Source organism: Bufo bufo, chromosome 5 (assembly GCF_905171765.1).
Source record: "Bufo bufo chromosome 5, aBufBuf1.1, whole genome shotgun sequence".
In the NCBI taxonomy this organism is placed as follows: Eukaryota; Metazoa; Chordata; class Amphibia; order Anura; family Bufonidae; genus Bufo; species Bufo bufo.
Genome location: NC_053393.1, coordinates 144,547,258 through 144,669,153, shown reverse-complemented (window position 1 = coordinate 144,669,153; position 121,896 = coordinate 144,547,258). Strand labels below are relative to the sequence as shown.

Below are 121,896 nucleotides of genomic sequence, written 5' to 3'. Positions count from 1 at the left end.
ATGCTGATAGACTCATACCCAAAAAGACTGAGTGCTGTAATAAAATCAAAAGGTGCTTCAACAGAGTATTAGTTTAAGGTTGTGCACACTTATGCAACTTTATTATTTCTATTTTTATATTTTTTTTCTTCCCTCCACCTAAAAGATTTCAGTTTGTTTTTCAATTGAGTGGTACAGTTTATAGGTCACATTAAAGGTGGAAAAAGTTCTGAAATGATTTATCTTTGTCTCATTTTTTTTTACATCACAGAAACCTGACATTTTAACAGGGGTGTGTAGACTTTTTATAGTGCGTGTGTGTGTGTATATATATATATATATATATATAAATATATATATATATATATATATATATATATATATATATATATATATAATATAATATAATATAATATAATATAAGAAACCACTGGCAGCACCACCCTGAGAAGTATGGAAAAATAGACGGGTGCAATGTCCAAGTACGGTAAAAAGGTGCTTACCCACTTATAGAAGACAAAAATCGGACTGCACTCCAAGCGTATCTTCAAAAAATGTGTTTTATTCACCCATTAGGTGGCAAAAGAGACATTTCGGCTCAAGCATGAGCCTTTCTCAAGTTTGAGAAAGGCTCATGCTTGAGCCGAAACGTCGCTTTTGCCACCTAATGGGTGAATAAAACACATTTTTTGAAGATACGCTTGGAGTGCAGTCCGATTTTTGTCTTCTATATATATATATATATATATATATATATATATATATATATGTGTGTATTTATTTATAGGCCTAATTCTCTTGATTCATCCCGCTTATTTGAATTTAAAGGGGTCCACCAGAAATGATTTAAAATGGCCACCAGCAATCTGTCCTAGAATGTGAGCAGGACTAACCGCCTCCACTTGCAGAGCAACCTAGGGGGCTGAGGGAACAGAGCCTCACTACTAACTACACTGCTCTACAACATATGGTATTTATGTGATCCTGCCTATCCTGCCATAGTGACTGGGCAGCCTGACCGGAACACTCACCAATATGTAGCACATGCAAGTGCAAGAGTGTAGTGAAGTGAGGCCCTTCCTTCTCACCCCCCCCTAGACATCTCTGCAAGTGGAGGAAACAAGTCTTGCTCACATTCCCAGAAAACTTCCTTAGGGTTTATGCACACGATCTTATGTATTTTGCAGTCCGCAAAACACAGATCCGCAAAAAAAAAATATATAAATGGATGACATCCGTGTGACGTCCGTGTTACATCTGTATTTTTTGCGGATCCATTGTAACAATGCCTGTCCTGTGCAAAACGGACAACAATAGGACATGTTCTGTTTTTTTGCAGAACGAACTTGCGGAATACAAAATGCACACTGATTAATTTCAGGTTTTTTTTTGTGGCCCCATTGAAATGAATAGTTCCGCATACAGGCCGCAAAAAAACAGAACGGACATAGACAACAAATACGTTCGTGTGCATGAGCCCTAAAGCAAAGGAAGTTTTGACCAGGGCTTATGTGGTGTCTAGCATCGAGGACACCACATATACTATTAAGGACCACTTCATATTGGGGGCTGTGTATGTCCTACTGTAGGCAGGTGTTATACCAGCAAATGTGAAAATTACAGCTAAGGTAGAGGTTCACTTTAACACAGCATTATAATAGTGTACACACAAACACAAATATATCATATATATAAAATATAGTACATCTACACACAAGCAATTGTCAGTGCAGCGGTTAGTTTGTAACTGTGTACATACTACACTGGATATATACAGTACATCTGACATCTGTTCCAGTGTTTAGCCACAAAATACTGCATGATGTTGTAGATCGGGATCTTTCTTGAAGTGCATTCACACCGTTTTTTGACTCTCGATCACCTGCAACTCATACAGGATGAAGGTTTCCTCGGTTTTTTCAAGTGCACCACATTTTGAGTGACTAATACGGACGACCTCTGAAAAAGAAACATTTTAAGCTGAAAGTTCAGACCAAAACTGAAAACTCAGATACAGTACATACGGAGGCACAGTCTCAGACAGCTACAGGTGGAATAATAGGGCTCCATACAACGTAGAGCTTGGCCAGAGCGGAGTTTTAAAGGAGCTGTCCAAAAAACAGAGGAAAAGCAAATGCTCTATTGCAAGTGGATTCGTGGCACTTCAGCTTGTAAAGAAACACCAGAGGTGGACCACAGACCATCTGCATTGAATCAGTGGGGAACTGAAGAGGTCAATACTGCTTTTTTGTTATTTTACAACATTTGATCATCTTTTATTTTACAAGGGATTGGAGAACCAGTTTAAATATGCATAGATGTTCTATATAAGAAGGGCTTCCTTATGCTTCCGCGTCCATGCAGCCTCGCCACAAGAGATAGAACATGTCCAATACTTAGCGGCAACATGTGGAGTAAGGACGCATTGAAGTCAAAAGGTCCACACCATGATGCCGCATGCACCCGTCTGATAACCGTGTTTTGCGCAAACCACTTACGGATGTGTGAATGCAGCACTAGAAAAGTAATATACCGCATTGTGTGCACAGCATGTAATCTAACATACCGGTATATTGCATGCACCACTTGTTAGAAAACCACTTCAGACAGGTGTATGCAGGTGGCATGACAAGTCTCAGGCTCTTGGGCATTGAAACTTCGAGGGGCGGAGATCCAAAAAGATTTTTATTAAACAGAAGGATATTGATGTTAGACATATCATTCACATGATTGATTTAATTCTAAATTACTGGCTTATAGTAATTATTGCTTTTAACTCTCTATGTGGTGATTTAAGGGTGCATCCTACTGCGCAGCTTAAATCCCCTTACACTTCAGGGTTCACGTTGTCTATGATTAACCACCTCAGCCCCTATAGCTTAAACACCCTTAATGACCAGGCCACTTTTTACACTTCTGACCTACACTACTTTCACCGTTTATTGCTCGGTCATGCAACTTACCACCCAAATGAATTTTACCTCCTTTTCTTCTCACTAATAGAGCTTTCATTTGGTGGTATTTCATTGCTGCTGACATTTTTACTTTTTTTTGTTATTAATCGAAATTTTACGATTTTTTTGCAAAAAAAATGAAATTTTTCACTTTCAGTTGTAAAATTTTGCAAAAAACACGACATCCATATATAAATGTTTCTCTAAATTTATTGTTCTACATATCTTTGATTAAAAAAAAATGTTTGGGTAAAAAAAAAATGGTTTGGGTAAAAGTTATAGCGTTTACAAACTATGGTACAAAAATGTGAATTTCCGCTTTTTGAAGCAGCTCTGACTTTGAGCACCTGTCATGTTTCCTGAGGTTCTACAATGCCCAGACAGTACAAACACCCCACAAATGACCCCATTTCGGAAGGTAGACACCCTAAGGTATTCGCTGATGGGCATAGTGAGTTCATAGAACTTTTTATTTTTTGTCACAAGTTAGCGGAAAATGATGATTTTTTATTTATTTTTTTCTTACAAAGTCTCATTTTCCACTAAATTGTGACAAAAAATAAAAACTTCTATGAACTCACTATGCCCATCAGCGAATACCTTGGGGTGTCTTCTTTCCAAAATGGGGTCACTTGTGGGGTAGTTATACTGCCCTGGCATTTTAGGGGCCCAAATGCATGAGAAGTAGTTTGAAATCAAAATCTGTAAAAAATGGCCGGTGAAATCCGAAAGGTGCTCTTTGGAATGTGGCCCCCTTTGCCCACCTAGGCTGCAAAAAAGTGTCACTCATGTGGTATCTCCGTACTCAGGAGAAGTTGGGCAATGTGTTTTGGGTTGTCATTTTACATATACCCATGCTGGGTGAGAGAAATATCTTGGCAAAAGACAACTTTTCCCATTTTTTTATACAAAGTTGGCATTTGAAGACACCCCAAGGTATTCCGTGAGGGGCATGGCGAGTTCCTAGAATTTTTTTATTTTTTCTTACAAAGTCTCATATTCCACTAACTTGTGACAAAAAATAAAAAACTTCCATGAACTCACTATACCCATCAGCGAATACCTTGGGGTGTCTTCTTTCCAAAATGGGGTCACTTGTGGGGTAGTTATACTGCCCTGGGATTCTAGGGGCCCAAATGTGTGGTAAGTAGTTTGAAATCAAAATCTGTAAAAAATGGCCGGTGAAATCCGAAAGGTGCTCTTTGGAATGTGGGCCCCTTTGCCCACCTAGGCTGCAAAAAAGTGTCACACAACTGGTATCCCCGTACTCAGGAGAAGTTGGGCAATGTGTTTTGGGGTGTCATTTTACATATACCCATGCTGGGTGAGATAAATATCTCGGTCAAATGCCAACTTTGTATAAAAAAAAAAAAAGGGAAAAGTTGTCTTTTGCCAAGATATTTCTCTCACCCAGCATGGGTATATGTAAAAAGATACCCCAAAACACATTGCCCAACTTCTCCTGAGTACGGGGATACCAGATGTGTGACACTTTTTTGCAGCCTAGGTGGGCAAAGGGGCCCACATTCCAAAGAGCACCTTTCGGATTTCATCGGCCATTTTTTACAGATTTTGATTTCAAACCACTTCTCACGCATTCGGCCCCTAAAATGCCAGGGCAGTATAACTACCCCACAAGTGACCCCATTTTGGAAAGAAGACACCCCAAGGTATTTCGTGATGGGCATAGTGAGTTCATGGAAGTTTTTATTTTTTGTCACAAGTTAGTGGAATATGAGACTTTGTAAGAAAAAAAATAATAAAAAAATCATCATTTTCCGCTAACTTGTGACAAAAAATATAAAATTCTAGGTACTCGCCATGCCCCTCACGGAATACCTTGGGGTGTATTCTTTCCAAAATGGGGTCACTTGTGGGGTAGTTATACTGCCCTGGCATTCTAGGGGCCCTAATGTGTGGTAAGTAGGTAAATGACCTGTGAAATCCGAAAGGTGCTCTTTGGAATGTGGGCCCCTTTGCCCACCTAGGCTGCAAAAAAGTGTCACACATGTGGTATCGCCGTATTCAGGAGAAGTTGGGCAATGTGTTTTGGGGTGTCTTTTTACATATACTCATGCTGGGTGAGAGAAATATCTCGGCAAAAGACAACTTTTCCCATTTTTTATACAAAGTTGGCATTTGACCAAGATATTTATCTCACCCAGCATAGGTATATGTAAAATGACACCCCAAAACACATTGCCCAACTTCTCCTGAGTACGGCGATACCAGATGTGTGACACTTTTTTGCAGCCTAGATGCGCAAAGGGGCCCACATTCCTTTTATGAGGGCATTTTTAGACATTTGGATCCCAGACTTCTTCTCACGCTTTAGGGCCCCTAGAATGCCAGGGCAGTATAAATACCCCTCATGTGACCCCATTTTGGAAAGAAGACACCCCAAGGTATTCAATGAGGGGCATGGGGAGTTCATAGAAATTATTTTTTTTTGGCACAAGTTAGCGGAAATTGATATATATATTTTTTTTCTCACAAAGTCTCCCTTTCCGCTAACTTGGGACAAAAATTTCAATCTTTCATGGACTCAATATGCCCCTCACGGAATACCTTGGGGTGTCTTCTTTCCGAAATGGGGTCACATGTGGGGTATTTATACTGCCCTGGCATTCTAGGGGCCCTAAAGCGTGAAAAGAAGTCTGGAATATAAATGTCTAAAAATTTTTACGCATTTGGATTCCATGAGGGGTATGGTGAGTTCATGTGAGATTTTATTTTTTGACACAAGTTAGTGGAATATTAGACTTTGTAAGAAAAAAAATTATAATTTCCGCTAACTTGGGCCCAAAAAATGTCTGAATGGAGCCTGACAGGGGGGTGATCAATGACAGGGGGGGTGATCAGGGAGTCTATATGGGGTGATCACCCCCCTGTCATTGATCACCCCCCCTATAAGGCTCCATTCAGATGTCCGTATGTGTTTTGCGGATCCGATCCATGTATCCGTGGATCCGTAAAAAACATACGGACATCTGAATGCAGCCTTACAGGGGGGTGATCAATGACAGGGGGTGATCAGGGAGTCTATATGGGGTGATCACCCCCCTGTAAGGCTCCATTCAGACGCCTGTATGTGTTTTGCGGATCCGATCCATGCATCAGTGGATCCGTAAAAAACATACGGACATCTGAATGCAGCCTTACAGGGGGGTGATCAATGACAGGGGGGTGATCAGGGAGTCTATATGGGGTGATCACCTCCGTCATTGATCACTCCCCTGTAAGGCTCCATTCAGATGTCCGTACGTGTTTTGCGGATCCGATCCATGTATCAGTGGATCCGTAAAAATCATACGGACATCTGAATGCAGCCTGACAGGGGGGTGATCAGGGAGTCTATATGGGGTGATCAGGGGTGATCAAGGGTGAATAAGGGGTTAATAAGTGACAGGGGGGGGTGTAGTGTAGTGGTGCTTGGTGCAACATATTACTGAGCTACCTGTGTCCTCTGGTGGTCGATCCAAACAAAAGGGGACCACCAGAGGACCAGGTAGCAGGTATATTAGACGCTGTTATCAAAACAGCGTCTAATATACCTGTTAGGGGTTAAAAAAAAAATCACATCTCCAGCCTGCCAGCGAACGATCGCCGCTGGCAGGCTGGAGATCCACTCTCTTACCTTCCGTTCCTGTGTGCGCGCGTTCACAGGAAATCTCGGCTCACGCGAGATGACGCATATATGCGTCACTGAGCGCAGGGCTGCCACCTCCGGAACGCGAATCTGCGTTAGGCGGTCCGGAGGTTGTTAAGGTCCCGTATGGGTCAGAAACACATCTGAAAAAAGTTCATTTGAAGTTTCTGTATTTTGGACATTGCTGTTTCTTGCTTTTAAGTGGATGGTTAAAAGTCAAGTTTTATGTGATATGGAGTGCTGGATCACATTTTGTATTGTGAATCTCTGAAGTCCCCATAGTTGGCCCTGATCCTGAGCACCAACAGAAGGTGAGCTGATCAGACTTTACCTTTTTACGTATCTTAATAACCGCCATTTCCAATTAAATGAACCCCTTTAATTAAATCAGAAATTAATTCAGTTTTCAACATTTTTAGGATAAAACTCACCTTTGCATATATGGTCTCTAACAACATTTGGAAAGCCTTCTCAATATTGATATTTTCCTTAGCACTTGTCTCAAAAAACGGTATACCATATTCCCAAGCCAGCTAGAAAACAACAAAAACATGTTAGGAAACCAGGGTATATGCTCTGAAAATCTGAAGGTTTTTTTTATTTAAAGGGGTTGATCAGAAACCTAAGAAGTTCTTTGGTTGGTCTGCAAATATAAATTAATAAAAAATACTAATATACTTTAAACTATGAAATCTGCACCATTGTCCCAATTTCATTGCTGGTTCCGAGGTCTAGGAAATTCTAGTTCCACACTTGTTCCAACGCTGGCAGAGCAATTCATCTCCCTCTCTGTATATCCTGAAGGGCAATGTTTAGGTGTCGTGCTTGGAGGCGGCTGGCTGTCTGGCTCCTTAGCAAAGCAAGTCTCCTTCACCATTATGGCTGATGCAGAGAAGAGGACTGGCTTAGCTTATGAACTAAGCCAGACAGTCAGCCCCCTTCAAGCATGTCACCAACACAGAAGGAGGAAACTTGCTGCCTCCATCAGAACAAATGTGGAAGGAATTAGTAATTAAATGTATCCCCTTAAAGGGAACCTGTCACCTGGATTTAGTGTACAGTGCTGAGGACATGGGCTGCTAGATGGCCGCTAGCACATCCGCAATACCCAGTCCCCATAGCTCTGTGTGCTTTTATAGTGTAAAAAAAAACGATTTGATACATACAGTGGGGGAAATAATTATTTGACCCCTCACTGATTTTGTAAGTTTGTCCAATGACAAAGAAATGAAAAGTCTCAGAACAGTATCATTTCAATGGTAGGTTTATTGTAACAGTGGCAGATAGCACATCAAAAGGAAAATCGAAAAAATAACTTTAAATAAAAGATAGCAACTGATTTGCATTTCATTGAGTGAAATAAGTATTTGAACCCCTACCAACCATTAAGAGTTCTGGCTCCCACAGAGTGGTTAGACACTTCTACTCAATTAGTCACCCTCATTAAGGACACCTGTCTTAACTAGTCACCTGTATAAAAGACACCTGTCCACAGAATCAATCAATCAAGCAGACTCCAAACTCTCCAACATGGGAAAGACCAAAGAGCTGTCCAAGGATGTCAGAGACAAAATTGTAGACCTGCACAAGGCTGGAATGGGCTACAAAACCATTAGCAAGAAGCTGGGAGAGAAGGTGACAACTGTTGGTGCGATTGTTCGAAAATGGAAGGAGCACAAAATGACCATCAATCGACCTCGCTCTGGGGCTCCACGCAAGATCTCACCTCGTGGGGTGTCAATGGTTCTGAGAAAGGTGAAAAAGCATCCTAGAACTACACGGGAGGAGTTAGTTAATGACCTCAAATTAGCAGGGACCACAGTCACCAAGAAAACCATTGGAAACACATTACACCGCAATGGATTAAAATCCTGCAGGGCTCGCAAGGTCCCCCTGCTCAGGAAGGCACATGTGCAGGCCCGTCTGAAGTTTGCCAATGAACACCTGAATGATTCAGAGAGTGACTGGGAGAAGGTGCTGTGGTCTGATGAGACCAAAATAGAGCTCTTTGGCATTAACTCAACTCGCTGTGTTTGGAGGAAGAAAAATGCTGCCTATGACCCCCAAAACACCGTCCCCACCGTCAAGCATGGGGGTGGAAACATTTTGCTTTGGGGGTGTTTTTCTGCTAAGGGCACAGGACAACTTATTCGCATAAACGGGAAAATGGACGGAGCCATGTATCGTGAAATCCTGAGCGACAACCTCCTTCCCTCTGCCAGGAAACTGAAAATGGGTCGTGGATGGGTGTTCCAGCACGACAATGACCCAAAACATACAGCAAAGGCAACAAAGGAGTGGCTCAAGAAGAAGCACATTAAGGTCATGGAGTGGCCTAGTCAGTCTCCGGACCTTAATCCAATCGAAAACCTATGGAGGGAGCTCAAGCTCAGAGTTGCACAGAGACAGCCACGAAACCTTAGGGATTTAGAGATGATCTGCAAAGAGGAGTGGACCAACATTCCTCCTAAAATGTGCGCAAACTTGGTCATCAATTACAAGAAACGTTTGACCTCTGTGCTTGCAAACAAGGGTTTTTCCACCAAGTATTAAGTCTTTTTTTGTTAGAGGGTTCAAATACTTATTTCACTCAATGAAATGCAAATCAGTTGCTATCTTTTATTTAAAGTTATTTTTTCGATTTTCCTTTTGATGTGCTATCTGCCACTGTTACAATAAACCTACCATTGAAATGATACTGTTCTGAGACTTTTCATTTCTTTGTCATTGGACAAACTTACAAAATCAGTGAGGGGTCAAATAATTATTTCCCCCACTGTATGCAAATTAACCTGAGAGGAGTCAGAGCTTGAAAATATGAATCTTCTCTGTTCACACAAGTAAGATATGACTCATGTTAATCTGCATAAAAGGCGGGAAGTACAAAAATGCATAATACTTATTGAATTCGTCTGCAAATTAAATTAAAAGTGTAATTTAAATGTTTAGGGTAACACAATGAACATTTAGAAACGCTCAGTGAGGGTAGCATAGTAGAGGTGACAGGTTTCCTTTAAGGACACGGCCATATTTCACCTTAACCACCTCCCGACCGCCTAACGCACGGATGCGTCCGGAAGGTGGTTGATTCATTCCTCCTGGACGCATCCGTGTGTCATCTCGCGAGACGCGAGATTTCGGTCAGAGCCGGCCCGCGCATGCGCATCGCGGGCCGGCAAAAGTTAAAGTACAAGTTCGTCACCAGCCTGCCAGCAACGATCATTGGCTGGCAGGCTGGCGATTTTCAAAAAAACGAATCACAAGCCGTATAACAGATCATATTAGTAAATATGATCTGTTATATGGCTTGTCTGCTCCTCTGCTGGTCCTTTTCGTCGGTTGGATCCAGCAGAGGAGCAGACTGAACTGTGAGTAGCACCAACAGTACACTTTAGCCCCAGATCACTCCCCTGCACCCCAATTAACCCTTTGTCACTTTTTTTTCCACTGGTATTGACTGTTAGGTTTTAGGGATAGTTTAGGTCCCTTGGTTAGGTAGTTTAGGGATCAGTTAGCGCCCAGCCCACCGCAGTCACTTATTCGCTGTTTAGCGTATCGCTAATCAGCATTTGTACTTTTATAGTATCTGTAAGTGATCAAAACTGATCACGGTCAGATCTATAATTGTATTCGTGTCACCTTAGCTCACCCTCCACCCAAAACACAGTGTTTGCCCGATCAGGCCTGATCGGTCGCCCACACGTGCGTTCACCCACGCCCGCCCCGCCGCAGTGACAAAAAATATATATTTTTTGATCACTGCACATTCACTTTACACGCGCTGCGGCGATAAAAAAATCAGTTTTGATATTTTTTATCAACTGCAGCGGCCTCCGGTACTTCGCTAGCCTCCCCTTTGTAAGACAGGCTTGCTTTTTTTCTTGGGTAGTCTCAGGGAATACCCCTAAATTTAGTAGTCCAAATGTCAAACAGGGGGTATTCTTCTGAAGAGGCCTACAGGATTCTGACCCAGTCGGATGAGGAGTGGGAACCCTCATCTGACGAATCTAGCGGGTCAGAATATGAACCTGTAGAAAGCAGTGGCTCTCTGACCCAAAGTTCGGACGAGGAGGCTGAGGTCCCTGATAGCACCAGGCGTACCCGGCCCCGTGTCGCTAGACCACAGGTTGCGCAGGATCCGCTTCAAGAGAAGCAGAGTGGGGCTGTCGCTGCCGGATCACGTGGTGAGGCATACACCAGCAGCGCAGCCCTTCCTGGACCTAGTACCAGCACTGCCGTACAACATGGTGAAGTAGCGAGCACCAGAAGGGCAGTTGAAGCTGGTACGGTGGGCACGTGCAGTAGTTACCCCGTCGCAGCCACCGCACAGACAGGCCCGTAGAGCCCCTAGAATCCCTGAGGTGCTGGCAAACCCTGATTGGCAGTCACCAACTTCAGCCGCACCATTAGTTCCCCCTTTCACCGCCCAGTCTGGAGTTCGGGTTGAGACGGCTCAGATCGGTTCGGCCCTGGGATTTTTTGAGCTGTTCTTGACTGCGGAGCTCTTAGACTTAGTTGTGGCAGAAACAAAATCGGTATGCCACACAATTTATAACCGCCAACCCGGGAAGCTTTTATGCCCAGCCTTTCCGGTGGAAACCAGTCCAAGTTTCCGAAATTTAAATTTTTCTGGGCCTTCTCCTCAACATGGGTCTAACTAAAAAGCATGAATTGCGGTCATATTGGTCCACGAACCCAATTCATCACATGCCCATGTTCTCTGCTGCTATGTCCAGGACACGATTTGAGACCATCCTGCGTTTCCTGCATTTTAGCGACAACACCACCTCCCGTCCCAGAGGCCACCCAGCTTTTGACCGGCTCCACAAAATTCGGCCCCTCATAGACCATTTCAACCAGAAATTTGTAGATTTGTATACCCCAGAGCAAAACATCTGCATAGACGAGTCCCTAATACATTTTACCGGGCGCCTTGGCTTCAAACAATACATCCCAAGCAAGCGTGCCCGGTATGGGGTCAAATTGTATAAGCTCTGTGAAAGGGCCACAGGCTATACCCACAAATTTCGTGTCTATGAGGGAAAAGATCAGACCCTGGAGCCGGTCGGTTGCCCTGACTACCTGGGGAGCAGTGGGAAGACAGTCTGGGACTTGGTGTAACCCTTATTCGGCAAGGGGTACCATCTTTATGTGGACAATTTCTACACAAGTGTGGCCCTCTTTAGGCATTTGTTTCTAGAACGGATTTGCGCCTGTGGCACCGTGCGACCTAGTCGCCGGGGCTTCCCCCAACGGCTCGTTACCACCCGTCTTGCAAGGGGGGAGAGGGCTGCCTTGTGTAACTAAGAACTGCTCGCGGTGAAATGGAGAGACAAGCGTGACGTTTACATGCTCTCCTCCATTCACGCAGACACGACAATCCAAATTGAGCAAGCAACCCGTGTCATTGAAAAGCCCCTCTCAGTCCACGACTATAATTTGCTCATGGGAGGGGTGGACTTCAATGACCAGATGTTGTCTCCGTATTTAGTTTCCCGCAGAACCAGACGCTGGTATAAGAAGGTGTCTGTATATTTGATTCAATTGGCTCTGTATAATAGTTTTGTTCTCTACAGTAAGGATGGGAGAACACGATCCTTCCTCAAATTCCAGGAAGAGATCATCGAGAACCTCTTGTATCCAGAAGGTTCCGTGGCCCCATCCACCAGTGTAGTTAGCCGTCTACACGAGCGACATTTCCCCAATGTCGTTGCTGGTACCTCAACCCAACCGTCACCCCGAAAAAGATGTCGTGTCTGTAGCAGGAGTGGAATAAGGCGTGACACCCGCTATTTCTGTCCTGACCACCCTGCCCTATGCTTAGGAGAGTGTTTCCGGAAGTACCACACACAGGTACACCTAGCATAGGGATCACATCTCACCAGGACAGGCACACAGGGATATTAGGGCCCATTCACTCACAGCTGCTGCAAACGTCTCCTTTCACATGGGACAAAGTGCATAACGCACTTCGCCACATCTTTGGGCGATTTGCGCTTTGCACATTGACCCATGGGGAAGGAGAGGTTTGTTCTATAAAGGTAAAAAAAAAAAAAAAAAAACACCAGTAAGCAAAAAGGTTAATGTTCATATGTTTTCTTCCAAAGTTAATAAAATTATTGTGTTGCGGCCTGTTTTTTGCTTTTATTTTTACCTTCCAGGTGGACCAACCGATCGACTAGCTGCAGCACTGATGTGCATTCTGACAGAAGCATTGCGCTGCTGTCAGATTACACGCAAGTCGGTGTATGCGGCGCTGCAAGACGAGATTTCTCCTCTGCAGTAAAAGATACGTTTGCCGAGGCATATGAGCTGAGGCGGTGGCGGTGTTCCTATGCTTTGGCAAACACTTTGTATATAAAAAAATAAATAAAAAATCCCGGCAATGATTTATTCATCCACATCGATTGATGTGAATGGAGAAATCTGGTTTGCCAGGGCATACGAGCTAAGTGGGTATGGATGTTGGGCGGAGCTCCTATGTCCTGGCAGACGCCTTTCTCTTGGCAAAAGACAACTTTTCCCATTTTTTTTATACAAAGTTGTCTTTTGCCAAGATATTTCTCTCACCCAGCATGGGTATATGTAAAATGACACCCCAAAAACACATTCCCCAACTTCTCCTGAATACGGAGATACCACATGTGTGACACTTTTTTGCAGCCTAGGTGGGCAAAGGGGCCCACATTCCAAAGAGCACCTTTCGGATTTCACCGGCCATTTTTTACAGAATTTGATTTCAAACTACTTACCACACATTTGGGCCCCTAGAATGCCAGGGCAGTATAACTACCCCACAAATGACCCCATTTTGGAAAGAAGACACCCCAAGGTATTTGCTGATGGGCATAGTGAGTTCATGGAAGTTTTTATTTTTTTGTCACAAGTTAGTGGAATATGAGACTTTGTAAGAAAAAAAAAAAAAAAAAAGTCATCATATTCCGCTAACTTGTGACAAAAAATAAAAAGTTCTATGAACTCACTATGCCCATCAGCGAATACCTTAGGGTGTCTACTTTCCGAAATGGGGTCATTTGTGGGGTGTTTGTACTGTCTGGCCATTGTAGAACCTCAGGAAACATGACAGGTGCTCAGAAAGTCAGAGCTGCTTCAAAAAGCGGAAATTCACATTTTTGTACCATAGTTTGTAAACGCTATAACTTTTACCCAAACATTTTTTTTTATCAAAGACATGTAGAACAATAAATTTAGAGCAAAATTTATATATGGATGTCGTTTTTTTGCAAAATTTTACAACTGAAACTGAAAAATGTCATTTTTTTGCAAATAAAATCGTTAAATTTCGATTAATAACAAAAAAAGTAAAAATGTCAGCAGCAATGAAATACCACCAAATGAAAGCTCTATTAGTGAGAAGAAAAGGAGGTAAAATTCATTTGGGTGGTAAGTTGCATGACCGAGCAATAAACGGTGAAAGTAGTGTAGGTCAGAAGTGTAAAAAGTGGCCTGGTCTTTCAGGGTGTTTAAGCTATGGGGGCTGAGGTGGTTAAAGGGATTCTGTCATGAGATTTGAGGCCTATAACCTAAACATTTAGCCAGGTCCCTACTAATACCCTGAATCCGAAACTGACCTTATTAAATGTGCCTGTGGCTCTATTAGCATATAAAACAGGTTTTTATAACCTGTCACTCACGTACCAAATGTGTCCAAGGGGATGTCTCATCATGCAGGGTGCCCGGCTGCAGCTGCCTTCCGACTAGAAATCGCCGCCCTCCTTTTCAATAGAGCCGCCTACCTCACCTCAGCGCCGCCTCCGAAGTTGTCCGCTCTCCTCAGCCAGATCCCGCACGTGCGCACTAGGTATAACCTGATGGCGGCGCATGCGCACTTCGCTCAACGAAGCCGCTGCCAGGAGTCCGCGGCGCATCAGGCTGAACCTAGTTCGCAGGCGCCGGATCTAGCAGAGGGACGGGAGGATTGTGGAGGCGGGGCTGAGGTGAGGAAGGCGGCGCTGGGCACCAGACGGCGAGGGGTGCGGGCGGGCACCCTGGGTTAACGTAAAACCCCTTGGGCACCTTAGGTAGGTGAGTGACCGCTTATAAAAAACAGTTCTTTGGGCTAATAGAGCCACAAGCAGGTTTAATAAGGGCAGTTTAGGATTCATGTTATTAGTACGGACCTGGCCATATGTTTAGCTTATAGGGCTCAAATCTCATGACAGAATCCCTTTAACCCCTTAAGGACGCATGACGTACCGGTACGGCATGTTTCCCGAGTCCTTAAGGACCCATGACGTACCGGTACGTCATGTGTTGTTCCGATCACTGCCGTGCGGCTGGCAGTGATCGGAACCCGGTGCCTGCTCAAATCATTGAGCAGGCACCTCGGCTAAATGCGCGGGGGGGTCCCGTGACCCCCCCATGTCGGCGATCGCAACAAACCGCAGGTCAATTCAGACCTGCGGTTTGTTGCGCTTTCTGCAGTTTCTGATCGCTGCGGTCCCTGACCGCGGCGATCAGAAACTTTACTGTGGCAAAAATATATATTTATCACCCCCCCTGCACCTCTGAACGATTTTAGCCCGGTGGGAGGTGCAGGGGGGGGAGATGCGGGCGGTGGGGGCGGTGCGGGAGGCGGGCGGTGCGGCAGGCGGGATCGCGATCCCCCGCCCGCCTCCTATTGAATAATCGTTGGTGTAGAGTGGGTATACCAGGGTGCCAGCAAGTGCTGGCACCCTGGTATAAACGGCTGACATCGGTGATGCGATGTCAGCCGTTTAACCCTTTCCATACAGCGGTCCGTACGGACCGCTGTATGGAAAAGGTTAACAGCTCAGGGAGCTCCCTCCCTCTCCGATCGGGGGGCTGCTGTGCCTTTGCAGCCCCCCGATGGAGAGGGAGAGAGCCCCCAGACAGCCCCCCGACAGATCCCCTCCTCACCCTTCCCCGTCTGCGAAGTTCTGAGCAGACGGGGAAGGTTCCCATGGCAACAGGACGCCTCTCAGGCGTCCTGCTGTCCATGGTGCTGAACAGATCTATGCTGAAAGCATAGATCTGTTCAGTGTAAGTAAAATACAGTGCAGTACCCTATATAGAGTACAGTACTGTATTATACAGACATCAGACCCACTGGATCTTCAAGAACCAAGTGGGTCTGGGTCAAAAAAAAAGTAAAAAAAGTGAAAAAAAAGTAAAAATAAAAAAACACATTTATCACTGATTAAAAATGAAAAAAATTAAATTCCCTACACATGTTTGGTATCGCCGCGTCCGTAACGACCTGATCTATAAAACGGTCATGTTACTTTACCCGAACGGTGAACGCCATAAAAATAAAAAATAAAAAACTATGATGAAATTGAAATTTTGCCCACCTTACTTCCCAAAAAAGGTAATAAAAGTGATCAAAAAAGTCGCATGTACGCCAAAATTGTAACAATCAAATCGTCATCTCATCCCGCAAAAAATGAGACCCTACTTAAGATAATCGCCCAAAAACTGAAAAAATTATGGCTCTTAGACTATGGAAACACTAAAACATGATTTTTTTGGTTTCAAAAATGAAATCATTGTTTAGAACTTACATAAATTAAAAAAAAGTATACATATTAGGTATCGCCGCGTCCGTATCGACCGGCTCTATAAAAATATCACATGAACTAACCCCTCAGGTGACCACCGTAAAAAAATAAAAATAAAAACGGTGTAAAAAAAGCAATTTTTTGTCATCTTACGTCACAAAAAGTGTAATAGCAAGCGATCAAAAAGTCATATGCACCCCAAAATAGTGCCAATCAAACCATCATCTCATCCCGCAAAAAATGAGACCCTACTTAAGATAATCGCCCAAAAACTGAAAAAATTATGGCTCTTAGACTATGGAGACACAAAAACTTTTTTTTTGTTTTAAAAATGAAATCATTGGGTAAAACTTACATAAATTAAAAAAATTGTATACATATTAGGTATCGCCGCGTCCGTGACAACCTGCTCTATGAAATTACCACATGATCTAACCTGTCAGATGAATGTTGTAAATAACAAAAAAAAAAAACGGTGCCAAAAAAGCTAATTCTTGTTACCTTGCCGCACAAAAAGTGTAATATAGAGCGACCAAAAATCATATGTACCCTAAACTAGTACCAACAATACTGCCACCCTATCCCGTAGTTTCTAAAATGGGGTCACTTTTCTGGAGTTTCTACTCTAGGGGTGCATCAGGGGGGCTTCAAATGGGACAAAAACAGTCCAGCAAAACCTGCCTTCCAAAAACCGTATGGCATTCCTTTCCTTCTGCGCCCTGCCGTGTGCCCGTACAGCGGTTTACGACCACATATGGGGTGTTTCTGTAAACTACAGAATCAGGGCCATAAATAATGAGTTTGGCTGTTAACCCTTGCTTTGTAACTGGAAAAAAAATATTAAAATGGAAAATCTGCCAAAAAAGTGAAATTTTGAAATTGTATCTCTATTTTCCATTAAATCTTGTGCAACACCTAAAGGGTTAACAAAGTTTGTAAAATCAGTTTTGAATACCTTGAGGGGTGTAGTTTCTTAGATGGGGTCACTTTTATGGAGTTTCTACTCTAGGGGTGCATCAGGGGGGCTTCAAATGGGACATGGTGTCAAAAAACCAGTCCAGCAAAATCTGTCTTCCAAAAACCAAACGGCGCACCTTTCACTCTACGCCCCGCTGTGTGGCCGTACAGTAGTTTACGGCCACATATGGGGTGTTTCTGTAAACGGCAGAGTCAGGGCAATAAAGATACAGTCTTGTTTGGCTGTTAACCCTTGCTTTGTTAGTGGAAAAAATGGATTCAAATGGAAAATCTGCCAAAAAAGTGAAATTTTATCTCTATTTTCCATTAATTCTTGTGGAATACCTAAAGGGTTAACAAAGTTTGTAAAATCAGTTTTGAATACCTTGAGGGGTGTAGTTTGTAAAATGGGGTAATGTTTGGGTGGTTTCTATTATGTAAACCTCACAAAGTGACTTCAGACCTGAACTGGTCCTGAAAAAGTGGTTTTTAGAAATTCTGAAACCTTTCAAGATTTGCTTCTAAACTTCTAAACCTTGTAACGTCCCCAAAAGATAAAATGGCATTCACAAAATGATCCAAACATGAAGTAGACATATGGGGAATGTAAAATAATAACTATTTTTGGAGGTATTACTATTTATTATAAAAGTAGAGAAATTGAAATTTGGAAATTTTTCTAAATTTTGGGGAAATTTGGTATTTTTTTTATAAATAAAAATTATTATTTTTTACTCCATTTTACCAGTGTCATGAAGTACAATATGTGACGAAAAAACAATTTTTATTTATAAAAAAAATACCAAATTTCCCCAAAATTTAGAAAAATTTCCAAATTTCAATTTCTCTACTTTTATAATAAATAGTAATACCTCCAAAAATAGTTATTATTTTACATTCCCCATATGTCTACTTCATGTTTGGATCATTTTGTGAATGCCATTTTATCTTTTGGGGACGTTACAAGGTTTAGAAGTTTAGAAGCAAATCTTGAAAGGTTTCAGAATTTCTAAAAACCACTTTTTCAGGACCAGTTCAGGTCTGAAGTCACTTTGTGAGGTTTACATAATAGAAACCACCCAAACATTACCCCATTTTACAAACTACACCCCTCAAGGTATTCAAAACTGATTTTACAAACTTTGTTAACCCTTTAGGTATTCCACAAGAATTAATGGAAAATAGAGATAAAATTTCACTTTTTTGGCAGATTTTCCATTTGAATCCATTTTTTCCAGTTACAAAGCAAGGGTTAACAGCCAAACAAAACTCATTATGTATGGCCCTGATTCTGTAGTTTACATAAACACCCCATATGTGGTCGTAAACTGCTGTATGGGCACACGACAGGGCGCAGAAGGAAAGGAATGCCATACGGTTTTTGGAAGGCAGATTTTGCTGGACTGGTTTTTTGACACCCCCCTGATGCACCCCTAGAGTAGAAACTCCAAAAAAAATGACCCCATTTTGGAAACTACGGGATAGGGTTGCAGTTTTGTTGGTACTATTTTAGTGTACATATGATTTTTGGTTGCTCTATATTACACTTTTTGTGAGGCAAGGTAACAAGAAATAGCTCTTTTGGCACAGTTTTTATTTTTTTTATTTGCAACATTCATCTGACAGGTTAGATCATGTGGTATTTTTTATAGAGCAGGTTGTCACAGACGCGACAATGCCAAATATGACAACTTTTTTTGGTTATTTGTTTCAGTTTCACATAAAGTATTTAAAAAAAAAAAAAAAAAAGATTCTTCTAAAAGCCAAAGTTTAATTTATTTTTTGGGTGACTGTCTTGTGTAGGAGCTCATTTTTTTCGGGATGAGATCTTTATTTTTTTAAATCAAATCGTTTTTATTAAATCAATAAATGCAGGATTTTACAAAAACAATACATTGTCTTTTCTTGCTTTATCCACCATGTGGAATCAGTGTACAACAATATCTGTAAAAATATCAACATACAATTATATCATGAATCCAAACATAACAGGTACACTTGTAGAAACAAATATTGAGACAAGGAATTTGCATAAGACCTAACAATCTCAAATCCCCTCCCCCCCCCCCCTACCACCTCCCCACCCTGTAAACTAGTCTTGAATCCACCCGAGCCTATATAACCACATGAGTATGAGATAACCAATCACTCCACAATTTGTCAAACTTCTGAGGACACCCTCTCTTCACATACACCCCTTTTTCCAATATCAACATGTCATGCACCTTCCGTTCAAACTCACCCAGTATAGGCGGACTTCCCTGGATCCACCTCATAGCCACCAACTTCCTGGCCACATACAACAACCTCCCCACAGCCACTTTGACCGATTCAGTCCCTCCAATCTCAGATACATACCCCAATACACACACCTTGGGATCTTTTTGAATTTTCAATGTCATTTTGCTATTAATCATATTCCTTACATCCTCCCAATAATTACCAATTACTGGACAAGACCAAAGCATATGTAACAAATCCGCACCATCTTCCATACACTTTGGACACTTGTCATCAATTCTTACTCCAATCTTTTTTAGGAACACCGGTGTTTTGTACACTCTATGTATGATAAATAGTTGGGACAGTTTGCCCTGTTCACTCAAGGACACCTTGGGGACTCCTTCCAATATATCATCCCACTTATCCTTAGACATTTCCCCCAAGTCAGCCTCCCATTTCTTCATTCTTGAGAGCGGAAACCCCTCTAAGAGTTTATCAAGTAGAAGAGCGTACACCTGTGATATCAGCCCTCTTCCCCCCCCCAGTCGGGAGAACAAGCTTATGAACCACCTCCATTTGGGCTATCACACATCCTTTCCGCAGTGTGACCTCCAGGGCATGCCTTATTTGAAGATATTTATAGAACCATCCCCTAGGGATATTGAATTCCTGCTGCAGATTCTGAAATGACTTACATATCTTACCCTCCAATAATTGGCCAATTCTCGTCACTCCATAAGTTTCCCAGTTCCGAAGTCCTGGCATGGCGAGAAATTCAGGCAACAGGTGATTATCTCTAATAGGGGAAAGTTCACTGATTCCACCTACACCTCTCAACTGTTTCACCTTTGCCCAAACTTTTTTCATAAGTTCTATAAGAGGGAGTTTTTCCCTCCCAGCGTGAATACCTGACCCTTCCAAAATTCCCATGAGATCACGACTGCCCAACCAATGCTGCAATAACTGTCCAGTCATATCCGGCCCCTGGGAACCAATCCACCCCTTAAAATGCTGACATTGGGAAGCCCAAAAAATAAATCCATGCATTAGGAACAGCCAAGCCCCCTTCCGACTTAGGGTACTGCAATGTCTCCAGTTTAATCCTAGCCTGACCATATTTCCATATAAGATCCCTAAATATAGAGTGAATTTTCTTAAATCTATCAAGGGGGATCCATACGGGAGCATTGTTTGATACATAGAGCAACTGGGGCATCATAACCATTTTTAAGAGGTTCACTCTACCTACCACTGAGGGGAAGAGCCTACACCATGACCTCACCTTTAGCCTGAAAGTAGCCAGCAACGGGAACAAATTAAGGTCCTCAAATTCCGACAGTCTAGGTGTTATGTACAGTCCCAAGTATTTAAATTTATCCACCCAAGGAACCCGACTATCTACTTGTCTGCCTGACAGGGCCTGCCCATCAATTGGCATCAAAGAGGATTTTTGCCAATTTATCTGAAGCCCAGAGAATCCACCAAATCTGTCAATCAGTGCCATGGCTGCATCCAGGGACGCACCAGTATCGCCCATAAAAAGCAGAGTGTCATCAGCGTACATAGCCACTTTGTTGTGCAACCCTCCATATCTGAACCCCTCTATATTAGTTGATAAGCGGATATACGCCGCAAGCGGCTCTATTGCAAGGGCAAACAATAAGGGCGACAATGGGCATCCCTGTCTGGTGCCCCTGGCAAGGGCAAAACAATCTGACAACCCTCCATTAGCTCTAATTCTCGCCTTAGGACTAGAGTACAGGACCTTTACCCACTGAATGAACCGCGCTCCAAAACCCATGATTCTCAAGACCCCCCAGAAGTAACTCCACTCCACACTATCAAACGCCTTATCGGCGTCGAGAGTAAGCAAGGCCCTGTCTCCACAATTATCCGCCGGAATATTTAAACTAGCATATAGCCTACGGAGATTAATAGCCGTCGATTTCCCAGGCATAAAACCCGTCTGATCCGGGTGTACTATGGTCAGAATCACTTTGGACAGCCTGTTCGCCAACACCTTCGCCAGGAGCTTAACATCAGCCGTGAGAAGCGAAATTGGTCTGTAGGAATCCAGTATTTTAGGATCCTTTCCAGGTTTAGGTATAACCACAATTATAGCTTCCTGCATCGAATGCGGTAGCGAACCTGCCTCCAACGAGTGCTCCAGCAGCCTAAGTAACTCAGGAAGTAATATCCCCTGCAGCTTTTTGTACACCTCTACTGGGAGGCCATCAGCTCCAGGCGCCTTACCATTTGCCATATCCCCAAGCGCAGCTTCCAGTTCTTCAATCGAAATCGGCTCCTCCAGCCTTTCTCTATCCTCCTCTGACAACGCTGATAGCTGTGCCTCCCCTAGGAAATCATTCAGAGCCTCCTCAGAACTAGAGCCGGTTGAAGCATATAGAGATACATAAAAACTTTTTAGAATATCTAATATTCCTTTCGTGTCCCGAATACTATTCCCCATGTCATCTCTCAGTTCCTGAATACAAGAGGAGCCTCTCTGGGCCTGTGAGACCACAGAGAACAGATGACCCACCTTCTCGCCTTCTTCAAAGGATCTCTGACGATAAAAACTTCTTTCTTTCTGCGGCCTGCACTAAATGACACCTCAGCTGCTCCTGAGCTACCGCCAGTGCCTCACTATTCATCAGGGTGGGGAACCTACTAAACTCTCTCTCCGCCTCAGCCACTAGGACATGCGCCTTAACATCCGCCTCCCTAGACCTAGATTTGTGCTTGCTGATTTCTTTCATCAAGACTCCCCTCAGGAATGCTTTCATGGCGTCCCAGACACCCGGTATCGAAGCCGTCCCTGTATTTATAGCAAAGAATTCCTTAATCTCCAGAGAGATCCCAGACAGGTCACCTAACACATTCAGCCAATGTGAGTTACATTTCCACAGCCTAGGTCCCTGTCTGAGCACCCCCAGGCACAAGTCAATCTGCACCAGAGAGTGGTCAGACAACGACCGAGGATGATAGACAACATCCCTAACCAGTGGCAGCATTATATCATTTACAAGGGCCAAATCAATACGCGATAACGAGTGATGCGTGGCTGATCTGCACGAGTACTCACGCTTATCAGGGTTACGCAGTCTCCATACATCATATACACCGATTTCACACATAATATTCCTGAGAGCCGCACTCCCAGGTAGACCACCTGCTCCTTCCACCCGGCATCTATCTAGGGAGTCATTCAGCGTGCAATTGAAGTCTCCAACCAATAGCCAGGGCACTCTAGGGAAGTCCGCCACAAAGTCCATAATCTCTCTTATCAATGGGGAAGCAAACGGCGGAGGCACGTACACAGACACCAGCACCACCTGTATTCCATCCACCTTACACACACATATCTACCATCCGCGTCCACACATTCCTGCATATTTTAATACCTAATGCTACTATGCACAATCATACTTACACCTCTAGAGTGAGAGGAATGAGTTGAATGTAATGCATGGATCACCCAATTTTTACTCATCCAGTGTAAATTATCTCCAATCAGATGCGTTTCCTGAAGACAACATATAGCCGGCTGAAACCGCCCCAAGTATTGAAAAACACACTGTCTCTTCCGTGCATCTGCCATTCCTCTCACATTCCAGCTTAAAACTCTAATCACCTGTGACATGGTAAAACGTCAAACCATACTTGAAACTCACAACCCCCTCAGATTCCTTCTGCTCATAGTTCAAGACCTTATCCCATCCCCCCAACTTTCTCCCTACCCCCCCACCCCCCTCCCTCCCTCTCATAATCAGATTACTGTAACTTGGGATCACTGTCCCTTTGGTATCAACGTCACTCATTAAAACAGGGCAATCCGAGAGCACCTTGCCCCCCAACATACAACAATCATAACAGATTATATATAACACATTTCCTCAGGTAGAGAATCCTCCCCACATCTGAGAAATACATTTTACTCTCTCGACCACCTGGTCCCTCCTCAGGATCTACCATGTGGTAGCATTACATAGTACACTCCTTAACTGATGCAACATTTAAAGCAACCTTAGAGTGCAAATGCATATATAAAGTGAACATAAGAAACCATATCTTGTCTCCTTCAAGTGTCCAGGGCTCCACTTCTCAATTGTCGCTCGTGGACGTCCAGCCACTGCGCCGCCTCCTCCGGATCTTCAAAAAATCTGGTGGATCCCAATGCCACCACACGCAGTTTAGCAGGAAACAGCATAGCGTACTGGACTTGTAGACCTCTCAGCCTTTTCTTTATATCCATAAATCTACTTCTCCTCCGCTGCACTTCGTTGGAATAATCCGGAAATATGGACACTAACCCCATTCAGGACCATCTCTTCATTGTCCCTTGATTGCCGCAGGATAGTGTCCCGGTCTTTAAAATGCAGGATCTTCGCCAGTATAGGACGGGGAGGTCTGCCTGGCGGAAGCGGCCGCATGGGGACTCTGTGCGCCCGCTCCACCGCATATAGGGAGGATAGACCTTTCTCATGAAATAGCTAATGCAACCATTTTTCCACAAACTCTGTGGCATTATCCCCCTCCGTCTTTTCTGGCATACCCACAATCCGCAGGTTATTCCTTCTGGACCTGTTCTCCAGATCATCTGTTTTGGCATATAAAGCAGCTATGTCTTTAGCAGTTGTTTTTGCCGCCATTTGCAAAGGCTGAATATTGTCCTCTATGGTGGACACCCTCTTCTCCAATTCAGAGGTGCGTTCAGAAATTTTGTGTAGGTCATGCCTAATTATAGACACATCCGACCTCAGGCTGCCAACTTGCACTGTAAGCACCTTCAGTGTGCTGTTACAACTGGCCACAGCGGCCATGATATCTTTCAAACTAGGCTCTTCATTAGCCACAGCTTTAGGGCCTACCGCGTTTTTTGCCGGCCGTGCAGGGGTTAATGGCGGCCAGTTCACCGCATCCAGGGCCTCCCCATCGATGGATCCATCCTCCTGTTCAGAGGAAGTATGAACGTCCGTCTCCTTTCCCTCGGCCCAATCTCCCACATCGCTGTCTGTGCGAGCAAACTTGCTCAGCTTTGCGGCCGCACTCTGGCTCAGCTTTGGCTGTAAGGCCGGCCCCTCTTCTTCCTCGGCGCCAAGCCGGCTCACCTCTGACCTGTCGGATCGCGGCCCTTTACCGGACTTCCTCGGCATGTCGGAGCTCAGAAATTTACCACCGCACCCTCCGGTCACTTCTCAACCACCAGGTAAGGAAGGATCTGCGATTCAGGGGGTTGCTACCACTCAAAATTCAGGATATCGGCAGGAGCTATGTGCGGTGCGACCTACTCCATGCGCTCTCAGGCCACGCCCCCCGAGATCTTTATTTATGTAAGTTTTACACAATGATTTCATTTTTGAAACAAAAAAAAATCATGTTTTAGTGTCTCCATATTCTGAGCCATAGTTTTTAGTTTTTTTTTTTGGGCGATTAGCTTAGGTAGGGGCTCATTCTTTGCGGGATGAGGTGACGGTTAGATTGGTACTATTTTGGGGGGCATACGCCTTTTTGATCACTTGGTGCTGCACTTTTTGTGATGCAAGGTGAAAAAAAGGCATTTTTTTTCACACTTATTTTTTTTTTATCGTATTTATCGGACAGGGTGGATCATGTGATATATTTATAGAGCCGGTCATTACATACGCGGCGATACCTAATGTGTTTTTTTTCTGTTTTTTATTATAAAATAAGGGGAAAGGGGCGTTTCTTTTTCTTCTTTTACTTTATTAATTTTATTACTTCATAAATTTTATTAAACTTTTTTTTACTTTTTTTTCTTTACTTTACTTTTGGGGATCTGATCCCCTCTGCAATGCATTACAATACATTTGTATTGTAATGTATTGCCTGTTCGTGTACTACAGTGATTAGTACACAAACAGGTTGCCTAGGAGACCCAGCCTGAGGCTGGATCTCCACGGCTCCCATAGAAGGCAGTTCCCGATGCTGTGCAAGGCATTGGGCAGCCTCTGTACGGCATCGGACTGCCTTCTGAGACATAGATTACCCGCCACAGCAGTGCGGGGACTCGATGGATTGCTGATAGGGGGGGGGGGGGGGTGACAGGACCCCCCTCGGCATTGACCCAGAGTGCCTGCTGATTAATTATAGCAGGCACCCAGTTCGGAAATACATGTGCCCTTAAGTACCAGGAAATCAGGGCGTACCTGTACGCCCTGTGTCCGTAAGAGGTTAAAGTATATTAAGTAAGTTTTATTCATTTATATTTGTAAACCAATCAAAGAATATTTAAAGAGGTATTCTGGTTACTACTAGTTATCCTCTATCCACAGGGAAGGGGATAACTATTAGATCAATGGGAGTCCTACCTCTGGGACCCCCACAGATCACAACAGCATGGGCCCTGTAAAGCCAGCACCCGCAATATTAACTGCTGCCCGATCCTACTATACTAATGAATGCTTCCATGATATAATTCACATTATAAGACGCACTGCAATTTTCCCCACTTTTTTTGGGGGGGGGGGAAATGCATCTTATAGTGCAGGAAATGTGGTATACATACATTCTTTCAAATTACGACAACAGTTCCTTTTCCCAGTGGTGTGGCAACATGTACAGAATTTTTCCCTAACCTTTAGGTGATCCTTATACAACGAGAGCTCAACAGGGTTCAGATCTGGTGACTGTGGCTGCAAGTTTATCAAAGCCAGTGCTAGCTTCCTGTTACTTCACCAAATAAACCATCAGCACCAAATCAGTCCCACACCATTACATTTCATCTGCATGGCACTCCTCCCGCAACATATAGCTTTCTTTCTTTCACAAATTCTCCTGTTTGACAGAGGAGCGGCACTAAGATAAGAGCTGACGTAAGTAATAAGTAAGAAGTGTGTGTTAATTACCCATAAAGCTTATGATACAGAAGACTGACAGTAGCACTAAAATTTAGTTTATTATAAAAAAAATAATTACACCTCAAGCTTTCTTTCTTCAGGACTGCTAAACCCTTATGGAGAAAATGTCATACACCAGATTTCCTCCATTATAAGTTTATACTAAGGACCTGCAACTCTGCCCTCCACCTTGCCAAACAGACTTACAGTACTTCACCTCTCTCATCTCTTCACTATCTAATAATCCTAAAAATTATTTGACACCTTTCACTCCCTCCTCAGTTCTCAAGTGCAGGTGCCCATCACTGACCTTTGTGCTGGAAATCTGGCCACTGACTTCAAAAAGAAAATTAAAAACATTCAGCATGAAATTATCTCAGTCTCCAAGCATCATTGATCTCCTTCCCATACCTCCTCTGGTTCACTTTCTACATTTGACACAGTCAGAGAAGAAGTCTCCAGGTTCCAGTACTCTCTTCTTCTCAACCTACAGTACTACTGACCCTTTTCCTCACACCTCCTCCAGTCTCTCTCCCCGGCTGTCACTACCCACCTATTCAAAATTTTCAGCCTCTTTCTCTTCTGGTATCTCCCCCTTCTCTTCCAACATTACCCTGTTACTGAAAAATAAAATAAATAAAAATCTCCTGACCTGTCCTGCACAGTAACCACAGACTTGTCTATAATCCCCCCTTTATCTCTTAAGTTCTGCAATGTCTGGTCTACGCTCACCTTATTCGCTATCTCTCTGCTAACTCTCTCCCTGACTCCTTGGTTTGGTTTCCATACTCTACCAAAACTGCCCTTACCAAATTGACAAATTACCTCCAGACAACCAAATGCAATGGTGATTACTCTCTACTCATTCTCCTGGATCTCTTTGTAGCCTTTGATACTGTAAACCACCATCTCCTACTCAGTATGCTCCAATCTATTGTGCTCCAATCTATTGGCCTTAAGGGCACGGCTCTTTCCTGGTTCTCTTGTAATATCACTGGCTGCTCTTTCATTGTGTCATTTGCTAGCTCTACTTCACTCCTCTTCCTCTTGCTGTTGGGGTTCCTCAGGGTTCAGTCCTAGGTCTTCTCCTCTTTCTCTTCACAGCCTCGATCGGACAGACTATCAGCAGATATGTTTTTCAGTACCATCTCTATACGGACAACACCCAACTAGACACTTCAACCAGTGCCATCTCCCATAATGTACTACAGAACACCACTGACTGTCCACTGTCTCTAACATCATGGCCTCTATCTGAAAACTGAATCTTTCAAAAACTGAACTACTTATGTATTCTACATCTACTAACTTGTCTAAACCTGTTATTTCTTTCTGTCTGTGGTATAACACCGAGGGAGCATGTCTGCTGTCTCAGTGTCATGTTCGACATAGAGGTTTCTTTCACTCCCTATATTCAATCTCTCGCCCGCTCATGCTGCTTACACTTCAAAAACATGTGTAGAATTCACCCTTTTTTTAGCTCTGGAAACAAAACAAAAAATTTGATTGTTCCCCTGATGCATTCTCATCTTGATACTGTAACCCATTACTAATTTGTCTCCCCCTCACTAAACTCTCCCCTCTCCAATCCACCCTGAATGCAGAAACCAGGTTCATATCTGTCTAACTCAGGGATGGGCAAACTGCGGTTCTCCAGCTGTTGTAAAACTAGAAATCCCATCATGCCATGCTGTAGGCAGACTGGGAGTTGTAGTTTTACAACAGCTGCAGTTTGCCCATCCCTGGTCTAACTGCAACCCCAACGCCTCCACCCTGTGCCAATTCTGGCACTTCTTGTCCATACAGTATAGGATTCAATTTAAACTTCTCACTCTCACCCACAAAAAGTGTGGTACCACTTACATTTCCTCCCTCATCTCTGTCTACCATTGTAATCATGCTCTACACCAGGGATCAGCTACCTCCGGCACTCCAGCTGTTGTGAAACTACAATTCCCAGCATGCTCCATTCATTTCTATGAGAGTTCTGAGAAGAGCAGAGCAAGTATGCATGCTGGGAGTTGTAGTTTCACAACACCTGGAGTGCCGGAGGTTGCCTACCCCTGCTCTACACTCTGCACCATAATCCGAACATCTCACTCCCATCTCCAAGACTTCTCCCGAGTTGCACCAGTTCTCTGGAATGCATTATCCCAAGCAATTAGGTTAATTCTCAACATCTAGTTTTAGGTGCTCCTTAAAAATCTTTTTAGGGTGGCCCATCACATCCCCTAATCGAACTCTTCTTCATTCACCCCCCCCCCCCCCCCCCACACCCTTTCAACATCATTCTTCTGAACCTGATCCATCAAACACTATTCACCACACCTCATGCACTGAGAAACACTACAGATATAAAACTGCATGAGCCATTCACCAGCCGATATCTATTCCCCTACTTTGTTAAGATGGCTGGACCATTGTACAAAACAAGCACTTTTTACCTTTTGTGTCACCGCTATCCTCTAATAGATTGTAAGCTCTTACGAGGGCCTTCACTCCTCTTGTTTTAATTGTGGACTTGTTTGTTGCTGCGAATTTATGATTTTGTTTGTGCATGTACCCTCTAATTGTAAAGCTCTGCAGAATAGTTTGGCGCTATATAAATGAAGAGGTTGGATGAGTGGGTGGATAGATGTGTGAGTGGTTAAATCGATTCACTCAACAGTATTTGGCACATCACTTTGGAAATTTCCCCAATACTCTCCCAAAAGTAAAGCTCCAACATATACAACTGTAAACCACACAATGCATATCCATGGACTAGTAATTTGTGATCAGCTCCCAGTTGTAATATATGTTCAGCTCTCCTAACTGACCAGCTGAAACACATCTCATACCACACCTTGATGTTCCTCATTGCTATATCTAGGATGTGTTTTGATCTGATGTTTAGTCTTACTTTATGCTGATAATGAGCAGAGTCTACCCCAAGATGCCAAGTATTTCAGTGACAAGTTCACCCAGTCATACACCCCTGAGAAATAGAGGATTCATCTCCAGTAGTTCCTGCTGAGGAGGAGGCAAAAAAAAAAGGGGCAGCAAAAGGGCAGTATGCAGGAATAAGGTATTGTGTCAAGTATAAGGACAAGAGGGATGTCACTATATTGATAACAATACATGGCCATAGCATCAACCCCTATCCAAGTACAAGGTACCTGTACACAGAGCTCCAAACCAGACCACACTATAATAAGTACATGTGAGGGGTTGATTTGTCAGATCAAGTCCTCATGTCATCCCTGAACAAAAGTGAAAAACACACATTTGGCCTGGTCCTTAAGAGGTTAAACATTCTTCTTTCTGAGAGCAGGGCTTGATATGAGAGAGGGGTTTGGCGTAATTGCAGTCATACTTGCATCTCAAGCTTTTATTGCAGTAGTTTTACATTCTGTTCCTTGACAAGGGCACACGTACGCTTCAAAACATATATAGTGCATGAAGCTTTCATTTTATGAAAAGGTCCTCCATTTGTTGAAATTCCAACTTTACAGACCCTTGGCAAACGAGCTGTTAATGTAGCCATGTACAGGGCTCGGCTATTTCCAGCAATCCCATAGAGAAAGAATGGAGCAGCAGGACGAATGCTTCCCTCCAGCCTCCATCAGAACAGGAACATGGGACCTCAGCTCTCGGGATCAGTATTAGTCCCAATAGTCAATTAGTTATCCTCTATCCTGTGGATAGGGAATAACTTGAATACTTGGCACAACTTAGTGATGTTCCTCCCCAATCTCTAACTCTGTGAATGACTAAAATGTATTGCCTCCGATGAGGCTCATTCAAAATGGCGGCGGTTGATGCTAGACTTCAGTACTCTCCTGCATGCGACGTTACTGTAAGTAGCGGCGCATGCATTAATATATTACTTTATGAATCCGCACCTGTGTTCGTTAATAATCCACAAACCAGGGTTCAGATTCGTAATGCATTTGCCACTACTTACATTACTACGGCACATACATGGGACTACAGAAGTTTCGCATTAACCGTCACCATCTTAAAAGTGCCTCATCGGAGGCAAAGCATTTTTGGCATGTAAAAGAGATCTGGACGGAATATGAGTTTTGTAGATGAATGAACCAGGTTCATCCACAGCAGGACAAACCGGTTCGCTCATCACTAACACAGCCCCTTTAAATCCTGCTGCTGAGATTGCTCAATGACGACTATTGTATTTTCAACCTGGTTCCTGTGTTGGCTAAGTTACTCGGTGTATATTGTGAGTATTCTTGTGCTTTTTGATCCAGCTGGTCTACCTCACTTGTCTTTGCCTTCTCCTTGCTTCTACTGCGTTTGACCTCAGACTGTTTAGTTACCATTCTCCTGCCTTCTCTCTCGTTCTTAGTTCTGACTCGCCTTATTTCTGTTATTGCTATTGGATACTATTTTGGCTTTGACGTTTTGTCCCTCTGTTTTTTGACCCCGGCTAGTATGACTATTGGACCTGTCCACCCACCTGCCAGCAGTTACCAGGTGAATGCAAGGTAGGATTTCATTCCACCCACAGGGACCGCTCAGGGTTAACTAGTTAGGGACTTCCCTTACTGGGGTGGCTACTCCGCCGAAGGCAGGTCCCCTGTAGTTATGCGGTTGTTTGCCGGCTTATGCTGAATAGGGTAGCTAGCGCCAAGTCTATCAGTGGGTGCACAGTTTGCTGGGCAGGTTACCTGTATTCCGCCAAGTTCCGTCACAAGCTGACCCTTTACCTGAGGCTATACATATTTTTTTAAATGACAGACAAAATATCCAACTTTTTTTATGCTTTATTAGAGTGTCAATTTTCAAATTAAAAGAATAAAGAATTATAAATACACTTACCCCTAACAAAACTATAACAGGAACAAATATTTCTCCAAAAAAGGTATAAATAAAACAGTCCTATGTGTCAAGAATAAAGCAAAACCTATTTTAAAAGCTCAACAAATACAGTGGTCCCTCAAGTTACAATATTAATTGGTTCCAGAATGACCATTTTACGTTGAAACCATTGTAAGTTGAGTAATCGGTTCCAAAGCCCCAAAATGTCCTCAAAGATTACAGAAAATGAAGATTTAAGAAAAATAAGAAGATAACTTAGGCTAGTTTCACACTAGCGGCAGGGGACTCTGGCAGGCTGTTCAAGCGGGTGAACAGTCTGTCGGATCCGTCCTGCCGCTAGTTCACGTGTGATCCGTCCTGCCGCTCCATCCCCGTTGACTACAATGGGGGTGGAGTTCCGGCACGGCAGTGCACGGCGAGAGGCAGTCCTTTTAGTTAAAACAAGTCCTTACATATAACAGTCAGGAACAGCTGCTAACTAGCAACTAATACAGTTATTTTACTAGAGAAGTGGCCTTGATCGGTTGGATCTGCGTCTGAGGCATTGTGTGTCGAGTCCAGGTTACACTTACCATGGGTCAGAAAAGACCATTGTATGTCCAAAATATTGCATCTTGAGACAATTGTATCTTGAGTGATCACTGTATAATAATTAGGGATATTAAAATACATCTGCAAGATTGCTAAAAAGTATCGAGTGATTAAATAGGATACATCAAGACTTAGATAAGTCTTGATTAAAATAAACTGCACACTCCCTTTTACAAGGTTTAGCTTTCGACATTTTGGAGGAAGCCATATAGTGTCATATAGCAAAAAAATCCCAGAGTCTGCAATCTAGGGAGGCGCAATGGATTTCTGTATATTTATAACCCACACTATGAAAGTAACAAAGCTAAATGTGTAACAAATATGCTTCAAAAGTTTGAACCAATGGATAAAACTTTAATATGTGAATTAAAAGACATTTTTCAAACCTACAGCTTAAGAAAAAGGCGCAATCAATATTGCAGAATGAGAATTCCATTCTAAGCAACATTAGTTCCTAATGACGGAGCTGCATGGTCAGGCGCCTTACAGATGCAGTGTACCCGGCTAACTCAAATACTTTTCTATGCAGAGACAATCAATGCTTACCTTTTCCCCTCTTTCTTTCGAAACCTCGCGTTCGTCTTCCCTGTCACACTTATTTCCCAGGAGAACTACCTCCACGTCTTCACCAGCTTTCTGAATCACAAAAGCAAATTGCAAAGAGACAGTGACTTTCTAAATGGATAGCTTTCTGCAAAGTACAAAGCACCCGTCCATTGTACATGACAGTCTTACAATAAAACAACGCTCCCATATAAGGAGTCCGCAAGATGAAATCTCACACATTTCAGCTTTTTTCTTCAATTTTAAAGGGCTTTCTAGGGAGAAACTTATGTTAAAAAAAGAGACCAGACAATGTTAAAAATGACAAAGCAGATTACCCACCAGACGTAGATCTCCCGCTGGTCTGTACCCCGCTGCTCTCCATTCCCTGTCCTGACTCCACATGGCGGAAATGCCAAGCAAGGCCTGCTAAGCTGAGCAATGGCAGTGATTTGTCCCAGCCAGTAATTGGCATTCTAAGCATTTCCATGTGTCGCCACTATTGTCAGCTATTGGGTGCCACATTACAGGAATTTAAGCTAATAGGCTTTGAGCCAATAAAACCATACGGCACATCAATGCTCACCAGGTTTTCTTTCTAGGACTTTTAGTAGGGTTAACTCCATACAACTTGGACCAGCTGGACATCTGTAGTTCTATAGGGAAAGGGGTGCTAGCCATTATCTCAAGTCTCCCAAGCATAGGGCATGATATAGAGCACCACTAGAATGCAGCTCGGTATGTTACACATTATTGTATTGCTAGTAACAGGTCTCTTGATTTAACAAACTCTTCAAGCCATCACTCCTTATACAAAACAACAGATTAGTTGCGCATCTCGGGATTTTACAAGAATTTACTTTTATTTTTTTAAATATATTTTGAAATAATATAAAAGGACGCCATTATCAGCGGGGCTGGCCAACCATCCCAACCTAATGTGTATTGCTGTTCAGCAGACATTCATTCAGACTATGCTGAGAAAAAAGGATTGGGCATGTTTCATTTCAACATGCCTGATCCTTTATTCATATCTCCGGTAGTTCGTTCTGACAGAGGAACAGACTAGTTGAGTTACCGTACAGAACCTTTTCAAAAAATTTGCATATTGTGATAAAGTTCATTATTTTCTGTAATGTACTGATAAACATTAGACTTTCATATATTTTAGATTCATTACACACAACTGAAGTAGTTCAAGCCTTTTCTTGTTTTAATATTGATGATTTTGGCATACAGCTCATGAAAACCCCAAATTCCTATCTCAAAAAATTAGCATATTTCATCCGACCAATAAAAGAAAAGTGTTTTTAATACAAAAAAAGTCAACCTTCAAATAATTAAGTTCAGTTATGCACTCAATACTTGGTCGGGAATCCTTTTGCAGAAATGACTGCTTCAATGCGGCGTGGCATGGAGGCAATCAGCCTGTGGCACTGCTGAGGTGTTATGGAGGCCCAGGATGCTTCGATAGCGGCCTTAAGCTCATCCAGAGTGTTGGGTCTTGCATCTCAACTTTCTCTTCCCAATATCCCACAGAGTCTCTATGGGGTTCAGGTCAGGAGAGTTGGCAGGCCAATTGAGCACAGTAATACCATGGTCAGTAAACCATTTACCAGTGGTTTTGGCACTGTGAGCAGGTGCCAGGTCGTGCTGAAAAATGAAATCTTCATCTCCATAAAGCTTTTCAGCAGATGGAAGCATAAGTGCTCCAAAATCTCCTGATAGCTAGCTGCATTGACCCTGCCCTTGATAAAACACAGTGGACCAACACCAGCAGCTGACATGGCACCCCAGACCATCACTGACTGTGGGTACTTGACACTGGACTTCAGGCATTTTGGCATTTCCCTCTCCCCAGTCTTCCTCCAGACTCTGGCACCTTGATTTCCGAATGACGAGCAACAGTCCAGTGCCGCTTCTCTGTAGCCCAGGTCAGGCGCTTCTGCCGCTGTTTCTGGTTCAAAAGTGGCTTGACCTGGGGAATGCGGCACCTGTAGCCCATTTCCTGCACACGCCTGTACACGGTGGCTCTGGATGTTTCTACTCCAGACTCAGTCCACTGCTTCCGCAGGTCCCCCAAGGTCTGGAATCGGTCCTTCTCCACAATCTTCCTCAGGGTCCGGTCACCTCTTCTCGTTGTGCAGCGTTTTCTGCCACACTTTTTCCTTCCCACAGACTTCCCACTGAGGTGCCTTGATACAGCACTCTGGGAACAGCCTATTCGTTCAGAAATTTCTTTCTGTGTCTTACCCTCTTGCTTGAGGGTGTCAATGATGGCCTTCTGGACAGCAGTCAGGTCGGCAGTCGTACCCATGATTGCGGTTTTGAGTAATGAACCAGGCAGGGAGTTTTTAAAAGCCTCAGGAAATTTTTGCAGGTGTTTAGAGTTAATTAGTTGATTCAGATTAGGTTAATAGCTCGTTTAGAGAACCTTTTCATGATATGCAAATTTTTTGAGATAGGAATTTTGGGTTTTCATGAGCTGTATGCCAGAATCATCAATATTAAAACAAGAAAAGGATTGAACTACTTCAGTTGTGTGTAATGAATCTAAAATATATGAAAGTCTAATGTTTATCAGTACATTACAGAAAATAATGAACTTTATCACAATATGCTAATTTTTTGAAAAGGACCTGTGTAACGGATCACCTGGCACCCCGACTGAGTACCTCAGTTTACGGATGCGCCTAGCGTTTTCCTGAGGTTTCCAAGCACTCTGGCAGACACCACAATCACCGAACCGAAGAAGCAGATGAATCCTCTTCAAGCATGTGAATGCTGTAGACAGTTGAATAGGAAACCATACGAATAGGTTTTCACTCCTAGCATTCAAACTGGGACAGCATACCATAAATCCTCCCCCAAGAATGAGACGACACTTCACCTTGAGGGTTAAAACAGGAACTCTCTGTCCTGGGGCATACAGCCTCTTTTATTTACAATCCACAAACATAGTACTGCCCACAGGGGTTTGAAATACAACCAATCAATCCGTACAATAAACACAGACACTCCCACACAAAATCCTCCTCTCGGCCTGTGATAAGATTACTGAACACAATGGCGAATATAATTATCACAGGCAGAGAAATACAGTTTTATAAAACATATCACAGGAACCCCAAAACATGCAATAACCCCATAACCAGTATATCCTCGGAACCGGGGGATCTGGGTGAACCACATATCCAAAATTCACCCAGATCCGTCCAGTAGTTTTCTAGATACAGTTTTATGCCAGTTACACCGAAAATACACAAGTTATACAGAAAATAGTCACTAATAAATGTTTCCCCTGTTTGGTAGTTTCAAACTACTGAATAATGTCTCTGTGCACCAAATACAGGCAAGATAGCACCGTGTTGAAAAGTCAGAACAGTGTCTGAGTTAAAATGGCCGCTATCTATTGTTCTCACCATGTGCTTCATCCATTGTTCTCACCATGGGAATAGTAAAATCCAAGCAAGTAAGGCAAATGATGCAATCCAGGGACAGAGGGCTCAGTCCCAAGTGCCTGAAGACCCAATAATTTAAGGGACCATAATCCCAGGGCAAGAGGCGGGCACGCAGCCCCCTCCAAAAGCTCATGGCAAACTCTGGCAAAAAGGTGAGTTTGCTACAACCTGTATATGTCATAGCCGGAGACCACAGCACACCACCACACTACTGGAGTTGCCCTTTCAGGCACCATCTGATCCCCATTGACTATAATGGGATCTAATGGGGATCGACGGGTCAACAGGCATCCAGCAGTGCAGAATACTGTAACTCTGGTAGCCTGTTCCTCTACCGCAACAGCCTACTGGAGTTACGTGCCACAGATGTGAACCTACCCTAAGGGCTCATTCAGACGACCGTATGAATGGATCCACATCCGTTCTACAATTTTGCCGAACAGGTGCAGACCCATTAATTTCAATGGGGCCACAAAAGACGTGGACAGCACACAGTGTGCTGTCCACATCTGTAGTTCCATTCCGCGGGCCCGCAAGAACGATGGAGCATGTCCTATTCTTGTCTGCAATTGCGGACAAGAATAGTTATTTCTATCATAGTGCCAGCCATGTGCAGTCTGCAAAATGCGGAACACCATGGCCAGTATCTGTGTTTTGCGGATCCGCAAAACACTACGGCCATCTGAATGAGTCCTAAGGGAGATAAGGTGCTGCCAGAAGGGCTAGACCAACTGTACATTATGGGGTCAGATAGACCTATTTACATGGGAAGATTCTCAGGCCCATTATCGGACTCTGACATGAAGGTTCGTATGAGCACTCCTTCCCGATAACAGTCCTGTGTAAATATGCCGGCGATGACCCGACCAATGAGCAAAATGCTGGGTGCTCCGTCGGTTGCCACATGAAAGAGTCATTTATCAGTAGCACATAGTCCAGTAAAAACAAATTACATGGGGAGGAACATTCATATAAAAATCATTCATCCCCATAAACGGCGATGACTGCTGTCAGTAAATGCAGCAAATGAGTGGACAATGATCGAGAACAAACAGTTTGTTTCCGATTATATTCCCTCTGTAATGTGCCCTTAAATCGATGTCGAAAAATGTAATAGTTTTTAATACACGACTTTTGCCGACATATGACAATCCGTTTATAGACGGAACCAGTCTGGTTATGACCCAGTTGTTACAGGTGACGGTCCAGCTTCAAAAACTTCCAGTGATCAGCTGTGAAAGCTGTTCTTTGTTAATGGCTCTCTGCTCTGGCTGGTAGATGGGGGGTTCCAAGCAAGGGAACCCCCCCCCATGACATCCATAAGGTTGTCATGATGAGTCAACGTATTTAAAGGGGTTGTATTACATTAGGTAAACAGCGCCCCTCTTGTCCATGGGCTGTGCACCTTTCACTTGAATTAACAATACTAGACACAACCTAAGGACTGCAGTTTTACTGTCCCTGGAAGAAAACAAACAGTCATGTTTTTCATACAACCCTTTAGAATCAGGTTGGTCAACAATTCTGCCCCATGAGCTGCATGAACCTATTCTTCCACAATAAACATACAGGGGCTCACTTATTAACTCATATACGCCACTTTTGTGGCATGCAGACAAAATCTGCGACATTTCCCCACCCACACCACTTTTCCGTCAGGTCGAGAAAAGGGAGCGTGGCTTGGGCGGGGAAGAGGGTGGGCTGGCAGGCCCTTCTCTTCATCATTTTCAACACCAGTTTTTGGCCAGCCCCTTTAATTCTAAATGTCGTAAGGAAGCCTGTAAATTATACAGTACTTTATATTTCTGGATTACAATTTCAGATTTTCTAAAGAGGGACTTTATGGGAACTTATTTTTAACATTTACACTAATTTCTTACCATTTTAATGTCTTTCATCCATGAAGATGTATTTTCAAACGAGACTGAATTTGTGATGTCGTAAACAAGAACAAATCCATGAGCCCCACGGAAGTAGCTGACACTTAGCGTGTGGAACCTCTCCTGTCCCGCTGTGTCCCTGAAATACATTAAATCATTAAGCAACACACAAGACAGAACACCTCCAATCCCTTCCTTGAAACCCGTGTAGCCAGGAACATCAGGGTTTTTGCTTTATTCTAAATATGCCTTTTGAATTGGGATACCTATTTATTGGGGTTGCTAATTTTAAAAAGGTACCTTCATGTACATGGTACATGCCAGGAGGATTCCAAACAGCCACCAACCTACGGTATTGGTAACAGGAAAGTAGGGATGGGCGATATGGCCTAAAATCTATATTGTGATATAATTTTAAGCATGTGCGATATGTGATATAGTCTATATCACATAGAGCTCTATTAGGGTGAATGGGACTTCACACTCTTCCTGCTGCCCTGTGCATAGTGCACACAGCAGCAAGGGAGCTAACTATGGCAGCCAGGGCTTCAATAGCGTCCTGGCTGCTATGGTAACCGATCGGAGCCCCGCGATTACACTGCTGGGGCTCCCATCAGAAGCTGCCACCCTGGACCTGAGGGGTTAATTGCAGCGGATCACGGCGCGCAGTAATAGAGACCAGGTATGGGATATGGCCAGCAGATGCAGGCTACGTTTGTATTCAGGCATATTAACTATATTCATTGGTGGCGCAGTGGCCACAGTCCCTCCCCTCCTCCTCCTCCTCCTCCTCTCTGTTCTCATTGGTGGCGCAGTGGCCACAGTCCCTCCCCTCCTAGTCTGTTCTCATTGGTGGTCAGCGGCAGCCGCACACAGTGCCGGCTCAGGAGAACATGGTGCATGCCAAGAGTGGCGCATGCCATGTTCTACCTCGATATGGCGATATAAACAAAATCTCTATCGTTGGCCAAATTTATATAGTTTATATTGCATATCGTCTATATCGCCCACCCCTACAGGAAAGTAACAGGCTGACCATGAAGTCCATCTATATTCTGCCTGATGCAGCATAACAGAAAAAAAAAACACTTCTCTGAAGAGTCACGTTGACCGGTCTCCCTCCTGGTTTACATGACATCCCACAAGCGGCATACATCATCACAAGCCACCTTAAGAGACATCAGGCGCATGCACAGTGTGCTGACGAAGCTGAGGCCAATATACCTGGCTTCAATGCTCTTGTGCCGAATGCCACTGGAGGAGGTACGTACTTGTGGGACATCAGTCAAGAGACCCTCAAACCCCTGAAATAGCCAGGGGGACTCTTTTCAGAAGTGACTCTACCCTTATGACTCCTTACAGGTCATAAGTATAGTGCAAGTGGTTTTAAAATAGCTTTTCTACTTTATACTGCATTGGCTAGAATATAGCACATCACTGTCAGTCTGATACTGTCCTGGATAAAAGCTTGATGGCAGTTTGGAGACCTAAATCCTCCTGACTATTGTGGTAGATATTTACGCTGATGCCCTTTCTGCTCCTCCTCTATTATTATTTACTTCTTGTGCCGTTTTCCTGTTTAGTTTAACATTTAGCTAATTTTTAAGCTCTTTGCTGTCCCCCAGAATACCAGCAGATGTCCAGCTGTTTGATACTGACAGATGTCCATAAGCAAGCACCAGTCACAATCTGATTAGCCTGACTTCTGAGCACCCATGGAAAACTGAAGTCAAATAGCGCATCCAAATCCAGCTGCCTGTGCATGAGCTACATCAGGAGACCGTTCCCACCAGTTGGCTTTCTATTCTTAATCCATTACAGACTTCATACAGTTTTTCTTCAGACATTGTGGACCTGCAAAATACAGACACGGTCCATATGCATCCCGCACTTTTCACAGGCCCCATTGTAAAAATGCCTATTTTTGTTTGCAAAATGGACAAAAATAGGACATTATCTTTTTTGCAGGGCCATGAAATGGACATATGGATGCGGACGGCACACGGTATGCTGTATGCATTTTTTGTGGCCCCATTGAAATGAATAGGTATGTGAATAGCCCCTAAGTGAAGCAACTGGGGAAACAAATTATCTTTGGCTGTCAACCGGAAAATCCAATGCACGTGGTGCTCAGTTTGAAATTTTTCAGCAACACATGCTAGCTGACCAAGATAAAGAATTTCAAAATGGACAAAAGTAACTGAGAAAATCAGCCTATTGGTATGTTGTTATGCATTTAAGGGGTTTTACAGGATTTTAATATTGATAACCTATTCTCAGGAGGTCTGACACCTGCCAATCAGCTGGTCGAAGGGAAGACCGTGCTCCCTGCGAGTGCTTCCTTCCCTTGTTTGTTTACCTGCTTGCGGTCGGCAGCGCGGTGGTGAGGAGGTGTAATTATTAGCGGTCCCATTCACTTCTATGAGACGGCTCTTTCCTATACACTTGAATACTATAGAGCCGTCCTATTGAAATGAATGGTACAGCTTGTAGTTACATCTGCTCGCCGCTGCGCTGTCGATGGCGTGCGGGTAAACAAACAAGGGAAGGTAGGGATCGCATGGAGTACGGCCTTCCCTTCAACCAGCTGACCGGCGTGGTCCCAGGTGTTGGACCCCCGCCAATCCAGAGGATAGGTCATCAATATTAAAATGGGGCATTATTTAGTTCATGACAATCTCTTTCTAAGAAAGCTAGAACCAGCCCTGTACCTCAAATGGGTCCAGAGATCTCCCCATTCATTGCTCTGCTAGATTTATATCAAGCGGACAGCTCAGGGGAGTGTCTTTTCTGCTGCAGCTCAGGAGGCGTGTCCATGCTCTACCTATCACAACTCAGGAGGCAGGTGAAGGATCAAACTGAGCATGTGCGGCCATCTCAGTGAGCAGGTCAAAGAAATAAGAAACAAAACAAACAGCAAGTGGCACTATACAGATACATTTTATTGAATAACTCACCGTCTATGCAAAAAAAATGTATTACATGCAATTACAAAAGGTATTCAGATCCAGGTGCTGGTTTAAAAACTGTCAAATATTTTTCGTGGGACAACTCCTTTAAAGGAAATCTGTCGCATGGATTATCACTAATGAAGTAAAACTATTCCCTTGTAGAACATAACACCTCCTTCCCTGATGCACCTTTCATTTGGCGTTTCTTGTTTTCTATCTTGTGAAAATCATCTTTGTATGATATGCAAATTATGCAGCAAGGTGCCCAGTGGGGTGTTATTTTCTTTCAATGGTGTCCGGGAACGCCTCCATCCAGTGCCCAGGTCCGCCCTCCAGCAGAGCCCAAGCAACCCTCTCCTGGGCTGAGACTCCACATCCCCATCAGCGCCGTTGCCGCCACTCCCACCGCTACATCACCAACGCGAGGTAATGCCGCCCACACTTGCCTTCAGGTTCGCAGAGAAATCTCGCGCAGGCGCAGTACCGAAGACTGCCTCCGTGCTTCATGTCAGCCTCAAATGTGGTGCTTCATGCGCCTGCACTAGATTTCTCTGCGAATCTGAAGGCAAGTTTGCATCAGGGAAGGAGATGTTATGTTCTAAATAGGAATAGTTTTACTTTATTAGTGATAATCCATGTGACAGATTTCCCCAAATAACTTTTTGGCCCACAAAGCTAAAAGGCAGCCACACAACTTCAATACCTGTCAGCTGTATGATCAGCCAACAGCTATCCCTTCCGATACATATACACTAGCAGCACGGTCAAGTGTGGGGAGAAGGGATTAAGACATTGGCAAAGAACAAAAGGATTGAGCATTTCTTTCCCCCAAGATCTGCTGTTGTCAAACAAACGGGACACCCCTATACACAATAGATCATCAGTTGGTGCCAGTGAAATCATTGGGTTTGGCTGATATTCATCTAGTGTGTAAGGTCCTATCTCTGGGACCTGCTTCTAGCTCAAGAACGGGGTCCTGCTTTCTCTATATACTGCAAAGTCCCATAGCAGTGAATAGAGTGGTGGCCACACATGAATGGCGTGTTCTCTAATCAGGTCACAGTCCCGTTCTTGAGATAAGATAGTCTTCCAGAGGAGGTTCCCGCACTTACTGGACATTTATGGCATACCCTATTGACATGCCATACGTGTCGCCTTTAAGAACCACAGACTATTGTCAACCTTAGGTTTCACTAGGTCCATCACTGTCAAGGACAATATACATTTCTCCACTGTATCTCACTATCTCTAACCATAATAATTAGCAGAATATGTCTTTATAAGGGTCACAACTGGAGAGATTTAATTGTATTCAGAAATAAAACATAATTTTACAGTGTTGTAACTGCATGACTAGCCAAAGATCAGGGGACGGCTAATGGAAAATGATCAAATTAGGATGATTCTTCTGCAATAACAGGTCATTTGTATGAAATATTAAACGTACCAGCCCTTGTTCACACCAAACTAATGGCTTGTGAGTGCAGTAACACCACAATAGGCTGCTCTGACACCTTACTCATCTCACAGTTAAAACACTACAGGAACTTTTAGTTTGTTCAATGACTTGACACTAATGCATCAATGATTTCCTAAATTACTTTTCTTGTTATTTGTAATTTTCCTGTGACCGGCAATGCAGCCGCAGCCAAGCTCTGGTGCACAAAGGTAAATTTGAAGCTATGGGGCAGTGTGAGAAAAAGAAAAGTGGCAAATGTATCATTAGGCCATATTGATACGTTTTACATTTTTTGTGGCCAAAATTCAACAAATTAACTTAAATGAGTTACCACTAACTAAATTTGAAGGGGTTGACTGGGAACAGAGCGGGGAAATGCGCAGCCGCCCTCCATTCATTTCAATGCGGCTGCCGAAAATAGCGGAGCGAGCAGGGGCCGCGCGTGTGGGAGCAGCGCTTGGTGGTGGACGGAAACCTGGGGTCCTCCAGCCACAGCTCTCCCCGCTCCGTTCTCCTTGTAGGTGCGGGTCCACCTAGCGATATGCCCCCATTGTATGTGATGGGAATACCCCTTTAAAAGGGTTGGCTGTATTTTTCCAGAAACACCTCAGCACTTGTCTATGGTTTACTACACAGTACGTTTAAAAAAAAAGACATATGTCCATTGAGTTCAAACAAGGAATGGGTGGGGATGTGGACAAAGGGAGAAGCACTAATTGGGCAGGGTGCTGAATCTCCTTAAAAAGACCAGTCCTCTATGGAGACTTACTGGAAGTACTCCATGGGATAAAGACATATTGGCAATGCTCCATGGGAAATGAATATGCCAAGAGGTGTCTCCAAAGAAAGAGAACCATCTCGCTAGTGCCAGCTATTGGAAGTGGCTTCCTATAAGTCAAGATCCGACTTTCCAAAGTCTTGGGATTTGACAAGGGAAAATGACTAAACAGTTGTATACAGATTGATATCTGGCTTGGTTATTTTCCCCTTGTCAAATCCCAAGGCTTGTTGGTAAGTCGGATCTTGACTCATAGGGGGCCACTTCCAATAGGTGACATTGGTGAGATGGTTCTCTTTCTTGGGAGATACTTCTTTGGAGAAAAGCTAATGTTATTCTGTAGAATTCAGCTTTTTTGAAGCCACCAACTGTTCCTGCTCTGACCACGTCCTGAGGTAGACTATTCCACAGATTCACATGGGTAAGACACGTGGTGTGTTGCGGACCCGAATAGGACATGTTCTATCTTTTGCGGAGCTGCGGACACGAATAGGACATGTTCTATCTTTTGCGGAGCTGCGGACCTGAAGATCGGGGCCGCGCTCCGCAAATGCGGATGCTGACAGCACACTGTGCTGTCCGCATCCATTCCGTCCCCATAGAAAATGAATGGGATGCGGACCCATTTGCGGACGTGTGAATGGAGCCTTATGACTAACAACTTTTTACCATATTTTTTGTTTGGGCCATTTATGTACAAATTAAAGAGGTTGTTTGAGTTTTAAAACAGAATAAAAGGCAAGGAAAGTGGAACAAAAAACGAAGTTACACTCACTCTATAACTCTAAAGCCAGTGAATAGCTGTGATGATGGTCACATGCAGTATACGGTACATCATTGCTGCAACCAAGAACATATTAACATTACTTACTTTAGTAAGAAAACTCCTTTAACTGACTTCAAACTATGTCTCACTGCTGTTTGTACGACCACTGCAGAGAATCACTGACTTGTCATGAAATTACCATATTTTCTAGCTAAAAAGTGCCTGCATCTTATAGTCCACAGTCACTGTGTTTATGTACTGACCACATGACTTCATTAATCAGCAGGGCCCCTCAGCACCATTTCAGTGCTTGAGACCAGACTGGGGCTGAAGTGCGCCGGGGTTGCCTATGCAACCATGACACTTTCAGCATAGAGCACTCACTGTCTGCATCGCAACAGGGTGAAGGGGGAGGGCTGTTTTAACCACTCATCTATCCGGATTGAGAGCAGTTGTAGACCTGATTCTTGGTTCATGGTGACTTGATTGAAAGCTGACAGTCTAAGCTTTAAAACAATCAGAATATCGGGAGATATACTGTAGCTGTTAGAAATCAGGTCGGGAATGTTAACAGGTGAAAGTGAAAGCTGGTTTCCCCTGTTTTCATTCCCAACCCAATTTCTAACAGCTATATCTCCCAATGTAGTGGAGATAATGATGTGATTCTGATCTTGTTTTAAAGCTTAGACTGTCAGTTTTTCTAACAACTCCATGTCTATAGTTGCTCCCAATTCAGAGATATGAGTGGCTAAAGCAACCCTCCACCTTCAGCTGTTTGTGACATATGCCAGCTGGAAAGGGGTTCATGCAGTCCTCCTTGGAGTTTTTCCTCATATTCTAGGCACTTATGGGGTGCACACTGGGTGGCTCTTTATTCTCATTCTTTTTTTTTTCCTTTTTCTTCCATTTTACTTTTGCAAGTATGATTTAAATGTTATTTTATTTCTATTCATTATACTATCCACCTTTGAAATGTTTTATTGCATATTCTGCTTTCTTGCAGAAGCTCAATCATCTCTGGGAGCAAAGGGTGGCTCCACGGTGTGTGTTTGTGTGTATATATATATATATATTATATATACATACATACATACACACATACATACATAAATATATATGTATCTATACATATGTTTTTAGAACTGTTGCGTAATGCCTGATGATGGGACCCTCCAATTCATTAAACCACCAGGGAAGGTTGAATAAGTAGAAGATATTTTTTTCTAATTTTCTGTTGTCTATATCTGGGGTGAGTCTTATAGTACAGTATGTCTTATAGTCCAAAAAATACGGTATCAAGTCAAAAGATACGGTGCAAGATTTTTAAAAAGCTACAAGTCACACAAATTAATAAAGAGAAAAAATGTACTGTACTATAAAATACACTTTTTCCCCCAAAAGTGGTGGGAAATGCCAATGCATCTTATAGTGCAAATGCTAATGACCGTTTCCATCATGGAAGAGTTTATCAGCATGTGAGAGAGGCGAGGGAAGCAGTACGCTAGCTGTACTCACCTACCCTGGTCTTCTTCCAGTCCCCGCTTTGCACTGTGTACAATGTTAGGACGCAGTGCACATAGGCACGCATTATTACCTGACACTGTGCGACATCAGGTCACAGTGCAGCGCACGCCGGAAGATGATCAGGGACCGGTGACTGCCAGATCTGCAGAGTGGCAGTGTTGTCTGGGGCAGGAGAGATAATTTTCTTTTTTGTTTTTTTTTCTGATCTGATGTCTGATGAGGGTCTGATCTGAAGCTGATGAGGGTCTGATCTGAGGCTGATGGATATTGGGGGAGTCTGATTTTGGGGTCTAATATGAGGTCTGATATGAAGACTGCTGAAAATATTTTTCTCTTATTTTCCTCCTCTAAATCCTATGTGAGTCTTATAGTCTGAAAAATACAATATATGGTTAATTTATACTTTTTTTTTACTGGATGACTGTTATGGATAGCAAATAATTAGGTTTTAGTGACAGCCAAAAATGTACAGATGTTGCTCTATATGACAAACCAAATAAAAAAGCAAGTACAACAGACATGAAGGAAAATAGAAGCCAGTGCCTATACTTGCATCAGAGCAAGAAGCTATGTGATTAGATCTTACAACAAAGCTAGAAGCCAATACTGCTGACTAAAGATGAGCGAATTTCCTATTTTGAAATACGTTCACACTTCGTTTGTTGGTAAAAGGTTATTTGCGTTATGGATTCCGTTACCACAGACCATAACCCAATTCTAGGAGGACTCCCCTGCATAATGGAAATAGGACGGATCCGTTTTGCAGCCCATAGACTTCTATTATGACGGAATAAATAACTCTAAAGGCATTCCATTATGCATTCCGTCCTAGAATTGCATTATAGTCCATGGTAACGGAATCCATAACACAATTTACCTTTTACCAACAAACGAAGTGTAAACGAATTTCAAAATAGGAAATTCTCTCATCTCTACTGCTGACCATAAGGTACATAAATCTACTGTACTTACTTACCAGATCTGAAGCTTTAACGGAGTCTCATCAATGTGGACTGTCTTTGTCTTGAAATCGATGCCTAAAAATGCAAATAAAAAAATGAAGGTGAGAATTCTTCACAAGTACATTTAGAGCAGGGGTACTCAACTGGCAGACCGCAGTCCGAATCCGGACCCCTGCATGCACCCGGGTGCCGTCTCTCGGGGTGCCAGAGTCCAGAAGCAATGAGCGCTTCCATCAATACAGATACCACTCAGCTCCCCGCACTCCTCTCCTCCAGGCCGGCAGCGCACAGAATGGTGAAGCAGGAAGACTTCTCCCTGCTCCACCATTCAACACGGATCGCGCTGCCAGCCTGTGTGGGCGGAGCCTGCAGCCCGTATATCTGCATCAGCTCCGCCCCCACACAATGCTGCAGAGCGATCTGTGTCTGCAGGGGAGAGAGGACTGTGAGCTTCAGGAACGGGACAAGGTGAGTAGTTACTGTGTTGTTTTTTGTTGTTGTTTTTTTAACACAGAGGGGGCACAATGGGCATTTCTACTCTGGAGGGGGCACAATAAGCATTACTAATGTGAAGGGGGCACAATGGGCATTTCTACTCTGGAGAAGACACAGTGCACCGAGGGCATTACTACTATGAAGGGGGCACAATGGGTATTACTACTATGAAGGGGGCACAATGGGGATTATTACTGTGAAGAAGGCACAATGGGGATTATTACTATGAAGGGGGCACAATGGGGATTATTACTATGAAGGGGGCACAATGGGGATTATTACTATAAAGGGGGCACAATGAGGATTATTACTATAAAGGGGGCACAATGAGGATTATTACTATGAAGGGGGCACAATGGGGATTATTACTATGAAGGGGGCACAATGGGGATTACTACTATGAAGGGGGCACAATGGGGATTACTACTATGAAGGGGGCACAATGGGGATTATTACTATGAAGGGGGCACAATGGGGATTATTACTATGGAGAGGGCACAATGGGGATTATTACTGTGAGAGGGCACAATGGGGATTATTACTGTGAGAGGGCACAATTGGGATTATTACTGTGAGAGGGCACTTAGGGTATTCATACTCTGTGGGGAAGAACTAAGAAGGCATTGCAATGTGTCAGGGGCACTAAGGGATCACCCTGCTGTGAGGGTGCACTTAGGGGTATCATACTCTGTGGAGCACTAAAGGGATATCATACTGTCTGAGGGGCATTAAAGGGGCATCATTATTGTAAGGGGGCACTGAAAGGACATTCTTAGTGTTTGGTCAGCAGAAAGGAGATTAGGTGGGCTTGGAGGTGTGGATTATTGTAAAAAAAATAAAAATGCAGCGCTACACGCTAGGGATCGACCGATTATCGGTTTTACCGATATTATCGGCCGATATTCAGGATTTTGACCGTTATCGGTATCAGCATCTATTTTGCCGATATACCGATAACGTATTGGGAACACAGATCGCACTGCTCACAGTGCTCTCTGTGTTCCCTCAGCAGCACAGGGGAGAAGGAAGCAGTGTCTCCCTCCCCCTGTGCTGCTGCCGCCAATTAGAGGAGAGAGGACAAAAGAAGGGGAGGGGCTGTGGCCACCGCTCCACCAATGAAGATATGTCTTTCATTAATTCATATACAGGAGGCGGGAGCTGGCGGCAGAATCACATAGCCGACTCCCGACCTCTATGAGCGGTAGCTGCGATCCGCGGCACCTAAGGGGTTAACTACCGCAGATCGCAGCTACCTCTCATAGAGGTCGGGAGCCGGCTATGTGATTCTGCAGCCAGCTCCCGCCTCCTGTATATGAATTAATGAAAGACTTATCTTCATTGGTGGCGCAGTGCGCCCCCCCAAGCCCCCCAGTATTAATCATTGGTAGCGCAGTGCGCCCCCCACCCCATTCCAGTATTAAAAACGTTGGTGGCGCAGTGCGCCCCACCACCCAAGCCCCCCCCCCCCAGTATTAATCATTGGTGGCCACAGGATCCACTCTCTCCTGCTCCTCCGATCGGAGCCCCAGCAGTGTAAGCCTGGGGCTCCGATCGGTTACCATGGCAGCCAGGACGCTACTGAAGCCCTGGCTGCCATGTTCAGCAACCTGCTGCTGTGTGCACAAAGCACAGAGCAGCAGGGACAGTGTGAGATCCTATTCACCCTGATAGAGATCTATCAGGGTGAATAGGACAAGGGTTCTAGTCCCTAAGGGGGCTAAAAGTTAGTAAAAAAATTATAAAAAAATTATAATAATATTAAGTATAAATGAAAAAGAAAGATTTACAAAAATAAATTAAAATACACGTTAACAATAAACATTAATTTTCAGCAGTCAGGAGCCCGCACTGACGAAGGAGCCCGCACGGCCCCGAAACGCGTAGGAAGGTTTTTTGTCCCACGGAGGCCACAGTATTCCTGTAGGTGACGTCACCGATTCGGTTTCCAGGACAACCAAAGTAACCAGCCACCTCGCACCGCGCTTGCTTGCGGCCGGGGCAGCGCTCGTGCTAGAAGGTGAACGAAGATCACGCGCCCACTGATAACAAAGTATACTAAGAAGATCCCACAGAAGCAGGTTAAGAAGGAAGGCTATCTACAACAAGTACGCACATCCGAGCGAACTTCTTTTCAGGTAGGAACCATATCAGTATTATTCATATGCCTCCAACTCTAGCGGCTCCATCTGACACCGTCCCATTGAGACAATCGGTGGACGCTACACTTTGCCTGCACACTGTCCCTCCCCCCCCTTTTTTGTCGCGTCCCTGGTCTATCCAGCCCTTTCATCCAATATCAGTAGCCGTTTAGATTGTATTTCCTGCGCTTATGTCCAGTATCACCCACGGGTGATACATTGACCTTTATTCTAACCTTACTCCAAGGAGGACAACAGCTCCTTTTCAGGACATTCTAGCTGCGGTGTCATCCTATCCGGGTTGATTTGTGTACATCTAAACTAAGGGAGCGCAGGGAGGTCCACTTCTCTCTTTTTTTCTGTATGTCATACTTGCCTACTCTCCAAGAACATCCAGGAGGCTTCTGGAAAAAGCTGTAATTATAGACTCAGCCCCAACACCCATAAGTGCTCCAACGGACAGTCACAAAAGAAGTGTGAAATGTGGAGGACAGGGGTGTGGACATCCAAAAGGGGCATGTCCACAGTCCCCGCACTCTATGATCTCCCGCGGCCCAACTTTAAAATGTTAGCAAGTATGCTGAATGCGCATCACTGGAAGCAAACCTTATAAAGTCTACATCCTTCCAAACAATATAAACTAGCCAAAAGCAACAAAAATTTTGGATTTAAAGTTTGGGAGCATAGCAGGCAAGCCCTCATATTTGCACGTATATGCATTTCTCATCAGTTTAATAGTTTTTTTTCCATCGATACTCCTTAATTCTCAATATTGGTTTAATACTGTTTTGTCACATGTTCAATTTTACTCTAACAATTAAAACAGTTGCAAGAAAAAAAAAAAAAAACTTACATTGTCCATTTTTTTGCAGCTGTGAAATAGTGGGCACATCAAATATTCGTTGTTGACTACATGCTTTACTATAAGTCATGTAATAATTAACTGATTGATAGAACACGTGCACATACATGGTATATGCATGTATACTGCATACACATACATGTAAATGCCCTTTCTCTTCTAATCAATACTAAAGCCTCGTTCACGCTTCAGTGTTTGGTCAGTGATTTCCATCAGTGATTTGTGAGCCAAAACCAGAAATGAAGCCTACACAGAGATAAGTTATAATGGAAAGATCTGCACCTGTTCTGTGCTTTTGACTGGCACCTGGTTTTGGCTCACAAATCACTGATGGAAATCACTGACCAAACACTGAAGTGTGAACGAGGCCTAATGCTTGTGTACTGATGTGTAATTAAATGGTATTACTTTGGTTTAGCAAGCACCCATACAAAGCACACCTGTAACTAGAGGTGGCAACGGTATCCATGAATATATCCATAGTTTACATTGCTGCTTGGATTCAGAGTACTGGATAATGGTGCAAAACAGAAATATGGCCTGATTCAGACGGCTGTATTTGTTGTCTATGGGTCCAACAGGCAGTACTCATAGAAGTCAATGGGGCAATTCACACCTCTGTTATTACACCTGACCAAGAGTCTGTGGAACATGGACCTGTAGACAACTGTCTCCGACGGGTGTCAGGTGTATGTTCTATGTGGACATAGGCATCTCTATGGACATTATGGTAAAAAATGTATTGCGGCCTTAACATGGGCAATTTGTAATATGGCTGTTCTTTATAGTACTACACAATTTATTTTAAAACTAAATAGATTTACTGTATCATCAGGGATGGACCACCAATGAGGCAAGGTGAGGCGACTGCCTCAGGCAGCACCAGGTAGGGGCAAGAGGGGGGGTTATCTGTTTCTGCAGTATAGCATTGGGAAGCACAATGGGCACAGTATGTGGCGCTGCATAACCCTGTATGTTTTGTAGTGCTGTATGTAATGTTTTCCAAGTATGTCTTTAACAGTAGGGCTGGAGGGAAGGGGTTAGGTTAAGAAATTTGCATTGGGGGTTGGGGCACTTTTTCAGTTTTCGCCTCAAAGAGCAGAAAGACTAAGTGCACCCCTGTTTATCATCTAGCAAGACCTTAGCTTAGCTACACAAAATACCTAAAACATTTACAAAGGTTGAGAACACCCTTATCGGACTGAAGAGTTATAAGACTCTTAAAATAAAGATTATTCGCTCTTGGCCATCAGCCTGGACTTTAAGATATTAGAGGAATGCAAACATCTCCTCTGACAAGTTTATTGTGTTTAATGTATGTATGTCTTGTAATAAAACCATAAAGAACTGCATTTTATAACCACTTTGCTTTAGTCCGAGTTGACGAGACATGCATTTTCTTTACCTCAACTTTAAAGAGGTTGTCCTATCTTGGACATTGGGGGCATATCGCCAAGACCCACACCTTTCCTTAGAACGGAGCCCACAGAGTGCATGCGCGGCTGCCCTCCATTCATTTCTTTGGGACCGCCAAAGAGGCATGCTCAGCTATTTTCAGCACTCCCACAGAAATGAATGGAGGGCGGCACTTTGCGGGCTTCGTTCTAAGGATAGGTGAGGGTCCCAGAGGTGGGGGTATATCAATATGCCCCCACTGTTCAAGATGGGACATCCCCTAACCAGAATTGCTTCACATGTAGTGTATGTAGATGAGTTACGTGGATATTGTAAAATGTTATATTTTACACTATAGTTGTGCACTGCCAGGATGAGTACATATGTAAACCAGCCGTCACCAAATACTACAGGTTGTGATCTACTAGTAGACCTCACATTGGGGACAGATACATCTTAAAAGGGGCTGTCCAAGCTAATTAAAAATCTTGGGCAAGCCTTTCAATTGCCAAAAAAAAAAATCATATTATGCTCACCCTTTTCTCCAGCACCAGTCCAGACGCTGGTCTGGTCCTAATGCCGTGTGGACGTGCCACTTTACAGCATCCTCAAAGGTAGACTAGCTATTGCATGGCTTATCTGACATTTTTAATTATCTCAGACAACCCCTTTAATGTGCGGCACCTGAGGGGTTAATTGCGGCGGATTGCAGCGCGCAGTCATAGAGGCTGGGTGCCGGGTATGGGATAGGGCCGGCACCCGCAGCCTGCGTTTGTATTCAGGCATAAACGATATTCATTGGTGGCGCAGTGGCCACAGCCCCTCCCTGCTATCAGTCCATTGGTGGCAGCGGGACAGGGGGGAGGGACTGCCTCCTTCTCCCCTGTGCTGTGTTGAGAAGAACATGGCACGCACTGACAGCAGCGCGTCCCATGTCAGTTCAACTCGTGTGTGAAAGGGGCAGAGCAGCGGAGGGTCTAGGCGCAAATGGCGACATGACTACAAAGTCTTGTCGCCATATTGGAATTCTAAGTCACATTAGCGTCCATTTTGGTCGCCATCTGGAGCCCTGTTCCCAATCACCAAACACTTCAATGGGACAGTTCGCTCCTATTCAAGCGAGTTGGACGGAGCCATCCCATCGAATTGAATGTGGATGGCGGAGCTGTAATTCGATTTGCTCTCCGCTGCAGTGTTGACAGCGAGCAGGTAAACAGTGAAGAGAAGGCTGCGCTGCGTTCTCTTCAAACAGCTGATTCGTTTTTTGGAGTCACAGGCCTCTTCAGAAGTTTGGCGCTTCCTCTAGCAGGCTGTGCAACAGACTTAAATCTACTCCAGCTCCCTTGCTGGCCTAGATTTTAACCATTTTCTATGTCAAAAACTGGCGTAGAATATGATGAATGAGATGAGTCTGCCGGCCGACACTCTTCCCACGCCACCCCCCTCCCCCCTTTTCTTGACATGTCAGAAAAGTGGTCTGAACGGGTAAAAGTTACAAATTTTGCCGCAAAATGGTGTGTGACAGAATCTGTGACTGATATACATCATAAAAGTGGCAAATCTCAGTTAATAAATTAGCCAAAAATAAAAAAAAAATGCATAAAAAAGACAAAATATAAAAAAATAAATGAAAGGGGCACTGCACGCCAAACCACAGCTTCTAGCCCCCCTGCCCCCGGAGACCACAAACCATACATCCCCTATATCTAAGTGATTGTTACAGAAGGGGGACATAATCTTAAAAGAAAAAAAAAAAGTGTTGAACGTTGTGCTATTAACAAAAGCAAATGAAAACAATATGGCTATACAAAAAAAAAAAATATATATATATATTGAAATAAAAATAAAGCTCTATGCTTCACAAAAAAAAAAAAAAAAAAAAAAAAAAAAAAAAAAAAGGCACAAAATTATTTACATAAAAGTTATGGCGTTCAAAGATGCACGTGCTCAAAAAAACTGAAAATGTGCCTGGTAGGAAGGGGGGTAAATGGCTGTCCTTAAATGGGTTGTTCTACAAAATCAACTTATCCCCTATAACAGGGGTCAGCAACCTTTTGCACTGCAGCTGCTGTGAAACCACAACTCCCAGCATGCACACATGTGGATAGAAGATAAGCAGGTTTGGTGACATAACCCCGGGAAACCTTAAGCCACCTGCACGCGCAGCTGAATACGCGTGTGGAAAAACCGCAGTGTAGTACAGTATCAGCAGAGTGCATGCGGTTACACTAATCTCATATACACTCCGCGGGTTTTTTCTGTGCAGAAATTAACCTGCATTGCCGATTTGCAAATCTGCAGCATATCAATTATGTTTGCCGTTTTAGCTGCGGATTTCACTCTTTTCCAATTAAAAGGTGAAATCTGCAGCAAAACCGCGTCAAATCCACAGTGAAAACTGCAATTAGGATTTTGGTGCGGATTTGTTGTAGAGACTCACATAAATCCGTATAGAAATTCCTGAGGATCTTATGTGCGTTCTCCCGCACTCGTGTGCAGGCGCCTACCCTACCATGGTAATTTTCGCACTTTTGACAAACACAAATCTTTTCACCCCCCAGCCCACATAATTGCAAAAAATCTGGTGCATTGAAAAAAAATGCCACCTGACACTTAAAAATAATGAAATTTTGCATGTTTGTGGCTAAGTAGTCAGACTCACCCTTAGGCCTCTTGCAGCCGTGCCAGTGCTGCAGACCGCAAATTGCAATGCACGAGCACCGACCGTGGGCCAGCCGCATGCAGATTCGCTTGAATGGGGTCCGCAAACCGTCCGTTCCGCTCGATAGGACAAGTTCTATGTTTTTGCGGAACAGAAGCACAGAACGGAACCCTACGAAAGCACTCCGTAGTGCTTCCGTTCTGCACCTCCGGATTTGCAGACCCATTCAAGTGAATAGCTCCACATTCGTGATGCGGAATGCACGCGTCCGGTGTCTCGTATATTGCGGATCCGCCGTATGCGGGCCGCAATACAGCCACGGGGTTATGTGCAAGAGGCCTTAGGGTTCATACACACAGCCATTACCCGGCTGTGCCTGTATTGCGGGCCGTAAACATTCACTTGAATGGGTCCGCAATCCGGAAGGAGTGGGGCGGAACGGAGTTGAATGGGTCTGGATCCGTCTGTGGCACAAATTGTGATCCCAAATACACCGAACGACCGACACACGTTTGTGTGCATGAGCCCTTAGAAGTACAAATCCAACTAAAAATAAAACTACAAGAAGGATTCACATTAGGGCTGCAGCAAACTATTATTTTAGTAATCGAGTATTCTACCGATTAATCAAGTACTCTAATAAGAAAAAATTAATTAATAGACTGTTTTCCTTTACAAAAACTTATCAGACCCCTTGCCATCAGTCCCAACACCCTCCAATCCCCCTTGGTGTCAGTCTCTGCTTGTACCCTCTTCCTGACACCCGGAGTACACAGCGTCATTGGTTGTTATGAAGATGTACACTCCGGGCATCCGGCCATAGTCGCGCCCACACTCCCTCGGTGTCACCAACTTAAGTTTTCAGCAGGGGCGCCGCCAACACTCCTTCATTCCGCGCTGTTCTGGGCCTGACGTCACACAGCGCGTCAGGTCACGGCGTGCGTACGTCAGTGCAGTGCGGAACCATGGACGTGCTGTGAAGTGTCTGGAAAGGTGAGTATTCTGAGCGCATTGCGGGCCAGCGGGAGACCACGGAGCGGGAGTAATAGCAAGCGCTTCACTTCCGCTCCGTGGTCACGTGACACAAACGAATCCTCGATGCCAAAAATTTTCATCAAGGATTTTTTTGTGTCGAATTACTCGATGCAGCTCTAATTCACACATGCCACTTCTTTACTTGTTTACACGCACACATCTTCACATATTGACCAGAATGATTTGGGGTGATGAGATGCTTATCTGCTTATATTAGTACCCCTAGAGTAGAATGTCCCCTAATGTGACAATTATAGAGCCCCTACCCCCCTGACTGCAGCCCAAATACTGCATTTCCTGTAGAGCAGGTATCATTGGAAAGATACAATTCTGGGTTAAATGTGATAATGACAGAAGTATTTTCCGGGCTGTAAATGTACATCCGATGGCAGTACTCCTGGAAAACATGAATCCAGATGATTACTAGTCTCTTCTATGAGCCTGTCACTGATTCCATGCTGACTGATCAGCTCATGAGGAAATGCTGTTCTCCACGCCACTCTGGCTTATTACAGTTAAACAGCAGCTTTAAAGAGGTAGTCCTATTACAACAACTTCTCCACAGGTCACAAGAACGGGGGCTGTCATCCCCCTATTGAATTGAGAGGCAGAAACCATGGGTGTCCCACTCTATTGAGTTCTATGGGACTGCTGAAGATAGAAGTACTAGAGCTCAGAGATCTCCGGAAGTCCCATAGAGTTGAATTGAGCGACAGCGCACGTGTGTGTCTGCTGCTCTATTTAAAGTGAGATCAGGGGCCCCTGTTCTCATGATCGGTGCGAGCCCCAGCAGTCAGAATCCCACCAGTCACACAATTATCCCCTAAGGATAAGCTGTTCTAAGGGGAAACACCTTCAATTTAGGGGCATTCACATGACTAAGTATTTTGAGGTCCACAATACGCGGATCTGCAAAATACGGATGACGTCCGTGTTGCATCCGTTTTTTTTTGTGGACCCATGGACTTCAAGACATCTGTGCACTTTCCACGTCTGTATGTCCGTTCTGCAAAAGATAGAATATGTCCTATTCTTGGCTGCAAATGTGGACCGATTTAAGTCAATGTGTCTGCAATAAAAAATGGATGCAAAAAGTACTGTATTTTTTGTCCCATAAGACACTCTCCCCCCCCCCCAAAAAAAGTGTTGGGAAAATGCTCCTACGTCTTATGGGGCGAATGCTGCCATTTTACATCGCAGACTGCAATGTATCAGCAGGGAGGAAGGAGGGGCTGGAGTCCGGGAACTTGCGGCGGGGCCCGGTGCGGTGACTGTACTCTTACACCGGGCCCCGCCACTCACAACAGTATTTCTTGTAAATTTTTGTTTTATTAACAAATATAATAGCAAAATAATACAAGTTTAACAAAAAATATAAAATGAGATAACATCACCATTATACATGGAAGTTAGCATATATTATAACCTGTTGAGTCATCACAGGAATAACATTTCCTAATTTTAAGAAAGCATATTAAACAAAGTATTTATTTGACAGAAATATCAATATATATCAGTTCAAAGCTGATTTATAAAATGGTGAAAGGAAAAGAAAGGGTGGGGGGGGAGGGGAGAGGAAAGGGAGACAAAAACTAGGGGTCAAACATTGTGGGGGAAAATAAAAAGTTGTCACATGTTTTATTCTATAGTTCGAGAGCAAAAGAGAAAAGAAGAATATTTAGTAATACAAATGTATAGACTTTAATCAAAGAACTTAGACAGTTTGCCAGTGGAGATGTAATCATACCATTTGGACCAGATCCCGAGGTATCTCTTAGGGTTGTCAGCAATTGTCCATTTGAGTTTTTCAAAGCGACTGATAGTTACAACTTCCTCCATCCAGTCCTGAATAGACGGAACCTCCGTACTAAGCCAGTGTCTGGGGATTATGGTTTTTAATGCAGCTATTAAAAAAGGAAACAGGCGGTCTTTAATGGCGCTGTGGTTTTTATTGTATAGCCCAAGCAGAACAAGTTCTGCATCTACTTTTATTTGTGAACCATATATTTCTGTAATAATGTGGTTAAATTTTTCCCACAGTGGCACAATTTTGGGACAGGAGTACCAAATATGGGTTATGGATCCAATTCCTTCACCACATCTCCAACAGTGTGCAGGAATTCCGGGGTTGATTTTATTTAGAATGACAGGGGTCCTGTACCATCTGGACAGTATTTTATAGTGTGACTCTTGGAGTCTGGTAGACGTGATTTGGCGAATTGAGGAATGTAGTATTGCCGTGGTTTCTTGCTCATTGAATGTTTTGTTTAATTCTTTGGACCAGCTAGACAGGAATGATGGGGATGACACTTTGTTATTGACAATGGAGTAAAATTTAGAAATTCCATGGCTTATGGAAGTCTTATTTATCATTAACTTGGTAAGATAGTGTTCGCTATTTTGAGTCATAACTTGAGAACTTAGCTCTAAGAGGTGCTTCGTTATTTTGTCGTATTCTTTTTTATTAAATTTGGGGAGATCACTACTTTCTAAATATTTGGTGTATTCCATTGGCGAAGTGGCTGAGTAAATGGCTTTCAAAGGTATCATATAGCCCTTGGGGGTTGTATAGCATTATATAAACAGCAATCCTTAGCCTCTTAATAACTTTAACTAAAGTTGCGCTCTCCCCTGTATCATCACTTACTATCGAGCATCCGGAGCAGGCAGAAACGCTGGCAGCATTACGTCACTCACTGATATCTCGCGCCGGCCCCTCCCACTTTATGAATGAAGCAGGCGGAGCAGGCACGTGACGTCATTGAGTGGCGTTACACTGCCAGCCGCTCTGCCTGCTCATTAGTAAGTGCTGATACAGGGGAGAGTGCAAATTTAGTTAAAGTTATTAAGAGGCTAAGGATTACTGTTTAGAAATACTGTTGTGAGCGGCGGGGCCCGGTGTATTGGGGGACAATATTATGGGGGGAAATCTGTGGATGACACATATACAGCAGTGCCATCCACAGATGCCCCCTCCCCATAATAGTGCCATCCACAGATGCCCCCTCCCCATAATAGTGCCATCCACAGATGCCCCCTCCCCATAATAGTGCCATCCACAGATCCCCCCATAACAGTGCGTCATCGACAGATCCCCCATAATAGTGTCATGCACAGACCACCATTAATTCAAACCCCACCAAAAATATTTTTTTTCTTATTTTCCTCCTCAAAAACTTAGGTGCGTCTTATGGGCCGGTGCATCTTATAGGGCGAAAAATACGGTATGAGATTAAAGGTGGTCGGTCAGGAGAGGCAATGGTGTCTCCCTGAATACTGCTCAATTAACAACCAGAAAAACTATGAGGGGCAGTATACTCAATAAAACTTCACTTTTAATAACGTATAGGAGATAAAAAGACGGCCCCTACAGACATACAACGAGTAAGACCTGCACACACTCAACCTAGTGGGGTGAGTAAGCATAGACGATTACATAACAACCAGGGATGTAGGTAGTGGACTGGACCAAATGTATGGAGAGGCGGGCGAGACTGTGTTAGAGAGTCTAACCAACTGGCCCTATTGCCTCCCTGCTTGTCCTAGTCCGCCCTACAGAGTGTGTCCAAGGGACGGGGTCCAAAAAGCCCCGCAAGGGGTGGCCCAGACTGGAACTCTCTTTCTCTATAGGTGACCCTAATGAGGCCCTAGCACAGGGAAAAGGAAAAAATCCCGTCCAATGGAACCAAACACATAAAAGAATGATAAAGATAAAGAGATGTTACCCCACAAAAATACCACTAAAAGGGGATAACGTGGGGATATACTCAAGTGTCAAGGGGACCACTTTAAAACTTGGATCCGAACTCGGCTTTGGTTCCGAGGTACCAGGATCCAAAGCTTGCTCATCACTAACTACAAAGGCATCTGGCTTCCATTAGAAAACTCTGCATTTTAGGCTACTTTCACACTAGCGTTCGGGGCTCCGCTTGTGAGCTCCGTTTGAAGGCTCTCACAAGCGGCCCCGAACGGATCCGTACTGCCCTAATGCATTCTGAGTGGAGGCGGATCCGCTGAGAATGCATCAGTCTGGCTCCGTTTGTCCTCCGCTCCGCTCAGCAGGCGGACACCTGAACGCAGCTTGCAGCGTTCAGGTGTCCGCCTGGCCGTGCGGAGGCAAACGGATCCGTCCAGACTTACAATGTAAGTCAATGGGGACGGATCCGTTTGAAGTTGACACAGTATGGCTCAATTTTCAAACGGATCCGTCCCCCATTGACTTTCAATGTAAAGTCAAAACGGATCCGTTTGCATTATCATGAACAAAAAAAAATATATATATATTTTTTAACACAATACATTTGCCCTTTATATATATATTCAAGTATTAAATATAATTATTGATAGAGGATTGATATCGAAATAATGTTGAATTAAAAGTAAAATAAAAACGCAATGGAACCGCAACACATAAAAAATTGTATCATTTAACTGCACAAATATCGTGCGGCCTTGGACATTATTTAATGTTCCTTTATTATCTATCTATTATCCTATCTTTATTAGTAGGAACGAATAGTATGAAATGGACTATTATCTATGAAAATAGATTTTATTCCATGTGGATTTCATGATGGTGTTGCGGTGACATATGCAAGCGTATATATATATATAGATATATGTGAATTGTTTAAGCATGTATTACCACAACTTGTATTTCGAATGTGATATATTTACTCTATATATTTAATTCATTCTTATTGGTTTTATATTGTATGTACAAGCGAAGTATTTGCACCTCTGACCTGAGAAAAAAAATGTATGTCACTTCCGATTCAAAGGTAATTAATTTAATCCGCACCTGTTTCAGGTGTATAAAAGCTAGTCATTTCCATGGGTAGTTTAGACACCGATGAAGGAGTCGTAGCTAACTCCGAAACATGTTTGGTAATTACCCCATGGAATAAACTATCATACTGGAGGACCCAAAGCGCTAAAAGAAAAAGGAAATAAAGAAATAAGGGATCGGTGCTTTTCTATCCTGAAAAATTCAAGATAAGCCGGATACCTGTTCGTTTGGAGAGTCGGCCTTGTGGGTGAGTCCACTCCTGCAAAATATCTGTTTAAATACAGAAGGAATACATCACCGACTGCCCTTCAACACAGTACGGCTATACAAGAACACCGAGGATCCCAAAGACGCATCACCCTTATTTGCTGAAACTTGTGTAATTATCGCTCACCACACGTGGGACGCCACCTGTGATGTAGCAAAAGCCGACATTACTACACTACAAACTGTGAGTACAACATTTTCGGCTCTTCTTTAATAACAAACAGCAACAGCCTATCGATTTAATATGCATAGCGACCATTGAGTCGTAATAGCCGCAGCAACTATTTAAAAAGACTTTATTCAAATAAGCCGACTTAGTCCCCACTTCATCCATTGGGGCATCGATTGGGTTAAAGAACCCATTTTGGAAGGACACATTTTTTTACCATTTAACGAACCTTGGTGCATATACAGTGGAATCATTGAAACTTTATAGACACAAAATATCCAATATTGCAAATTCATTTGGTTTTTATTGTATTCAATAGTTTTTCCACTTTTACTATTTTTATTATTTTTAAGAATGTTGTATTTTTATGTATGTTTATTCAACAGTATATATCACTAATAAATAAAATATTGGTATATTAACCATCCGTGTGGTACCGAATATTGGTGTGCCCTACCATTCTATGTTTTGACTTTATCACTGTTTTTGAGGATTGGGTGAATCCGCTCGGTAGGTGCACCCATTTCCGCTCTTGATTATACAGGTGAGCCCTCTCTAAATACTTATACCTTGATATATATATATTTTTTTTTGTTCATGGTAATGCAAACGCATCCGTTCTGAACGGATCTAAGCGTTTGCATTATAGGTGCGGATCCGTCTGGGCACATACCAGACGGATCCGACCTAAACGCAGGTGTGAAAGTAGCCTAACCTGGGATAAAAGTGCAGCATGCCGCACTATCTTGTCCTGTATTTTTTTTTTTTTTGCAACATGTAAGTGAAGCCTAAGGCTACTTTCACACTAGCGTTTCTATTTTTCGGTATTGAGATCAGTCATAGGGTCTCAATACCGGAAAAAAACGCTTCCGTTTTGTCCCCATTCATTGTCAATATGGACCAAACGTAACTGAACAGAATGGAAAGCTCCAAAATGCATTCTGTTACGTTGGGTTGTGTTCCCATACCGGAGAGCAAACCGCAGCATGCTGCCATTTTCTTTCAGTCATGAGATACGGGGCAAAACAGATCCGTCATAACCCATGTGATGGACTATGTGATTAGCGCAGTGACGTCACCAAAAGGTCATTTTCCTCCCAGATCCTCGAAGAAGAACAAAGAAGACGAGCTGGGCAGCGCGAACAAGTGAATGAGGGGAGTTTAATTTTTATCTTATTTTTTTTTAACCCCTCCATCCCTAATTTACTTATCATTCCCTTATGACCATGTTATATGGGAAAATAATGAAGATCGGGTTCCCATCCCGATCGTCTCCTAGCAACCATGCGTGAAAATCGCACAGCATCCGCACTTGCTTGCGGATGCTTGCGATTTTCACACAGCCCCATTTGCTTCTATGCTACGTGAAAATCACCGCTCATGTGCACAGCCCCATTGAAGTGAATAGGTCCGGATTCAGTGCGGGTGCAATGCGTTCACCTCACGCATTGCACCTGCGCGGAATTCTCGCCTGTGTGAAAGGGGCCTTCGAATTTTAGAAAATTGCCAAAACCCACTTTTTAAGGACCAGTTCAGGTCTGAAGTCACTTTGTGGGGCTTACACAGTGGATACCCCCATAAACGACCCCATTGTAGAAACTACACCCCTCAAGTTACTCAAAACTGATTTTACAAACTTTGTTAACCCTTTAGGCGTTCCACAAGAATTAAAGGAAAATGGAGATCAAATTTTTAAATTTCACTTTTTTGGCAGATTTTCCATTGTAATCCATTTTTTTCTTCAACACATCGAGGGTTAACAGCCAAACAAAACTCAATATTTATTATTTTGATTCTGCGGTTTACAGAAACACCCCACACGTGGTCGTAAACTGATGTACGGGCACACGGCAGGGCGCAGAAGAAAAGGAGCGCCACATGGTTTCTGGAAGGCAGATTTTGCTGAACTGGTTTTTAGATGCCATGTCCTATTTGAAGCCCCCTGATGCACCCCTACAGTAGAAACTCCCAAAAAGTGACCCTATTTTGGAAACTAGGGGATAAGGTACCAGTTTTATTGGTACTATTTTTGGGTACATATGATTTTTTGATCATTCATTATAACACTTTATGGGGCAAGGTAACCAAAAAATTGGTTGTTTTAGCACAGTTTTTATTTATTTATGCATTTTTACAGCGTTCACCTGAGGGGTTAGGTCATGTGACATATTTATAGATCAGATCGTTACGGACGTGGCGATACCTAATATGTATACTTTTTCTTATTTATTTAAGTTTAAACACAATAATAGCATTTTTTCTATTTCTAACATTTTTTTTTTATTCCTTACTTGGGGATTTTTTTTTTTTTTTTACATGTGAAACATTTTTTTTTATTTTACACTTTGCGTCCCCCATACCTCTGGGGGACATTTAACTTCCCTTCCTGCCTCTGTATACACAGCGGTCGGTGAGCGCTGTGTATACAGCGATCCAGAAGGAAGGGACACCTGGGCACTGTCCCTGCCTTCTCTAAGGGTTGCCCTGCTTTCACTGACAGCGGGCAACCCGATCTGCAGCTGCACGATTAGTGTGCAGCTGCGATCTCTGAATGGACGTTCAGAAACGTCCATTCAGAGATAGAGAACCACCTCCCGGACGTTTATAGTCAACGGGCGGACGGGAGGTGGTTAAAGGGAACCTGTCACCGGGATTTTGTGTATAGAGCTGAGGACATGGGTTGCTAGATGGCCGCTAGCACATCCACAATACCAGTCCCCATAGCTCTGTGTGCTTTTATTAGGTAAAAAAAACGATTTGATACATATGTAAATTAACCTGAGATGAGTCCTGTCCCTGACTCATCTCACGTACAGGACTCATCTCAGGTTAATTTGCATATGTATCAAATCGGGTTTTTTTACACAATAAAAGCACACAGAGCTATGGGGACTGGATATTACGGATGTGCTAGCGGCCATCTAGCAGCCCATGTCCTCAGCTCTATACACAAAATCCCAGTGACAGGTTCCCTTTAAGTAATTGTTTTTAAACAGTTTTAGGCCTCATGCACACAACTGTATTTTTCATCCATCTGCGGTCTGCATTTTTAGCAGATAGCACACTGACCCTGTCATTTCTATGGAGCCATGCACACATCTGTATTTTTTAGCGGATCCATGTAGTTATTCCGCAAATTATAGAACATGTCCTACCCTGGTCTGCATTGCAACCAGAAGTGTCATTTCTATTGATGGGAGTGGGAGAAATGCGGAGAGCACAAAAACAAAGCAAACCAGCCTAATAAACCAGGACAACCCGGGCTCCTGCGGTTCAGGGGCAGCAATGAATTAGCTACGGTATACGGGATGCACTTTTCTGGCTTTGTTGTTACTTAAAGGGGGTTGTGTCACTTCAGCAAACTGAATTTATTACGTAGATAAAGTTAACACAAGGCACTTACTAATGTACTGTGATTGTCCATATTGCCTCCTTTGCTGGCTGGATTCATTTTTCCATCTCATTATACACGGCTTGTTTCCATGGTTACGACCACCCTGCAATCCAGCATCGATGGCCATACTTGCACACTGTAGGGAAAAGCGCCGGTCTTTCTGGTGGCGGGGACCATGAGAGTGAGCATACGCTGGCGCTTTTTCCTATGGTGTGCAAGCACGACCACCGATGCTGGATTGCAGGGTGGTCATAACCATGGACAGGAGCAGTGTATAATGTGATGGCAAAATAATTCCAGCCAGAAAGGAAGCAACATGGACAATCATAATACATTAGTCAGTGCCTTGTATTAACTTCTACATGATAAATGCCTTTTTCTGAAGTGGTACAACCCCTTTAATGGAGTATTGTGGTTATATAAAGTAATACGCTATCAGTAGGAGAACTGTGGCCCCCTAACCTGTGGAGCCCCCCAAAATGAGCGGAGCGGCTGGACGTGCATGTGCGCGACTGCTCCATTTATTTCTACAGGAGTTCCAGATATAGCTCCTAAGAAAGGAGCAGCCGCGTGCATGCCTGTCCGGGCACTCCACAGGTTACAGGGCACCAGTTCTCGTGATTGGTGGGGGTCACAGCAGTAGTACCACCACTGAACTTTATGTAACTGGAATACCCCTTTAAGTGCAAAACCAGCTTTAGATTGGTTCCCTCTGTGCCAGCGTCACCCAGTCATTTATGTATTGATATATCCCTGCCAAGGTGATTGCTGGAAGTTTCAGGACTCAGACCCACAGCTGCCACGCTCACCCATAGCTACCAATGGTTGCACAAGGTCTTAGCCCACACCTGTAGTACCTGTATACCAGTCTAAGCATGCCTAGTCAGCCTGTCGCTCTCCAACTACGATGAAACTACAACTCCCAGCAGGCAGTCTGTGGCTCTCCCGCTGTCGTCTAACTACAACTCTCAGCATTCTCTAACATCCTGTGGCTCTCTAGAATTTGTCAAAACTATACCCTGAGCATGCCCTGAAACTCTTCATCTATTAACTACAGCTCCTAACATGGCAATTATTGTGAAACTACTACCTCCAGGAGATGCAGCTTCACTACAGGTTGCCCCCATATAATGTACAGGTCACTCACCCACTGTGGAGAGGTAGGAGGGCAGGCTGTTCTCCGTGTACCTGCTCACTATACACGTCTTGCCCACATTGGAGTCACCAGTCATCACCAGCTTCGCCACCAGGTTGTTATATATGGAGCCCGCCATCCCCAGCAGCACTCCGGACCGGGCGCTTCTTCCTGGATCCTGACATGTGAGAGGCCGGACGGGCTCTGACTCCGGACTCCCCGGAACTCCGAAGCTTCCCGCCCCAGCCTCGGGGGAGCCGGGTGGTCACCCTAAGCCCCGCCCCCTGCCATCTCCCCACGGTGCTGCTAATCTGCTGCGCTGCACCAGGCAGGCATGGGGTTAATGGCGGAGGTTTCTGCAGGGATAGGTCTGTGTGTGGACGGCCTGGTGACAGAATATGGTACAACGTTTTAAAACAATTTACACAAAGAAATAAGATCGGACAGATATCGAGGAATGAATCTGTCTCAGGCTCTATTCTACCACAGATTTGTTCTGGATTTTCTCAGGATTTCATCTGCTACTCCATTGTGAAGGATGAAAGAGGTGGAGGGTGCACTCCTACCCCAACAAAAAATCCCGGACCCAAAGGGGGGGGGGGGGGGGGTTGTGGGGCCCTGTCTTGACAAAAGTCTCTGTCATACTGTAGCTCCCAGTAATATTGATGCCTCCATTAGTGCCCCCCAGAATTAATAATGCCCCCATTAGTTCCACCCAATAATATTAATGCCCCCATTAGCGCCCGGCAGAAATAATACCACCCCATTAGTGCCCCCCCCCCCAGTAATAGTAATGCCCCCATTACTGCGCCCCAGAATGAATAATGCCCCCCTGTAAGAATAATAGAATAATTCCCCCATTAGTGCGCCCCAGAATTAATAATACCCCCATTAGTGCCCCCCAGTAAGAGTAATGCCCCATTAGTGCCCCCAGTAAGAATAATGCCCCAATTACTGCGCCCCAAAATTAATAATGCCCCCCATTAGTGCGCCCCATTAAGAATAATGCCGCCTATTAGTGCCCTCAGTAAAACTAATGCCCCATTAGTGCCCCCAGTAAGAGAAATGCCCCCATTAGTGCCCCCCTTCTCTGCTTCTGCATAAAAATAAAGAAAAATACACGAACCTTCTCCATTTGCTAGTGCCGTGGGGAACACTCACTGCTGACTGGAAGCTCAGGACAGGACCTGCCCTCCAGCGTGATGACGTCTCTCAGGTCCTGTCCTCTAGTAAGCAGTGAGGGTTCACAGCGGTGCGCGCAAATGGAGGAGGTGAGTTCTTTTTTTTTTTTTATTAATGCAAGTGGGGGAGGGGGTGGGAATTAGAGGCTGTACTAATGAGCGTTCCACAATGAAGCGTCCATTAGTAACATGCCTTGTAGAAAAATACCAGCAATTAATATTGCCAGTAAAAAAAAGTTACAGAATTACCGGCACTGGCAGGGCCACTAAAATACTGGCTTTGCCGGTGAGATACCAGCCAGGTGGCAACCCTAGTTGCGTGGCAAGAAAGTCATGTGACATTTCATGTATTATACACTGAACAAAAATATAAACGCAACACTTTAGGTTTTGCTCCCATTTTACATGAGCTGAACTCAAAGATCTGAAACATTTTCTACATACACAAAAGACCCATTACTCTCAAATATTGTTCACAAATCTGTTTAAGGCCTATTGCACACGACCGTATGGCTTTTTCAGTGTTTTGCGATCCGTTTTTCACGGATCCGTTGTTCCGTTTTTTGTTTCCGTTGTGTTTCCGTTTCTGTTTCGTTTTTCCGTTCCGTTTTTCCGTATGGCATATACAGTATACAGTAATTACATAGATAAAATTGGGCTGGGCATAACATTTTCAATAGATGGTTCAGCAAAAAACGGAACGGAAACAGAAGACATACGGATGCATTTCCGTATGTGTTCCGTTTTTTTTGCGGACCCATTGACTTGAATGGAGCCACGGACTGTGATTTGCGGGCAATAATAGGACATGTTCTATGTTAAAACGGAACGGAAAAACGGATCCCTTTGCATTGACACAAAATGGTGCAATTGTAAACGGATCCGTCCCCCATTGACTTTCAATGTAAGTCAGGACAGATCAGTATTGGGACTTAGAAATTCAAATCTAATACAAACGAATCGGTCCTGAACGGATGCATTCGTTTGTATTATCGGTGCGGATCCGTCCTGTACAAGTACAGGACAGATCCGCACGAACTCAAGTGTGAAAGTAGCCTTAGGGGTTGATGTTTACATGGGATTGTGCGTTGGAGGCGGCTGGGGAGGAGGTGATGTTATTTACATGGGACTGTATGGTGGAGGGAGGATTATAACTGCAGGGGGCACTGCAGATCCAGGGGACATTATAGGCGGTCTTATTACTACTGGGGGCTCTATAGGAGGGTCTTATAGATCCTCCTTATTTCTACTAAGTGCACTATGGGGGCCTTATTACTACTGAGGGGTCTGTAGGGAGCTTTATTACCACTGGGGGAACAATTGGGGGTCTTATTTCTACTGGGGACTCTGTGATGGTATTATTAATATGGGAGAGTTCTTCTAATAATGGGGGCATTGTTGAGGAGCATTATCACGGTTGGGGCAGTGTTACTAATGAGGGCATTCTAGAAGGGAATTACTATTGGTGGGACTATGAGGAGCACTATTACTATGGGGGGCAGTAATGTTTCTTCAGGATAGTATTGGGGGAGCAGGGGCGTAACTAAAGGCTCATGGGCCCCGGTGCAAGAGTTCAGCTTGGGCCCCCCTTCCCTCAGTGCTTTGTGTGTCTTCTTATGCGGCACAAGTGTCTTTGGGCCCCTTCAGGCTCCTGGGCCTGGTAGCGACTGCTACCTCTGCACCCCCTATAGCTACACCCCTGGGGGGGGGGGCACAGCAAGCAGCAGGATAACACTGTGGGGACTCCAGTTGGGGGATAATGATAGAATGTGAGGAAGCTAAGATGTCTGTGTGTCACACTCTGCAGAGACGAGGCGGCTGAGAGAAGTTGTCCAGACCGAGTGGAGAAGATGATGAGAGAGAAGATCTACAGAGAAGATGATGACAGAGAGGAGACGTCACCTGGAGGCCCTGGACGTGACAGGTAAGTGCTGCTGTATAGCAAGTACAGCAAATTGCGGGGGCAACATATTTATTGGGGCTTGTGCCCCGGATCTTTTGAGACCCTAGCAACGCCCCTCCTGTCCTTTCTCCTGGTCTTCCCCAAGTAGAACAGTGTCTTTGTTATCATCATCAACTGCTTATTCTCCTGCTCAGACTCCTTCTCTTCCTTGTCCTCGGCTCCATCGTGAGACATCTATAATGGAATTTGTGGCCCTGAGAAACCTATTTGTGACCAGCAATTAGGTTATGTGCAAGCTAAACCCCCACCTGGCTAAGTTACCGGTGGTTCAGTTGCTGCCATACCTGTTAGTTGTGGTAAATGTGGTGCACTTCTGCGCTTTCACCTAAATGTAATTTTTCTGGGCTCTGGCCTGGGCGGTGTGGTGGGACTTTTCTCCAAGCAAGCGTACTGCTGCAACAAAAAAAAAATTGACACTCTTCGGTCTTTAAATGTGACGCACTTCTCTGGCTCTGGCCCAGGCAGTCTGGTGGGACTTTTTGCAAGGCAAGCAAGTGTACCACCACATTAAAAACAAAAAATCACTCTCATCTGTCTGCAAATGTGGCAAACTTCCATGCCTGTGCCTAAATTGAGTTTTTTTTAAACTCTGGACTAGAGTACCGCCACATGAAAAAAGACTCTGAGGCCTCTTTTGACTGCGATTGCGTTCCGATGTTCAGTTTTTATCGCGCGGGTGCAATGTGTTTTGCACGCGCGTGATAAAAAACTGACTGTGGTTCCCAGACCCGAACTTCTTCACAGACGCACTACAGCTGGAAAAAGTACAGAGGAGAGCGACTTAATTGATAAGGAGAATGGAGGTTCTTATGTATGAAGAAAGATTAAAAGAATTGAATTTATTTAGTCTTGAGAAGAGACGTCATAGGGGGGACATGATTAACCTATACAAATTGTGGGTTTTCGCTCTGGTAGACAGGCTAGCGGATGCAGTATAGAGGCAATCACAAAGTCTTTAACTTAAACAGTTTGGTGTTTATTCACAGAAAAACAAAAATGACCGATCAGAGTCGTAGTGTTTGTTCACACCATGCAATGTGTATAGAACATAATCATCACCTGGTTAGCAGTTTTCCACCCGCAGTCCACAGCAGGCTTTAGGGGCCTGTTTACCGCCATGCGGCTCTCAGGCCTTTAGCACGGCACAACTTCACAGGTCCCAAAACAGAGAGTTTTCCCAGCTTGAGTTTCCTCAGATGGAGGATAAACCACACCCAGTTGAGATTGCCATACTAACAAAAAACAGTGTCAGTCAGCACTAGCTGCCGCTGACACTTAAAACTACCAGCTCTTACCTCACCGACGCCAGGAATCTCAGTGACACATACCTTCCATCAATGACGGCCCCTTGCGCCTTCCTACAGTATATATAAATGGGCCATACGAAAAATACGGTGAAAATTTTTAAATGCGCTCAAAAGACAAGGGGGCACTGCCTCCGATTGCAGAGGAAAAAGTTCAGTCCCCGGAAGCGTCAAAGCTTCTTTACTGTAAGAACTGTGAATCTGTGGAATAGACTTCCTCAGGACGTGGTCACAGCAGGAACAGTGGACAGTTTTAAAAAGGGTTCTTGAATTCTTAAAAGTAAATAACATTAATGCTTATGAAAACATGTAGAAATCTGAGTCTCAATTCCTTCTGGGATTCGCGTCTCCACCTATCCCTTGGTTGAACTTGATGGACTTATGTCTTTTTTCAACCGTATTAACTATGTAACTATGTAACAAATAGCAGAAGCTGCAGCAGCCAGTTCAATGTAATAGTTATTACACAATGGAAAAAAATTAATTATACAGCTGCGCCACCTACCAAAACTTGTCTCATCAATGTGGATATGTGTTACACTTCTGCGCCTTCACCAAAATGTTATTCTGCTGTATGATATTTATACTTCTGGCCAGATATCCATTTTATTTCTCCAAAAAATTGTCAAAATTGTCTTGTTCTCTAAATGACTTTGGCCTTTCCCTAGACTTCTGGGTAGGCAGACTGAAACAGTGGCCCAAACTGGCCCAGTATGCTCTCTCTAGTTTCCCTAGTGTCATCTCAGAGAGGGTTTTTAGCATCACATGGGTTGTGGTAACAGAAAGAGCAAAAATTGTAAATATATATATATATATATTAAAAGATATTATTTTTCATAACTTCGATCATCAACAGCAGAACAATGAAACTAATAAAATTATCAGTGAGAGGGACTCCTATCTGTTGATGTATTGCTTGGTGACAAAAAAAGAGGTACTGTAACAGGGCCTTTAACCAGGGATGCACCTTCAATGAGGCACATTGAGCTTGTTGCCTAAGGCTAAACTTTAGTGCCTGCAAGGGATGGTACGTTTCGATTGGCTCTGCAGTTATTTGTAATAAGAAGTAGTTCTATACTTTCAATCCAACCTCAGTGCTGTAAGTTACAGAGTGTGGGGTTTCGCTCTGGTAGATAGGGTAAGCGGGCGCAAAACAGAAGCAAAATGCAAGTTCTTAACTCAAAACGTCAGTGTTTATTCACCCTTGAGGCAATTACACAAAACAACACGTAACTTTGCAGTCTTGGTGTTAATTCACACACAATGGAAAGTTCATATAACTCAAGTCACCGTGCTGGCAGTTCTGCCTCCAGTAGTCCACAGCAGGCTTTAGGGGGCCTGTTTCCCCAGCATGCGGCTATCAGCCCTCCAGCACGGCACAAAGCCTCAGATCCCAAAAACAGAGACATCTCTGCTGAGCCCAGCTGCCTATTTAAGGACAGCCAGGTGCTGCGAAAACCCAGACCGGCACTTAAACTCCGGTCCGGTATTTGACCTCACCTGGCTGGAAACCAGCCCAGCCGCACATGCTGGGAGGAAAATACCTGCCTTTCCAGACACAGCCCCTCACTGTGTCACAAGAGTTATAGTCTGATTTTTAGGACTGCAAATGTCATCTTCTGGCTCAAGTTTTTGTTGCTTTCATCAGGCATGTGATGCTTTTGGTGGACAGGACTGTATAGTGTTATTGTACCCAGTACAAAAGACAGTCTGATGTTGTTGAGTAGTGCACAGTGATGTAATAGCGGGTTATGGCTGCTGGGCCCAATGCGTCATTTGTTTGTGTTACAAATTTCTGTGTTCGAACAAGACAGCAATATCCCATGTCACAAATTACACTGACTGCCAAGAACATAAACACCCCCACCCCCATTAAACATCTAGTTAAACTTCTCTTTGAAATAAAGCATGCAGGACAATCATAATCATTTTTTGTTGGACAGGGATTGATCACAGCTTTATTGACATTAATAATAAAACTCAATCATTATTCCATTGTTAAACCGCAGTATTGTGTCACGGGAAGTGAAGCGGTATGTTGACCACTGGACTCCCACATCTCCACCACATCAACACTCTACACAAAATGCGCCAGCTGTGACTTCAAGTGAAAGCAGTGGAGTAAAACTACAAACCAAAGAACAGAAAAGTTATAAAAGGCATCAAATAACCCAGCTGACAAAAAAGGGTGGGCTAGAGGGAAGATCCTGGCCAGACATCCGGTGAAAGAGGAGTGCGGCAAAGGTAAACACGCCTATAAATCAACTCCCCGAGGGGGAGGGGCATAATATAATTAGGACAAGATCATTATTACAAATCAGAAGGGGGGGGGATGGTTTGCACATAGCCATCCTATTGAAAACCTAGCCAGAGGGAAGTTCCTTACTAATCCCCACTGCAGGAATAAACTATGTCTCCTGCAGTCAGGGACAACTTCCCTATCTGGATCCTCGTTACCCAAGACTGCAGAAAACATAAATGCTTCCCCATTAAACATCTAGTTAGATTTCCCTTTGAAATGACTAAAATGTCTAAGCCAATGTCAGCAAGGTGAACACCGTCAGGACGCATATGGAGGCGGTTGTCACTCACTAACTGCCTATGACGAACAACCACCACTCCAGACCCGGACCAAACTAAGCAAGCATTTCTGCCATTAACAGAGAGCAGAACCCTCTGTACCGCCATAGCATCTCTCACACCCTGCCGTGTGACACTCAGAAAAGAAACCAGTAATATGCTCCAAGTCTGTACGAATGAGAGTGATCAACTACATCATCTTGAGGAGACAGACATCATTACCTCCCACATGCAGTACTAGAATCAATGCCTTTGCAAAGCTCCATGACATCAGGGAGCACATGGATCCACCGCAGATCACGGATGCCCTCGACAAGCTTCTCCCTCCAGGCTGACAGCATGCTGCGAACTTCTGAAAAGAAACAAACATGGTCAGAGCAACAAATCAGGCCGAACAGAACTAGAAAAGCAAGACGATTTACTATAACTGATGCACTTCTTTTTCAGAAAAACCAACCCTCGCTGCTTTAGTAGCTGCACCAATACGAAAAGAATGGGTACCATAATCAGAAGGGGGAACCCCAACAGAAGAAAGACAACGGCGACTGAAATTGGAAATGCGTCAAAAGCAACTATCAACATGGGAAAGAAAACTGTCCCCCACCCTCCGAACCAATAAGAAATCCACCACATTCCGAATTTGGCAAGCTGGGCTATCCACGCTCTGCAAAAGAATCCAAACCCTCTGGCCAAAATGATCCATTTTTGAGCGACAAATCCGTAGATGAATAGACCCTTGTAAAACAATAACATCCTCAGCTTATAAACCTCCTGGCTTTACATGAGAAGGCTTTACCTACTCACCTATTCATGACACTCTGAAAACAGCAATGCTAAAAGCAGCCCAACATAATGCCTCATATACCGTATCTAAGAGCAAGAGGAATGAGCAGCCTGCAGCTGCCAAACTAACAAAAAAAAGGCAAAATCAGATGTTTGCGCTCTATACTAACTTCTTCAATACTTTTAATGCCTGGTGGAAAAAAAATAACATTTGTTACCGTCCCTCCAACCCAAGAGTTGAAAATGGAAGTTAATCTGTCAACTGATCCTGAGCAACTATGACCAACATACTTGAGCTATGTAAATGACACAAATAGCCAACCATGACATCTACCCTCACACTGTCACAGCTCGTGATCACCCACCAGCTCATGCCCCTCACCCCACACCTTACCATAGCTTATCCAAGTCGATGGAGCAACCAAAGAATAAACTAATGGCATCACAACATCCTACAGGTGTGAGGGACAAGGACGCCCCACTGGCATGGCTTCCAAAAATGCTGCCAATTAAAATGGGAAAGAGCATCAGCAATCCGATTGTCAACACCAGGAACATAATGGGAACCAGGCGTTAAAATAGAAATACCGGAGGACCAGGTGCTGTAAAAAGCCTAAAACTGGGATAGAAGACAACAAAGTATTAATGCAATTAACCACAGACAAATTATCCGTCCAAAAGCATACACGCCAGTTTTGCAACTTCGAGCCCATAATTCAACCGCAATCTCAACGGGGAACCACTCCAGCAAAGACAAGTTACAACAAAAACCCGTCAAGAATTAGGCCAAGTGGCAGCGCACCATTCCTTGCCCAGGACAGCCCCAAAATCCACAGAACCAAAAGCATCCATGAACAATGACACCTCCACATTAGAAACTTCCGGGACTTGGCAACAAGTGAAGCCATTGTATCATCTAAGAAAATCACACCAGATGCCAAGCTCAGACTTCAACTGTGTAGGCAAATACAGTGCTCAGGTCTCCTAACCCTTTTGGTAGCGAGAGACAAGCAACTGGAAAAAACCCTACCATTGACATAACGAGACACACAAGAACCAGTAAGGCTAGTTTCACACCTGCAGCACTATGATCCGGCTGCCAGATCCAGCAGACAATGCTGAGAATCACCCAGACACAAATTGCAGCATGCAGCGGTTTGTGTCCAGCCGATTCTCTGCCTTTTTGAATATAGATGAATCTCCGCTAAACCCCATTATACTTGATGGGGACAGCAGGCATTTTGGTTGCATGTGGCAGTGCCGGCACAGCCTGCCAGAATTCCCGCCACAGGTGTGAAACTAGCCTGGACCCCAACAAATGGTAACAATCACTGAACCAGGAGAAAATTAAAAGTGCATTCAATATGTCTTAGCAATAAGGGCGCCACTGCCTGCTGAACTAACCAATGCAACAGCTTTATCAAAAGGAACATAAGTAACCGAAGCATCATCCTTGGAAACAGTGTCGGACTGGGGTGGCTAGGGCCCACCAGTAAAATTTATTTTGGGGGCCCACCGTACAGATACAGTCAGATATTACCTGCTCACACAGCAGCAAGATGCCACCAGATGATTGAATATGGGGGTCCCTACAGCAACTTTGAGAAGGTAGGTCCTGGGGAGAAGAGGACACTGGTGGCTTTCCTCTATACCTAGAAGTCATCTCCGCTCTGATTGTGTCCATAATAATAAACTGGGGAGTTTTTAAATAATCTATCAGGTTTTTTATACGACCATAGTCTGGTTGAGGTGCTGTACGTTGACTACATGTATGTAGTGCAGTAAAACGACTGTGTTATGTGCCACATGTGCAGGAGGTGGGAGCCTTGGGGCCCACCTTGCTCAGGGGCCTACCGGGGGATTCACCTGTTCCCCTGTGGGCCAGTCCGAGCCTGCTTGGAAATGCCACCTTTAACCTACGACCCTTTGGGGTGGAAAAGATGATGTATTTTCTGTCTGACTCTTTTATAGGAACCACCCGCAAAAGGGAAAACCGGCAGATTAGGGAAAGGAAAAGGGCCAACAAACCTTCCTGCACCTCCTGCTTCATAATGTCACTCAGGTTCCATGATCTGGGGATGCCCCATGTGACCTGCTGCCCACAGTTGACTGTGAATATTGGTCTCTGTACCTCACTAGCCTCTCTGTAGTGGACTGCGCCTTCTGGATTTGGACCTTGGATTTGCCCCAGACTACTGATTTTGCTTGAACTGTCTTTTGCTTGACGTTTGGCACCTTGATGTGTCATCTCGTGTTTGGACCCTGGCTTGATATTGTGCAAATATGTAGGGTGTGGGTGGTGTTAGGGATCACTGCATCCAACTGTGACAATCTGTGGCCCCATTACTAAGAAAACTGCATGTTTATTTATATGCAAATGACCAAACTGAAGCATCGAGGGGCTTGCCTGTGCCCTCTGAGCACCAGTTGCTATATCCCCTTCAGCTTCTGTCACTCCACCCGGATTGACTCTTCTGTATTCTCCTGCCTGTGATGTAACTTCTGGTCTCGGTACTTGCTCAGTGTTTCTCCTGCTGTGCTCCAAGCAGTGCAGATTCAAACTCAAGAACTGTCTTTTCGTGCATGCGCTGTATCTTCCTCTCTAATTTCTAATCAAAATAATTTTTCTATGTATGCTAAAGCACAAACATAAGATTCTCATAATTTATTTTCAGCAGATTTTTACCTATGAAACTGGCTGATCTGTTACATGTGCACTTGGCAGCTGAAGGCATCTGTGTTGGTCTCATGTTCATATGTGCCCGCATTGCTGAGAAAAATGATCAAAAGAGCCTCTAGGACCAAAGGGGGGTTGCCATTACACCTAGAGGCTCAGCTCTAAATGAAACTTCTGTGCTCCCTGTACTTTGATTGACAGGACCAGGGCTAAGGCCTCTTTCACACGGGCATATTGAAATCCATGCTTCCGATATATATTTGGATTCTGGATGATATACCATCCAGACTCTCATCAGTACTGAAAAAGTAATTCATCCAGATTTACATGCGTATTCTTCCTTCTTGCATTTTTTTGCACTCCCATGAGACTATAATGTGCGTATTTGGAAGCAAATACGCACAAAACTAGGACATGCTGCAGATTTTAAATACTGACAGAAATTGGACATTGGGAGTAGTCTGTTTCATCAACATTAGCAGCGAATTCCAGTACACAAAATCCGGGCCATATACGGCTTGGAAATACGCTCTTGTGAAAGCAGCTTAGGCTGAGTTTGTATTCTATTTTTCCTGCAATATCCTAAGCACTCAGCACGATAGCTGTAAGGAACAGAACAAGAGATACCGGGAGGAATCTCACTTCTCAACCCAAACAGCAGCATAAAATGAAGAATAACCCGTGCTTACTACCAGTTCTGCAAGGCCTACAGTCCACCTACCGTATGAACAAAGACCGCAGTGTAGCAGCACAGCCATTGAACTGAGTGGAGTCGCAGCCTGACTTACAGGTTGGCGTGAATCCAGAAGAAGATATCCAGCAGGGCTGTATTATTATTTTTATTTTTTTCGTTTTTGCATTTCACTTTTTTCCTCTATTCCTTCCAAGACCCATGACATTTTTTTACGTTTCCATTCGAATAGCCTTATGAGGGTGTAACAGATCTCCTGGCACCCCGACTGGGTACCTCCGTCTAGGATGCTCCTGGTGCTTCCCGAGGGCTCCAAGCACTCCACTTGACGCTGTAAGCACTGCAGACCCCACGAACCGCCGCAGCTTGGTTGGGGTCTCGCCGTCTCCTACCCACCCTGGGCCTACGACAAGGCTCCAGTGGGTAAACCTCTCTTTCTTCAGAGAGCGATGGTTGGGATCTCGCCGTCTCCTACCCACCCTGGACCTACGACAAGACTCCAGGATCCAGTGGGTGAACCTCTCTTCTTTCAGAAAGCGATGAAAGACTGCGACAGTTTATTCATTAGCCAATCACATGCATTTACAGTATTGAAACCTTCCCAGCAAACCCCCCCCCCCCCTCTGTATGTGACAAAACACAATAGGCTCTGCCTGTGATACAATTACAAAACATAATGGGCTAACTTAATCACTCACGGGCAGAAAACACACATTTTTACCAAAACACAGAAAACACCTCAAAACCCCACATATTCCCATAATTTATACATCCATGGATAGCTCTGATCTGGGCGAACAACATATCCAAAAATCACCCAGATCCGAGCAGGGGTTCCCGAATTCCATGGAAGTCACATTTGGCTGACCGCAAGCATGGCTTTCCTGCCCAAAACAGTTAGTATATGGGCCATAATCCTGAGGCAAGAGGCTGGCAAACAGGCCACTCCAAAACCGAGTGGCGAGGTTAGTTTTGTCAAAGGGCTTATTTTTTGCAGGACAAGTTGTATTTTTTAATGGCACCATTTCAGTTACCATATCTTGTCAGGCAAAATTTCCACTATTTTACTTCAAGTTTAGTTTTTATGGCATTTATTATACACTAAGAATGACATAACAAGCTTATTCGGTGGTTCAGTATGATTACGGCAATACCAAATTTATATAATTTTTCTTTTGTTTTACTACTTATTAAAAAAAAAACTTTTGGAAAAATAAACGTTTTTTTAGCATGGCCATATTCTGACAACCATAACTTTTTATGTTTTCATCTGCAGGGCTTGTTTTTTTGAGGAGTGAGCTGTAGTGTTTATTTGTACAGTTTTGGGATAAACAATAAAAAATTGAAATCTAGTGAATGGGATTCTGCCGCTCTAACTGCTGAGCTGTTGCTTGACTTTTCGCTGACTGGTTTCTTGATGTCAAGATCCCCAGTTTTCACATGGGTTGTGCACATCAGCAAAGCAATTACATGTAATTTACTTTGTGTTTAGTACATTGTGATGTGAAAACCAGACTGCATAGTAGCAGAGGGCTTGTACGGGTGTACTTACTATTGATGTAAATGTTACGATACAGTTGAATAATAGCTTCCATTTTGCTGGGATTTTTCCATAGGAGATGTACTGAGACTGAAAACTACATTTAATAGTTTGTATTACAACTGTTTTCCTTTGCTTAAGTGTAGAGCTTAAAAATGGTTCATATCACTTTGCTTGTTGTTCTTCCATGCATGAACAATCGCCTTGATGATGCATTCAATCTATGAGAAACTTCCAATTGAAAAAGTCACTCTTGTATATTTTAAACACCATGAATCATGAAAAACTCATCATAGTATGGTGAAAGCATTAGCATCCGACTGCTCCTAGCTGCTTCAGGAAGGCATTTTGTTACAGTATTGCATGTTACAGATGAATGGAAATCTTTTCTAAATGGGAAATTTAGCTCCGTGATGCTGATATTTTCATGATTGCTTGAAGCTCACATTAACTATTAACACATTCTGATTTTGCTGATGTGTGTATATATAGCCCAGCTCTGTTATTTGAGGACATTCCGTTTGTTAGACATGCTATCAGACATCAAGAATAGGTTTATTGCTATGCTTCAGGTAGGTGACTGACGACATTGTATATACAGTTTGTTGGCCTCTAATTCTGTTCTTTACAGGTTATAATTTTCATCTATATGGTGGGATCCCTGTAAAACAGCGGAAATTATCTAAAAAATAATTTAACCCATATATCTGTCACGTCTCAGTGTGGGAGGGAAACCCACACCGAATTTAGGAGGGAAAGGGGTGAGGGGAAAAGGCCTGGAAACCTAAACAAAGTCCTGACTAACTGCAAGTATGAACTGACCACAGAGGTAGGTGAGTTCATGCACAGGAACCTAGAGTCCTAATTCACCCTGTAGTACCCTGGAACTAAAGTCAGGACAAGTGACAACCTGTTCCTACAAAAGGTAGGACGAACAGGAGTCTCCCTCAGGCCTAACCACAAATGACAGGGAAAAGAGCAACACAAGATTACCCAAACAACAAACAAAAAGAAAAGACGCACTTAACTTCAAATGACTATGGAAGCACTGGAACTCTGTCGAGATCCAAACACCAGCAGTCCAAGACAAGACTTAAGCTATAAACTGCACCGCATAGTGGGAAAAGCCACAATAAATAGGGAAGGATAAATGACCACATAAGCAACACCTGAGGCAAGTGGTGTAGCCATCACCAGAAACAACACAGACACGAATTTATCCACAAGGAATCTGTCAGATCAAACCATGTATTGACAGACTCACTGATCTCCTGGCACAGGAACGTCCGTGATAATATCAATAACGGGAAGAGTAGGTTAAAAAATGAAGCGTTACTCACCTCACTGATTCCAGCACGTACAGGGTCCCCTCTGGTTTCCACTTCCTGGACCCAACTTAACAAACAAGATATGGCAGGAGATGCCTGCTCAGCCAATAACTATCCGCAATGGCGTCCTGCCTCAGTCAGTCATTGCTTGAGCCGACATCTGTAGGCATTTCCAGAGTGTCGGTCTGGGATCAAGAAACAAAGAACAGCAGGGACCCAATAAGCATTTGAATGGTAGCACAGAGGAATTGGTGACATGAGCAATGCTTTTTTTTTTTTAACCCATTCTACCCCATAAATACAAAAATGTTACCCCGGCAGGCAACCCCTTTAAAGAGAACCTGTCAGCATGCTCAACCCTATTTAACCAGTTGCACTGCCTGGTAGACAGATGCTCTTTAACAATTAGGTCATCCCCTGTAAGGGCAATGTGGATGTTCTCTCACTTAGTTATGTCCTGTGTTACAGTGGAAAGCTAAGGGAATTATAGGGTCACCTCTTTATGGTGTCTAGCTGCCAGACCCATGGCAACCAGATAATGTATTTGAAAGGCCTCTTTGAATTTGAAATCCGTATATGTCTCGTTTTTGGGTCCTGGAATTTGCTGCTAATTTAAATTAATACGGTTATTCACATGGGCGTATATATTCTGTCAGTATTTTAAATCCTCAGTATGTCCTAGTTTGCTTCCAACTACGCACAATAAAGTTTATGGGGGTGTATCAAACATGGAGGAAAAAAGTAATACGCATGTAAATCCAGATGAATTACTGATGAAAAATTGATGACAATACGAATGGTATATCATCTGGAATCTGTGCGTATTCCGGAGCTGTAATACAGTCAAATTTCGATATGCTAGTGTGTACTTAAGTGAAGACGTAACAGACTCACCAACCTGTGAAACTGAGCTTTTTGTGTCCTGACACTTGAAACACCAATAAGGGCTGATTCACATGGCCGTGCTAAGTCCAAGAAACACAGCCCATGTGTGAGCTGCATCTCTCGGTCCGACAGTGGCTCTCCTGACCAGGACCATATTTACAACAACTAATGATTTATCTTGATTCCTTCACCTTAGTGCTGCTTCTCATGTCTCCTTATCACTAACTTTTGTTTATTGTAGCTGCAAGTCAGGAGAATTAACCTTCACGCTGCTTCCCTACAGCTCACGTAACAGTAATCTCTTCAGAAAGGCAGTTTAAGGGTTAAATTCTCTGACTTGGTGCCACAGTTAACAAAAGTAAGTGATAAGGAAACATCAGAGCAGTCAGATGAGGAGAAAGGTGAAACCAGTATATGACCTATATGTACATTGCCAACTAGCAAAGAGTATTTCTCTGCCTGTCACTCAGCAAACCATTCTACAGTATAATCCACACACTGACAACAAAGCAGTAAAGCTCCTCAGTATAACTAAAAAAAACAAAAAAAAAACAGAGCTGCCGCAGAGAACACCTAGCAAGAGTTAGGTCTTGTTTAGGTAAGTGATGCTAAGTTAGTTTGTTCTCCAGCCTGTGAACATGGATATATTTTTATGAGGACCATTCACAGATGATGCCCACGTTCAGTTTTTTTTTTTTGCAGACCCACTTACTTGAGTGAATAAATCTAGAGGGAAATCATTCCTGGATGGAGTATACTCAGATTTTTTATATTTTTCATAGCATGCCCAATCCATTGATGGAGATGATGTCTTCAGACTTGTACATTAGGTTTATATTTTACTGACACCTGTGTAAGGCCTCATGGACATGACAGTGAAAAATGGCTGTGTGATGGCCGTTTAAGTAACGACCGTCACACGACCATTTTTAGCACCAATGAAAGTCTATGGGGCTATTCACATGGCCTCTCTTTTAATGGCCAGTGAATAGTGTCCATCCAAAAATAGAACATGTCTTATTTTGGGCTATTTCCATGGCCAGACGGACCCCATTGAAATCAATGGGACCTTTTTTAACGGTCAATTGACAGGAGTGCACCTGTTTAACGGCAGTTTAAAACTTGTACACTATCTGTATGGCCATTTAGGGGTTAAAAAAACCTCACCTTATCCACTTGCTTGCAGTCTCTTCTCTCTTCATTGAGCAGGACCTGCCGAAGTATCTGCGATATGGGTGGTGTTGTAACCACGTGGGAGCGCGCAGTGACGTCATCGTGCACATCGCAGGTATTTCGGCAGGTCCTGTTCAGTGAAGAGAGAAGAGAGTGCTGCAGCTCGAGCAAGTGGATGAGGTGAGTTATATTTTTTTTTTTTGTAAAATCAACAACAAAAAAACTGCAGTGGGCCATTATGGTGATATTATTAAAGTTGGGGACATAAAAAAAAATATAAATCCTACACTTTGAGGGACATTATTTAAGATGGGGCCTACATTGAGGCATTATTAAAGCTAGGGACGGTAAAAATAAATCATACACTATGGGGGACATTATTTTAGCTGGGGGCCTACATGGGGGCATTATTAAAGCTGAGGCAGCAAAAAAAAAAGAATACCTACACTATGCAGGACATTATTTTAGCTAGGAGCCTACCATCCTGTGGGTGTTCTCAGAAGGGTGGGTCTACAAATAACTGTCAATCAAATTTATCCCCTCAAAACTGATGCAAAATGGACATTAAAAATGGACACACGGACAGAAAATGGATGCACACACTGATGTAAAATGGCCATGAAAAACTGTCTGTCCGTTTTTAATGGATGTTTTTTGCATGTAGCCTAAGTGTATATTTACATGAGATGTTTTTAACCTCGCAGTCAAACTGCATTAAAAAGGCGTTTAAAACGCACTCAGTTTGAATGGGTTTGCTGTGATTTTATGATGTAGTTATTTGCCATGTGTTTTGTCCAGGTTAAAAATGTAACATAGATGGGGCGTGACTTTGCAGCCGAGCGCGATTGCCGCATGAATCTCTAGCTCCTGCACTAAGTGACTCTCAAAGCGTGGTTTCCCCCTCTTTCTAATCACCTTACGTGTGAACGGTGCCCAAAGCCTCTCCTCGATGCCTAGAGGCAAAAGAGCCCATGCCAGGCAGGGCAGGCTCGACTTCTATTTCGACAAAGACGCCGATGCTGCACCGACAGGCCTGGTGGAGCCTCAGCCATCACCACCACCTCCAGCTCCGGTGCCCACATCCTCTCCGCCGTTGTAGCGTGATGCCTCCCGACGTGCGCAGCACTCCCACCACTTACCTCAAGACCTAGTGCCGGCAACCGGGAGCTCTGTGAGCGGAGGATCAGCCAGGTCGTCTCCATCTTCAGACCCTGTGAGGGCGCAGACGCCATCTTCCCTCGACACGAGGAGCCCAGAGAAACAAAGGCCTAGACTTCAGTCTGCCACGCCAGAGGAGGTGAGCCCCGAATCCCTTGCTACTTGCTCTATTTCCTCCATATTGCAGAGGTTCCCCACCTCTGAACAGCCTGCTTCCTGCTTCAATCTCCTGAGGGATATGTTAATAGCCTTCAGCGCTGCCCTCCACAAGGACTTTTCTTCACTAATAGTCCTGCTATTAGTCCCGCTTAAATCCTCCATCTCGGGCCTAGATGCAGAGTCCTACACGTGGAGACTAAAATGGGAGAATTTGCGACATCTCATAATCAACTTATAGATAACCAAGAAGAAATGTCAGCAGATATTGACCGCATAAAGGCCAAGCTGAATGACCTAGAAGATCGCTCTAAGCGAAACAATATAAAGTTTCGGGGGATCCCGGAGGAAATTGGGCCCTCTGACCTTATGGACTATCTGAAGTCCCTTATGCAAAAGCTCCTACCCTCCTGCTCTGCCCAGGACTTGATCATAGATCGGGCCCACAGGATTCCTACACCCCGAACCTTACCAGGGACCACACCTAGAGACACTTTGGCCCGGATTCACTTTTTACGGACCAAGGAAGCGGTCCTGTCCGCAGCCCGTCAGCTTTCGGAGATGCCAGCACCATATCAGACAGTATATACAGACCCGTATGCAGCTTCACTGCGACAGAGGTGTCTATTGGCTGCTGTCACTATAGCTCTACGAGAACACAAAATTGCTTACAAATGGGGCTTCCCTGTAAAGCTTTTGCTCACTTACGATGGAAAACACCAAAGTATCGTCTCTGTGGAAGAAGGCCGCCGCCTGCTGGGATTGTGGAACATATCCTTACCATCTTCAGAGGAGATCCATCAATCTGATTTCTGAATGGCACACATTCAGTTCTAAAAGGGGTACCAAACACTGATTTTAGATTCATTCTAAAGTGCTCTGGAGTCTACTTTCAGTGCTTGGCATCAAACAGGACTTTTCCCCCTTGAAGTCCTTCCAGTCTGGATTACATACCCCTCTGGGTAGCTTTTTGTACTCCAGTTTTGCGCTTTCTGTTTCTTTTATTTTCTATCTGTTCTAGCTTTCTATCTTAATGTTTTATACTTACTTGTACCATATTGTTCAGATGACTATACTGTAGGAGGTACGGGAGGCCTGGTCAGATTACTGCTTTGTGCCCTTAAAGGGTTAGCTGGAGATCTATGCATTTTAGTAATTTCCCATGGTTCTTAATTTAGTTTCTCTGAACGCCAAAGGGCTTAACAGCCCACAGAAACAATCTTACATGTGGTCAGAGGCTCTACATCTAAAGACTGATATACTTTGCATGCAACAATCACACATTGTAAGTAAAGATGCCCACAGGATTCGGCATCATCTGTTTCCCCATGTCATACAGTCCCATTACCGTAAAAAGCAGAGGGATGTTATTTTAGCCTTCAGTAACTCTATTGCTTTTTCACCTAGTACCACAATCTTAGATACAAATGGTAGATTCATTATTCTAGTGTGTACTGTGAATAATTAATATACCCTAGTTGCCCTCTAGGCTCCAAATAAACATTAAATGCACTTTCTTAATAAAGTGATGGCCAACATTGTAAAAGTAAGGAGAGACCATCTTATCGTTTGCGGAAACTTCAACTTAGTACCTGACGCTGAAGTGGATTCCACAGCTAGCACAAGAGTACTATACCCAAGGTTAATTCCCTGCTGCGACGTGAGGAGCTGTACGACATCTGGAGACTCCACCACGCATCTGAGCGAGACTACTCTTTTCTTTTTCGCCAGTGCACAACACATACGTATTGACTTATTTCTTGTTAGCAGATCGCTATATTATCTTATAAGGCTGAATTGGCAGAGGCTATAGCTGAGAATTTCCGGTTAAACAGATACTTTGTTTCTAGCCCCTATAACCTATGGAATGCCCATAAGGCTTTAGTCAGGGGACTATTTATCAAACTAGGCCATCAGGCAAAAAAGCATAGGGAACAGAAAATGCAAGCTATACTTTCCCAGGTAACCTCCTTGGAATCCCTAAACAAGACCTCTTTCTCTCCAGAAAGAGCCCCTCAAATCCACTCACTGAGAACACATCTTAGGGAATGTCTCCTTTTCACTTATGAGAAAAACTTAAGATCAGTGAGTCAAGCGTAAGGCAGCTCTCACCTGCTACACAACACCCTCTGGGCACGGACACCACACCTCGATGCGGGAATGTATTAGAATCCAATAGAAAAAAGAAGAAGTCCAGCTCAGCTCGGGTGCAAATAGATGACTCTTTTATTCCAGCGGTTTAAAATTTCCATACGACAAGGTGTGTACAGTGACGCGTTTCAGACCTCTACAACATAAGGGTCCTTCTTCATGACAAACACCTGTGTTTGTCATGAAGAAGGACCCTTATGTTGTAGAGGTCTGAAACGCGTCACTGTACACACCTTGGTATAGAGAGGACCGGCACTCGCTTTAGTTATGATTTTCAAGTAATTTTAATGGTCACATACAAGTTAAGTATTTTAAACCTGTCTCCTCCTCTCCGGGGTAGTGATACGTGTTCTATTATCTGGAAGCACAACTGGGAAATGGCATGTCGGTGTTTCTCGAAATGATACGGAATGGGAGGTAATAGATTTTTCTTTCTAATTGTAGATTTGTGCTTACAGAAGCGATCTTTCATCCTCATAGAGGTCTCACCGACATACACAAGTCCACAAGGGCACTTCAAGAGATAAACAACGAAGTTACTATTGCAGGTAAAAAAAACCTTTATTTTAAATTTTTCCCCTGTGTACGGGTGTGTGAAGTATTCTCCTTTGATGGCACTGGAGCAATGTATGCATTGAAGGCATGGCTATGTCCCATTTTTAGGTGGGGAGAGAGTGGCCTGTCGAAGATTTAGTCTGTCACTGCCCACATCAGCTCTAACTTTTTTGGACCTTTTGTAGCACAGCATAGGGGGGGACTGGAATTCCGCAACATTCGGGTAAGCTCTGCTGATGATGTTCCAATGTTTATTGATGATGGTCCTGCATTTATTTACCCAAGGGTGGTATTTCACCACAAAGGGAACTCGTGGTTGTTTATCACTAGTGGTGATGGTTCCACTGGATTGTTTTGTCCGTTGTGAATTTAATAGGTTACTTGGATAGCCTCTGTTGGGGAACTTGTCTACCATTTCATCTTCTCGTATTGTTCTCATGTCAGTGTCAGATACTATCCTGTTCACCCTCTGGAGTTGTGAATGGGGTAGTGATTTTTTTACTGCAGGTGGATGATTGCTCGTGAAGTGAAGCAGACTGTTGCGGTCAGTGTTCTTGGTATATAGGTCTGTGTGTATCTGACCCTTCTCATCCTTTATGACCCACGTGTCCAGAAAATTAATTCTGGACACATCTGAGTGTATGGTGAATTGCAGTTCTGTCCAGATAGAGTTCATGTGCTGCATGAATTGTTCGAGGGCTCGAATGTCGCCCCGCCACACGCAGAATATGTCATCGATAAACCTTCGCCAGAAAATGCAGTGATCCTTGTATAAGTTATTTTCATAGATGTATTCTTTCTCAAACCATGACATATAACAGTTAGCGTAAGGCGGTGCGGCATTCAAACCCATCGCGGTCCCCCGCCGCTGGCGGAAAAAGGTGTCCTGAAATAGGAAGTACTACTATACTTCCTATTCCAGGACACCTTTTTCCGCCAGCGGCGGGGGACCACGATGGGTTCGAATGCCGCACCGCCTTACGCTAACTGTTATATGTCATGGTTCGAGAAAGAATACATCTATGAAAATAACTTATACAAGGATCACTGCATTTAATATTTATTTTTATGTAACATTCAGTACCTACAATATAATGCTTAGCATGTTACAGCAGTGTAAAGCATGGTGCCTTGTGAATTTATGACACATTTTTTCTAGCGAATTTTTTGCAGCATGCAGCCTCTAGCATTATTCATCACTATAACAATGTTTAGCGAAATTCAGCACTACATAACATGGTGCCCTAACAACTAATGACATTCCTTTGCAAAAAATCTTATTTCTGTATTGTTGTGCCCTTTGTTTACGACGTTGCCATGGTTACCTACGTGATTTCCGGCTCCATCGCGGGCTATTTAAACTTGTTTGTTGCTTGTAATGATTATGTTTGACAAAGGCTCATAGTAGCCGAAACGCGTCACTTACCACTTGTATGTGACCATTAAAATTACTTGAAAATCATAACTAAAGCGAGTGCCGGTCCTCTCTATACCAGTATCTGTGGATCTTCCCTGGACACGCACACCGCATCGCTGACAGCGGAGTGCCGCCTGTATCTTCCTTGGAACTGTACACACCTTGTCGTATGGAAATTTTAAACCGCTGGAATAAAAGAGTCATGTATTTGCACCCGAGCTGAGCTGGACTTCTTCTTTTTTCTTAAGATCAGTGAAAGCTCGATATTATTCTCAAGACAATAAGGCTGGGCAATTGCTCCCTCGACGTTTTAAAATACGTGCAGCAAAGTCTAGAATTCCCTACCTCATGCACCCAACCAGTGGCAGCAAGATCTATGACCCAAAAGCAATGGCTGACCAATTTGTAGAGTACTATTTTGGACTGTACAACCCCCAAGGTTCTCCTGAGACATGTGAAGTACTCCCTTCAGATATTTATCCCTTTTTGAAAAATCTGAACCTCCCATCCCTGTCTTCCCAGCAGAGGGACTTATTATCCCGTCCTATTACTCACTCTGAAATTGTTAAGACTATTTCCTCCCTCCCCCTATATAAATCCAGGTGGTCTATCTAATTTATACTTCAAAACTTTCCAAAACCAACTCCATCTCCACTTACTACCAGTATATAATAAGGCATTCCAGGAAGGGTCTTTCCCGGTGGAGATGCTCGTGGCTACTATGGTGGCCCTACCGAAGCCCGGCAAACCCCCTGATAGACCCCAAAATTTTTAGACCCATATCCCTCCTAAACATGGATCCAAAAGTATACACCAAGATTCTCGCAACTAGATTGGCAAACATCTTACCCTCCTTAATAGATACTGACCAGACAGGATTTGTCAAAGGCAAATTACAGACAACAACCGTCGGGCACTAAACCTGGTTGATTTCATTAATTGTAGGGGAGATAAGACTTTGCTGGTGACACTCGATGCCAAGAAGGCGTTTGACCGACTGAACTGGTCGTTCGCCTTCTCGGTACTGGGGACTATGGGCCTGGGAGAGGCCTTTATAACTACTATACGGGCTCTTTATTCTAAGCACTCAGCAAGAGTGTTCGTAAATGGAGCCTTGTCACCATCATTCCCTTTAACAAATGGTACACGCCAGGGGTGCCCCCTCTCGCTCCTGAACTTCATTTTAGCTATCGAGCCCCTTGCCCAGGCAATCAGACTTCACCCAGATATCACTGGTATCCACATAGGGGGTAAACAACATTGCATATCCCTATATGTGGATGATGTACTCCTGACACTATTCTCCCCTCTGACCACTTATCATATTACAAGGTCAACGAGACTAAATCCCAAATCCTTCCACTGAACATCCCTAACCAAACTTTACATTCCTTAAAACGGGTCTTCCCTTTTGATTGGGGACAGGACAGTATACAATACTTAGGAATTGCTATTCCATCGGTGATGTCACGATTACACCATCTGAACTATATCCCTTTACTAGATACAATCAGGCAGGACACTACTATGTATAGCAAATATGAAATCTCATGGTTAGGTAGAATAGCGACTTTTCAAAAGCTAATCCTACCAAAACTTCTATTCCTTTTTAGGACTGTCCCTATTAAAGTCCCAAATGATTTCTTCAGAAGAGCACAGGGCCTACTTAATAGCTTTGTGTGGTCAGGGAATAAACCCCGAATTGCCGCAGGCATCCTCCCTAAAGCCAAAACTAGGGGAGGGCTAGGCCTTCCAAACCTGCTGGATTATTTTCTGGCAACCCAGACCCAAGCACTTAGAAAATGGTGGATGCTAGACACTTGGACCCCGTGGGTACAAATTGAATTTGCACTAGCCTCCACTAAACACCTCAGAACTTTTCTTAGCAACTGCATTAGAGCTCGTTCACATGAACGTGTGAAGCCCATGCTGTGGACCGCAAATTGCAGTCCGCAATGCACGGGCACCGTCCGTGGGGCATGCACATTGGGATCGCGGAATCATTCACTTGAATGGGTCCGCGATCCCTCCGTTCCGCAAAAAGATAGAGCAATTTCTATCTTTTTGCAGTGCGGAAGCACGGAATGGAACCCCAGAAAGCACTCCGTAGTGCTTCCGTAGTGTTCCTTTCCGTTCTTCCGTTCTGCACCGTTCCGCATCTCCGGATTTGCGGACCCATTGAAATGAATGGGTCGGCATTCGTGATGGGGAATGGCCACTGAACGGTGGCCGTGTATTGCGGATCCGCAAATGCGGTCCGCAATACTGCAACGGGCAGCACACGTTCGTGTGAACGAGCCCTTAGTGTTTCCTAACTCAAAACACCTCTTCTACCAGCTATGCTCATGACTTCGGTCCATCACTGGCGCACATTTCATCAAAAAAGCAACCAACAACCCCTTTCTTTGATGGATATGTCAACATTACAGCTAGTGGAGTTCCACCTTCCAGATACGGACCTAGTCCAGTGGCGTTTACTGGTAATCCAATTGTATAAAAATGGCAACATCAAATCTTTTACTGACCTCCAACAGGAGTTTGGGGTTCCCAGAGGGGATTTTTTCAAGTACCTGCAGGTACGCCACCTGCTACAATAAAAATCTCCATACCAGGTGATAGCCAACAAAGAGATTATTGAGCTTTGGGTCACTCCGACACAGCCCCATGCTAAACTGGGCCTCCGACCATTATATATGGCTCTGGGATCTAAATCAACCTTTTCCAAGACCACTCCACTCCTTGAGTGGGACAAAGAATTACACGTGAATATCCCCGAAGTGGATGGTTAACAGCATTTTAACTCCTCACAGTTACTTTCCGCAGTACTTCTTTATATGAAGCTGCCATTAAAACCTTTTTAAGATGGTATTATACTTCTGATAAGCTTAGCAGAATTTACCCTGGCACCACACATCGTTGTTGGCGCGGTTGCGGGAATAGAGGCACATTATTGCACGTGCTATGGTCATACCCATTGGTGCTACAGTTATGGTCAGAGATCTTTGAAGTGGTATCCAGATTTTGTGCTATCACTATTGATAAATCTCCATGTTGGGCCATCCTTTTTATGGGTATGCACACTACACTGGTAAATAGCTGAGTCCCTGTGGCTCACTTATTTCTAGCAACAAAACTGGTAATCACCAGGTACTGGAAATCCAATACCATCCCTAAGACCGCAGAATTTTTGGCTTCTTTTGTTTTGTTGGTGCATTTAAAAGTAATGTACTTTTCTATTATATAACAATCCGTAAACACCTGTACATTGTTCTCATACTATGTGAAGCCTAAGGCCCCTTTCACACGGGCGAGTATTCCGCGCGGATGCGATGCGTGAGGTGAACGCATTGCACCCGCACTGAATACCGACCCATTCATTTCTATGGGGCTGTTCACATGAGCGGTGATTTTCACACATCACTTGTGCGTTACGTGAAAATCGCAGCATGCTCTATATTCTGCGTTTTTCACGCAACGCAGGCCCCATAGAAGTGGGGTTGCGTGAAAATCGCAAGCATCCGCAAGCAAGTGCGGATGCGGTGCGATTTTCACGCATGGTTGCTAGGTGACAGTCTATTCACTGTATTATTTTCCCTTATAACATGGTTATAAGAGAAAATAATAGCATTCTGAATACAGAATGCATAGTAGGTGGTCAATTGAGGGTTAAAATAAAAATAAAAAAATTAACTCACCTTCTCCTCTTGTTCGCGTAGTTCCCGGTCTCTTCTTTACTTCTTAAAAGATGAACTATCGGCTAGGACCTGTGGTGACGTCAGATCACATGCTCCAATCACATGGTCCATCACCATGGTGATGGACCATGTGATTGGAGCATGTGATTTGATGTCACCAAAGGTCCTTTAGCCCACAGCTCATCATTAAAAGAAGTAATGAAGAGACCGGGAACTACGCGAACAAGAGGAGAAGGTGAGTTAATTTTTTATTTTTTTTTAACCCTCAATTGATCACCTACTATGCATTCTGTATTCAGAATGCTATTATTTTCCCTTATAACCATGTTATAAGGGAAAATAATAACATCTACACAACACCTAACCCAAGCCCGAACTTCTGTGAAGAAGAAAAAATCGCGGGTGTAACCGCAACGCACCTGCACATTTTCCCGCAACGCCCGTGTGAAAGAGGCCTAACAGATGGAATGTTTCAGTACTTTGTAAGATACACCTTGATCAGGCATGCTCAACCTGCGGCCCTCCAGCTGTTGTAAAACTACAACTCCCACAAAGCCCTGCTGTAGGCTGATAGCTGTAAGTAGTTCGGGCATCCTGGGAGTTGTAGTTTTGCAACAGTTGGAGGGTCGCAGGTTGAGCATGCCTGACCTTGATAATTGGAATAAAATAAAATCAAAGTAACATAAATGCATATCACTTACCAATAACCACATGGCAAAACCACAGCAATCACAGGAAAATCAGGTGTATTTTCAACAGTGTTTTTTCCGCAAAATTATTTTACGTAGTTACTGTATACCCTCAAGTCAGTAGGCAGCTATAGCCAAACTAATAGGGGGTATGAGCTGTAAATGTGCCTAGGGCAACATAAACTGCCTCTGACTGCATCATCATGTGAGCACAGTACAATAGACCTGCATTCAGATTGTATAATACATCACTGCAGTCAGTTCAGGTCAAAGGAGCTGCGGTCAGTCCAGAAGATGTGACTGACATACAGGCCATGTTTCCAGGAACGAGCATGGTCATGTGAATCAGCTCTAAGGAGACTATGTCTTGGAGGGGGAATTCGCTCTTCTTACGTCTTCTTCCTGTTTTTCAAGAGGACAGGTTGCCTGCCCTTGCTGTAGTTAGGAGTCGCAATTTATGCCAGGGATACCATCATTGCAATACAGATGGTACTGCTGTCAGGGCCCAAGTAAATGAGGGGTCAGAAGTCACCTATTGGCTTTGGAGCTGCAAAGTTTCATGTAATATTTTTAAAATAACAGGCACAGGCCCCAGTTAGAATTCTGTTCCCTTTCTAGCAGAGGCCTAAAGCTACTTTCGCATCTGCGTTTTTGCTGGATCCGTCATCGATCAGCAAAAAAACGCTTCCATCATGATAATACAACCGTCTGCATCCGTTATGAACAGATCCGGTTTTCTTATCTCTGAAATAGCCATTGTAAGTCAATGGATCCGTTTTCTTTTGTGTCAGAGAAAACGGATCCGTCACCATTGGCTTACATTGTGTTTCATGACGGATCCATCTTGCTCCGCATCCCAGGATGCACTCAGAAATGTTATTTTCAGCGGAACGGTATGCGATCTGGTGCACTCCGTTCCCTTCGGTTCAGTTTTGTCCCCAATTGACAATGAATGGGGACAAAACTGAAACGCTTTCCTCCGCAATCGAGATCCTATGACGGATCTCAATAGCAGAAAGGGAAAGCGTTCTCTCTAAGAGTAGCTCTCCTTTCCTTACCTGGCTAGGTAGGAAAAATGTTCTCACCACCTATATCCTGCCGTTGATTATGTACACTTTAAGAGCCCTTCCCATTTCAATCCCAGCTAGCTTCATTAATAAACTGCAATCCACCATGAGTAGATATTTATGGGATAAGGGCCGCCCTAGAATGTCCTTTCGCCTTCTTTCCCGTAGGAGGAAAAATGGGGGTATCTCACTACCTGATCTACCGACTTATATGCAGGCTATCAGTTTGGAGAGATGGCTTAAATTGACCAGACGAGAGACGAACTGTATGCATATAGACTTAGAATTGGCTCTGTTGGGTAAAGAATTTTTTCACAGATTGTGGACACCTGGGAGGACAGGGGAAGGACCCAAAGTGGAGAGTGAGCTAACCAGAGGAATGCTCCATGTATGTCATAAGACTACGGCTTTAACCTCTACTCAGGGTAAGATATCTCCACTTGCTCCTATTTCAGTTATTCCCTCACTCCTGTTCCCACAAATTAAGTCTCCTTCAGATATTTGGCTAGCACTTTCACACCATAGAATAGGAGACATGAAAAAGTTTCAAACCTCATCCGACTTCTATACTGCCCTCTCAGGTGATCCAGCTCCTGGCAAAGATTTCATCCAAAGAAATGACTTTGAGAGTATCTGTAGACAGTTTTTGACCTCTAAGTTCATCCCAATTCCAGATCCGACGTGGTTGGAGAATTATGTATTATTACCAAGTTTACCCCATAAATGTACCACCCTCATTTATAGACAGATTCTATGCGCAAGAGATTCTAATGTGCCGCCATGGGTAGCCGAGTGGGGAAAAGAGCTTCACCTTAAAGAGGACCTTTCACCGATTCTTACCCTATGAACTAAGTATACATACATGTGGAGCGGCGCCCGGGGATCTCACTGCACTTACTATTATCCCCGGGCGCCGCTCCGTTCTCCTGCTATGTCCTCCGGTATCTCCGTTCCCTAAGTTATGGTAGGCGGAGTCTGCCCTAGCGCTGGCCAATCGCATTGCAGAGCTCACAGCCTGGGAGAAAATAACCTCCCAGGCTGTGAGCTCTGCGCTGCGATTGGCCATCGCTAGGGCAGACTCCGCCTACCATAACTTAGGGACTGGTATCTCCGCCTACTATAACTTAGTGAGCGGAGATACCGGAGGGCATAGCAGGAGAACGGAGCGGCGCCCGGGGATAATAGTAAGTGCAGTGAGATCCCCGGGCGCCGCTCTACATATCTGTATAGTTAGTTCATAGGGTAATAATCGGTGAAAGGTCCTCTTTAAGTTTGATGACGCTGATATTAAGTGGATTCAAAAATCTTCGCATGGCTTTTCCAAGTGTATAAAAATACAGGAAAATTCTGTCAAGACAGTGCTGCGGTGGTATAGAACGCCTGAGTACCTTTTTAAAATCAAGATACTCTCCACTGATCTTTGCTGGAGGTGCACTGCCGCCACTGGCTCCCTATCTCACATCTGGTGGTCCTGCCCGGCCATCAGACCCTTCTGGGAAGGTATTGAGTCCGCTATTAATGTAATTTGTGCAATGACCCTGAAGCTCTCAGCCAAGCTGGTTTTACTCTGGCTACCTACTCCAGACTTTTGCCCGGGGAAAAACAATTTGGCCACACATCTGCTCATGGCCGCAAAGCTTTTGATCCCAGTAAAGTGGAGATCAATTGATCCACCATCACTAGGGATGTGGCGTGACAGGGTCCACCAGATGTGCCAGATGGAAGAATTGATAGGTTGGACGTATCACAGGAGAGACAGATTCTTGCAGCTCTGGCAACCTTGGTTAAATTATAGATCAGATCTTCTCAACTCTCAGCAATGGGACTCTGAATAGGATTTTTGGTAGGTGGCCAACTTTTTCTCCCCTCCTGCCCGTTCTCCGCCCGGCCCATTATAGTGACCTACTCTGGTGACACGCAGACAATATATGTTTGTACCATACCTCAGACAATACGAGCTGTCCTACCTCCACTACTGACCTGAGCGGGTTACACAATAAGCTTGACACAATGTTGGGGCTTTGTTTTTCCCCTTCCTTTATTGATATGTAACTGTTGTTATGTATATTTGTACTGTAAGATCGATCACTTTAAGGGCCTTTTAGCCCTAGACAAGTGGTAGTCACATCCTAGCTTGTATTGTTAGGCAATGCCTTTGATGCTGTATACCTAAATTTGATTGTGATGTGATACACACTATATTACGCTTTATACTATGTGATGATCTTTGTTTATTTGATCAATAAAAAGAGATTTCAAACAGAAAGGGAAAGCGCAGGTGTGAAAGTAGCCTATGAAGGTTATAGAGCGACCATGACAAGCTCCACAAAGTTCATAGTTTTCTGCGTTCCCTTTTAAAATCAGATGTACAGTATAAGAAGAAGGTCAAGATGTATAATGAGTTCCCCGTACATGCCCTGCTGTGTTATTCAGCAACCCCACAACTTTAAAGGGGTTGTCCACGATTAGAAAGGCATGGCTGCTTTCTTTCAAAACCAGTGTCCCACCTAGTGAGATATTGCAGTTCATCCCTGTTCACTTCAGTGGAACGGAGTTGCAAAACCAGAATATAACCCAGAAATAGGTGTGCTGCTATTAATGGAAAAAAAAATAGCCATTTTTTTTATTCTTGGACAAACCCTTTAAAGGGTTGTCTCACTTCAGCAAATGGCATTTATCATGTAGAGAAAGTCACTTACTAATGTATTGTGAATGTCCATATTGCCTCGTTTGCTGGTTTGATTAATTTTTCCATCACATTATAGACTGCTCGTATTCATGGTTTACGACCACCCTGCAAACCAGCAGCAGTGGTCGTGCTTGCACACTATAGGAAAAAGCTCCAGCCTATGCGCACATCCACGGTCCTGGTCAGCGGCTTTTCATGTAGTCTGCAAGCATGGCCACCACTGCTGGATTGCAGGGTGGTCATAACCCCCGGATACGAGCCGTGTATAATGCAATGCAAAAATAAATCCAGCCAGCAAAGGAGGCAATATGGACAATCCCAATATATTACTAAAGTGCCTTGTATTATTTTTCTCTACATGATAAATTCCATTTGCTGAAGTGAGACAACCCCTTTAAGATGGCTAGGGGACTCAGCGATGTCTGTGAAGGTGGCTAGAGTACTCAGCTTGATGGACCCTACCAATCTCCCATTCTGATATACCCCAGTGTCATAGAAATGCTTGTGGTAGCAGAGTTTATTAGATATGCTGCTGGTGTTATTAATAGCATTGTAACTATGTGTCGTTTCTTTCTTCATTCACATATAATATTTAAAATCATAGCTTTCAATTATTGTAAATGGTAACATTATTGAACACAGAACTTGCACAGACTTCACTTTATCTAGATCTTGTATCATGGGCGCCACCTTGTGGTCATTGTCTGAATTTCATTCCTACAGTAATTTTTCCCTTTCTTCAGGGAAAAGATCATTTAATTTTATTTTCATTTCAGCACAATCACTGCTTTGTTCAGACAATGTAATTACAGTTTCAGAAATGGGATGAGGTCCTAGGGTTCTCATGTTGTTGTTTTTTTAAGATAATACAGCAACATAGTCACAGAAATTGTATTGCATTGCCAATGTTGTGTGCTAACGTAATACTTATTTCTGTCCATCAGTTTATTTGCAGCACGTACAGTTTGCAGATGTCAAATAATGTGCTTCAGTTTTGAAAAATTTTCAGGGAAATGTTTAAAGGGTTTTTCCGGCTCCTGATATTGATGACCTATGCTCAGTATAGGTCATTAGTAACCGGTCGGTAAAGATCCGACGTGTCGCACCCTTACCGATCAGCCGTTCCCTGAAGCCTCTGGTGCTTGAATTAGCACTGTGACAGATCTTGAACTCAAATAATTAAAATAATGACTCAAAATGATTGTCAATAAAATGTTATTTTATTGAAAACCTTAAAGGAGTTGTCTGCTCCTTTACAAGTGATGGCCTATCCTCAGGATGCACCATCACTGTTTGATTAATGGGGGTCTGATACTCTGTTCTCCCACCCATTAGCTGTTCTACAATACTCCAGCTCCATCCGTTACTGCAGAGCTACTTCCATTGAAGTGAATGAGAACAGCGCTGCCGTAACCAGCTCCACCAGTAGTGCTACTGCGGAGCAACTGATCAACAGGGGTGTGGGCTGTTGGACCCTGGCTGATCATATAATGATAGCCAATCCTAAGGATAGGCCTTTAGTTGTAAAAGAGTGGACAATCCCTTTAAGAAAACCACTGGAAAACATTTGAAATTCTAATTTGAAACCCTAGAGGCTCTCTTCTATTGAGTTTAACTGCACAAACCGCTGTATTTTCTGTTAGGATTGGATGGATGCTTCCCGGTAGAAAGTAGTCATCGTCCTCCTTATTCTCAGCAATAATAACACAATTGCTTCAAATACACAGCTTCATGGAAACTCCATAAAGACACGCGGATAATAACTTCCTACTAAAAAATTGGTGCAGTGACCATACACCTTAAATAGTGCATGTGCCGCTACGCTTCTGGATGTACACAGACGTGCGTGGCGCATGCACCGTCAGCACCTGCGCTGCTACAGTAGCAGCAGAGCCTCTGCGGTTGCTCTACTACTTGGAGCAAGGGGGCAGGCGCGAGATTGACAGGCCCAGGCGAGATGTCCTGCCTTGTCAATCAAGGGGGGGATCTCTTGAGCAGCAAGGCCATCTCCTCCTGATTTTTGATCAAATTCAATTCGTACAAATCAATGCACTCATCAGGAATTCTGAGACATTATTGTGCAAAACAGCTGGCATCACAGCGGGCGCAGCCTCTACTGCTCAGGAGGCTCCTGCAAAAGAGAGAGGGGGTGGCAGGACACAAATTTTCTCTGGGGACCATAAGGGTAAAAGCACATGTTCAGGATTTATGTGCGGACAGTCTGCAGGTGTTTGCATTGAAATCTGCACGGTCAATCCGCATCTATTGGTGCCGATTTGGTGCGGATTTTCTGCATGCAGATTTTCCTCTTCCTATTGAAGTGAATGGAGAAAATCCAGACAGGAAAAATAAAGGTCAAAATCCGCACTGAAAAAATCTGCAACGTGTGCATGAGAATTTCCTACTGTGCGGATTTTCCACGCTCAAATCCGCACGCAATCCTGATCGTGTGCATTTAGCCTATGGCAGGATCTAAATATGTGGGCAAATGTGAGCAGAGACTTCATATTTTCCAAACAAATTCAATTTTTGAAGTACAGTTGTAACAAATATCAATTATTTTGAAGTCCTTTGATTGAGATGTGGCGGTGATGTGTGCCTATCTGTTTGATTGTGTCTGTTCTGGATGTGCAGAGCAGTCAGAAGCATTGTTGTTTTATAGCTGTTAATGGCAGACAGTATGCTAATTAACCAGATTAACAAAGCGGGCGACTCATGCAGTAACCCTTCCTGAATGCAAGTGCCCATTTTGAGATGCTAAATGAGGACATAAATGAAGCCAGGCATATAGTTCTTGAAGGATGAGAGAGGTATAAACCAGGCTGGTAATATAGCTAGTCGGATAATCTAGAATATGCGGCAGTTTGCACTGAAGCTGAGCCATTCATGCTACAAGTACGTACGTAACTGACACAACAGGGTGTGAATGAAATCTATTAGAAGGCACGAGGCCAAAGGCGAAGTATCTTTACCAACTGCTATGTGCATCTAGATTCTTTAATCTACATCCTGGAGTGCCGCATTGTTATAGAGGATCATGACAGCAGAGTCTCATTAACCCCAATCATCCCAAACTTCTGTTACCGAAGCAAATGAAAACGCTTTTTCTGACTATAACATCAGAAATAACATACGTGTGATTGGATGAAAAGCTTCTGAAGTTAAGAAGTTGCCCCTTTTGGATGACCTGTGCTCAGGGTCTGGCTGCTAAAATATGCTCAGGGTCTGGCTGCTAAAATATGCTCAGGGTCTGGCTGCTAAAATAAATAGGCAGCATGGTGGCTCAGTGGTTGGCACTGGTGCCTTCCAGCGCTAGTGTCCTGGCTTAAAATCAGACCAAAGGCAACATCTGCAAGGAGTTTATATGTTCTGCCTGTGTTAATGTGGGTTTCCTCTAGAATCTAGATGGATGATAATGTCTGTAAAGTACTGCAGAATATGTCAGCGCTATATAAGCAAGAGATAAATAAGTGTCGTTTTATACAGTTCCTATTCCAGGAAAGGGGTGTCCGGTTTGTATCGTTTTTATATGTCTACCCTTGCTACTTGTCTATTTCATGTTATAGATTCCACAACCTTCAGAGGAATTTGTGCAAATCAGAATCCATTATATACATACAGGGAGTGCAGAATTATTAGGCAAGTTGTATTTTTGAGGATTAATTTTATTATTGAACAACAACCATGTTCTCAATGAACCCAAAAAACTCATTAATATCAAAGCTGAATATTTTTGGAAGTAGTTTTTAGTTTGTTTTTAGTTTTAGCTATTTTAGGGGGATATCTGTGTGTGCAGGTGACTATTACTGTGCATAATTATTAGGCAACTTAACAAAAAACAAATATATACCCATTTCAATTATTTATTTTTACCAGTGAAACCAATATAACATCTCAACATTCACAAATATACATTTCTGACATTCAAAAACAAAACAAAAACAAATCAGTGACCGATATAGCCACCTTTCTTTGCAAGGACACTCAAAAGCCTGCCATCCATGGATTCTGTCAGTGTTTTGATCTGTTCACCATCAACATTGCGTGCAGCAGCAACCACAGCCTCCCAGACACTGTTCAGAGAGGTGTACTGTTTTCCCTCCTTGTAAATCTCACATTTGATGATGGACCACAGGTTCTCAATGGGGTTCAGATCAGGTGAACAAGGAGGCCATGTCATTAGATTTTCTTCTTTTATACCCTTTCTTGCCAGCCACGCTGTGGAGTACTTGGACGCGTGTGATGGAGCATTGTCCTGCATGAAAATCATGTTTTTCTTGAAGGATGCAGACTTCTTCCTGTACCACTGCTTGAAGAAGGTGTCTTCCAGAAACTGGCAGTAGGACTGGGAGTTGAGCTTGACTCCATCCTTCACCCGAAAAGGCCCCACAAGCTCATCTTTGATGATACCAGCCCAAACCAGTACTCCACCTCCAGCTTGCTGGCGTCTGAGTCGGACTGGAGCTCTCTGCCCTTTACCAATCCAGCCACGGGCCCATCCATCTGGCCCATCAAGACTCACTCTCATTTCATCAGTCCATAAAACCTTAGAAAAATCAGTCTTGAGATATTTCTTGGCCCAGTCTTGACGTTTCAGCTTGTGTGTCTTGTTCAGTGGTGGTCGTCTTTCAGCCTTTCTTACCTTGGCCATGTCTCTGAGTATTGCACACCTTGTGCTTTTGGGCACTCCAGTGATGTTGCAGCTCTGAAATATGGCCAAACTGGTGGCAAGTGGCATCTTGGCAGCTGCACGCTTGACTTTTCTCAGTTCATGGGCAGTTATTTTGCACCTTGGTTTTTCCACACGCTTCTTGCGACCCTGTTGACTATTTTGAATGAAACGCTTGATTGTTCGATGATCACGCTTCAGAAGCTTGACAATTTTAAGAGTGCTGCATCCCTCTGCAAGATATCTCACTATTTTTGACTTTTCTGAGCCTGTCAAGTCCTTCTTTTGACCCATTTTGCCAAAGGAAAGGAAGTTGCCTAATAATTATGCACACCTAATATAGAGTGTTGATGTCATTAGACCACACCCCTTCTCATTACAGAGATGCACATCACCTAATATGCTTAATTGGTAGTAGGCTTTCGAGCCTATACAGCTTGGAGTAAGACAACATGCATAAAGAGGATGATGTGGTCAAAATACTCATTTGCCTAATAATTCTGTACAGGGTGTATGAATGGGGTTGTTTCTGCAGCACGCTCATGGATTTCTGAATGCTTCATTCAGATATGTGGGACGGCCCCAGAAACATCTACAACAAATCTCACGTCAACATGCCTTTAGAAAATGTTAGGGAACGCGGGCGGTTTTGGAAGCCAAAATCAGGAGTGGATCATAAAAGGAGATATAAAGTATAAAGGACAGATACGACTTCTCTTTTTAAAATTCACTCTGGTTCTGGCTTCCAAAACTGCATCAGGAAACCTGACCATGCGGCCATACCCTTATCCTCTCTGATCTCTAGATCCTCTCTGATCTTTAGACGTCTATGTGCCTCACATTCAGACCTCTTTCACACTGGCGTGTGCGCACCCGTTGCCGTGTTGCAATACAGGAGCCCAGTCTGTGGGGCAGCCGCAGCGGATCGTGGACCCATTCACTTGAATGTGTCCGCGATCCGGCCGTTCCGCAAAAAGATAGGACATGTTCTATCTTTTTGCGGAACGGAAGTACGGGACGAAACCCCACGGAAGCACTCCGTAGTGCTTCCGTAGGGTTCCGTTCCGCACCATTCTGCATCTCCGGATTTGCCGACCTATTCAAGTGAATGCGGAATGCCCACGGAAAGCAAGTGAATGCGGTCCGCAATACGGCAATGGGGCGCACACGCCAGTGTGAAAGAGGCCTAAGGGTATGTGCACACGTTGCAAAACCACACAAAAAGACACACACACACTATGTATCTCGGTTTTAAAGAGTTTTATGGGAATTACAAGAACAGCCGAACATGTGTGCATGCTGGGAGTTGTAGTCTCACAGCTGCTAGAGTGCCAAAGGTTGCTGACTCGGGTACCAGGGGATGTTGAGATTGTTTGATGTGTCTGGCATTAGATGGGGCTCTGCGACTGCCACTATAATGAAAAGTAATGTTGAACAATGACTATAGATGAAATTGTTATTGGGGAATCAACTGTGACGAATTAGTCTATATGCAGGTACCTTTAACCCCTTCACTACCGAGCCACTTTACACTTTAAATCCCACGCCGATTTTTGCAAATCTGACATGTCACTTTATGTGGTAATAACTTTGGAACACTTTTACTTATCCAAGCCATTCTGAGACTGTTTTCTCGTGACACATTGTACTTCATGATAGTGGTAAATTTCAGTCAATATTTTTAAAAAATACCAAATTTACCCAAAAAATTGAAAAATTCACAACTTTCCAAATTTCAATTTCTCTGCTTTTAAAACAGATAGTGATACCTCATATAATAGTTATTACTTAACATTCCCCATATGTCTACTTCATGTTTGGATCATTTTGGGAATGCCATTTTATTTTTTGGGGACGTTACAAGTTTAGAAGCAAATCTTGAAATTTTAATAATGTTTTTTACACAACATTAATAGACGGGAGGGGGGAAATGTGACATGGGGGGGGAATGTGACATGGGGGGGTGAAATGTGACATGGGGGAGAAATGTGGCATGGGGGTAAAATGTGACATGGAGGGGGAGAAATGTGACATGGAGGGGGTGAAATGTGACACAAAGGGTGTAATGTAAAAAGGAGGGGGTGATGTGACATGGAGGGGGAGAAATGTCACATTTCTCCCCCCCTCTATGTCACATTTCTCCCCCCCTCTATGTCACATTTCTCCCCCCCTCTATGTCACATTTCTCCCCCCCTCTATGTCACATTTCTCCCCCCCTCTATGTCACATTTCTCCCCCCCTCTATGTCACATTTCTCCCCCCTCTGTCACATTTCTCCCCCCTCTGTCACATTTCTCCCCCCTCTGTCACATTTCTCCCCCCTCTGTGTCACATTTATCCCCCCTCTGTGTTACATCACCCCCTCCATATTACATCACCCCCTCCATGTTACATCACACCCTCCTTTTTACATCACCCCCACCGAGTTCTGGTAGTGGTGGTGGTGGTGATGGGGGTGCCAAAATGTAGTTTTGCTTGTGTTGGCAAAAATCCTTGCACCGGCCCTGGCTGTCAGCTGTGCAGGGCTGCGCACAGGCATAAGGCGCTCTGTGACATCACGCTGTGCGCAGCATTCACAACACAGCCGACAGCAGGAGGATGTTGGAGGAGAGGAGCGACGGCGTCCAGGAGCAGGAAGGGTAAGTGTTTTTTTTTTGTTTTTTTTTATGAGGCTGATGGACACTTCTGGGGGCTGTGAGGGCACTGGGGGCTGATGAAGAGGTTGCTGGGGGCTGAGAAGCTACTGGGGACTGATGGAGAGGCTGCTGGGGAAGAATTATTACTACTAGGGGTATTATGCGGAGCTTTACTACTACTTGGGGGATATGATGAACATGATTACTAGTATGGGCACTATAGGGGCATTATTACTACTAAGTGTGCTCTGGCAGAGAAATATTTTTATTGGTGGGATTTTGGAGAGCACTGTTACTTTGGGGGGCACCCTGGCATTGTATCAGCTTAGCACAATTATTTTTGGGGGACATTATCTTTATACTATAAGTGTCTGGGCGAAGTTATTTTTAGAGCACTGTGTGCCAATAATCAGGGCCGTCTTTGCCGCAGGGCAAAAGGGGCAGCTGCCCAGGGCCCAGTTGCTCCTGGGGGCCCAAGGGAGCTCCGTTTCCCGACTCCCATTCACTAGTGACTGCGTCGCTAGGTTAAAACATTCGGGGCCTGGGCCCCTGATGTTTTGTCCCAGGCCCCGAATGTCCTGCCTGCCTGCTAGATACAACTGTATTGCCCTACACAGAACGGCAATACAATTGAATCTGACGGGGAAGAGGTGAAGGACCTGTGGTGACATCACAGGTCATGTGATCAGCAAAACAGGCTGTGATAGGATGACCTGGATGATGTCACCATCATGTGACCAGTGCAGGATTGGACCGGAGTGAAGAGGAGAAGGAGCCTAATGCTGATGTCTGTATATGAGGACTGGAGAGGTAAGTGAACAGAGAGGCAGAGCAATGCTGGGAGTTGTAGTTATTTAACTAGGATGTATGTTAGGGCTGAAGGGAGGGATGTTATTGACATGGAACTGTGTGCTTGAGGTGGCTGGGGGAGGGAGTGATGTTATTTACATGGGACTGTATGTTGAAAGTGGATGGTGGGGGGGAATGATGTTTATGTACATGGGACTTAATGTTTAGGCTACGTTCACACTTGGGTTTGGGGATCCGCTTGGGAGATCCGTTTCAAGGCTCTCACAAGCAGCCCCAAATGCATCAGTTTAACCCCAATGCATTCTGAATGGATGCGGATCCATTCAGAATGCATTCGTTCGGCTGCATACGGTCCCCTGTTCCGTTTTGGAGGCGGACCCCAAAATGCTGCAAGCAGTGTTTTTTGTGGCTCCGCAAGGCCATGCGGACAAACGGATCCGTCCTGACTTACAATGTAAGTAAATAGGGACGGATCCCTTTGCATTGACACAAAATGGTACAATTGTAAACGGATCCGTTCTTCATTGACTTTCAATGTAAGTCAGGACGGATCCGTATTGGGACTTAGAAATTCAAATCTAATACAAACGAATCAGTCCTGAACGAATGCATTCGTTTGTATTATCGGTGCGGATCCGTCCTGTACAAGTACAGGACAGATCCGCACGAACGCAAGTGTGAAAGTAGCCTTAGGGGGTATTGTTTACATGGGATTGTATGGTGGAGGGAGGATTATAACTGCAGGGGGCACTGCAGATCCAGGGGACATTATAGGCGGTCTTATTACTACTGGGGGCTCTATAGGAGGGTCTTATAGATCCGCCTTTTTTCTACTAAGCGCACTATGGGGGCCTTATTACTACTGAGGGGTCTGTAGGGAGCTTTATTACCACTGGGGGAACAATAGGGGGCCTTATTTCTACTGGGGACTCTGTGAGGGTATTTTTAACCTCCTCAGGACCGCCGTACGCAGGATTGCGTCTTTGCGGCGGCCCTGCTCTTCTGGGTGGACGCGCCGGTGCGTCCTCTCGCGAGACGCGAGATTTCCTGTGAACGCGCGCACACAGGCGCGCGCGTTCACAGGATCGGAAGGTAAGCGAGTGGATCTCCAGCCTGCCAGCGGCGATCGTTCGCTGGCAGGCTGGAGATGTGATTTTTTTAACCCCTAACAGTTATATTAGACGCTGTTTTGATAACAGCATCTAATATACCTGCTACCTGGTCCTCTGGTGGTCCCCTTTGTTTGGATCGACCAACAGAGGACACAGGTAGCTCAGTAATATGTTGCACCAAGCACCACTACACTACACCCCCCCCCTGTCACTTATTAACCCCTTATTCACCCTTGATCACCCTTGATCACCCCTGATCACCCCTGATCACCCCATATAGACTCCCTGATCACCCCCCTGTCATTGATTACCCCCCTGTCATTGATCACCCCCCTGTAAAGCTCTATTCAGATGTCCGCATGATTTTTACGGATCCACTGATAGATGGATCGGATCCGCAAAACGCATACGGACGTCTGAATGGAGCCTTACAGGGGCGTGATCAATGACTGTGGTGATCACCCCATATAGACTCCCTGATCACCCCCCTGTCATTGATTACCCCCCTGTCATTGATCACCCCCCTGTAAAGCTCCATTTAGACGTCCGCATGATTTTTACGGATCCACTGATAGATGGATCGGATCCGCAAAACACATACGGACGTCTGAATGGAGCCTTACAGGGGCGTGATCAATGACTGTGGTGATCACTCCATATAGACTCCCTCATCACCCCCTGTCATTGATTACCCCCCTGTCATTGATCACCCCCCTGTAAAGCTCCATTCAGACGTCCGCATGATTTTTACGGATCCACTGATAGATGGATCGGATCCGCAAAACACATACGGACGTCTGAATGGAGCCTTACAGGGGCGTGATCAATGACTGTGGTGATCACCCCATATAGACTCCCTGATCACCCCCCTGTCATTGATTACCCCCCTGTCATTGATCACCCCCCTATAAAGCTCCATTCAGACGTCCGCATGATTTTTACGGATCCACTGATAGATGGATCGGATCCGCAAAACACATACGGACGTCTGAATGGAGCCTTACAGGGGCGTGATCAATGACTGTGGTGATCACCCCATATAGACTCCCTGATCACCCCCCGTCATTAATTAGCCCCCCTGTCATTGATCACCCCCCTGTCAGGCTGCATTCAGATGTCCGTATGATTTTTACGGATCCACGGATACATGGATCGGATCCGCAAAACACATACGGACTTCTGAATGGAGCCTTACAGGGGGGTGATCAATGACAGGGGGGTGATCACCCCATATAGACTCTCTGATCACCCCCCTGTCATTGATCACCCCCCTGTCATTGATCACCCCCCTGTAAGGCTCCATTCAGAAATTTTTTTGGCCCAAGTTAGCGGAAATTATTTATTTTTTTCTTACAAAGTCTCATATTCCACTAACTTGTGTCAAAAAATAAAATCTCACATGAACTCACCATACCCCTCACGGAATCCAAATGCGTAAATTTTTTTTGACATTTACAGTGGGGGAAATAATTATTTGACCCCTCACTGATTTTGTAAGTTTGTCCAATGACAAAGAAATGAAAAGTCTCAGAACAGTATCATTTCAATGGTAGGTTTATTGTAACAGTGGCAGATAGCACATCAAAAGGAAAATCGAAAAAAAAACTTTAAATAAAAGATAGCAACTGATTTGCATTTCATTGAGTGAAATAAGTATTTGAACCCCTACCAACCATTAAGAGTTCTGGCTCCCACAGAGTGGTTAGACACTTCTACTCAATTAGTCACCCTCATTAAGGACACCTGTCTTAACTAGTCACCTGTATAAAAGACACCTGTCCACAGAATCAATCAATCAAGCAGACTCCAAACTCTCCAACATGGGAAAGACCAAAGAGCTGTCCAAGGATGTCAGAGACAAAATTGTAGACCTGCACAAGGCTGGAATGGGCTACAAAACCATTAGCAAGAAGCTGGGAGAGAAGGTGACAACTGTTGGTGCGATTGTTCGAAAATGGAAGGAGCACAAAATGACCATCAATCGACCTCGCTCTGGGGCTCCACGCAAGATCTCACCTCGTGGGGTGTCAATGGTTCTGAGAAAGGTGAAAAAGCATCCTAGAACTACACGGGAGGAGTTAGTTAATGACCTCAAATTAGCAGGGACCACAGTCACCAAGAAAACCATTGGAAACACATTACACCGCAATGGATTAAAATCCTGCAGGGCTCGCAAGGTCCCCCTGCTCAGGAAGGCACATGTGCAGGCCCGTCTGAAGTTTGCCAATGAACACCTGAATGATTCAGAGAGTGACTGGGAGAAGGTGCTGTGGTCTGATGAGACCAAAATAGAGCTCTTTGGCATTAACTCAACTCGCTGTGTTTGGAGGAAGAAAAATGCTGCCTATGACCCCCAAAACACCGTCCCCACCGTCAAGCATGGGGGTGGAAACATTTTGCTTTGGGGGTGTTTTTCTGCTAAGGGCACAGGACAACTTATTCGCATAAACGGGAAAATGGACGGAGCCATGTATCGTGAAATCCTGAGCGACAACCTCCTTCCCTCTGCCAGGAAACTGAAAATGGGTCGTGGATGGGTGTTCCAGCACGACAATGACCCAAAACATACAGCAAAGGCAACAAAGGAGTGGCTCAAGAAGAAGCACATTAAGGTCATGGAGTGGCCTAGTCAGTCTCCGGACCTTAATCCAATCGAAAACCTATGGAGGGAGCTCAAGCTCAGAGTTGCACAGAGACAGCCTCGAAACCTTAGGGATTTAGAGATGATCTGCAAAGAGGAGTGGACCAACATTCCTCCTAAAATGTGCGCAAACTTGGTCATCAATTACAAGAAACGTTTGACCTCTGTGCTTGCAAACAAGGGTTTTTCCACCAAGTATTAAGTCTTTTTTTGTTAGAGGGTTCAAATACTTATTTCACTCAATGAAATGCAAATCAGTTGCTATCTTTTATTTAAAGTTATTTTTTCGATTTTCCTTTTGATGTGCTATCTGCCACTGTTACAATAAACCTACCATTGAAATGATACTGTTCTGAGACTTTTCATTTCTTTGTCATTGGACAAACCTACAAAATCAGTGAGGGGTCAAATAATTATTTCCCCCACTGTATATTCCAGACTTCTTCTCACGCTTTAGGGCCCCTAGAATGCCAGGGCAGTATAAATACCCCACATGTGACCCCATTTCGGAAAGAAGACACCCCAAGGTATTCCGTGAGGGGCATATTGAGTCCATGAAAGATTGAAATTTTTGTCCCAAGTTAGCGGAAAGGGAGACTTTGTGAGAAAAAAAATAAAAATATAAATTTCTGCTAACTTGTGCCAAATTTGTATTTATTTACATGGGACTGTATGTTGAAAGTGGATGGTGGGGGGGAATGATGTTTATGTACATGGGACTTAATGTTTAGGCAACGTTCACACTTGGGTTTGGGGATCCGCTTGGGAGATCCGTTTCAAGGCTCTCACAAGCAGCCCCAAATGCATCAGTTTAACCCCAATGCATTCTGAATGGATGCGGACCCATTCAGAATGCATTCGTTCGGCTCCATACGGCCCCCTGTTCCGTTTTGGAGGCGGACCCCAAAATGCTGCAAGCAGTGTTTTTTGTGGCTCCGCAAGGCCATGCGGACAAACGGATCCGTCCTGACTTACAATGTAAGTAAATGGGGACGGATCCCTTTGCATTGACACAAAATGGTACAATTGTAAACGGATCCGTCCCCCATTGACTTTCAATGTAAGTCAGGACGGATCCGTATTGGGACTTAGAAATTCAAATCTAATACAAATGAATCAGTCCTGAACGAATGCATTCGTTTGTATTATCGGTGCGGATCCGTCCTGTACAAGTACAGGACAGATCCGCACGAACGCAAGTGTGAAAGTAGCCTTAGGGGGTATTGTTTACATGGGATTGTATGGTGGAGGGAGGATTATAACTGCAGGGGGCACTGCAGATCCAGGGGACATTATAGGCGGTCTTATTACTACTGGGGGCTCTATAGGAGGGTCTTATAGATCCGCCTTTTTTCTACTAAGCGCACTATGGGGGCCTTATTACTACTGAGGGGTCTGTAGGGAGCTTTATTACCACTGGGGGAACAATAGGGGGCCTTATTTCTACTGGGGACTCTGTGAGGGTATTTTTAACCTCCTCAGGACCGCCGTACGCAGGATTGCGTCTTTGCGGCGGCCCTGCTCTTCTGGGTGGACGCGTCGGTGCGTCCTCTCGCGAGACGCGAGATTTCCTGTGAACGCGCGCACACAGGCGCGTGCGTTCACAGGATCGGAAGGTAAGCGAGTGGATCTCCAGCCTGCCAGCGGTGATCGTTCGCTGGCAGGCTGGAGATGTGATTTTTTTAACCCCTAACAGGTATATTAGACGCTGTTTTGATAACAGCATCTAATATACCTGCTACCTGGTCCTCTGGTGGTCCCCTTTGTTTGGATCGACCAACAGAGGACACAGGTAGCTCAGTAATATGTTGCACCAAGCACCACTACACTACACCCCCCCCCTGTCACTTATTAACCCCTTATTCACCCTTGATCACCCTTGATCACCCCTGATCACCCCTGATCACCCCATATAGACTCCCTGATCACCCCCCTGTCATTGATTACCCCCCTGTCATTGATCACCCCCCTGTAAAGCTCCATTCAGATGTCCGCATGATTTTTACGGATCCACTGATAGATGGATCGGATCCGCAAAACGCATACGGACGTCTGAATGGAGCCTTACAGGGGCGTGATCAATGACTGTGGTGATCACCCCATATAGACTCCCTGATCACCCCCCTGTCATTGATTACCCCCCTGTCATTGATCACCCCCCTGTAAAGCTCCATTCAGACGTCCGCATGATTTTTACGGATCCACTGATAGATGGATCGGATCCGCAAAACACATACGGACGTCTGAATGGAGCCTTACAGGGGCGTGATCAATGACTGTGGTGATCACTCCATATAGACTCCCTCATCACCCCCCGTCATTGATTACCCCCCTGTCATTGATCACCCCCCTGTAAAGCTCCATTCAGACGTCCGCATGATTTTTACGGATCCACTGATAGATGGATCGGATCCGCAAAACGCATACGGACAACTGAATGGAGCCTTACAGGGGCGTGATCAATGACTGTGGTGATCACCCCATATAGACTCCCTAATCACCCCCCTGTCATTGATCACCCCCCTGTAAAGCTCCATTCAGACGTCCGCATGATTTTTACGGATCCACTGATAGATGGATCGGATCCGCAAAACACATACGGACGTCTGAATGGAGCCTTACAGGGGCGTGATCAATGACTGTGGTGATCACCCCATATAGACTCCCTGATCACCCCCCTGTCATTGATCACCCCCCTGTCATTGATCACCCCCCTGTAAAGCTCCATTCAGACATCCGCATGATTTTTACGGATCCACTGATAGATGGATCGGATCCGCAAAACACATACGGACGTCTGAATGGAGCCTTACAGGGGCGTGATCAATGACTGTGGTGATCACCCCATATAGACTCCCTGATCACCCCCCGTCATTAATTAGCCCCCCTGTCATTGATCACCCCCCTGTCAGGCTGCATTCAGATGTCCGTATGATTTTTACGGATCCACGGATACATGGATCGGATCCGCAAAACACATACGGACTTCTGAATGGAGCCTTACAGGGGGGTGATCAATGACAGGGGGGTGATCACCCCATATAGACTCTCTGATCACCCCCCTGTCATTGATCACCCCCCTGTAAGGCTCCATTCAGAAATTTTTTTGGCCCAAGTTAGCGGAAATTATTATTTTTTTTCTTACAAAGTCTCATATTCCACTAACTTGTGTCAAAAAATAAAATCTCACATGAACTCACCATACCCCTCACGGAATCCAAATGCGTAAAATTTTTTAGACATTTATATTCCAGACTTCTTCTCACGCTTTAGGGCCCCTAGAATGCCAGGGCAGTATAAATACCCCACATGTGACCCCATTTCGGAAAGAAGACACCCCAAGGTATTCCGTGAGGGGCATATTGAGTCCATGAAAGATTGAAATTTTTGTCCCAAGTTAGCGGAAAGGGAGACTTTGTGAGAAAAAAAATAAAAATATAAATTTCTGCTAACTTGTGCCAAATTTGTATTTATTTACATGGGACTGTATGTTGAAAGTGGATGGTGGGGGGGAATGATGTTTATGTACATGGGACTTAATGTTTAGGCTACGTTCACACTTGGGTTTGGGGATCCGCTTGGGAGATCCGTTTCAAGGCTCTCACAAGCAGCCCCAAATGCATCAGTTTAACCCCAATGCATTCTGAATGGATGCGGATCCATTCAGAATGCATTCGTTCGGCTCCGTACGGCCCCCTGTTCCGTTTTGGAGGCGGACCCCAAAATGCTGCAAGCAGTGTTTTTTGTGGCTCCGCAAGGCCATGCGGACAAACGGATCCGTCCTGACTTACAATGTAAGTAAATGGGGACGGATCCCTTTGCATTGACACAAAATGGTACAATTGTAAACGGATCCGTCCCCCATTGACTTTCAATGTAAGTCAGGACGGATCCGTATTGGGACTTAGAAATTCAAATCTAATACAAACGAATCAGTCCTGAACGAATGCATTCGTTTGTATTATCGGTGCGGATCTGTCCTGTACAAGTACAGGACAGATCCGCACGAACGCAAGTGTGAAAGTAGCCTTAGGGGGTATTGTTTACATGGGATTGTATGGTGGAGGGAGGATTATAACTGCAGGGGGCACTGCAGATCCAGGGGACATTATAGGCGGTCTTATTACTACTGGGGGCTCTAGAGGAGGGTCTTATAGATCCGCCTTTTTTCTACTAAGCGCACTATGGGGGCCTTATTACTACTGAGGGGTCTGTAGGGAGCTTTATTACCACTGGGGGAACAATAGGGGGCCTTATTTCTACTGGGGACTCTGTGAGGGTATTTTTAACCTCCTCAGGACCGCCGTACGCAGGATTGCGTCTTTGCGGCGGCCCTGCTCTTCTGGGTGGACGCGCCGGTGCGTCCTCTCGCGAGACACGAGATTTCCTGTGAACGCGCGCACACAGGCGCGCGCGTTCACAGGATCGGAAGGTAAGCGAGTGGATCTCCAGCCTGCCAGCGGCGATCGTTCGCTGGCAGGCTGGAGATGTGATTTTTTTAACCCCTAACAGGTATATTAGGCGCTGTTTTGATAACAGCATCTAATATACCTGCTACCTGGTCCTCTGGTGGTCCCCTTTGTTTGGATCGACCAACAGAGGACACAGGTAGCTCAGTAATATGTTGCACCAAGCACCACTACACTACACCCCCCCCCCCCCTCACTTATTAACCCCTTATTCACCCTTGATCACCCTTGATCACCCCTGATCACCCCTGATCACCCCATATAGACTCCCTGATCACCCCCCTGTCATTGATTACCCCCCTGTCATTGATCACCCCCCTGTAAAGCTCCATTCAGATGTCCGCATGATTTTTACGGATCCACTGATAGATGGATCGGATCCGCAAAACGCATACGGACGTCTGAATGGAGCCTTACAGGGGCGTGATCAATGACTGTGGTGATCACCCCATATAGACTCCCTGATTACCCCCCTGTCATTGATTACCCCCCTGTCATTGATCACCCCCCTGTAAAGCTCCATTCAGACGTCCGCATGATTTTTACGGATCCACTGATAGATGGATCGGATCCGCAAAACGCATACGGACAACTGAATGGAGCCTTACAGGGGCGTGATCAATGACTGTGGTGATCACCCCATATAGACTCCCTGATCACCCCCCTGTCATTGATCACCCCCCTGTAAAGCTCCATTCAGACGTCCGCATGATTTTTACGGATCCACTGATAGATGGATCGGATCCGCAAAACACATACGGACGTCTGAATGGAGCCTTACAGGGGCGTGATCAATGACTGTGGTGATCACCCCATATAGACTCCCTGATCACCCCCCTGTCATTGATCACCCCCCTGTCATTGATCACCCCCCTGTAAAGCTCCATTCAGACGTCCGCATGATTTTTACGGATCCACTGATAGATGGATCGGATCCGCAAAACACATACGGACGTCTGAATGGAGCCTTACAGGGGCGTGATCAATGACTGTGGTGATCACCCCATATAGACTCCCTGATCACCCCCCGTCATTAATTAGCCCCCCTGTCATTGATCACCCCCCTGTCAGGCTGCATTCAGATGTCCGTATGATTTTTACGGATCCACGGATACATGGATCGGATCCGCAAAACACATACGGACTTCTGAATGGAGCCTTACAGGGGGGTGATCAATGACAGGGGGGTGATCACCCCATATAGACTCTCTGATCACCCCCCTGTCATTGATCACCCCCCTGTCATTGATCACCCTCTGTAAGGCTCCATTCAGAAATTTTTTTGGCCCAAGTTAGCGGAAATTATTATTTTTTTTCTTACAAAGTCTCATATTCCACTAACTTGTGTCAAAAAATAAAATCTCACATTAACTCACCATACCCCTCACGGAATCCAAATGCGTAAAAAATTTTCGACATTTATATTCCAGACTTCTTCTCACGCTTTAGGGCCCCTAGAATGCCAGGGCAGTATAAATACCCCACATGTGACCCCATTTCGGAAAGAAGACACCCCAAGGTATTCCGTGAGGGGCATATTGAGTCCATGAAAGATTGAAATTTTTGTCCCAAGTTAGCGGAAAGGGAGACTTTGTGAGAAAAAAAAAATATATATAAATTTCTGCTAACTTGTGCCAAAAAAAATAAATTTCTATGAACTCGCCATGCCCCTCATTGAATACCTTGGGGTGTCTTCTTTCCAAAATGGGGTCACATGTGGGGTATTTATACTGCCCTGGCATTCTAGGGGTCCTAAAGCGTGAGAAGAAGTCTGGGATCCAAATATCTAAAAATGCCCTCATAAAATGAATGTGGGCCCCTTTGCGCATCTAGGCTGCAAAAAAGTGTCACACATGTGGTATCGCCGTACTCAGGAGAAGTTGGGCAATGTGTTTTGGGGTGTCATTTTACATATACCCATGCTGGGTGAGATAAATATCTTGGTCAAATGCCAACTTTGTATAAAAAAATGGGAAAAGTTGTCTTTTGCCGCGATATTTCTCTCACCCAGCATGAGTATATGTAAAAAGACACCCCAAAACACATTGCCCAACTTCTCCTGAATACGGCGATACCATATGTGTGACACTTTTTTGCAGCCTAGGTGGGCAAAGGGGCCCACATTCCAAAGAGCAGGTCATTTACCTACTTACCACATATTAGGGCCCCTGGAAAATGCCAGGGCAGTATAACTACCCCACAAGTGACCCCATTTTGGAAAGAAGACACGCCAAGGTATTCTGTGAGGGGCATGGCGAGTTCCTAGAATTTTATATTTTTTGTCACAAGTTAGCGGAAAATTATGATTTTTTTATTTTTATTTTTTTCCCTTACAAAGTCTCATATTCCACTAACTTGTGACAAAAAATAAAAACTTCCATGAACTCACTATGCCCATCAGTGAATACCTTGGGGTGTCTTCTTTCCAAAATGGGGTCACTTGTGGGGTAGTTATACTGCCCTGGCATTCTAGGGGCCCAAATGTGTGGTAAGGAGTTTGAAATCAAATTCTGTAAAAAATGACCAGTGAAATCCGAAAGGTGCTCTTTGGAATATGGGCCCCTTTGCCCACCTAGGCTGCAAAAAAGTGTCACACATGTGGTATCTCCGTATTCATGAGAAGTTGGGGAATGTGTTTTCGGGTGTCATTTTACATATACCCATGCTGGGTGAGAGAAATATCTTGGCAAAAGACAACTTTTCCCATTTTTTTATACAAAGTTGGCATTTGACCAAGATATTTATCTCACCCAGCATAGGTATATGTAAAATGACACCCCAAAACACATTCCCCAACTTCTCCTGAATACGGAGATACCACATGTGTGACACTTTTTTGCAGCCTAGGTAGGCAAAGGGGCACACATTCCAAAGAGCACCTTTCGGATTTCACCGGCCATTTTTTACAGAATTTGATTTCAAACTCCTTACCACACATTTGGGCCCCTAGAATGCCAGGGCAGTATAACTACCCCACAAGTGACCCCATTTTGGAAAGAAGACACCCCAAGGTATTCGCTGATGGGCATAGTGAGTTCATGGAAGTTTTTTTATTTTTTGTCACAAGTTAGTGGAATATGAGACTTTTTAAGAAAAAATAAATAAAAAATCATCATTTTTCACTAACTTGTGACAAAAAATAAAAAGTTCTATGAACTCACTATGCCCATCAGCGAATACCTTAGGGTGTCTACTTTCCGAAATGGGGTCATTTGTGGAGTGTTTGTACTGTCTGGCCATTGTAGAACCTCAGGAAACATGACAGGTGCTCAGAAAGTCAGAGCTGCTTCAAAAAGCGGAAATTCACATTTTTGTACCATAGTTTGTAAACGCTATAACTTTTACCCAAACCATTTTTTTTTTACCCAAACATTTTTTTTTTATCAAAGACATGTAGAACAATAAATTTAGAGCAAAATTTATATATGGATCTCGTTTTTTTTGCAAAATTTTACAACTGAAAGTGAAAAATGTCATTTTTTTGCAAAAAAATCGTTAAATTTTGATTAATAACAAAAAAAGTAAAAATGTCAGCAGCAATGAAATACCACCAAATGAAAGCTCTATTAGTGAGAAAAAAAGGAGGTAAAATTCATTTGGGTGGTAAGTTGCATGACCGAGCAATAAACGGTGAAAGTAGTGTAGGTCAGAAGTGTAAAAAGTGGCCTGGTCTTTCAGGGTGTTTAAGCTCTGGGGGGTGAGGTGGTTAATATGGGAGGCCTCTTCTAATAATGGGGGCATTGTTGAGGAGCATTATCACGGTTGGGGCAGTGTTACTAATGAGGGCATTCTAGAAGGGAATTACTATTGGTGGGACTATGAGGAGCACTATTACTATGGGGGGGCAGTAATGTTTCTTCAGGATAGTATTTGGGGGTATTGGGGGGGGCAGGGGTGTAACTAAAGGCTCATGGGCTCCGGTGCAAGAGTTCAGCTTGGGCCCCCCTTCCCTCAGTGCTTTGTGTGTCTTCTTATGCGGCACAAGGGTCTTTGGGCCTCTTCATGCTCCTGGGCCCGGTAGCGACTGCTACCTCTGCACCCCCTATAGCTACACCCCTGGGGGAGGGGGGGGGGGCACAGCAAGCAGCAGGATAACACTGTGGGGACTCCAGTTGGGGGATAATGATAGAATGTGAGGAAGCTAAGATGTCTGTGTGTCACACTCTGCAGAGACGAGGTGGCTGAGAGAAGTTGTCCAGACCGAGTGGAGAAGATGATGAGAGAGAAGATCTACAGAGAAGATGATGACAGAGAGGAGATGTCACCTGGAGGCCCGGATGTGACAGGTAAGTGCTGCTGTATAGCAAGTACTGCAAAATGCGTGGGGGGGGGGGGGGGGGGGGGCAGGATCCAGGGGGATTTTCATATATGTCGTTACTAATAACATTCCAGAATCAGTTACTAGACTGACTTACCCCATATTTAATAAGATTCAGCCCTTAGCAACCAGTCTGCATAAAACTGCAATTTCACTATTCAGTTAAGATGGCCGCCACTGCCCTCACCCTGAGGCTAATCCCGCCTGCCCTCACTAGCCAGTAACAATAGCCCCCCAAAAGTGTCAGTAACCAGAGCCCTCCCACCTAAAGGGTTAATCTTCTGCAGCACAAAGGGGTCCTCTTACCACATGTTGCTTTCATTTATACACTGAGCAGATGGCAGATCTCCCTTCCCTGTTGTGCGCTGCTCCAACTCTGCATTCTCCAGCTCTGCTGAGTGAGGGAGCGTCTGCCAAGCGCAGGGACAGGGAGAAGTGCACACAGCCCAGAGGCACTGTTATCAACATCTGGGCAGGACCTGGCTTTAATCATTTACTTACAGTCGCTGTCTGTCAGTTATGTGACCTTGCACGCTGCGTGCTCCGTCTATCAACAGATAGACGGACCATGCCTAGCAACCCTATTTTAAGCACAGGTAAAAGTAGGCAGTACAGGGAACAAAAATGTGGAATTAAGGGGTAATTGAATACACAGTGAAAAGTTGAAATAGGGCCGCCAAGGTGATATTAATCACCACAATCCAATACTCAAAAAAATAATAATACGACAGTTATCCTTTAAAGGGACACTGACAGGGCCAAAAAGCATATTAAGGTATATATATGACCGTACAGGTCTTATAAAGTGTATAAGAATCATGTAAGTATCCCCCCTGTCCACCTTATAACTACAGTAATGTGAAGTTTTATAACCTGCTGGAATCGGGTTCAATCTGCCCAAGGGGCGGTGTTTCACCTCAGCTTGCGCCCAGCCAGCCTCGCCACAACTGCCGTTTGAAGCGCCGCCCAGCTCATCAATATTCACTTCGCTGGGTGGCGCTGGGCGGCTACTAGTGTCCCCGGCTATCTTCAGCGCATGCGCCCGGCACCCTCACTGGCCGGGATCGCATCGCGCCTGCGCACAGTCTCATTCTCAGAGGCAGCCTCTGAGAATGAGACTGTGCGCAGGCGCGATGCGATCCCGGCCAGTGAGGGTGCCGGCCGCATGCGCTGAAGATAGCCGGGGACACTAGTAGCCGCCCAGCGCAGTGAATATTGATGAGCTGGGCGGCGCTTCAAACGGCAGTTGTGGCGAGGCTTGCTGGGCGCAAGCTGAGGTGAAACACCGCCCCTTGGGCAGATTTAACCCGATTCCAGCAGGTTATAAAACTTCACATTACTGTAGTTATAAGGTGGACAGGGGGGATACTTACATGATTCTTATACACTTTATAAGACCTGTACGGTCATATATATACCTTTAATATGCTTTTTGGCCCTGTCAGTGTCCCTTTAAACTGCTGTACGGGCACACGGCAGGGAGCAGAAGGAAAGGAACTCCATATGGTTTTTGGAGTGCAGATTTCACTGGAATAATTTTAAGTTGCCATATCACATTTGAAGACCCCCTGATGCCCCCCTAGAGTAGAAACTCACAAAAAATTACCCCAACAAGGTGGCAGTTTTGTTGGTACTATTTTAGTGTACATATGATTTTTGGTTGCTCTATATTACATTTTTTGTGAGGCAAGGTAACAAAAAATAGCGCCGTTTTTATTTTTGGTTATTTACAATGTTCTAAATGTTACAAAATCCGACCACCCTTTATGTCTATTACCTAACCCTTATTGCGGACTCTGTGTTGAAATAAAACACAGAATACCAACAGAGGAATTGCCTTGATCTATATTACGCATATCCTGCTACAATAGCGCTACATTGGATGGACATAGTGTGGATACTTATTAACATTCCTATACAAGAAATTGTTATAAGGTCTCTATAGGATTCTTTCTACAGGACATTTTTCACAGGATATTTATTTGACTTTTCTTCACAGGACACTGATTCTTTCACTTGAATTCCTTTACTTGATTTTTGCACAGGATATTTTATTTATTTTATTTTTTCACAAGATATTTGTATGCACATAAGAACACGCTTTTTATTGTACAGGATATTCATTTATATATATTGCAAAGAGTACTCTAGGAATCCACTACAATATACCCATCCGGTTAGCTCAACATAGTGAGTGGGAATCGGCCTATATGTATCAATATTAGATATTTCAGTGTAGTATATTTTATCTTCATTACAACTTTTATTGTACTTTACGTATATTTTAGGTGTTATTTTTTTTATTATATTGAGTAAAGATACCAACCTTAAACATACCAGCTGGTGAGTGCCTGTTTTTATTTAGAATTTGATTATATTTGTTATACAGGATGAATAGGTGAATCATCCAAAAAACAGAGGACCTTAACCATATTATAGATACGGGTGAGCCGCGATATATATATCCTATCTATTTACAATGTTCATCTGACAAGTTAGATCATGTGGTATTTTTTTAGAGCAGGTTATTACGAATGTGACAATACCAAATATGACTACTTTTGTTGTTTGTTTCAGTTTTACATAATAAAGCATTTTTGAAAAAAAAAAATTTTTTTTTGTGTTTCCATATTCTGAAAGCAATATTTTTTATTTATTTTTTGGGTGACTGTCTTATGTAGGGGCTCATTTTTTTTTATATGAGATGACGGTTTGATTGGTACTATTTTAGGGTGCATATGACTTTTTCATCGCTTGGTATTACACTTTTTGTGATGTAAGGTGACAAAAAATGGCTTTTTGACACACTTTATTTTATTTTATTTATGGTGTTCATCACCTGAGGGGTTAGGTCATGTGATATTTTTATACAGCAGGTTTTAACGGATGCAGCGATACTTAATTTGTCTTCTTTTTTTAATTTAAGTTTTACACAATAACAGCATTTTTGAAACAAAAAAAATCATGTTTTAGTGTCTCCATATTCTGAGAGCCATAGTTTTTAAAAAAAAATTTGGGCTATTGTCTTAGGTAGGGTCTAATTTTTTGTGGGATGAGATGACGGCTTGATTGGTATGATTTTGTGGTGCATATGGCTTTTTGATCGCTTGGTATTACACTTTTTGTGATGTAAGGTGACAAAAAATGACTTTTCTGACACAGTTTTAATTTTTTCTGTTTTTTTACGGTGTTCACCTGAGAGGTAAGGTCATGTGATTTTTTTACTTATTTAAGTTTTATACAATAATATTTTTGCGGGATGAGATGACAGTTTGGCACTATTTTGGGGTGCATATGACTTTTTGATCCCTTGCTATTACACTTTTTGTGGTGACAAAAATGGCTTTTTATATTTTTTTATGGTGTTCACCTGAGGGGTTAGGTCATGTGGTATTTTTATAGAGCAGGTCGTTACGGACGCGGCGATACCTAATATGTCTACTTTTTTTTTTTGTCTATTTACTTTATTTTGGGAAAAGGACGCTTTTTTTTTTTTTTACTTGAAATGTTAATTTTTTTTTGTAAAACTTTACTATTATTATATCTTTTTTTTTTTTACTTTATTTTTTGTCCCACTCTGGGACTTCAACTTTTGGGGGTCTGATCCCCTTTACAATGCATTACAATACTTCTGTATTGTAATGCATTGGCTGTAAGTGTATTACACAGTGTAATTCACTTACAGCTTCCTGCCTGTGAGATCCAGGAGGCTGGATCTCACAGGCTGTCACGGAAGGCAGCCATGATGCCTAATTAAGGCATCAGGCTGCCTTCCCTGCCATCGGGTCCCCGTCACAGAAGCGCGGGGACCCGATGGCCACCCCGCACCCAGCAGGATCCCACATGTGCCGCGGTCAGTGCTGTCTGTGGCAGTGCGAGGGTTAATGCGTCTGCATATTTTCACCAATGCCGACGCATACAACAGGGTTTCGGCTATCAGTGACTGCCGGACCCCTGCCGTTGATCAGGCAGGCGCAGCTCCTGCACCCGCCCGATCAGCACACAGTACATGTACGGCACTGGGATTTGTGTCCCACATTTCTGCGCCGTACATGTACGGCGCTGGTATCCTAGGGGTTAAAAAGAAGCTGTGACCTCTTCTGACATGTCTGTTTTTGTAACTACATTTATTCCCCATGCAATAACAATTCTGGAGCATCTATTTTTTGACTATGTTTTGCCATTCCTTTATTATTTCTGCTATAAGTTATAAATAAATTACTTGCTGTTTGCAATGAAGTTACCAGTTGGGGGTGTGTCCTGCCAAGTCTGACATTATCCAATCAGTGCTGCCAATGTCAGACTGTGCAGGGACACGCCCCAACTAGCACCACCCATCTGGACCTCCATTGTAGACTGCTAGTAATTTATTAATAACTTCTAACATGCTGCGGCGTTTCACGGAAAACATACTTTTTAAAAGAGTCAGGCATGGGGAGAAGTGTTCTCTGGGCGGCTTCTCTTTGACTTCTCCCCGTCTGATTGACGGGTCTCTTGGGAGATCCTCTTACAATAAAGTCCAATGGGGTTTTGTCATGGTTTCCGTTGTTTAGACGGTAAGAATAGCCCTGCATGCTCTGCTGTTCTAGCGCCCAATCTGACGTAACTACTGAAGAAGGTTTCGCCGAGTGAACACAGCCTAAACGTCACAGTACGCATAACGTTATATATACATTAAGAAAATGAAGAAACTCTTCAAGCTGTAGGGTGGGTACTTTCCCCTAATTTCTAATGTCATCATTTATCTATTTCTGTGGAAAAAGGAAGCCATACATAAAAGTCCTAACACTAGGAACAGCAGTGACCCCTCAGCAATGCTCCTTTTCACAAAGTTATTCTTACAGCCTCAAGCACTTAACCATAAAGTAATGAATTATTAGGTCGAATGAGTAAAGCGAGTTAACCAGTTTAAGACTTTCCTAGCCTGGAGATAAGGCAATTATTTAGTGATGTAAAAGCAGCAGGGGTGGGTGAAAAAAAACCATTGCAAGACTTCCATCTTTTTCCTTCTCTAAGTAATCCAGCATACACGGTATATCTTACGTTTGTCGTTTGTCATATGAAATATATTTGGTCTCTATCCCATTAAAACTCATGCACACTTGCATATTTGATCAGTATTTGTATTCGTGTTTTTTTTAATCCAGAGTAGATTCTAAATAGAGAAAAAAATAGAAAACAGACTTTTTGGTATTCTGACTTTAGTTTAAAAAAACAGATGCAAAGTTCTAAACAAATATATACAGTGAGTGTGCAAGAAGCCTTAGGCCTCTCGTTAACGTGGCCGTTGTGGTTCCGTTCCGTGCATTTGGGACCGCAACGGATCCAGATTCAACTTGAATGGGTCTGTGATCCATCCGTTCCGCAAAAAGATAGTTCTATTTTTTGCGGAACTGAAGAACGGATCGTAACCCCACGGAAGCACTCCGTAGTGCTTCCGTGGGGTTACGTTCCGTGCTTCCGTTCTGCACCGCACCTCCAGATTTGCGGACCTATTCAAGTGAATGGGTGAATGCACAGTACCGGTGCTCCATTTATTGTGGAACCACCGTATGCGGCCTGCAGCCACGGGAGCACAACGGCCGCGTGAAAGAGGCCTTAGGCTTGGATCACACACTGCAGTTTTGTATGCACTCTAGACAGTCCTCTAGAGCAATGGTTGTCCACCTGTGGTATGCAAACTTAAAGGGGTATTCTCATCTTAATGATCACTGTTAAATCTGTTAATGATTTGACAGTGATCATTTTTCTAAATACATTTTATTACCCAATTCCCACCCTTTTTTTTAGAAAATAAGTCCCCTCTTACCTGATGTTGTCTTTGGTCTCCCCTGGTTACGGCCACCTCTCCTGTCGAATCCCGCCGGGCCGCGCTTGCACAGAAGACTGAAGATTCTCTCCCGGCCGGGCCGCGCAATGTCCTGAACGCGCCTGCCACCGCGCATGCTCCATGATGGCTTCTTCCTGGCCAGTATAGTACAGAGCCGCGAACGCGCACGCCGGCTCTGTACTATACAGGCCAGGAATAAGACACCATAGCGCATGCGCGGCGGCGTGCGCGTTCAGGACATTGCACGGGCCGGCCGGGAGAAAATCTTCAGTCTTCTGCGCAAGCGCGGCCCGGCCAGGAGAAGAATCCAGGAAGTGAACGTCGCGCTCAAGGAAGGTAAGTATGAAAAGGGAAGATGAGAATACCCCTTCAAAGGGGTTGTCTCACTTCAGCAAATAGTATTTATTATGTAGAGAAAGTTAATACAAAGCACTTACTAATGTTTTGTGATTGTCCATATTGCCTCCTTTGCTGGCTTGATTCATTTTTCCATCACATTATACACTGCTCATTTCCATGGTTACGACCACCCTGCAATCCAGCAGCAGTGGCCGTGCTTGCACACTATAGGAAAGGGCCCGGCCTCTCTGGTGACAAGGACGGCAGGAGTGCACATAGGCCAGTGCTTTTTCCTGTGTGTAAGCACGGCCACCACTGATGGATTGCAGGGTGGTCATAACCCTTGGATACAAGTAGTGTATAATGTGATAGAAAAATGAATGAAGCCAGGAAAGGAGGCAATATGGACAATCACAATACATTAGTAAGTGCCTTGTGTTAACTTTCTCTACAAGATAAATGTCATTTGTTAAAGTCTGAAAACCCCTTTTAAGGGTTTGTCCAAGAATAGAAAAATATGGCAATTTTTTCCAATAACAGCACCACACATGTTTCTGAGTTATATTCTGTTTTTGACCACCCTGTAATCCAGCAGCAGTGGTTGTGCTTACACACAGGAAAAAGCACTAAACTATGTGCACTCATTCCGTCCCGGTCACCAGAGTGGCCCGGCCTTTTCCTATAGTGTACAAGCATGGCCACTGCTGTTGGATTGCAGTCCCTGGAAACGAGCAGTGTATAATGCAATTGAAAAATGAATCAAGCCAACAAAGGAAGCAATATGGACAATCACAGTACATTAGTAAGTGCCTTGTATTAACTTTGTCTACATGATAAATTGCATTTTCTGAAGTGACAAAATCCCTTTAAAGGGGTATTCTCATCTTAATGATCACTGTTAAATCTGTTAATGATTTAACAGTGATAATTTTTCTAAATATATTTAATTAACAAATTCCCACCCCTTAGAAGTAAATAAACATATACTTACCTGACTGTTGTCTTCCGTCTCCCCTAGTTACGGCCACCGCTCTTCTCAGGAATCGCGGTGGCCGCGGGTGCGCAGACGACTTCTTCTCTTCTCCCGGTCGGCCGCGCGCTGTACTGAACGCACACGCCGAGGCCGCGCATGCGCTATGGTGATTTCTT

The 121,896-nt window shown here is 44.1% G+C and overlaps 1 protein-coding gene across 1 annotated transcript; it reads right to left on the bottom strand.

Moving 5' to 3' along the window:
- Positions 1-772: 772 nt before the first annotated feature.
- LOC121001435 (ras-related protein Rab-10-like) lies at positions 773-64,442 on the bottom strand. Its single transcript, XM_040432499.1, has 6 exons — positions 64,254-64,442; positions 45,915-45,975; positions 37,461-37,599; positions 32,123-32,212; positions 7,014-7,115; positions 773-1,938 (listed from the first exon to the last, which is right to left on the bottom strand). The coding sequence occupies exons 1-6, from the start codon at positions 64,378-64,380 to the stop codon at positions 1,858-1,860; spliced, it is 600 nt and encodes a 199-aa protein (XP_040288433.1). The 5' UTR covers positions 64,381-64,442; the 3' UTR covers positions 773-1,857.
- Between the last annotated feature and the right edge of the window lie 57,454 nt (positions 64,443-121,896).

Bases quoted from the DNA above. Each gene is read 5' to 3' on its own strand.
- LOC121001435 (XM_040432499.1), bottom strand. From the start codon at position 64,380: ATGGCGGGCTCCATATATAACAACCTGGTGGCGAAGCTGGTGATGACT. The intron at 37,600-45,914 runs GTAAGTAAGTAC...AATGTATTTCAG, and splicing joins CCGTTAAAGCTTCAGATCTG to GGACACAGCGGGACAGGAGA. The intron at 1,939-7,013 runs GTGAGTTTTATC...TTTCTTTTTCAG, and splicing joins TAGAGACCATATATGCAAAG to AGGTCGTCCGTATTAGTCAC.